Below are 144179 nucleotides of genomic sequence, written 5' to 3' on the forward strand. Positions count from 1 at the left end.
TATGACCTTAAGAAAGGTACTTTCTTTAGGTCTTGGTTTACACGACAGAAAGTGAAGACAGTAATACCTACACTACAGGTCTGCAATGAAGATTGAATCAGATAATATATGTAGAAGTTGTTAGCAGAGGACTTAGCTTATAGAACATATTTCAAAAATATTCCTTTCCTTGGCATAGGTGGTTTCGTGTTGTGCATGATGGGGTGCAATACAGTCAGTTTTTTTAGGTATCATACACTGGGCAAGCAGAATTGCAGATTATGCTCTGATCCACCAATAATAGCACTGGACAAAGGGAATAGAGATGGAGAGAGGTTATAAATCTGGCTCCTGGGGAGCAGTAATCCACTGCTACTGCTAAGTGTGAAAAGGTCATGATGAATTCACCCTTCATTCAGGCAAGTGTCTATATATAAAGGAGTCTCGTCAAGTGAATTGGGCAGGCTGGCCAAGGATTCCAGGAAATAATCAAGGTCAAAAGTATTAGGAATATGGTTCTAGGTGATGAGTGCATTCAGAAGAGAGCCAAGCCAGTGACTGAGCAGCTGGTGAAAATATTGAGCAGGCTTCTAAGGGCTGGGCAGAGCATCCCAAAGGTTTCCTTTCCCGGAAGACCAGGGGCATGTCAAGCTCAAATTTATACTAGTTGGATCAAAGGTTTACGTATTTGCCATTTTAATAGATTCTACCAAATTTACCTCCTTAGGAATTTCACAAATTCACCCTTCTATCAATGATTTACCCTAAATTTGCAAATCAAAAGTGTGTCCTCCAACTTTTGGATTTTTGCTGATCTGACAGTGAAAACTTTGTATCTTGTGGTAGGCTGTTTGTCTGTCTAAAGGTATGATAGGTTGGGTCTTAGTTTCTCCCACCTTTAATATCCTGGTGGGTCATACCTAGGGATTGTTGAGAAATGTTAACTTCAGGTTCACTCTGGGAGAACGAGTAGCCAAGAAAAGAAAGCATGAGCTCTGCATCCAAACACACCTGACTTCAAAACTCGTTTACACAATTACTTAGCTGTGGACTTTAGTAATTTATTTAGCTTCTCAGCTATAATTTCCTCTTTTGTAAATAGAATAATTGAATTGTGGGATTTACTGAAAATCTTATAAAGCATCTGCTATTTAATATGTATATAAGGTCCAACTTTTTAAAAATTTAAACTCTTTTAAAAGTATTAAATTGTGATTGGGTAAATGTGTACGTATATTTGTGTGTGTGTTTCATGCTAAAATGCTTTTTATCCTATTTATGCGTTCTTTTGGAGTTAAGATATCTAAATTCATTAATACAGAACAAGTTATGCCCTGGACATTAGATAAGCAATGTGAAATGCATTTACTGATAATGTGTAATTAAATCAGTAAATTAGATTGCTATACCAGTAAACTTGGTCTCCTTTAGGGTTTCATAATAGGTCCTAATTCCAACTTCTTTCACAATAACTCTGCCTAAAGCTTTTAAAAATGCTATATGGAAACAGACTTTCTAGTGGTGACAGTTTTACAGAGTCTCAACCCTTTCTCCCCAACCCGAGTGCATCATTGGATTCAAGACTGGTAAAATATGTCTTATTCCCATTATCTATTGTTTCCCATTATGTAAGATGACTGAAAATTTGCTTTTGCTTTCATTTTCCTCCTCCATTTTTGGGAGACTTGAACATTTCCAACTTGCTGGGAAATTTAGCCCTAATCCTTCAAGTCAAAGTAGGAAAAAAAAAAATCCGCATCCCAACTTAATCTTAATGTCTGGTGTTCCACAAAGTTTGCTTAATTTTCTGGTACCCTTTGAGTCTATTTTGAGTCTCTTTTACTTCCTAGCGCTTACGAAAAATCGTAGTTCTATATTTACGTCTGTATTTCCCTTTTAAAGATTGCCTTTTCACCACTAGAATATATGTCCCATGTAGTAAGGGAACATATCGCTTTATTCACCACCATACACCAATTTCAAGAATTGTATTCAGCCTGTAGTAGTTATTAAAACATATTTATTGAATGAATAAATGCATTCCCATACCTTCAGAAATCTTTATGCCCCTCTTAGGAATAAATTACTTATCATATCATGAATGGTTTAGTTCAAAGTCTTTCTACATGGTCTCCCGTTTTCCTTTTTAAATGTATCTTCCTAAAACCCAGCAAAATTTTCTTCTCTGGGCTGATATGATTCTCTAAGTTTCATTTTTCCATGTTAGATAATTTCCACATTAATTAAAAAGCAATGAAACAAAATATTTTTAGTCTCAAAAGCATGAGCATATAGTGCTTTTATTTTTGCACTATAGCTTTTGGTAAAAATATAAGGCAATGTTTCAGTTCAATAGGTTTCTCTGACTGCCTGGTAAATGCAATCATTATTATTTGGTACTCTCTGGTGCATACAAAGAGAACAGAGCTTAAGAGCATAACTTTAAAAACTCATTGTCTAATAGGATATAAAAATCAGTATGACAACTGTCAATCCTCCAAAAGACCAAGAGAAAATTCTGCTAATCCAGCAAAGCTAAGTTAATTAGACCTATTGCAATAAAGGGAAAATATAACATTGACAGAGTCTTTGTGGCACTTCAGAAGGGGAAAATATGGGAAGTGGGTAATATTTGTAGAATTTCAGGCTATGAAAGGAGAAATTTTAAGTTGGGTCTTGCCAGGAGGTGAACTGGTTGGGACTGGGCAGAGTTTATGACACGACTGCTTTGGATTATCATGCACAGAGAAGTGAGGATCTTGAAGAAGGTTCGATGAGTAAGCTGTTAGTCTTGGTGAGTAAGCTATTCTTGTTTGCTTTTTGCCCTATCTTCCAGGAGCACGCATTTCCTGGAGTAAGTACCTAAGTTGACTTTGCTTATTCTCAGTATTAATTATGTAATTATTATTATTTTTTGCCTGTGTTAATCTTTTTTCATTTTTTTATTTAAATTCTATTAATTAACATATAATGTATTATTGGTTTCTGAGGTAGACGTCAGTGATTCATCAGTCTTATACGACACCCAGTGCTCATTATGTCATGTGCCCTCCTCAATGTCCATCACCCGGTCACCCCATCCCCCACTTCCCTCCCCTCCAGCAACCCTCACTTTGTTTTCTGTGCTTAAGAGTCTCTTATGGTTTGTCTCCCTCTCTGATTTTGTCTTGTTTTATTTTTGTTCCTCTCTTCCCCTATGATCGTCTGTTTCAACATATGTGTTGGGTGCCTCAAATTTCTCATTGCTCCGCACATGTCTGTGAATGACTGAAAATTGCCTTGAGTATTTATTTGGAGGATTACCAATAAATTTAGTGAGTAGTCAACGTCACAAATACAGAATCCATGAATAATGAGGATGAACTGTATGTTAGTGTGTTAAATAGTAGGCTCCATTTCTCCTGGGCTCTTGTCAATTCTCCTCATTCTTTTTTTTTTTCTGTTCTCAGATTGTATGATCTTTATCAATCTACCTTCATGTTTACTGATCTTCTCTCCACTCTCATATACTCTTGAGCCCCTCTAGCACATTTTTAAATTGGGTTATTTTTATCTTTTCACATTCTTTTTGTTTACTGGGGGAAGGATCTACAGAACTCCTCTCATCATTTTCTAGAAGTGATTCTGACCTGGTATTATTTTGTATAGATGTTATCACTACTTATAGCATCCTTATATTTAAATACTTTTTCTATCTCTCTCAAAAAACGTTTACTATAACAGAGCATACGTCATCATTTGTAATCTATTGTGATCATTTCATGTTGGGAGATCATCTCTTCTAAGAGTTCCAGTCGGGAACTGAAACAGGTCTTTTCTGCTTTCTTATTTCCATCCTTAATTGAGGTTTTGACCACAGTGTTGGCAGGTACTAAAGGTACTCTGTGGGCATAGACAGAGAATAGAGACCCAGGCCAGTCTCTTCATTTCTAGCCCTATTTTTCAGTCCTCTCCAAGCTTATTGCTATAATCTAGGAAATGTTCCTATCTCTCTTTGCTTTATGATGAGAAAACAGCTCTCATTTCATCAACCTGTATCTTTCCTACCTTTTGGTTTTGTTCTGTTTTTAAATAAAAGCTGTGTTAAATCCACAAGCCCTGGATCTTAAACCCACAATGACTTGCTGTCTCAAAAATCACCAGTGTTAGAAATCACAAGAGTTTTTATTTTCAATAAATTGCCTTTTCAGTAAGTTTTCATTAACCAAAACAAAGAATGTGGTTGTTAATTCCTGCCTACCCTTTAGGGCAGGGCATATGGACAGCTGTCACTACGGCCCAACTATTGGGAGTAGGGAGGGCAATGAGCACAAGGAAACTTGAACAAAGACATGTCAACTAACACCTCAAAATATTATCCTATTACTCTAGAATTAATCAGCAAATCATATGGTCTTTTTATGTGGGGGCAGGACGACTGTGGGATGATAGAGTGGAGAGAGGGTGGCTGCTGGTAAAAGCTCACTTGGTTCCTTTTTTTCTGTAAAAAACAAATGTAATTTAGGAGAGAACGAAGAATAAAGGAATGAGCTACTTTACTTTCATATGTTTTCTTTTTTTTTTTAAGATTTTATTTATTTATTCATGAGAGACAGGGGGAGAGAGAGAGAAGCAAAGGGAGAAGCAGGCTCCCAAGGAGCAGGGAGCCCGATGCGGGACTCGATCCCAGGATCCCGGGATCATGACCTGAGCCGAAGGCAGACGCCCAACCATCTGAGCCCCAGGCACCCTCATATGTTTTCTTTTAAAGTCATGATTTGTACAACCTGTTTTTCCTTAGCTCCTTTCAGAGTTTCCATTCCTGGATGAAGAGTCCAGAGTTCGCTCAACGTCTCTGACTTGCCATGTTCATTTTTCGTGCATTTGTAGAAGGCTGCGGTTTTGCCCTGTTTGCATGGGTTTCAGTTGAGCGTTGTCATTCCCTGCCTTTTCAAGTCAGCTCTACTTGATTGCTTCATGCCTCACTTTTTAGTATGTCTGAAACTTAGCACCACTAGAGTGAAAAGGGCAACTTTTCACTATAAAAGAAACTAAGAACTCATTGTAAACTACTTTTATTTATTAGAAAACAAAAGAGAATATTTTCTAAAAAGGTAAAATGAGAAAGTGCCCAAATTGTTAGTCATCCCTTCCCCAGATCAGAGCACCCATGAGTTCAAAAACCAGGAGGAAAGCTTGAGGATCATTAAATCTAGGGTAGGAGGATAATATTTTCATATCTTCATTGATTAGTTTCTCCTGAAATTTCCAACTTTTTTCTTTTTAACTTAGCCAATTTTTTCTCTGCTCAGTGAATCAAGGAAGGGACAATAGAAACTGGGGTCAAACGGGTTGTCTCTTCTTAACTTAATGATTTTCAAAAACCTGGATCCTTGTTGAAATAGAAAGGGCTCAAGGCATAGACGAAGTATTTTGGATAATACTTTAGTAAGAGCAAAACATTCTTGCTGCCTGCTAAGAAAAAGGAGAGATAGAAAAGAATTCAACAGTAGTGGATCCCATAGAGAGAATCCTTTGCCACCTCCATGGGGTGATCACTAGAAGGGGCTGAGGGGTTGGGAATCTCCAAGTAGGTTTATGTGTCAATGCTCACGTAGATCCTACAGAGACAGCATGTTACAAGAATAAAAATGCTCTGTTTTGTCAAGGCCTTCTACTTATCCATTGGATTTCCCATACCCTAACACTATGTTGTAGAAGCAACAGAATACTCTCCAATGTGCCCAAAGGTGCAAGTAAGGATGGTGAGTAACAAAGAGAGCTCTCAGATGTGAATAGACCATGTATGTCAAATTGAGTTCTATGACTTTGGGAACCTGTGTGGACCAATGGCTGAGCCCCAAATAGAACAGTGGCTGTCTCTGCAAGTTATCAATGTAGGTGAAAATCACAAAGCTTCAGATGCCTGTGGTTTTGCACATTGGCTTTATTATCCAATAAGACTGCTCAAACTTGAACTATCACACTCAATTTCTAACCAGTAGGAAAAGGTCTTCTTCTTCTATTAAGTTCTACATACATTTCCTTACATCCCATTGACCAAAGCAGCAAATAGCCATACCTAGCTGGAAAAAAAGGCTAGGGAATACTGTGTTTAGCTGGGTGGCACTGGGTCTTGTTGTTAAAAATTGGGTTTCTTATTAAGGAGTTGTCTTTGTCTCTCCTCTCTGATACTTTTTCCTAGGAACTCGAGCCATCTTCCCCCAGAATTTCAACAGCAACTCTTCAACTCAAGGAATTTCCTGGGTTCTGCCTGGTTCCCCCTTCCATACATTACAACCTGGATTCTTCCTCAAATCAGTAGGCTGTGGAAATTTTAGGGCTCACCTTATTTGTTTCTCATCTTGAAGGATCACTTCCCTTCACTGCCTGATGTCCAGTATCTCAAAAAGCTTTGTTTCATATATTTTATTTCCTTGTATTGTTTGTGTAGGAAAGGTTAATCAGGTCCCTGTTATTTTTGTCTTGGCTGGGAGTAAAAGTTCTGTACCCTATTCCCCGCCCCCCATTTATTGTTATATTCCGTATCTTTCACCTACACAGTGCTTTGCAAATTATTTTGGTATTCTTTGCAATTTGCTAGGATGTAAAGTGAAGTTGGCATATACACATTACTTCCTGCAAGAGATAAAAGTACTTTTGAATAGCCTCATCTCTAATTATGTCTCACTGCCCGCACAGTTTGAGCCTGGAGGAGATGGGGATTAGTTCAATAAAGAATGTATCCAGAGTGAAAGGGTGTGAACTTAGGAAAGCAGTAAGCAATATCCTGAGCAAGACTGTGTTGTAAAAAGGTCAAAGTGCATGATGAACAGATTAGATAGGAGAACTCACTGGATAACACTCCTGTGGATTTTTGTCCAATTCGGATTTGCAGAATTTTTTTGTAAAATGTGCAATGAATGCATTATTGTTAAAAAGTTACCAAATTTAAGAGACTGGCAGTCAGATTACTCAAGTTGGGTATTAGTTCTGGCATAAATATTTTCAGGGTAGGTAATCTCACATCTCCAAACCTGTTTCCTTTTCTTGTATATGGGAGGGAATAAACTACTTGACTTTTTCCATACTAAATTTCTATGTTTTTGTGAAAGGTTTTGTGAAAGTGGGTAACCACATTAAAGTTTCTACAGATGTCAGAAGGCCTCTTTATACCTGAACTTTCCCCTCTCCTAATCCTTGCAGTTCTTGCTTACACTCAATTTTTTCCATATAAAATTTGCATTGTAACCTCCAGCTTTGTGCAATCTGGAAAATTAAAAGAACTACATTTTAGTGAGCACTGGGTTTGTTGCACTTTCTCCCCTCCCTACACCTCAAACTTTTTGCTAATAACACAGTAGAAAAAGTGTCACATAATAGAATTAGTGGCCCACAATTGAAATGCACAAGATTTCAGGTTACAAACTGAGTTGAATATAAAGACTGGATATTTTTCATGGATAAACTATTCTTTATAAATTTGGGGGGCCCGCTGTCCCCGAGTTTCAATCTTAAGGGTGCACAACAGTTTTGTAGATATGAATTCTATTACTGCTATATTGTTTCTAATACATTTTACAGAAGCGAAATGTCTTCATACCACTAAACAACATCTACTTGCAAGTGAAGAAGGAACAGAAGCTCATAAAACTGCAATAAAATATTTATTTGTCTTCAGCAATAGGATTAATTTTATCACTGTAGATTTATGACCCCAGAAATTCGTTGCTGGATATTTAATATATCAAAATAGCAGAACAAGGAGCTTGTATTAAGAAATGTGTTGTGAAACTTGTGATTTACCAGAGAGAACAGATTTCTTTTTTTTTTTCCATAAGACTTAATAAAACAGTGGCAAAATTGAATTAGTTTGGCATAAAGTTTAATTGCCTGACAAAAAAATTTGATACTGCTATTGCATTACTGTTTATGTACAACATATATTGGACTTGTGGATCATCCCCCCACCCCTCACCAGACCCTCAGACTGGAGGAGCTAATAATGGCAATAGGATTGCAGTGTTAGTGTCTGGGAATCTTCCTTTTGATTGCTTCTTCCTATCCTAAAGGAGGAAAAGTTCACTGTGATGACCTTTCCAAAAGGGAAAACAGGGCTTTATAGCTTGTTGCCTCCCCTAATGCGATTCTTTTGTTGAATGCCTGTCTCTTCAGGAATTCCAGAACTCTTCAGTTCCATAGTACTTTGAGATAGTGTGCCTTAGTGATATTCAGTTTATGCATCTTGGAGCTTTTTTTTTTTTTTTTTTTTTTTTTTTTGGTGGAAATAGCCTGGTAGCAGAAAGTAGTAAAAGAACATAGTAAATCTACAACCTTCAAATTTTCTCTATTTTGAATTGTGGCTATAGCATTAGAATTACTCTCTTTCTGCTCACATTTTTAAAAAAATATTTTGAGCTCCTATAAGAATTAGGTACACACTTAGGAAAAAACACAGTCTCTTGAGATTGTAATGTAGGAGCTAGACATCTTCATGTTCAGAAAGGTTAGAGGAATATGGTCTGGCAGAAGCAGAACAACTTCAGTCCCCATAATTCAGCTAGCATGGAATTTAAGAATAAAGCCACTAAATTGATGATGTGGCCATAGAGTTTACAACCAGAAACCATCTTAGTTCTTATCCATAAAGCTTATAACAGCTAACCTTCTCGGGAATTGCTTTGTGAATTTCCAATCAGATGGACCATCCCTAGAGGGTGGCTAAGTCTAGATCACTGTCATAGAGAGTAATTAAGTAAAAATATCTATCATAGAGGGGGAAAAGCCAACAATTTTCTTTAAGTTTGATTTGAATGAGAGGAAAAAACTGGATTTATTTTATCTTTTCTATCCTAGTATTTCCCGGGGTCTTGGTAATTCATGTTTTTAAAGTATGCCATCAAGAAAACCATTTGCTTTCCTTCACACATCTGATTTCCTCTCTTGTCCCATTGCATGCTCTTGGTAGCAGGAACATACGCAAATTGATGGGAGTGTACCTGATGGAGGCCAGCATTTTGAAGATTTGGGGTAAAATTTTTAAGGTGTTCAGTGCTCTTATTTCTACGCCCATCTATGTTTATTAATTTTCTCTCTAGAGAAGATGTTAAAGATAACACAAAGTATAAACTTGACTCAGTAATAACTAGCCATTAGGCTTCTATATGTAAACCTTGCTGTGAGTGATTCATCAAAAACCAATGATGAGATTTTTGTCTGAGAAATTCCAGTCAAAAGTTAAAAAAGAAAAAAGATGAAGTCCATAAAACCTGCATGAGTTTATGGTAGAAAAAGAGATTATTAATAATTTCAAGGTAACATGTTCACATGAGTGCTAGTGTCTATTTCTCTCCTTAGATCTTGATTAAAATGACCAAAAAGTGGGGCGCCTGGGTGGCTCAGTCGTTAAGCGTCTGCCTTCAGCTCAGGTCATGATCCCAGGGTCCTGGGATCGAGTCCCACATTGGGCTCCCTGCTCAGTGGGGAGTCCGGTTCTCCCTCTCCCACTCTCCCTGCTTGTGTCCCCTGTCTCTCTGTGTCTCTCTCTGTCGAATTAATAAATAAAATCTTTAAAAATAAATAAATAAATAAATAAAATGACCAAAAAGTTTAAAAATAGGGAAATAAGTTGAATAATAGGGAAAAACTCACATCAACATCTCTTACTGAAAGAAAAGTTTATGAAACTACACCATATAAAATAAAAATAATATTATACACTGTTAGAAAATATTCACAAAAGTTAAAAGCAAAAGATGGGCAAAGATATAAAGTACTAATTGAAATAAAAAGAAAGTAGAGGTGGCAACATTAATGCCAATTAGGTAGAATTCAATGCCCAAACATATTAACTGCACCCTCAATACTGTATTATGGATGAAGGGCACAATATTCAAAGAAAATATAAAACCTGTTCCTCTTGCATGAAAATAACCAACATCAAAATATGTAAGATATTCAAAATATTCAGTTGGTAGAAATCCAAAAGTAGTTGTAAGGAATACCATACTAGTGGAAGACAAATACAGTTTGTATCATCCTGGAGATATCAGTAACACACAAAAATAAATTAATAAATAAATCAGTATCCTACAGAGATTAGTCTTTCTTTCCCAACACTCATAAAACACTTGCAAAGATCTGGTTATGTATTAAGCTAAATGGAGGCTCCAAAACCTTGCAAAGTGCTGCTTTTGTAGTGGATACATTCTCTGACTATAATATAAGAAGAAAATAATAGCAAAAGAAAATGAACAATACTCAATAACTTGACTGTCTTCTGAGTTTTGTAGGATTATGTGATGACTCAATTTCTATGAGTATTTCTTTGCATATTCTTTCAGAGAATTTCTTAATATAAAACCATTCTCTGTGGCCATCCCCCTGACATCATCTAGTACTTTTATAGGTAGTTAATAACATCTACATTGTAATTCTTTTTGGCCACGTGTATCCAAATAGCTCTAGCTCTGGCAATGAGTTAAATCCCTGAGCCTGTCACATGTGCATTGAATAGCATGTACCGCTGCCAGTTCTAAAGTGCCACTAAATTGTGTTTATTTTTTCTTATGCATGTCCCTATTTTCAAAGCCTTATTCTCTAACATTTAAAAGTTAAACTGACAACTTTTCTAAATAATTCTTAGACCAAGAGAAAATATACATGTCAATTATTTAATATGTAGGAAAATGTCAGCCATAAGACCTTGACATATCAAAATTTATGAGAGATTTCCAAAATTATACTCAGAGGAAAATAAATGTCTCTATATGTTGTAAAAACTAAAGAAAAAACGTAAAAATTTAAATTTTTTAGATTTCACTTAAGAAGTTACAAGAAATATCTAAACTAAAGCAGGGGTTGGCAAATTCTAGTCTGGGGGCAATTTCAGCCCAAGACCTGTCATGGTAAATAAGGTATTACTGGAACATAGCCATGCCCATTCATTTATGAATTGCTTATGACTCCTTGTGTGCTTCAAGGGCAGAGCTGAATAGTTGTGACAAAGGCCATTTGGTCTGCAAAGCCATACAGCACTTTACCATACGGTCTTTACAGAAAAGTTTGCTGGCCCTCAATCTAAAGTATTAAGAAAAAAGGATTATTAAATATGAAACTATAAACTAATAATTTGGGTAGCAGAAAGGACTATAACTGGAAGATATATCAGTTGTTGTTTTCGTACATAGAAAACTGTGCAATGTTATAAATCTTATTTTGTTAGCATTGTCTCAAATTAAGACATTGGGTAAAAAGTATAATAAAAAATAGAGATTTTTTTGCATACAGGTGGAAAATTCTAAGAAAATATTGGTAAATCAAACCAATAACATATTTAGCTATTAATAACTTTCAGCCAAGTTAAGATTTATTCCAGGAATGTATAAATTGTTTACTATAAGTAAATATGTTAATATGCTTAATCACATCATATAGCTCAAAGTGAGAAATGATATATTAATTTCAACAGATACAGAAAAACAGTTGGCCTTTTTTATGATAGAAAAATATTACTCTAGAAATAAGAGGGTACATTCTTATATGACAGCAACACCCAGTATTATTTTCACAGCTGAAAACATCAGAGGTAATATCATTAATGTCATAAGTAACATAAAAATGCCTTTTATTTTCATGACTATTTAAAGAAAAAAGTTTATAAAAGCTCTAGCTAGAACAGGACATGAAAAATTAAAAAAGGAAAACATAAAATTATTTTCTGATTATATGACTATATTTCTTGAAAACAAACTAAATCAGAAAATTAACATTAATATATTAATAAGATCTGATCTTTGGACGCCAATCAAATTTCTTCAATTGGCAAAAGGCTCCCATTCAGTATTACATGTTGCATTTACTTATCATGTCTCTTTATTTATCTTCAATCTGGAGTAGTACCTCATTCTTTCTTTGTATTTTATATCTTGAAACTTCTGAAAATTATAGACCACTTATTTTGTAGAATATCTCTGAATTTGAGAGTGTCTGGTGTTTCCTCATATTACATTCAAGTTATGCATCTCTGGCTGGTCCCGGTTCCCTAGATGCCCTCCTTACTGATAGGTTATTGCTGTTCCTGGTTTCTTTCTCCTCGTGAAAAGGACTGCAGAGATTTTTAGGTGTGTGTATTCATACACATTACTACATATCTATTTATCTATCTATCTATCTATCTATCTATCTATCTACCTATCCATCATCTATTCTATCGGCAAACAATGAGCACATACTGACACCTCCAAGCAATCCACCAGTGCAGAATTCCAACTAGTTTCTCCCATTCTATATTTGTAGCTCTATTCACCAGTAATGAGATAATTGACTCCCATCACCCTTAATTTGCTGATGTGATTAGTCTCCTTGTATAGAACAAATCTCCCATTGCTGCTGCCATCCCCACCCCTGCAGATCCCTCTTCACCCCACCAGGGCTCTAACACTCTGTATCTGGCCATCACCCTCCTTACCTCACCTGGACTCTGATGCCACACACAGGATGGATATCCTACCCTGGAAAATCCTTCTTTATCCAGCCTGGGTTTCAACACCCCATGGCAGGCAGCCAACCCACACAATGACCCTCCTCTTCCTTAGCCCCATGGCACCATGCTTGACTGTATCAAGTTGTCCTTTCACAGATAGTCTCCTTACCCAGCTTAGACTCTGCCACCCTGCTCTGGAAAACCCTTTTACACATTTGTCCTTCGCGTGGACCACTGGAGCCTCCACCTCACACCCCCACATCATAGCAGATGCCTGCCTTTCTTGAGCCCAACAATATCTTTAAAGTTGTATTCTTCAGAAAAATCAGGGAAAGGAAGAGGAAGATGTCACCATGTTTCTTGAGGAAGGAGAGAATCAAATAAATGAAAAAAAAATCAATTTCCCACACTTTTCAATGATTTTAAGAGCTTAATTTCACAGAAAAGTTAGATTTACATTCCTTTGACCTGGACCTCTTCTTTACAGAAAAGTTATAATCTAAAATACATTAGGGTTTTAAGGTGTAACACCAAAGAGCATACATTAAAATCATGGCAAATAAAAAAAGAAAAGGGAGAGTATATTGTAAATAATGTTACAACAAATACTGCACAAAATTATTATTATTATAATTACCTAAAGCACTCATAAAACAATAAAAAATACCTCAGTGGTGAAACAGTCATAGCTTATGAATGGAATAAACTACCAGTAATGATGGAAGAAATGTTCAACATCTCTAGCAAAAAACCTTAAAAATAATAGTAGTAATAGACCATTTTTCTTTTCAAAATGACATATTGAAATGAGAAACAATTAGAATGGTTGGCAAATATAGATAGTCTAATGTACTGCTTGACAACATGTAAATTGAAAAAACATTTTTGAAGAAAAAAATTTGTATCAAATATGTTAAAAATATACATAACCTTTGAACTAGTAGCTATACTTCCAGGAATTAACCTTAGCAAATAATCACATTTGGACAAAGATTTATGATGGTATTTATTTCAATATTATCTAATATGGGGATAAAAATAATACATGATAGGATATGCAAATTTAATATAGGAATTTTGTAAAAAAGCAGCCTTTGGTTTACAATAAGGAATTGGTTAACTGAACTATGCTATATAAACAGATGTGATGTTAAGTAATAAAATAATTTTTGAAAATCATAAAATTACTTTATTATATGAAGAACGTACAATACATGATGATCAATAAAATACATGATTCTTTTTTCTTCTAACGATTTTATTTTTAAGTAATCTCTACACCAAACGTGGGACTCGAACTGACAATTCTGAAATTAAGAATCGCACGATCTACTGGGGTTACTGTCGCAACCTCTACTGAGTAGAGGTTGGCTCTACTCACCTGAGCCAACCAGGTGCCCCTAGAATATAAGATTCTGTGTGTATATGTGCATTTGGGCGTTTTGTGTTTGTGTGTATGCAGCTGGATCTACATGTTGATATGGATATATTTAGAAGAAAATATACCAACATGTTAACTATAATTTGCTTATGGTTTATTTCTATTCCTTTCTTTTCTTTACCAGATTTTCTACCATGAACATAGATAACTACTGTATTGCTTTCCTATTGCTGCTTAAATTGCCACAAACTTGGTGACTTAAAATAACACCAATATTTTCTCTTACAATGGAGGTCAAAAGTCCAGAATTGGTTTCATTGGCTAAAACCAAGGCCTCAGTAGGTTTCTAGTTCTGGCTGTTCCGTTTCTAGTTCCGGCATCCACCAAGGATGGCTGGTGGCCATTTATATTCTTCCATCTTTAAAGAACACCACTCAAGTCTCTGCTTCCATCCCCAAATCACCTTCTTTTGAGTCTGACCCTCCTATAAGGATGATGTGAGGATGATTACATCATTCTAGATTATCTAGTCCTGGGGATAATCCAGGTTTATCTTCCTATCTGAAGATCCTTAGTCCAATCAGATCTGCAAAGTTTCTTTTGTCAAATAAAGCGACATTCCCAGATTCCTGGGATTAGAACAGAATACGGATATATTTGGGGGCCACTCTTCAGCTTACCTCAACTATTACTATTATTAAATTATTTATTACTGTCAAGATATAGGCTTCACTATAGCAATCCTTGAAGAGGAACTGATTTTTTTTATATATTATGGAACATAATATATATTACTAGATGATACAGGAGAAGAAGAGGAAAAGATATATTCTGAGGAGTTCAATATATATTTTGGAAATCAATATACTGATTGAACTAAGGGCATAAAAAGGCTTTCATGATTGAGGAGAGAGTTTTAGGAACTCCAACCAGTAAGTTCTGAAATAACTGCTGCCCCCAAGGAGAAAACCATGGGGACTGTAGCTAGTATCTCCTGTAGGCTGACCACATTGATACCTATAGAACCTCTGATGATACTTGTTATTCAGTAATATATGTCTACTTCCAGGAAAATGATCCCTGAAACAGCTACTGAAAATTCACCATATGGCCAGTAACTGGACTAAACATATAAAGACATTGCCCACTCAAAAATATCAGAATTTTTGCTAGCAAAAATTTATATATAGCAGTGTCCACAGCAATGTTATATATAACCACAGGAAACTGGAAACAATCTCACTGCACAACATTAGAGGAATTCACAAAATTTACACATTACCATATTTAGTGGGCTGTTGTAGAGCCCTAAAATCATGAATGTTATTATGTTATTCATCCGTTATTCATTGCATCAGAGAACGCTGTTATAGTATTAAGAAAGCATACTATCTAGGTGCCAAACTACATATATTATGATCTCAAACATGTTAAAAAATAAAAAGAAGCTAGAGGGAGTAGAAGCAATATTAAAATATATATAGTGGATCCTTAGGATGGTGGAGTTATGTGACTATTACTTTTTGGAGTTTCCAATTCTGCCACTGTAAATAGTATATTTTTATAATCAGAAAGGGAAAAAACACAATAAAAAGTATTGAATCAGCTTCCTGTAAATATTGATTCAGTTATTGGGCTAAGGGAAGTTTTACTACCTGGGAAGCTTTCATTTTTCCACTGTGCATCAGTCCTCAGAAGAAAAAAAACATGCCACCCATTCTGTTTAGGGGCCCTGGACAGGAGGGTGCACCGTTAAATACACTAAGTGGAGATGACGATCATTATCTGCTAGGTGACCCGAAAAGGGTGGAGATCTAGCAATTCTGGATATATTCTACTTTACAAACATTAAAAGAAATCCATCTTCATCTCCCCAGTGGGAAATACAGCCCTGAAAAAAAGGGTTAGATCTAAACAGAGAGATATATACAACAGATACTATCAAACAACAGAAAATAAAAGGACTACGTGTTACAAGTTCTTTAGTCTAAAAAGATATAACACAGTATGTTCCCCTCATCTGTACTGTGATATTTATGGGGGTCGTCAATGCCTGCCATAAACAGACAGTACATGCAAAACAGTCTCACTCTTTTTTCTTTATTGGGCTTTCATTAAAAATTGGTATAGTAATTCATTGTGCGTTTACTTGCTTTTAGTCCTCTTCGGATTGAGCAGGACAACAGTGCTTAGTGTTTGAGAATTCACAATAAAAATTTTGAAACCTCAAGCTATATCTGCTTATTCACAATTAAATAAATCAGCCTTTTAATCCTTTAATCTACTCTAGAAACTGAATGATTAAGCTAGAACAGGGATTGTTCTATCTGATTCAAAACATTTTGAGGTCAGAGTCTCAGAAGAGAGATTTTTCACATGTTTATTTGCTCTAATTCGCATAATTGGTATGTTAAAATGAACAAATTAGAAACAAGCAAACAGAGGGTGCTGGATTAGCAGGAATCTTAAAAGCTTTGCAGCTTCTTCATATAATTATTGAGGAGGCATGTTTAATTAGTATAACACACATTAGTAACAATTAAACATAGTCAAGGTCAGGAAATTAACCCTTTTACAATTTGAAGTTGGCATTTTAATTTTATATTACTGTCAGCACAGCAGAAATGTTCATTTATTTCAGTGTAATATTCTGATACTGTTGTAACATTAAAATCACTCTTTTTGATATTATTGTAATACACTAGTTTACAGGTAGGAAGATGAGATTTTAGTTTCTAGAGATATCTATATAAGACTCTCATAAATGTGAAAGTTCAGTACTCAAAGGAATGAGGATGCACGTACAATTTCAAGTGACTGCGCTTTGCTAGCTGGACTTTTTCTGAGCCGAGTGAAAAATAGAATGGAAAGACTTACATAGTTGCTCCATTTTCTAATCCCACATCTTGTACCTCAATTGAAAGGGGTTAAGAGCCCATTAAATTCTCTTCTTGGTCCATAAGCTGCTTTTCAGTACCTTTCCCAGGTTGCAAAGAAAATTTCCTGAAGGTTAGCCATTAAAGATTACTGTACTCCTGAAAATCCTTGACTTATGTCTTGAAACATGGGGTCATTTTAATTATCTATGGATGAAAGACAGTGGTTTGACTTCAACTGACTTTAGGTGTCTCTTATGATGTATAACATCGTAAGGTTTGGAAATACTGACTCGCTCATTACAGTGTGAGAAATGCTTCGTTTTCTCAGCTTGTAGTTTTTATTTCTACCCTGTGTAGTTGATGGCTACAGATGCATCAATTCTAATATTTATGGATAAAGAAATGAGAATAAAAAACAACAACAAATTTGAAAAGCAGGCTTATGGATATTATCCTTATAGTTTCCGTAATGAAGGGACCCTCTCTTTAATTAAAGACGTCAAAATTGCTCTCAATAATTATTTCAAGACTAAAGGAGAACACAGGTAGCAACCTCTTCGACCTCAGCCACAGCAACTTCTTCCTAGAAACATCGCCAAACGCAAGGGAAGCAAGGGCAAAAATGAACTATTGGGATTTCATCAAGATAAAAAGCTTTTGCACAGCAAAAGAAACAGTCCACAAAACCAAAAGACAACCGACAGAATGGGAGAAGATATTTGCAAATGAAATATCAGATAAAGGGCTAGTATCCAAAATCTATAAAGAACTTATCCAACTCAACACCCAAAGAACAAATAATCCAATCAAGAAACGGGCAAAAGACATGAACAGACATTTTTCCAAAGAAGACATCCAAATGGCCAACAGACACATGAAAAAGTGCTCAACATCGCTCGGCATCAGGGAAATCCAAATCAAAACCTCCATGAGATACCACCTCACACCAGTCAGAATGGCTAGAATTAGCAAGTCAGGAAACGACAGATGTTGGCGGGGATGTGGAGAAAGGGGTACTCTCCTACACTGTTGGTGGGAATGCAAGCTGGTGCAACCACTCTGGAAAACAGTATGGAGGTTCCTCAAACAGTTGAAAATAGAGCTACCGTACGATCCAGCAATTGCACTACTGGGTATTTACCCCAAAGATACAAATGTAGGGATCCGAAGGGGTATGTGCACCCCAATGTTTATAGCAGCAATGTCCACAATAGCCAAACTGTGGAAAGAGCCAAGATGTCCATCGACAGATGAATGGATAAAGAAGATGTGGTATATATACACAATGGAATATTATGCAGCCATAAAAAGGAATGAGATCTTGCCATTTGCAACGACATGGATGGAACTGGAGGGTGTTATGCTGAGTGAAATAAGTCAATCAGAGAAAGACATGTATCATATGACCTCGCTGATATGAGGAATTTTTAACCTCAGGAAACAAACTGAGTGTTGCTGGAGTGGTGGGGGGTGGGAGGGATGGGGTGGCTGGGTGATAGACATTGGGGAGGGGATGTGCTATGGTGAGCACTGTGAAGTGTGCAAGACTGTTGAATCACAGATCTGTACTTCTGAAACAAATAATGCAATATTTGTTAAGAAAAAAAAAAGAAGAAGATAGCAGGAGGGGAAGAATGAAGGGGAGTAAGTCGGAGGGGGAGACCAACCACGAGAGACGATGGACTCTGAAAAAAAACTGAGGTTTCTAGAGGGGAGGAGGGTGGGGGGATGGGTTAGCCTGGTGATGGGTATTAAAGAGGGCACGTTCTGCGTGGAGCAGTGGGTGTTATGCACAATGAATCATGGAACACTAGATCAAAAACTAATGATGTAATGTACGGTGATTAACATAACAATAAAAAATTTAAAAAAATATTACAAGAACCAGAGGATAAAGAAGGTGGTGGAGGACAAAAGTACTTTGTGATCATTTATGTGTATGCAAATCTTTCATATTGAATGGTGATATTTGATTCATGATCTCAAACTAACTTTTTTAAAAGATTCTATTTATTTATTTGAAAGAGAGAGAGAGCTTGCACAAGCAGGGGGAGCGGCAAAGGGAGAAGAAGCTGGCTCTGCTGAGCAGGGAACTCAATGCAGGGCTGGATCCTAGGACCCTGGGATCATGACCTGAGCCGAAGGCAGACACTTAACCGACTGAGCCACAGGCATCCCAATCTCAAACTTTTTTTTTTTAAAGATTTTATTTATTTATTTGACAGAGAATGACACAGTGAGAGAGGGAACACAAGCAGAGGGAGTGGGAGAGGGAGAAGCAGGCTTCCCGCTGAGCAGGGAGCCTAATGCAGGGCTCGATCCCAGGACCCTGGGATCATGACCTGAGCCGAAGGCAGCCGCTTAATGACTGAGCCACCCAGGTGCCCAATCTCAAACTTTTTTAAAAAATAGTTTTCAGATGCAAGAGAGATTGCCACCCTATTGATTACACATTTCTGTTAATTGCATATGTAATATATTTAATAAGGATGAAATTTTAATTTATTACAGAGTTGTCCCATGTTACTTGTGATTAATACTTGGTCTTTTCTATAGAAGATGAAAATAAGAAGTCCATACAAGATGAGTTGTGTAGAAGCATATGAACCAGAGAAGGCTTTCTCACATCTGAGGCTGTATTCTGTCATCAGGATGAATTTGTCAAAGCCCAGGGTCTTTCCTTCAGATCTGGGACTTGGAAACACGAAATTTTTAGGACGCTGACTATAATTTCTATTCTCAGGGAAAGACTCACATTAAACTAGCAAACACGAATAATGCATGAAAACAGAATGTCAAGTTATGAATGTAATGATAAATTAAAAGTAAAGAAATTACAACATTCCATACCTCTTTAAACTATACTTCCTCTCCCTTTAGTCTGGCTTAATCTGGAGGTCAAAAGTAATCAGGATTCATGAGCTTTTCTGTATGTATATCATACCTCAATAAGATTTACAAAAACGAAGTAAGAAGATGAGCATGAAATCAGAAAAGGGCAAATCTGATGTTTAATGACAACATACTAATATAAACTGTAACCTAGCGATTCATTCACTCAATGAATATTTTTTGCATATGGATATTAGGTGCCAGGCTCTGTGCTGGTCTCCAGAGTAGCCTATAGAAAGCCAAACAGATATCATCTTTCAGGAACACTGAGTAGAAACAAAATCAACAACAAAAATACGACTTTTCAAAGAATTAAGGTAAAATAAACTGGATGGCAAGATGGAAAATAATGTCCATTTGGGCATCTGCTTATGAGTTCAGTGAAATTTTCAATGAGGAGATAGCATCCAGTCAGGGCAAGAAAGATATAAAGCAGCAAGCCATGTGAAAAGGAAGTGATAATCATTCTAGGCCAGGAAATAAACCTAGAAGAGGATTTGTAGCTAGAGGAGGTCTTGTGTGAGCAAGAGAGTGGTCTGTGATTCAGAGTAAATTTCACTTCCCTTTTATAAATCTATGACTCCTCCACCCTACCTCCCAATCGCAGAAATGAACCTATCTCTACGGTCCCCCCTTAGTTCCATGACAGTCCTCCTTACGTGTGCCTAGGAACAATTCTGCTGATTTCCTTTCACCCAGCTGCCATGAAACCACAGCCGGAAGTAGTAGAAAAACTGGTGAGATCACTCCACTGAGGTTGGCTACCTCTCTCCAGTGACCATGGTTACAACCTCAGATCATGGCCACTCAGAAGGGGATCCTCTGCCTTGCTTGGCTCCACGCCTGGGCGAGAGGCTTTTTTATAGCTCTACCTCAGTGTGGCTGAGACCAGATTAGTCCATTTGAATGTGGCTTTACTGAAGCTTAGGGATAATGGAAGAGATTTCAAACTATCACATAATTTCAGATCACCCTGGGGCCTCTTATAAGACCAATTATTGGCCTGGATCCCAGCCTATCAATGTCCATCAAGGGACAGTTTACCACTCGATACCAGATCTGCTGTAGAACCTTCAAAGTCTTGAGGTTCAAGCCAAATTCCCTCCTAGCTCCAGAGAGAACAAATGGTGTCCCCAGTCATAACCTCAGGCCTGATTCCACAAGTCTTAATTCTCTATTCTAGGATTAATCTCGTGTCAGGATGATTAATAGCAGAAACATCTATTCATCAGAGATGTGGTCTAGCTCGATTGTCCTTATTAAGCCAGATAATCACAGAATAATCTTACACTTTTAATACAGTTCCCAAAGCCTGTGGTTTTCAGGATTGTCAATTCTCATCTTTTATGCAGTGATAGCCAAAATGACATGGCCAGAGACAGGAGAAAATTTGAATCCACTGACTAATTTAACTCTCACCTGGCCAGCGCTTTGATGTGCGCTGCCAACTTTTACCTCTGGGTACACTACTCTTTCTACATTTTTATAGGTGACTAACTCTTGATTTTCTAGTGCCATCTTCTTTCTTCTAAAATAACTTCACTGATTCATCAGATTACAGTCAAAACGTATAGCAATGTGAGTCATTCTTTCACATATAGGTAACTTAATGTCTTTCTCCACTCCAACTTATTTATTTTCTTACCTTAAAGATTTTATTTATCTATTTTTGAGAGAGAGTAAGCAGGAGGAGGGGCAGAGGGAGAAGCAGACTCCCTGTCGAGCAGGGAGCCCGATGTGGGAATTGATGTGGGACTCGATCCCACCACCCTGAGATCATGACCTGAGCCAAAGGGAGACACTTAACCAACTGAGCCACCCAGGCACCCTCCATTTTAAAAAAATGTATTGATTCCATAGTTTAACTCTTAATTACCTTTTCTTTTCAAGTCCTCAGGAGACACCTCTTTGTTGCTGCCATGTATGAACATCATCTTTCCTTCATAGAAGGAAAAAAGCCAATATCCTACAGAGAGTTTCTTGACTGAGCAGTAATATAAATCCCCTTACATTTAAGGGAAAGAGGCCTAAGAATCAAAAGAATTAGGCAACCAGCACCACCACCCTTCACATTGCTTTTTAATTTCTAAAAAAAAGAACATTGGACTAAATGGTTTTAATTAACCATACATCTTGCTCTACAAATCTAAAAACCTACAAGACAATATTTTTAGTCTCCAAGTATTCATTTGCAATAATTTGGAAAGAGTTTGAATGGCAGGACAATTACAATGGTTATCGAGTTTTTACATTAGTACCCTCAGTTTTTGTGGTTCAGTATAACAGAAAGGATCAAATTATACTTCTTTTTCTCATTGCATATGATGTCATGTTTGGAAAATCCATGAAATCTCTGAAACCTGGAGGCCGGGAATCTACATAGTAAATAATAAGACAATGCATGGCTCCTGGAACTTTTGGTTATAGTTCCTGAGGGCAAAGGACAATAGCCACAGGAATTGTCAGTCGTGATTTGGAGCTTTAATTTCAAAAATCCTAGATGGCATACATTTGGAAGGGACCTTAGAAATTTGGATGGATGGCCAGAGAAGATCTTTTGTTCCTGAACAATGAGGATGACTCTCTAATGATTTATGGTTTTTCTGGAAGTTACCTGAGGGGACTTTATTTCATTTGGTGAAACAGTTGCTGGGCTTTCCTCTAAACCCGAGGTAAAGATGTAACTCTTGCAAAATTTCTCCAATTATTTCAATTTGTTCCAAAACTCTCTGACCCTACAAACCTCTCTTACTTGAAATACCTCAAAATAATTGTGGTTCACACTTGGAGTTGTAGCTCCCTGAAAGTTTGACCCACGTACTCTATCTTGCTGGGCTTTCAAAACTCCTGGAAACTCCAAAGTACTGAACAACTGAATGTCATGTGGTTCTGGGTATTTAGAGCTGCTCTATCACTTATCAGCCGTGTGACCTTGAGCAAGTAGTGAAACTTCTCTAAAGCCTTAGCTTCCTCATCTGTAAAGTCAGGAAGTTAGCACAAATGCGTATAATATTATTATAAGAATTAGGTGAGTGGATGTGCAGTGACTGTGGTAAGCATTTAATAATAGAAACAGCAACTTGTTCTCTGTCTTCTAGGATGGTCTTAAAAGTGTATAATCAATCAAACTGGCACCCCTGTGGGATGATAAGGTCCTTGGGGATAACAAAAAATCAATTCCCAGCTGATTAATTCTTTTTTTTTCGCCATAATTCTGCTTTGGGAGAAGAGGAAAGAGAGTCGGAAGGAAGCAGGGCGAAGCCACGGAATATTGTCCTCCAGAAGCTGGCTGCCTTTAGCTGGGTGTGCTGTGTCCTGGGAGGATGCGGATTGAGAATGTGACGCTGCTGTAACTCTGATGTGGGGGCGTGATCTTCAGCCAGCATGAATTATCCTATTTTAAATGTGTAGCTCTGCTTTCCTTTATATTTATTTTTCTTCTCTTTCTTCTCTCTTTTTAATGGTCAGCCTCTTTCTTTTGTTTTGGTTTGTTTTTTTTTTTCTCTAGAGCTGCCTAAATAAAGTACGGATTTACACATCCAAATGGATTCATTCAAATTCCTGCCCTGCCCCTGCCCAGGAGTTATTCAACCTTTCTGTAGATCAATGTACTCATTTGATATATAGAATATTAAAATATCTAATAATACATAATAAAAATATCTTTATCCACAAATATTGCATTGCTCAAAATATGAATGTTCCACATTCATTTAGTGAACTCAAGACAATCTTGTGATATTTTCTCTGTGCTCCCCAGCTTTCTTCTTTAAACTCTTTGTTTTTCTTTTTTACCTCCTTTACCTCTTTCTACCTCTCTTCCTATCTTTTATTGTACCTTCTTTCTCCACAACCCCCCCATCATCTGCTTTAAAGATCTCCTCTATGAAGACTTTCTTGATTCTACAGGCAAGATTTAATCTGAATGCCCCCTCTTTATTCTCCCACACTATTCTGTGAATACCTTTATCTTGGCACTTATATATTAAGGAAAATTTCTGTTTATACATGTCTTTGAAACACATACTGCAAACTACTTGAGGGTAATGATCATCACCATTGTTGGCACATCTTAAATGTGGGTCATGTTAATTTCTGAGTGTCATCTGCCTTCCCCTCCCCCGTCTCCTTACTTTGTCCCCCTACCTTTGGCTTTTCTATCATTGCTTTCTCTTTCCCATCGCATCTGTCACTCTTGTTTTATTCTCATTCTGATTCCACCATTATGGCCAAGAAAAACCATCTTCAGTAACCCTGTGGTCTCCAAGTTCCTTGCCCCCTTCACTGCTATCCACAAATTCTTAGAAAATATTCGTGGTTGTCTTCTTCGCTTCCTAGCACACCCATTTATTTCATGATCATTTCAGAACATTTGAAAGGTAGTTGGGAATTTTTTTAAAAAACATAATTTTAGTTAGTTTTCTTTTACTGCGGGCATAAGCCTTTTTTTCCTCAGTTTGACTATGCTTAAATCTAGAAGTACTCTAACTCACTGATCCTCCTTACCCCCATATCCAGGCAAAAACACTTGCAAAAACTTAGTCCTTTTTAATACTTGAATTTGTCAAAATGTATGAGAAATAATTCTACCCAAGATCACCAAAGAATAGAGATGCCACAGGTAGAGATTTAGTCCAACTTTACACTGGCCTCCAAGTTGGGTTGGGTGCTAAGTAGCCATTAACTCACTTGAAGATGCCATGAGAGGGAGCCCTTAGAACAAACTGACATGTTAATCCTATAGAAACAGCCTCGTCATTTCCTTACGTAGCTGACAAACTGCCTTCAATTAAGTTATTTAAAGTTAAGGTATTTAAATAACATAAATACTTTAATTTTAAATAACATGAATGATGGATTTCTTTTCGTATATAAATTGGGAGTTTCCAAAGGAGTGTTTCCCCTTGAAATAACTCCTGACTACTACCTCTCTTAGTCACTACAATAGGAAAGGATGAATAAGCAACACATTTTCTCAGCATCAGAGGAACTATTTTCCTGGTAGTCTACAGAATCTCAGAATTCTTAATCTAAAAGATAGATCTGCCAATATCTTATTTCCTTATCTTTTGTCAATATAAACTATCCAATCTATGAAGGTCTCAGTTTCCTCACCTGGGATATGAGGTGAAAACACTGGCTAATATCCGGGACCATTCCAACTTTAACATTCCCTGGATATGAGAGCTAAGCCAAACACAATGACTTGTTTAATAATTAAACTGGCCCTGTCGGAGATCAAACATTCATATCCATATATATTGCAGCGCATTGACTTTTTACAGTACTCAAAGTAACACAATACCTTCACACATAATAAAGGTCACTGCGGTATGGTTTTAGGATTTTCCTTTTTCTTAGACAGGGAATGTAGATCGATGGCTTTCTTTCTCTGCCTTTTTAGTAATACAGGCCTTTCCTTATCTCTTGAATCTTAGAAGATGGGTAGGGTTTTGGCAAGTGGAGCTTAGGTGGGGCCTTCCATGTGTCAGGGACAAGACGAGCAAAGGCAGAGTGAAGAATGGATTTGGGGAATGGCGTGTGATTTTACATGGGGAGAGAAGCGTTTCACAATCTCTGTCCTGCAGAATCCTGGTTTGAAATGATATGAATGTAGTTCTGAGGCAAAAGCATTTGGGAAAATCTAGAGACCACACATCCCCTTGTGAGATTCAACTTACATGTTGTTGCACTATAGACTCTGAGAAGTTTTTGAAGGAAAGGACTGATTTAACTTTGTTTAATTCAGTCTTACTCAAATTTACTTGACAACTGAACCCTTTTCTCAGAGCAAACCTCCAACTGACTAACAGAACTATGTTTTGTGGAAGGCCAGTTTGAGAAATGCTAACACAAGACCATAGGGTATTTCCCTGTTGGACAGCCATATAATTTTTTTCTCTCATAACACCTCACTATTTAACGCCCTAACATTTATCACCTTGCAGGAATCAGGTTTTAGCCTTCGGCTTTTCTTTGACTCATTGTGCCCCTTAAAGAAGCTCAAGAATTCTGGTGGCTTCATCTCTCATGTGGTTACTAAGAACTCTGAAGCATGTTTCATGGCTCTGGGCACTGACCACTCATTTCCTCTTGATTCCTTTTCTCTGACCTCAAATTTCTTGTGAATAGGAGCTAATTGTTTTCTTAACCTCTAGTGTCAAAACCAGCTACCTCTCATGTTCACCGACTTATGGTTATAAGATGCAGTATTAAGTAAGATGACATGTGTAAAAACATAGCTCAGGGATTGACACATAGCATATGCTCGATCATATTGTATTTCCTTTCTTTGTTCAAAGGTGCCCAAACACTGCCAAAGTTCTTAAAGTATAGTAGAGTCATCTAATTTATCCAGCTCATCCAACCATCCAATGTTGATCTTTTTTCTTACCGTTATTACCCCTTATTTCCAATCATGACATTCCATTCCACAGTGAGCACATTATACGTTATTACTGCATTAATACCTTGGCTATTCCTTGACCAAAGTTTTCGTCATTCAGCTGACAGCCTCATTATCCTAATGGGTTTTTGAAAGGTATAAATAGAAACAATAAACACCAATTGCACTGATCATAAATGAATTTTTAGATCTTGATACACCCGTGTATTTGACACCAGATCAAGGTATGTCTAGCACCCTAAAATGTCCTCTGTCACCTCTTCCTACTCCATATTCCTCAGAAGTAACACTTATATTGACCTCTCTCACCATACACCATATACATGGAAATACAAAGCATGTATTCTCTTGTGTCTGGTATCTTGGCACATATCAAGTATATCAGTAGTCTGTTTCTTTTATTGTGTCCCCCTAATTATTTAAAACCAAACATACAGTGTCAAGGCACCACTGATTTCTAAATATTATTACACTGATCTACACCTTCAGGAACTTTCCATGGTCTCTGTCTTCCTCTGACTTCCTCTCCAGTCTAATTCTCTCTCACATAACCAACCTCTGCCCGTCTTGATGCCATGATTCCCAACACACACCACTGCCCTGGTCAGACAGCGTGGCTCCTTGTTCCATAAACCATCTGTGCTCGCTCCTGACACTGCCTGTTCCTTGCCTTGAAGGCCCTTTGTTTCCTTTCCTACCTATCTGTTTAAGACTCATTTCAGACTCTACATCTTCTAAGGAGACTTCTCAGAAGTCAGTGCTTTTTTTTTGGAATTCTTCTTTAATAAACTCCCATAGCAAGTGTAATCTGTGCCCCCTAATTAATTACTAGTCCCACTGATAAGTGTTTTTTTCCATATGTGTTATTATTGTTCACAAATCAGATTATAATGACTTGAACCAGAAAGGATGTCATTTTCTTTTTCAGTGCAAGGATCTGTGATACTAAATTAAATGAAGTGGCTTTTCCATCACTTCTCATTCACCCCCAGCACTTGTCAAACATAAAGCACAAATAAAACTCATTGGTAAATAGGTTTCCCAGTCCGTGGTTCTGGATCCTAGGTCAAAGGTGTACTTCCATAGTGCTAATGGCTACTCTCATTATTGTCACACAACTCAAGAATTAGCTAAATCATTACAAATTTATAAACAGAGAAGATATTATAAGAAAACCAAGTGGATATCACAAGCTTAGGCCCAGGGGAGAGGTGTTATGTGAGTCATAGGTCAATGGGGCTCATACTTAATGATTTACTCTTCCAATTTTCCATTTTAATTAAGAAAGGGATATGCAAATATATTATTAATATTTAACAGTGTTGATAAAAAGGGAAAGAGAGAGAGGGGGAGGGAGAAGCTACTTTGAGGGCTTTGTGGAATTTATAAACAATTATGATTAGATGGGGAAAAAGAAGGAACAAGGGCCACCAGCCCACAAATGAGCCCAGAGAGAGAGAAGAGCTCATCTGGTTTGCAAGTGGAGAGGCTTGCCCTACAGAATTCTAGAAAACTTCCACAACCTGAGCAGTGTTGGCAGAAGGCAAATTAAATGGTCTTGGAAAATGCTGCAAAACCCTCACACAGAGAAAGTTGTCATGGTGTTCACTGTCTAGTTCCTCCTAACATGCAGACATTTAGTAGAGTAAAGTCAGGTCTTCGTCATGTGGATTTCTTATTTGGGCAACTGGGTCAACTCAAAAAAGGCCAACTTAGACTACCAGAGTAAACAAGGAGAAGAAAAATAAAAAGAACAACTCACTCATCAGTATTTCTTCCCCAATATACTTAGCCTCCCTGATAACACATTACCTGCTTCCTACGGATAACACAGGAACTAGGTAGAACAATTAGGTAAACAGGTCCCTAGAGAAATTGAATTAATACAGAGAGTAAAAAACAAACAAACAAACAAACAATGCTTTAAACATAAAACTCAAAATTTTGTTCCCACAAAAAAGTGAGGTGATAGTTCAATAATAAAATAAGAGCAGCTGAGAGCTGAGAACATACAGCAAAGCCGGATCAAGTAAGAGAACATCTGTTTGCGGGCACCAGAATGTTAGAAAAAAGCAAAAGACATATAGGCCAAATTCTGGAGAGAAGGGAAACCCAGGCACAAGCTTGCCTTTTGGCACAGCTTTTCTCCTGGGGCATTTGCTGATTCAAAACTTACAGCCTAGGGGCTAAAAAGCCAAGTAGTTGAAAAGACAGTAAGCACAGAAGCCAAGTGGCAAGAGCTCCTACAAAAAGCAACAAAGACACCGAGAAGCAGGCCTCACAGGGCTGCAGAAACAATGGAATTTAGATCCCAACAAGTAAAAGATCAGATATTTAAGTGGTAATCCCAGGGGCCACACCCTAAATAGATCACCTAAGTAGATGAGCCTTCACAAAGACAGAAATCGAGCTTTGAATGAGCTCAAACTGAGAATGGACTAAGGTTATCAGTCCCTGTGATAACTGTCTGCCATAAGCAAAAGTCAATCTTCTCAAGGAAAAGGTAACAACTGGAATGTGAAAGTATCTTGACTAGTCAATCTCTATAGTTTTCCAAAATCGATCCCAGTATATATATATATATATATATATATACACACATATATGTGTGTGTGTGTGTGTGTGTGTGTGTGATACACATATATATACAAAACACAGCTCGACATACCAGGAAAAAAACTAAATGATCAAAACTAAGGAAAAATAAAAACCTCACACAGGAGAATGAGATATTGGACATACCGGATATATGCAATCTTTTTTTTAATTCCAGTTAGTGAACATACAGTGTAATATTAGTTTCAGGCATAGAATTTATATACAGCACCCGGTGCTCATCACCCCAAGTGCACTCCTTAATCCCCATCACCTGTTTAACTCCTCTCCCTACCTACCTCCCCTCCAGTAACCCTCAGTTTGTTCTCTATAGTTAAGAGTTTGTTTCTTGGTTTGCCTCTCTTTTTCCCCACACTAAATTCACTTGTTTTGATTCTTAAATTCCACATATGAGTGAAATCATATGGTATTTCTTTCTCTGACTGACTTCACTTAGCATAATACTCTCGCTCCATCCATGCATTGTTGCAAATGGCAAGATTTCATTCTTTTTAATGGCTGAGTAATATTCCTTTGCATATGTAGACCACATCTTCTTTATCCATTCATCAGTTGATGGACATTTGGGCTTTTCCGTAATTCGGCTATTGTTGATAATGCTGTTGTAAACAACACGGTGCATATATGCCTTCAAATTAGGATTTTTGTATCCTTTGGGTAAATACCTAGTAGTACAATTGCTGGATCACAGAGTAGCTCTATATTTATCTTTTTCAGGAACCTCCATACTGTTTTCTGGAGTGGCTGCACCAGTTCTCATTCCCACCAACAGTGCAAGAGGGTTCCCCTTTCTCTACATCCTCACCAACACCTGTTGTTTCCTGGGTTGCTAATTTTAGTCATTCTGACTGGTGTTAGGTGATATCTCATTGTAGTTTTGATTTGTATTTCCCTGATGATGAGTGATGTTGAGCATCTTTCATTTGTTTGTGGTTCCATACAAATTTTAGGATTGTTCTAGCTCTGTGAAAACTGCTGTTGGTATTTTGATAAGGATTGCATTAAATGTGTAGATTGTTTTGGATAATATAGACATTTTAACAATGTTTGTTCTTCCAATCCATGAGCATGAAAAGTTTTTCCATTTCTTTGTGTCATCTTTGATTTCTTTTATCAGTGTTCTATAGTTTTCAGAGTACAGATCTTTTGCCTCTTTGTTTAGGTTTATTCCTAAATATCTTATGGTTTTTGGTGCAATTATAAATGGGATTAAGTCCTTGTTTTCTCTTTCTGCCACTTTATTACTGGTGTATAGAAATGCAACAGATTTCTGTACATTGATTTTGTATTCTGTGACTTTACTGAAGTCAGGACTGTATCAGTCCTAGCAAATTTTTGGTGGTCTTTTGTGTTTTCTATATAGAGTAGCATGTCATCTGCCAATAGTGAGAGTTTGACTTCATCCTTGCCAATTTGGATACATTTTATTTCTTTTTGTTGTCTGATTGCTGAGGCAAGGATTTCCAGTACTATGTTAAATAACAGTGGTGAGAGTGGACATCCTGTCTTGTTCCTAATCATAGAGGAAAACTCTCAGTTTTTCCCCATTAAGGATAATATTAGCTGTGGGTTTTTCATATATGGCTTTTATTATGTTGAGGTATGTTCCCTCTAACCCCATTTTGTCGAGGGTTTTTATCATGAGTGAATGTTGTACTTTGTCTAATGCTTTTTCTGCATCTATCGAAAGGATCATATGGTTCTTATCCTTTTATTAATGTGATGTATCACAATGATTGCTTTGCAAATATGGAACTACCCTTGCAGCCCAGGGATAAATACCATTTTATCACGGTGAATGATTCTTTTAATGTATTGTTGGATTCAATTTGCTAGTATTATATCAAGAATTTTTGCATCCATGTTCATCAGGGATATTGGCCTTATAGTTCTCTATCTTGGTGTTTTGTCTGGTTTTGGTACCAGGGTAATGCTGGCCTCATAGAATGAATCTGGAAGTTTTCCTTCCATTTCTATTTTTTGGAATACTTTGAGAAGACTAGGTATTAACTCTTCTTTAAATGTTCGGTGGAGTTCCCCCTGTGAAGCCATTTGGCCCTCTTGTTTTGTTTGTTGGGATATTTTTGATTACTGAATCAATTTCTTTCCTGGTTATAGGTCTGTTCAAGTTTTCTATTTCTTCCTGTTTAAGTTTTGGTAGTTATATGTTTCTAGGAATTTATCCATTTCTTCCAGTTTGTCCAATTTGTTGGTATATAATTTTTCATAATATTCTCACAATTGCTTGTATTTCTGTTATGTTGATTGTGATCTCTCCTCTCTCATTTACTTTTTTTATTTATTTGGGTCCTTTCTCTTCTTTTTGATAAATCTGGCTAAGAATCTATCAATTTTATTATTTTTTTCAAAGAACCAGATCCTGGTTTCAATGATCTTTTTTTTTTTTTTTTTTTTTTTTTAGTTTCTATATCATTTATTCCTGCTCTAATCTTTATCATTTCCCTTCTTTTGCTGGCTTTAGGTTTTCTTTGTTGTTCTTTTTCTAGCCCCTTTAGGTGTAAGGTTAGGTTGTTTATTTGAGATTTTTCTTGCTTCTTAAGGTAGGCCTGTATTGCTATATACTTCCCTCTCAGGACCGCTTTTCCTGGATCCCAAAGATTTTGGACCATCATGTTTTCATTTTCATTTGTTTCCACGTATTTTTTTCATTATTCTTTGATTTTCGAGTTGACCCATTCATTGTTTAGTAGCATGTTGTTTAACCTCCATGTATTTGTGGTATTTCCAAATTTTTTCTTATGGTTGACTTCAACTTTCATAGCATTGTGGTCAGAAAATATGCATGGCATAATCTCAATCTTTTTGTACTTGTTGAGGTCTGATTTGTGACCTAGTATGTAGTCTATTCTGGAGAATGACTCATGTGCACACTTAAAGAACATTTAGTCTGCTGCTTTAGGATGGAATGTTCTGAATATATCTGTTAAGTCCATCTGGTCCAGTGTATCATTGAAAGCTATTGTTTCCTTGTTGATTTTCTGCTTAGATGATCTGTCCATTGATGTAAGTGGGGTATAAAGGTCCCCTACTGTTATTGTATATTATTATCAATGAATTCCTTTATGTTGTTATTGTTTTACATATTTGGGTGTTTCCATGTTGGAGGTATAAATATTTACACTTGTTAGGAATTCTTGTTGGATAGTCCCCTTTAGTATGATATAGTGCTCTTCTTCATTTCTTGTTAGTCTTTGGTTTAAAATCTAGTTTGTCTAAGTGTTGCTACTCTGGCATTCTTTTGAAATCCATTTGCATGATAAATGTTTCTCCATCCCCTCACTTTTAATCTTCAGGTGTCTTTGGGTCTAAAATGAGTCTTTTGTAGGCAGCATATATCTGACACCCTCTGTCTTTTGATTGAAGCATTCAGTCCATTTACATTCAGAGTAATTTTGATAGATATGCATTCCATGCCATTTTATTACTTGTTTGATCATTGTTTCTGGAGATTTTTTCTGTTCCTTTCTAGTCTTTGTCATTTTTGGTCTTTCCTCTCCACTCAAAGAGTCCCCTTTAATATTTCTTGCAGGGCTGGTTTAGTGGTCATGAACTCCTTTAATTTTTGTTTGTTCTGAATTCTGAATGATAGCTTTGCTGGATAGAATATTCCTGGCTGCATATTATTCCCATTCAGCGTGTTGGATATATCATGCCACTCCCTTCTGTCTTGCCAAGTTTCTATGGAGAGATCTACAGCTAGCCTTATGGGTCTTCCCTTGTACATTAGGGACTTCTTTGTCATGCTGCTTTCAGGATTTTTACTTTATTGTTATATTTTGCAAATTTAATTACAATGCATCTTGGTGTTGGCCTGCTTTTGTTGATTTTGATGGGAGTTCTCTGTGTCTCCTGGATCTGGACATCTGTTTCTTTCCCCAGATTAGAGAAGTTTTTGCCTACAATCTCTTCAAATAAATTTTCTGCTCCCTCCCTTTCTTCTTCTTCTTCTGGGACTTCTGTGATATTAATGTTATTATGTTTGATAGGGTCACTGAGTCCTCTAAGTTTATTCTCATGGTCCATAATTCTCTCTTTTGTTCAGCTTCATTATTTTCCATTGTTTTATCTCCTATATCTCTTATTTGTTCCTCTGCTTCTTCCATCCTTGTGGACATTACATCCACTCAATTTCAAATTTCAGTTATTGCATTTTTCATTTCTGATTGATTGTTTCGTAATTTTATTATCTCTCTGGTAGGGGCCTCCTTATGAAAGTCTTCATTCTTTTCTCAAACCCAGTGAGTATCTTTATGATTGTTACTTTAAATTCTCCATCAGGCGTATTATTTATATCTGCTTTGATCAGATCTCTGGCTGTGACCTTATCTTGTTCTTTCTTTTGGGATGAATTCCTCTGTCTTGGTCTAAGTCTCTGTCTTCTTCTGCGTGTTAGAAAAGCTGCTATGTTTCCTGTTCCTCAGAGTAATGCCTTTATGAAGAAGAGATCATATAGTGTCCAGGGCCTGGTGCTTCAGGGAGTATTTATGGTGTGTGCTGTGTGCACTATGCTGCTGTGTTTTGGTTGCTCTGTCCCTCAGGCCAGTCATCTTTAGAGCTTCTCCATGCCTGCAGTGGACAGTGTTTGGTCCTTGGTCAGAGTGTGGTGAGTTTTAATGAGGTGGGCTCTGGTCTGCTTGTTAAATGAGACCTGATGCTACTTCCACTAGAACTAAAACCTTGTAAAACTCCCTGGTCTGGAGTTGTGGTATGTGTGTGGGGGGGGGGGGGCGGTGGGGGGATCTTCTGGTCTTTTGGGGAAGGGGCCCACTGTGCTGACCCTTAGGCACACTTGCCAGAGAAAAGCAGTGTCAACAAGGTGCAGGAGGGCAGGACTTCGTGTAAGCAGGTTAGGCAGCCAGTGTTGACGCCATGCTGTTTAAGGAAGCTGTATGCTGTGGGGCAGGGGTTGGGGGGGTGGGGGGGTGGATGTGCCTGCAGGCTTCTTTGTCCCCAGAGAGGCACTTCTGCAAATGCCACTCCTCACAGACACATTCCAAGAAGAGTGAACAATGTCTCCCTTATGAGCCTTAGTCATGTCTCATATCTCACTCTCTGCCCCAGGGTTGTAAGTCTGCCTTCTTTCCAGGAGTAGGGCGCTACCCTCAGGGCACTATCCCAGCCAAGAACACTGACCTTTAAAACTCCAGTCTTTGAGCCCCGCTGGTTGTGAAAACTCATAAAAATCAGCCTCTCTCATTTTCCCAGCCAATGGTTTTGGGGAATCGTTCTCCATGTGCTTTCCCCTGTGTACTTCTATGTCTCGCCTTTTTCCACAAGTAGAACTCCTTTCTCTATGCAGCACCCGCAATCCATTTCTCTCCAAACCACATCTCCACACTTCCCACCTTCCTCCATGTGGCCTCTCTTCTCCCTCTAGTTGTGTAGTTTGTTTTGTCAGTACTCAGGTCAATTTTATGGATATTCAGAATGATTTGTTAGTTATCTAGTTGTGCTTTAGGGATGAGATGAGCATGGGTCCTCCTCCCATGCCATCATCTTAGCTCCCCTTCTCCCTCTAATCTGGATATATATATGATTTAATAAAGAAAATAACAGATGGCAAATAAGCATATGAAAAGATGCTACACATATGTCATCAGCAAATTTTAAATTAAAACAATAATGAGATACCACTACACACCTAGTCAAATGGCTGGAATCCAAAAACTGTAATACCAAAGCTGGTAAATGTGCAGAACATCAGGAATTCATGGCTAGTGGGAATGCAAAATGTTACAGTTACTTTGAAAGATGTTTGGCAGTTTTTTACCAAACTAAACATACTCTCACCATATCATCTAGTAATCATGCTCCTTGGAATTTACCCAAAGAAGTTGAAAAGTAATGTCCATGTAAACATCTACATGTGGATGTTTATAGCAACTTTTTTCATAATTGCCAAAGCTTAGAATCAACCAAGATGTTTTTCAATAGGTGAATGGATAAACAAACTGTGGTGTATCCATATAAAGGAATAGCATTCAGCAATACAAAGAAAAAGCTATCAAGCCATGAAAAGATATGGAAGAAGCTTCAATGCATATTACTAAGTGAAAAAAGCCATCTGCAAAGGCTACGTCTTATTTGATTCCAACTATATGAGGTTCAGGGAAAAGTAAAACTATAGAGATAGCAAAAAGATCAGTGGTTGCCAGAGGTTGGGGGGTAGGAGAGAGAGATTAATAAGTGCAGAACCGGAGGGGGGAGCTTTAGGACAGTAAAACTACTGTGTAAGATATTGTAATGGTGGATACATGTCATTACACATTGTCAAAACCTGTATAATGCACAAAACAATGAGTGAACTCTAAAGTGAACTATACACGTTAGTTAATAATAATGTATTAATATTGGTTCATTAACTGTAACAAATGTATTGCCCTAATGTTAGATGTTAATAATAGGGGAAGCTAGGTAGAAAGGTAAGGGGATATATAAGGACTCTGTACTTTCTGCTTAATTTTTCTGTAAACCAAAAACTGGTAAAAAAAAAAAATAGCCTAGCAATTTAAAAAAATTTGCTAGACTTCCACACAAATCTTGCACACAAATACAGCCATAGCAGCAGTATTTCTAATAGCCAAAAACTGGAAATAACCAAATGTCCATTAGCTGATGAATGGAAAAGTAAAACATGATATATCCATACTATGGAATATTATTCAGCCATCCAAAGAAATGAAGTGCTGATATATATGCTACAGTGTGGATGAACCTTGAAAATGTGCTATAAAAGAAGCTAGTCACAAAAGGCTGCATAGTATATGATTCCATTTGTATGGAATGTATGGAATAGGTAAATCTGTAGAGACAGAAAGTATATTAGTGGTTGTCTAGGGTTGGGGGAAATAGGGAGTGAGTGACTACTAATAGGTATCATTTTCTTTTGGAGGAGGAGGCGATGAAAAATGTAAAATTGACTGTGGCAATAGATGTGCAACATATTAAATTGTACATTTAAATTGTATGGAAAGTAAATTATATCTTAATGAAGCTATTATTTAAAAACCGTGATTAGTGTATTCAAGAAAATCCATGGACAACATATGCAATTTAAGCAAAATTATCAATGGAAAGCAACCAAAGGAAAATTCTAGAATTAAAAAAGCAATAGTTGAAATGAAGCACTCAGTTGATTGGTTTAATATTACATTAGTCAAACACAAGAAAGGATTACTAAAGTCAATTTAAAAAATAACAAGACTAAAATTTGGAGGAGAAAATGATATAAAATAGAGAAATAAATATATAAGACATACGGAGTATATATAAAATCCTGTGACTTACTAGGCCCAAATTATGGGGGGCGGGGCAGGGACATGCAACCCATCTGAATCATAAGGGCTTCTCTTAAGGAAAAACGAGGTTCTGATGCCAGAGGTAGAAGGAATAAATTACAGAGAGAGAAAAAAAAAAACAACAACAAACAATAGTAAACTATAATCCAGATACTCTAATAAATATAAGAGTTTCCATGGGGTTTTAACCTAGTACAAACAGTAAGAATATTTCGTGACACATGGCACAGGGTGCTCAATATTGCTAAGGAAAAATGTGCTGGGGAGAAGTGTATTTAATTTTTTAATTTTTTTAGAGTCCTTACATAAGTGATACCATGTAGTATTTGTTTTTCTCTATCTGGCTTATAATGCCCTCCAGTTTGATCCATGTTGTTGCAAATGATAGGATTTCCTTCTTTTCTTAGGTTGAAAAATATTCCATTATATATCCGTATACCACATTTTCTTTATCCTTTCATCTGTCTGTGGACACCTAGGTTGTTTCCATACCTCAGCTGTTGTGAATAATGCTGCAATGAACAGAGTACAGGTAGCTCTTCAAGTAATGGTTATGTTTCCTTTAAACATGCATTTGACCAATGTTCTGTGGAATCAAAAAATCCATGTACAACTTTCAACCCCCCAAAAACTTAACTGTTAATAGCCTACTATTGACTGGAATCCTTACTGATAACATAAACAGTCAACTAACTAATACATAGTTAGTAGGTTATATGTATTATAAACTGTGTTCTTACAATCAAGTAAAGCTAGAGAAAAGAAAATGTTATTTAAAAAATCATAAGAAAGAGAAAATACAGTAGAGTACTGTACTATAAAATATCTACATATAAGTGGACCTGAACAGTTCAAACCTGTGGTTTTCAAGGGTCAACTGTATACCCAGAAATGGGAGGAAGGCTTTAAGACAAACTGACCATGTATAAAAGATGTGTGGGAATGGAAAACTCTGGACACCTAGAAAGGGGGACTATGGAGTGTTTGAAAGGACCATTGTTCCAGGTTATATACAGTTTAAGTTATGACATTTCAGCAAGCCTGTGTATGAAGACTTGCTTATTTTTCTGGATTTGAATAGACTGCAAAGGAGTCTTGCTAAGTTTTTGACCCACACCAAAAAAGGAGTGGAAATATTGTTTCTTTTATGATGAAACCGGAGGAAAGGCAAGCCTTATAAGCAGCATGAAGGCCCACTAGAATTTTCCCTGATGGTAGTGTTAATTCAGGAGAAGGGTCTAAGGCCATCGACCAATTCTGAAAGCAGAATATGGTTGCCGAGTCTTCACCCAGTGTATGAGATTACATTTCAGTGGCACATGATGAAGTGGCTATGTCACTGCTGGCAGAGCTGGTTGAGATGTTGAAAATGGCTCTCGAAGGAACTGGACAGTGGACACAGAAAAAGAACAAGTAAATCCAAAAGAGTGAAAGGACAAAATTAATAAACAGGAAAGCTAAAATAAAGAAAAGCTGTAACCTTGACAAATAAAACCAAAGACTTGTTCTTTAAAAAGACCATTAAAATAAGCAATATTTGGCAAATATGATAGACATGTGATTAGCCATAAAGCAGAGATTTTTAAAATTTTTTAAAAGATTTTATTTATTTATTTGACAGAGAGAGAGAGAGAACACAGGTTGGGGAGGCAGCACAGGGGGAGGGAGAAGTAGGCTCAATGAGGGGCTCCATCCCAGGAGCCTGGGATCATGACCTGAGCCAAAGGCAGATGCTTAGCTGACTGAGCCACCCAGGTGCCTCCAAAGACTTTTTTAAATTACAAAAGACTACCATGCTAAGTTTATACCAACACATTTGAAAATCTAGACAAGGTGCATGACTATTGAATAAATTGTAGGTATACTGACTTATATTGTGAGCAGAAAATACAAATAGCTTTGTGTAATTAGAGAGCATAATCAAAGATCTACACCTTAGAAAGGCATTGGTTGCCTTCCAATTCGTTAAAAAAAAAAAGCTAGAAAGACCCTAACACAAAAATCAGACATGGGAAATACACCAAAAAAGCAACCAGAGGTTGCTAGAGTACATTTCTTTTAAGCTCTTAGGTTCTAATTAATAGTAGCAAATGGATTCCAGCAACATATTGAAAAAAATATGTCATTAGGATCAAGTACGACTTGTCACCATAAAGCAGATTTGTAAAAGTAAAATAGTAGTTGGAAGGAAGAAAGAAATGTCCATATCCAATATCAAAATATACTACAAAGTTTTAAAAATATAAAAAGTTGTGGCAGTACATCACTATATCATTGAACCGGAAGAGGAACCCATGCATATTTGGGAAATAAAATATAGGAGAAATAAAGTACAGGCTGTCCTCGCTTGCGGAACTGCTAAGGTGGCAGGCAAGCTGATCTGTTTAAAGTGTTCTTAGTGAGAAAAATAGGACTGTTCCATGACCTTAAACGTTTTCTGACAAAACATTAGAAACTCTCTTCCTATTGGTTACAAAGGTATAGATGAATTTAAAAAATAGTAAACCTTATATTTAGTGAATAGACCATGATGAAAACATTAGAAATACTTAGAATTAACACGGTTTATTCCATTGTAAATATCTCATGATGCTTTCAGTTTCCGGTCCAGCATGCAAGGAGCTTGGAAGTCACAACTCTGTCCTAACGAGTAAAAAGCTGAACAAACTGAAAAATCAACAATTCTTCTTAGATTCATTAGGAGCGTGGAATCACAAGGACAAATCACTGTCCACAAAATTGGAGAGGCAGACAGGCAGATACAGAGAAGGGCAACTTACCAGAGCGGAAACCCAAGAGCAGAAATCTACGCAGAAACCAGTACCCAGGTAGGAAAACCTGAACTAGAATTGGCAAATTGCTAGAGGCTTACTATAAAAAAAAGAGTCTGTGAGTTAAAACTCCAGGGAAGCCCCATAATTTTGTGAGTTTTCCTTCTTGAAGCTCTACCAAAATGTCATTTTGCAGATGAGAGAAAAATCCCCTTAGGGTTCCGGCAGGGGGAGGAGAAAAGGCACAATTTTGAAATACAGCAGAGCATTCAGTCACTCTTACAGCCTGTCCTCAAGAGAAGCTATTTTGCCAGAGGCCTAACCTCTTGGGGTTTTGTCAAAGTCTAACTGAGCTAGAGGAAGGGAAATACCCAACTCCAGCCCTGTTGGGGGGAAAACCGAGAGGCACTTGTGAAGGGCGCAGCTCAGGGGCACAGGCTCACTACAAGACTGAAATCCAGTTGTAGGACTCTAGAATACTTCCATGTCGCCACACCATCACATTACATCACTAAAGGCTTATTTACTGCAGTTAATCTCATCCAGTGCATCAAGTCGGGATTTTTTAAAGGATGGAAAATGGAATCATATGAAATGCTTAACTAACACCACAAATGGCAGAAAAAGAGTGGTAGACAAAAATAGGAAGAAAATGGGTTGCCTGGGTGGCTCAGTGAGTTAAGCGTCTGCCTTTGGCCCCAGTCGTGATCCCAGGGTCCTGGGATCGAGCCCTGCATCGGGCTCCCTGCTCAGCGGGGAGCCTGCGTCTCCCTCTCCCTCTGCCTGCAGCCCCCCTGCTTGTGCTCTCCCCCACCCCACATCAAGTAAATAAATAAAATCTTTGTAAAAAAAAAGGGAGGAAAGAACAAGGGCAACAAATACAAAACAGTAACAAATATGGTAGATATTAATCCAATTATACCAATAACCACTTTAAATTGCAACAGTCTAAATATAACAATTAAAAGAGGGAGATTATCAGAGAGGATCAAAAAATAAGGTCTAACTATAAGAAACCTACTTTAAATGTAAAAATACATATAACTTAAAAGTAACTGGGTGGAGAAAAACATACCGTGCTAACACGAATCAGTGTGAGGAGCTATATTAATTTCAGACAGAGAAGACCTCAGGACAAAGAATAGTATCAGACACAAAGAGAGGTATTATATAATAATAAAGGGCTCGATTCTCCAAGGAGACAACAGTTTTTAATGTGTATGTACCTAACAACAAAGCATCCAAGTTTGTGAGACAAAACCTGATAAAAATGCAAGGAGAAAGAGATGAAGCCACGATTATAGCTGGAGATTTCTATATCCCTTCATCGTAAATGGATAGATCCAGCAGGTAGCAAATCAGTAAGAACTTGGCTGAATTTCACAAAACCATCGACCAAATGCATATAACAAACAGCTATAGACCACTTCATTTAACAACAGCAGAATACACGTCTCAAGCTCAGGTGGACTATACACCAAAACAGACCACGTTTTGGGCCCTAACACACAGCATGACAAATTTAAAACAACAGAAATCATAATGTCTGTTCTCGGACCACACTGAAACAAAACTAGGAATCAAGAACAAATAGATAGCTAGAAAATCCCCAAATACTTGGGAGATTAAACAACACACTTCTAAATAATACATGGGTCCAAAAAAAAAAAAATCTCAAGAGAAATTTTAAAATATTTTGAACAAAATGAAAATGAGAACAGAGCAAAACTTGTGGGATGCAGCAAAAACAGAGCATCGGGGAAATTTATAGCATTGAATGCATAACTAGAAAAGAAGAAAGATCTAAAAATCAATCACCTAAGCTTCTGCCTTAGGAAACTAGGAAAAGAAGAGCAAATACAATCCAAATTAAGCAGAAAAAAAGAAACAATAAAAAATCAGAGCAATAAATCAGAGAAATTGAAAACAGGAAATCAACAAAGTCACAAAAGCCAAAATCTGATTCTTTGAAAAGATAACTAAAATTAAAAAGGCTCTAACCAGGTTAACGAGACAGAGAAGTGACAAATTATTAATATCAGAAACGGAGGAAAGGATATCATCAATGAATATCCCATGGACATTAGGATAGCAAAGGAATACTATGAGCAACCTATGCCCACACAGTTAAGAACCTGGATGACACAGACCAATTCCTTGAAAGACAAAATCTGTGAAAACTCACACAAAGAGAAAGATAATCTGAATAAACCTCCATTTATTTTAAAAGTTGAATCAATAATTAATAACTTTCAAAACAGAAAGCACCAGACCCAGATGCATTTACTGATTAACTCTACCATTTAAGGAAGAAATTATACCAATTCTTTTTTTCAAAATTTTATTATGTTATGTGAATCACCATACACTACATCATTAGTTTTTGATGTAGTGTTCCATGATTCATTTATACCAATTCTTCACAATATCTTTCAGAGGATTAAAGCACGGGGAATACTTCCTAACTCATTCTATGAGGCCAGCAATTACCCTAACATCATACTTCATGGTGAGAAACTAAAATCTTTCCTGCCAAGATTAGGAGCAAGGCAAGGAGTTTCCCTCCCAACACTCCATCTCAACATTATACTGGAAATCCTAACTAATGCAATGAGCCAAGAAAAGGAAATAAAATGAGTACAGATTTAAAAGGAGAAACTAAAATGGTCTTTATTTTTGCAGATGACATGACTATCTATATAAAAAAATCAGAAAAATATCAAAAAACTTCTGAAACTAATAAGAGATTATAGGAAAGTTGCTCCAGACCTGCTAGAAAGGCCAGCATCCAGAACCCCCTCAACATCAGATGCTGACTACCGACAAGATTGTGAAGCAACACAAACTCTCATTCACTGTTGGTGTGAATGCAAAATGGTACAGCCACTGTGGAAGATAGTTTGGTGGTTTTATATGAAACTAAACACACTGTTAAAACAAACAAATAAAAAAAAACAAAAAGCAGAATCAGACCTATAAATACAGAGAACAAACTGATGGTTGCCAGAGGGAAGGGGGGTGGGCAGATGGATAAAATGTGTGAAGGTGAGTGGGAGATACAGGCTTCTAGTTATGGAATGAATTAAGTCACAGAATAAAAGATAGAACATAGCGGATATAGTCAATGATATCGTAAGAATGTATGGTGACAGATGGTAGCCACACTTGGGGTGAGCACAGCATAACCTATGGCCTTGTGGAATCACCATGTTGTACACCTGAAACTAATGTAAACTCGTGTGTCAACTATACCCAAATAAAAAAATTCAAAAAGAAAAACTAACATATTTTGCCATGCAACCTAGCAATTGCTTTCCTTCAAAGGAGTTGAAAAGTTGAGTCCACATAAAAACCTGCATAAGGATGTCTATAGTGGCTTTAATTGCCACTATATAGCATTGAATGCATAACTAGAAAAGAAGAAAGATCTAAAAATCTTTGTTATCAACCAAGGTATACTTCAGTTGGGTGAATGGATGAATATCTGTGGTACATCCAGACACTAGAATACTTACTCAGTGTTAAAATAAAATGGGCTCTCAGGCCGTGAAAAGACATGAAAGAAATTTAAATACATATTGCTAAGTGAAAGAGGCCAATCTGAGAGAATACATATGGTATGATACCCTATGATATATGGGAATAGGCAATAATATGGAGATGGTAAAATTCCAGGGATTAGGGTGAGGGAAGGGATGAATAGGCAGAGCAGAGAGGATTTTTAGGGCAGACAACAAATCACTCGATATAATACTATAGAGATAGATATATGTCATTAGTCATTTGTCCAAACCCATAGAATGTAGAACACCAAGAATGAATCAAGGTGACTGTTGACTCTGAGCCATAATAATGTTTCAATGCAGACTCATCAATTATAAAAAATATGCCACTCTGGTGTTTTGGGAACTTGACACTGCCTATGTGGGGGCAAAAGATGTAGGCGAACTCCCTACTTTCTGCTCAATTTTGCTGTGAACCTAAAACCACTTTAAAAATAAAGTCTATTTTAAAGGAGAAAAGAAAAAACTTATCAAGACTAGTTTGCACAGTGCTTGCCCTCCCCTTGCTGTACAGTTTACAATAAAGAGTAAGAATCTTTTCCATACCTTGGCAAATTCTCATACACCATTCTTGAGTTTGTTATCGGCTTCAGACATTTTATCTTTTGTGCTTTCAGTGTAGGAAAACATATCTGAAAGCCTTTGATGTGAAGCTTTGGGCTGATGTAATTTATGCTCGGACATCTTCATCCTTTTGTCCTGACCACTTTCCTCAGGTACTGATTTTGCCTTTACTAAATTGCTTTGGCTGCGTATTTACTCTCGCTGTGCCTGCAGGTTCAACATTTCCAGAGGCAGCTGTCTTTACAGTGTTCCCTTAACATTCTATGAGAATTTCACTTCCAGCCCCCTCGTCTTTGTTGCCTCTCGCTCCTGCTTGCGATTATCCTGCTTTGTGATCTGTGATGTGGATGTTCACTAGGAAGACAAGGAAGCAGCAGCATGACACGTTTTGCTGTCTGTGTGTGACCTGAATAACGTGCACAGTGACCCAGCACTGGCAGATCGTGAAAGAAGTGACCACTGATCATGATGCACATCTGTTATTTACATGGTGATTTGAGTTCTGAGGAACTAGCTGTCAAGTTTGTACTTTAAGTACTTTCTAATCCTTCATATACTGTGGTAACTGTCATGTGAATTGTGTTGTTCCGGGGCTGGGATTATTTAACTAAATCATGGTAACTGCAATTCATGCAGAGTTGTACCGTGCAGAGCCAGGACTGCCTGTGTAGTATGCATTTGGTAATATTTTATTGTAAGAAAAGAAATACATAGGGACACCTGGGTGGCCCAGTGGTTAAGTGACTGCCTTTGGCTCAGGTCATAATCCCGGAGTCCCAGGATCAAGTCCCACATTGGGCTCCCTGCTCAGCTGGGAGTCTGCTTCTCCCTCTGACCCTCTCCCCTCTCATGCCCTCTCTCACTCTCTCTCTCTCTCAAATAAATAAATAAAATCTTTAAAAAAAAAAAGAAAAATGTAGAAGAATGTAAGGTAGGATGAGAAATACTATTCCTTTTTTTTTTTAAGATTTTATTTATTTATTTGGGAGAGAGAGCATGAGAGGGGGGAAGATCAGCAGGAGAAGCAGACACTCTGCTGAGCAGGGAGCCCAATGCAGGACTCAATCCTGGGACCCCAGGATCATGACCTGAGCCAAAGGCAGTCGCTTAACCAACTGAGCCACCCAGGCGCCTGAGAAACACTATTCTCGTTACAATGAAGTCATTCCCTAGACAGAACGTGAAAGTGAGATATCAGAAAGAAAAAGACGGTGGATTTGACTTTGTAAACCCTAAAAAATTCTACATGGCAAAAGCTAATCTTAACAGAGTTAAAAGACAAATGACAAATTAGGAAATATAAACATCTGACCAAGAATTTGGCCAATCATTCCTTCCTCCACAACAGTATAAGGGTGGGAAATCTCAGGGAGTCAAACTCCATGAGTCAATAGTTGAGAGGTTAAACTCGGTTTCTCATGGTGTGGACTTCATTTTATGGAATGCAGAGTACCTTCCAACAGAAAAGGCAGAGTATTGCCAGTCTAATCCAGATCCTGTGCAGTGCACTTAGAGAAAGGTTGAGTAACTATGTGATAGATGAATCTGTTTTCTGTTCTATAAGAAAAGAAAAATTAAGAGAATGTCTATTTCTCCTGGGGCAGATTTCCACTATCGTCTCTGCACCACTGAGTTTTGCAAAACATCCAAACACACAGTCTCTAGCAAATCATACTTAAACAATCAAGAGGGAAAGAAATGGAAAAGCTAACGAACTTGCCAATTACCCTTGTAGCCCTGGCTCCTGAAAATAAGGATGATGGGGAAATACCTGATGTCAGGTAGGGAGACCTTATGGGCAGAGAGATTCAAATGAAGCTGAGTAGGGAAGAATGGCTCTGATAACCCACCAGGGTTGAATTATTTAGCGTCTCAACTGGGAAATGTTGATTAAGAAATGAGAGGATACAGGCAGGAGCAGCTCCTGAAATTGTGCCTAAATACCTCAAATATTCCCCAGGAATCCTGCGGACAACGGTGTCAGAGCGGAGCTGACAAATGGAGTATAATAAGCACGGAGATCATGCCCTTGTCAGCCAGCATACGGAGAGCATTACTGATCCTAAGCAAATCATTACTGATCCTCAGAAAAATGTACTGTGACTGGGTCTAAAACCTGACTGGAATTTTCCATAGATGTGTGATATTGGAGATGGGTTTGCAGCTGCACTTGCCAAATCACCTTTGCAAAGCACAGTAGGTCATGGCCAGAGAAGCAAACACTGCTCTGCTCTTTCTCAAGCAGAAAAGGATTTTAAAAGTGCCAAGATCTCTCCCACAAAGGATGGGGATAGCCAATTACGGATTCATGATTAGTACAAGTATCTGTGATCCCTCAACTAATTTCAGTCTTTGAAGTTGGGGTATAAGATCTCAGGTGCTGGGTGATCAGTCACAATGCCTGCAAACCAGTGCTTAATCAGGACTGGGTAGGATGCATTCAGGCTTGGCAGGTGGTACGAGCTCTTTCTCTGCCCTCCACAAGTCCCTCACGCCTTTGCATCTATAGTTTTTGTTGTTTTGGTGTTTAAGTACATAAAAAATAGTGATAACACTACTTAGTGACATAATCGATTAAAAAAAATCCTTCACTACCAAGTGCAAACTGAAAAATAAATGCTTTCTCATAGTAAGCCTGAATGGTAGTTTTCTGAACTTTTTTACTCTGGACAACGTTCATAAATATACCAGGAGAACAAAGTGAAAAAGGAGACCACACAGAGCCGTTTATACAATGTGGTCTTGAAATGTGTGACTCTTTTTTAAGATTTTATTTATTTGACAGAGAGAGAAAGGGAGAGAGGACAAGCACAGGGAGTGGCAGAAGAAGAGGGAGAAGCAGACTCCCCGCTGAGCAGGGAGCCCGATGTGGGGCTGGATCCCACGACCCTAGAATGAAGACCTGAGCCAAAGGCAGACGCTTAACCGACTGAGCCACCCAGGCGCCCTGAAACGTGTGACTCTTAACCAGGCCTACACACACCGTGGTTAAGAACACAGGTTAACAGCGGTTGAATGTGTCCTAACGTCAGCATGCCAGGATTTCAATCGCCACTCGGAAGCATGGTAAGGTCTTGGGACAAATTACTTACCTAACCTTCTTTTTTTCCTGCATCTTAGAAAAATAATAGTATCTCCCTTAAGAAAGGCTGAATAATACGCTTGCTCCAAAGTGTCCTTGTCCTGATCCCCCAAGCCCGAGAATGTCCCCTTAAATGGCAAAAGGGATTTGACAGATGGGATTGTTAAGGATCTTAAGAGCGAGAGAGTCTTTTGGATTATCTGATGGACCCTGAACGTGATCCCAAGTGTTGTTCTAAGAGAAAGGGAGAAGGAGACTTTACTACAAAGATAGTGTGTCCATGAAGCAGGGATCAGATTGATGTGGCCAAAAGCCAAGAAATTCTGGCAGCCACCAGAAGCTAGAAAAGGCAAGGACTGGATTCTCCCTTAGAGCTTGCAGAGGGAGCACAGCCCTGTGAACTCCTGGTTTCAGCCTAGTGAAAATGTTGTCAGACACCTGACTTCCAGAACCGTGGGAGGATAAATGTGTTTTAAGCCACCAAGTTTGTGGTGATTTGTTACAGCAACCGTAGGGAACTCATCGCTCAAAGGAACTCTTAACTCCAGATACGATGCGTGACTGGAAATACACTTAGCAATGCATCTAATGCACAGTGGGGCTGCTGTAAATGTATGTCACTCTTGGAAACTGAGGCTTTGGTTTTGCGGGATCATCGAAACCAGTACAATGGTCACCATTTTTCTCCATGTTCACCCTGGTAAAAATGCCTGGACACCCTTGTTAGGAAGATCTCCCTCCTCCCCCACAAACTCCCTCTTCTCCTAATGCTTAGAGGGGAAAGATTCCTTTTCCTTACTTAAGTCACATTATTTTCCTTTCTACTTTTTTTCATTACTTTTCATTCAGCCAGTCTTTCTGAACTTTCAAGAAAACAAAGGCATTTCTCAATGGATTCAGGGACTGCCTGAAATTAACATCCAACCGGAATCTTCTTATTTCTAGGTCTTATTACCAGCCATTTCTGAACTTAACTCCTCCCCAGTTCCTGCTGTCATTCATTTCCTCATTTCTCTCTTCTGCTTTGAGTTCATTCTTGTCAACTTAGTCCTCTTCCTAAACACAGCTTATAAGAAGGTAACGCAGCCAAGTGATAAAAGCCTAGATGGTCAGGTTTTAAATCCCAGGTTTTGCTACCTACCAGTTGTGTGACATTGGACAAGCTATTTAACCTCTCTCATTTCCGCCCAAAAGTTTTCCCCCCAAAAGGGGATATTATGAGTAATACCTACCTTGGGGTTACTTTTATGAGGATTCAGTGAGTTAATCTCACTAAGTCCTTAGAATAGTACTTGTCACAGTGTCAGCAATACAAATGTGTATGTTAACAATGATAATTGCTAATTCCAGGCACATAACTTTCTCAACTTTCTGTCATCAGTTTGAGATACATATTTGGTGAAATCAATGAAATTCTTTTCAAGGGAAACAGAAAGGTATTCCTAACCAGAAAAATAATTTTGAGTGATTGTCCATGTGGCTAACTTAGGTATTTCACGACAGCCTGTGTTCCCCAATTTCCATATGACAGCCTGGATTAGTCCAATGGAAAACTAGGAACTGAACTTCTCTTTTAAACCCTTTATCTCAAAGCCTCCCACCCCCTCTCTTTACCCATAAACTTTCATTTGTCCTCCATGTTATGAAAATCTACTTCTAAGTCTGATGTCAAGCTTAGCATGGATTTAACACAAAGGCTCTGTTTACATCAGAGACCATTTTTCGGGCATGGTTTGTCTGGTTTTGTTCGGTTGCCCTCCTCACACCTGTAACCTCAGACAAAATCAGGAGATCCATGTCATGGCTCTAATTCTTAGGACCTGTTTGATTCTGCCAGCCTCAGTTTTCCTATTCGGAAGGGGTATCTGAGGACAACACTCTGTCTTGGGACTGCTGAAAAGAACATTTCCAGGGGCGCCTAACTGGCTCAGTCGGTTAAGTGTCTGCCTTCAGCTCAGGTCCTGATGGGATCGAGCCCCGCATCAGGCTCCCTGCTCCGCGGGAAGCATGCTTCTCCCTCTCCACCGCCCCCCCACCGCCCCGCTTCTGTTCCCTCTCTTGCTATCTCTCTGTCAAATAAATAAATAAAATCTTTAAAAAAAAAAGAACATTTCCTACTCCGTCTCAGATGAACTATGGACTGCTGCCGGAAAGCCTGGTTACATCACATCACTCTCGGATCGTAGCAGTGACTGGGTCAGGAAGGGCTTACGTGGGCCCATCACACCCAGGTGGTTTCTAGGTCTCTAAAATGAATATATTTTAGGAAAAACAATTAAAAATATATGAGAAAATAATAGCTGAAGTATAAAGCAAACTGAAATACAGCATGCTTCTAAGGGGTGCCTGGGTGGCTCAGTCGGTTAAGTGTCTGCCTTCAGCTCAGGTCATGATCCCGGGGTCCTGGGATCGAGCCCCTCATCGGGCTCCCTGCTCAGTGGGGAGCCTGCTTCTCCCTCGCCCTCTGCCTGCCCACCCCCTGCTTGTGCGTTCTCTCTTTCTCTCTCTGTCAAGTAAATAAATAAAATCTTAAAAATATGTATAAAGCATGATTTTAAACAATGGATGCCAAAGACAAGTAGGAGCACCATAATGACGGAGTAGAAAATATAATCCCAGCACACTATTTTCCCCAGGACTAAGCAATACTTAGTCAATACAGTTTATTGCTTTTCAACCCTTAGAGCCAAGCTGTGGGTAAAACACAGAACGCTTTGCTACAGTTGTACGGCAAAATGTAAATGCTACCAGCACCAACAAAAGCAAACATGTAAATGAAAGAAAGTGAGTTGTACAGGGTGCCGGGGTGGCTCAGTCGTTAAGCGTCTGCCTTCGGCTCAGGTCATGATCCCAGGGTCCTGGGATTGAACCCCGCATCGGGCTCCCTGCTCAGGGGAAGCCTGCTTCTCCCTCTCCCACTCCCCCTGCTTGTGTTACCTGTCTCGCTGTCTCTCTCTCTCTCTCTGTCAAATCAATCAATAAATAAAATATTTTAAAAAAAAGGTAAGTTTGTACAAGGGGAAAGGGAAAGGCAGAGCCGTTATGGGGCACAGTCTCATGCGTAGAGAAAATCATGAGATTAGGGTGAAAGTTAATGATGTAAGGAATAAATAATAGCTACTCTTCCTTGAGCTCTCCTGTGTGTTAGACCCTAAAGGCTGCAAATGCATTATTATTTGCGTTATTGCAAGCAACCCCATAAGGTTGGAAGTGATTCTAATTGAAGTGGGCCATCACCGGAACCGGTGCTTTTAGCCCTATGCTGTCATTTCCGTCACCAATGAAGCCAGCAAAATTACATGAAGTTACTTACAAAAGGGAAGCAGCAAAATTAATTGAACAGGACATTTTGGAAAGGAAGAGGGAGGGAAAAGAGTGGGAGTGGAGTTTATCTTCTTCCATCATGTGAGAGTGGTAAAAGCATCGTCTAAAATGTGTATGACATGATGCAGCAGGTTAGGCACAACGTTTAGAATTATGGGGGTGACATCAAAGTAGGAAAAATCTATCTATGGAGACGGGAGCTTGAGGGAGAAGGGTTGCATTTCAGTATCATTCAAGTTGCCCTTATGCTTATGTATTAATTTCTAAAAATAAGAGAAAATGTCTATTTAAGAAATTGCTTCTACTGTGTCAAGGCATCAAAACATGAAATTCAAAACCATTTTTACCTCTATCCCAGATTTGTTAAATGTTTGCCTTATCAGGATATAACTTTTAGCCTGAAGGCTTTAAAAAAAAAAAAAGTCAAGAGGCATGAATTTTTAAAAGTTGTCCCTGGTAACATTAGCAGGCACGGTTGAGGGAGGGTGCAGGACTATTAGAAGCAAACTGGATTTCAACCTGCTTCTGAGAGGCAGTTCTGACTACAAAGGGCAGGCGATTCTTTGCAGCCAGGGAGGAGGAGCTTTGATCCTCTGGAACTGTAATAAACAACTTAGAGTAAATGAATCAGGCAGCAGGGTGCCTGGAGGGGTCCAGCAGCCTCTGTGTGCTGGTGTTCTTTGTTTTTACAGGGCTAATCTAATAAATGTTGCACTAGGCTCAGTGCTGTGCGTTTTTAAGCTCAGTTATCATATTTTTCCACGTGTTTACTTCATAAAAGTAGGCACTTTTATGCTCCTGTTAAAATGGGATCTCCTGGGCTCCTGGGTGGCTCAGTTGGTTGGGCGACTGCCTTCGGCTCGGGTCATGATCCTGGAGTCCCGGGATCGAGTCCCGCATCGGGCTCCCTGCTTAGCAGGGAGTCGGCTTCTCCCTGTGACCCTCACCCCTCTCATTCTCTCTCTGTCATTCTCTCTCTCTCTCAAAAGTAAATAAAAAAAAAAAACTGGGATGTCCTATTTGAACTGCTTGGTGAAGGCACCTAAGGCACTTTTGCCTAAGGACCTCATTAAACATGCATCTATATGTATATACCCTGTCTCCATCTGTCTCTCTGGGTATCTGTCTATCAATCTCCCTACCTACCTATCATCTGTGCATCTATCCTTATTTATAGAAGAATAACAACATGGCTCGTGAATTACTTCCTTACCGTATTTGAACCTTCCAAAAATCATGCAAGGTAAATTGGCCACGGAAAAAAGCACTGAGTTCACTGAGACACTTGAAGGTTGGGTCTACCGTTTGTCAATGCACAAGCAATAAATAGTGCCGAGAATTCACCCCTCATCTTCTCTGTCCTCCTCTCTTCCCTCCCTCTGCTGACCGTATGCCGGCCACATTAGTTTATAACTGCTCCTTGAGGGTATCAGGGACCCTTCCTCTGGGTCTTTGCAGTGATCATTCCCATTATCTGGAATGCTTTCCCCTCAGATACTCGATTCTTTCACCTCCCTCTAGCCTGTTCAAATTCCACTTTGAGTGAGACTTACCCTGTCCACTGTTCAAATTGAAAGCTGTGCCGCTCTCTGCCTACAATCTTGATGCTCCGGGTGCTACTTTATTCTCCACAGCACTTGTACCTGGCTACCCTACCAGCTAACTTACATGTCTGTATTTTTCTCCCCTCCAGCTAGAATGAAGACTCCACAGAGTCAGGAATTTTGCCTTTATTAAGTTTCTTGGCGTTCCAGAAAAGTGTAGGGTCAGGCAGAACTGGGCACGCTTGTAACGTATGTGAGTTGATGCTTTAGTGATTTAGATCCGAGCTGGGTTGATTATTGAAGAGGATCTTTTCCCCTGCGTTTAAACAGCACTGATAAATTCTCAGTAAACTGAAATTTACAACAATTACAGAGCAGGCAAGCGCTCTTTCTCCCTTTGTTCCTCCAGGCTCCAATCTGTCCTCTCTGGGTGAAGTGGGAACATGGAAGAATGACTGGCCTACATCTAAATTAAATAAGAAGGCACACAAGAAAACATTTAAAGATTTTTAAAAACTAAAATCATAAAGAGTGACTTCCTTTGACACATCAGGGGTTATCCCACTGCTAGGGAGGTCATAGTGGGGGTGGGGAGAGGAGAGCGAAACACAGAGGGAAGAGGCGAGGGTGAGTCACCTCATCTCTCCCTCCTTTGAACCTCATTTCCTCCTGGATTGTCATCCCTTACACTCAAAATGCAGACTTCAGGAGTCAGCACTAGAAGGCATAATATGTGGCTACTTCCACATCCCAGTCACTGAGATACAGAAAATTTTGCATAGTTAATTTCGAAAACAAAACAAAACAAACCCCATAGTTGATGGTTCAACCCATCACCACTCACATAGGTTACTTCCTTCTCCACTGTTGAGACAAAAAGACACATGGGCAAAGGCAGATTAAGAAGAACAAAGTTTTATAGATATAGAAGTATGTATAGATAATCTGGGAAAGGTAAGAGTCCTAGGAGGCAAATAGGTAGGGGGAAAGGAAGTATCTGTAGACGGCAGTGGCACCCTGCCAGTTCCAAGACTCGGGAAAACTGGCCCGGAGCTTCGGTCAGCCAAGTTAACATCAAGCCAGGGATGGCAGACACACAGCTGATGAGACATGCGGCTTGCTTCTATTCTCCAACCCTGGAACTTCTCGAATCTCGTGTAGTGCTAACCTGGGCTCCTGTGCCCCTCGCCTGCCAACACACACACACCCCACTACCCCTGCAGGGTGGCTCCTTCTGACTTGTGGTAGAAAGAGAACAGGTTAAGTTTCATTTAAAGGGGCCGAGCCCCTTTCTGGTACAGCAAAGTCCATTTACTGTTACATATAATTGGCAGAGGAACACGTGTTCCATATTCGTTGAGACTCGTGTCAAAAGAAAGAACCTGGTTGGTGGTTCCGATGAAGCCCTAGGCAGGTTATGAAGGTGCCGTGCCCAGAGCATAGGAACAGTGGGCCAGGAGCCTCCAAACACTTTACTGGCTCCTCCAAAGTCAGAGGAGTACCCTGACTAGGGGCAGGCCCACGTGTTCCGAGTGGAGATTTCTAAAATTCCATGGGGCTATCCCCCATTGAACCATCAGTGCTGTGGTTGGGGGTGCTCCATGTGGTCTGTGTGCATGGGGGACCATTCGTGTTTCCAGTCGTAGTAGATGTGGTGCTGATCCCCATAGCACCACCTGTCTTAGTGCTAGGTAGGCTCCGAGTGTTCTGATGGCAGCTGGTGACCCAGAGGCCTGCCATCATAGATACGATATCTTTTCCAGCTGTACCACCTGTGTTTGCATCAGGTGGGCCACTGTTACGCTGATGTAAAGCAGGAATACCAGGATTTCCGGTCTTGGGAGTGATGTTGTTCCCGTCCTTCACGCCACCTGTATGCTGGGCAGGTGGGCCCAAGGTGCTTGGAGGGAGGTGAGAACTAGAAGTGGGTTGTAGCATATAGTTGGTGCTGGTACTTGCAACTGCAACAGAGGTCGTGTGGCCAGGCGAGCCCCAGGTGTTCTGTAAGGGGGAGACACGCGTGTCCCTTGACACATCTCTCTTCACCTTGGTGGTGGCTCTCCCACCTGGAGCAGGTTTTCTTCGTTTGGATGAGCCCCAGGTGCACTTACGGGTGGTGGGCACACTAGAGCCTCCCACGGTGGGAGCAGGGCTGTCCTTTCGCACTACGGCACCACCCGTGTTGTGGGCGGGTCGGCCCTTGGCGCTCCGATTTAAGGGGAAAGCAGACACGCCTCTTGACCCATTTCTCTCCTCGGTGGTGGTGGCGTTTCTGCCTGGAGCATATTTTCTTTTTTTGGATGAGCCCTGGGTACACTTATGGGTAGTGAGCACACTAGAGGCTCCCACGGTGGGAACGTTGTTGCCTTTTCCCAGTAGCGCACCACCCGTGTTTTGGATGGGCTGGCCCCAGGTGCCTGGATTTAAAGTGGAACTGGCCATATTTCCAAATCCTGGGACAGTACTTGCCCCTCCTACAGCTGCAGCCATGTTGTATTGAGAGGGACCAAAAAGAGGAGCGGAAGTGGTGCTGGGTGCCCCGTTCAGTCCTGCCCCATAGTTGAGTGCTCCAGATGCCTGTGAGTGAGCGGGACCTGGGACGGACACACCAAATCCAAAGCTCCCACCGCCCGTGGGGGCTGCAGTTCCCGTAAACACAGGTGGGCCCGGAGTAGTTGGTGTAAGCGGGGAGCTACTGAGCCCAGCACTGGGCATCCCAGTGGCAACTGCAGAGCCAGTAGTGGTAGATACACCAATAGGGAGAACACCTGTCTTGTCACCAAAGGCCGTCTGGTAGTTGACAGTAGTGCCAAATGCAGAGCCTGCAAGACCTGATTGCATCCTGCTGTCTTTGGGTAGCTGGGCTACGGGAGCGGTTGGGCCTATGGCTTGTGTCGGGGCTCCTGGGTTTCCCAACAGGTAGGAACTGCCAGCCTGCTGCCCATTCTGGTTCCCAAATGCGGGCTGAGAGGTGATTCCTGGGGCAGAGTAGTTAGAAACCGAGGTCTGTGTGATGGCTGACTGTGCAGGTAATTGGGTAGAGTTATGGGCCACGGCAGTGCTGCTACTGGGCGGTGTGTTGTCAGAACCAGGAAGTGCACTGTAGAATGGGAAGTGGCTTGCCCCGGACTGAGGGGGAGAGTGAAAGATAACGGCCTGTGAAGGAGGTGTGGTATCCATAGCATCAGGGTCAGAGTGAGGGTTGCAGTTTGCAGAGGTGCTGCCTACTGCCGTGGCGGTGATTCCAGAATTCATGAGGGGTAAGCCAGTGGTGGAAAGTACCAACCCTGTCTGCTGTTGCCCCGCCAGGGTCCCCTGTGTGGGCTGAGAGGTGATGTTGAGGCTGACGGGTTGATTAAGAACTTGGGTGGGGCAGGCGGCCACCGATGTTGATGGGCCGGTGGAGACTGGAACCTTTGCAGTCTGTGTCTGATTGCTACTGCAGTGGCCCTGGGATAATAAAGGAGAGCTCACCCCGGGGCCTGGGGGAGATCTGAACATGACAGCATGAGAAGGAGGAGTAGTGTCCATGTCAGTGACATCCGAATTTGAAGTACCATCAGACGTCAAATTTGCAGATGACGTGGCTGTGATGGCAGATGGAACCGCCTTAGAAGTGATAGCCTGAGCCACAAAAACAGGGCTCACTGGGGAAGGGACTGGAAGAGGGGTGGGTAGGGAAAGAGGGGGAGAATCTACACACATAGGGGTCGGGGATTCTCCTTTGGAGGAGGGCGGCTGTAATGAGAAGGTTGAGGTCTTAGGAGGTGTGGAGTGGTGCGAAATAGGTGTTACAGCGGTGACTGGATGAAGAGGGTGTCCATTCTTAAGTGGAATTTTCCCAGTGGGACTGGAACTAAGAGGAGGAAGAGAATCGGTATTTCCTGTTGGGGAAGATGGAGGGACAGATGGGATTGGGGGCCTGGCAGATAGGTCAGCCAAGTCAGTAGTAGGAACGGGGACTTGGAAAGCGTGAGTGGCCGGGGGCAGGGAGTCTGCAGTCTCCGAGGCAAGTAGGGAAGAGGAAGGGGCAGGTTGAGTGGCCCAGCAGTCTGCCAGGGTCTCTGTTCCATCCTCCAAGATCTTATTCCTCTGACCCTTGGTCTTCTTCAGGGTGCCCAGGTTTTTGTCAATAACTACGCAAGGAAGCTTAGGAGGTGGGGGCAACTCGCCTCTACCCCACTGCAGTGGTAATGGTGATGGCAGAGGCACAAAAAGCGGCATGGATATTTTCCTTTTGCAGGGCCTACTGGTGGCAGATACTGGTGGAAAAGAGTACTTGGAGGAGATGCCTGAAGGCTTATCACCCTCTGTCTCCTTCCCTGGTAAGTGTGGTATGCTCTGGATAGGCCGATGGTTTTCAGCCCCCACTTCCTTTGTTAATCTCTCCTGCGGCAAGCGGCAGCTTGGGCTTGGGTCGGAGAGCCTTACCGCATCTGTATCTGGCTTCGGAAGAGGAACAACATCGCCAGCAGGGCCATGTGAGGAGGTGACAACAGGGCCCTCAGAGGGGGAGCTCACCAGAGATATCTGAGCGTTCTCCCCCAAGCTGTCTCCCGGGGGATTGGGAGACTGCTCCACAGGTGCAGGGCTGCACTGGTGGGAACTGAGCACTCCACCGGTCTCCAGGGGCCTGGATGTCAACGGTGTATCCCCACTGCCCTGGGGGGCCCTGTTCCCATCATCCTGTCCGCTGCTCTCTACAGAATCCTCCATCCCTTCTCTGGGCACTGCTTGGACCTTCTCCTCCATCCCCTTTGAGCTCGGAGGGGGTTGGTGATTGGATGGTACCGGCTTCACAGCCTCGACTACGGGCTCAGGCAGCGAACGCAGGACAGTCCATTTGCGCCCTGGAGGAGGGATCCTCACAGTTCTCGAGGGTCTGAACATCCTGGAATTATGGACGGACAGCACAGGTTGTTTCGGAGGGTCCCTCCAGTTCACTAAGGGGAGGAGGCCCAGAGGGGAACACACGGCCTGAGGGATCGGATACCGCCTCTTTGGCTCCACGTGAAAGCTCGCTGTTAAAGCCGCACGATGCCGCTGGCATGGCCCGCACCCAGGGCAGGGGGCAAGTGCAGGAACAGCAGGGTGGTCCCGGCCAGGATGGGCAACGGCGCAGGCATGAGTGGCCCGCGGGCGAAAAAGGCCTGGCAGGAGACGGCGCCTGGGCGGGGGACGAAACTTACACAGCAAGTTGCCCATGTGCAAGTTGTGCGCTGAACGATCGCGAGATCGGAGTGTAAAACCCGGAGAGAGCCTCCGGAGTTTGTTACTCCTCTCGAGGTCAAGCAAGCACTGGGCAACGCAGCCTGGCGCTTGTGACGCGGTCCCTGAAGAATTTACAGAGAAGGGCGGCGCATGCCCAGCGCGGGAAGTGAACACCTCAGAGGGCAAAGGGCGAGGCCCCGGAGCCCCGCCCACTAGCCTCCAGCCTTGAGACTTCCTGCTGCCATTGGGAGTTGGTTAGCACTGACATGGGCACCACGGCGCGTACTGCGTGGGACTGTGTGGGACGGTGTGGGACTGCGGTGCCCCCCCCCACCCCCCCCCCCCGCCGGGGCCCTCAGCGCCTGGGTGTGTGTCGCCAGCCCTTCCCTCGAGCAAGCCAAACAAGCCAAGCATGGGAGCCTCCCAGCGCTGCGAGGGGATGGCCCTATGCCTGACGGAACTGCCCTGCTTCCGCGTGAGGCCTGGGAGCCAGGCCACCAGAGGCACCTGCCGGGCGCCGGAGGTTTCAGAGCCGACTCCGAACCCTGACCCGACTAGATGCTGCATCCCGTGACCTCCCTTTGTGGCAGGCGAGTTCTTTCTTTCTTTTTTAGGAATTTGGCAAAACTGCATGTATCATGTAGATCATGGCTTACTTTACTGAAGTGTTTTCTCTCTCATGGGGCTGATGTAGGACATTAGGAACATGACATGCAGACGTTTCAGAACCAAGAATCATACGATCAGAAAAAAATATATACACATTATAAAGTTTTACATATATTTATTTGTTATATTTAAAATAGCATTGGACTTGATTCATTTGTTACAAAATTAGTTTTAGAGCTCTGTTGGTGAGATTCCTCTTACAGTATGTTAGAGCAAATTTGGACTTCCATCCCCAACAAACTTTGAGGTTGGCAGGACACAGAAGGTCTCACTCAGACCCACATTCTGTTTGAAAAAAAGGAGAAATATTATAAGCCCTTTCTAACCTCTCTAGGAGCAGAAATGATCTACAGCTATGACATTTATCCATAATTCCTTGATATCATTTGAGAAGAGTTCAGTAAGGAACAATTTCTTGATTTTGTTTGTTTGAACAAAAATAGCAAGTTTGTACAAATTTTGGGCAAAGATTTCTTATAGAAACTCTGAAAAAGGTGGTCACGTCAGACATATTTGAAAACCATAAATTACAGTCATATTCTTCCTTTTTTTTTTTTCCCCAAGAAGGAAGAATTAAACATATGATGAGTATTAGGACTTCAGGACAATAAAAGGAAATTTGGACAAGGATATCCCAGAAAAATCTACCTCTTTATTTTTCTTGTCAAATGGGAATAGGGACAAGGTGCTTTTTTGAAATATCGACCATTCTCTTACTTGTCCTTGTAAGGCAAAATAATTTAGATGGCAAGTGGTCATTCTGAGATAATACGGCTTGGCAGAAGCAAACATGTGGAGACAGAATTTGTCAAGGTAATGTTTTTAAATGATTAATCATTAATAAAAATATTTTAATAGTAACAGCAATTTATAGATGCCAGGAAGATTACTTCTCATTTGACAATTTATAAAGCGGTCATCTCCAGTTATGGCAAATGAAGCCATGGGTGGGCAGCCTTGGATGGAATTTGTAGTAGTGACGGTGAACTATAGCTAACAACCTGTGGTTGACCACTCATTCCCCGTGGCCTTGTCTTGCTCGCCAGCAATCTGTTGTAATTCATACACAGTAATATGGAGGGCAGACCGAATGATCCATGGAGCTCATTAAATGAACTTTTATTCCCTAAAAGAACTTTTGTCTCCTCGTTTTCAGCTCCTCTTCTCTCTTCTCTTTACTATAATCAAGGCTCAGCAGAAGTAAACTGGCTTTGTGCAGCCCCTTCTCAGGGTGGTCTTTTCTTGATCATTCTATTCATCACTCCTACATTTCACTTTTTGCCTTCTAGAAATGTATCAAGATCTTTCTGTGGTTGATGACTTCCACAATCTCTTGGCTTTGATTGGTATTCATTTTGGTATTTCTACACTTTGATTAAAGATGATTTCAAAGGGAACAGAAAGTAAATACGTTTTTCTAGTCGGCCATCTAGAACTGAAAATACCTGTTGATTTTAGCATCCAGTATTCCCATAGGAAAAAAAAAACAAAACCGAACCTGACCGTTCACAGATGTAACATTCAAGATTTCAACTTTTCTTGAGAAATCACTAAAGATTTAGGATGCAGTAATTCTGATGGGAAAGTAATACCTGTCTCATGGAGTTGATTTGAGAATTAAATGAGATAATGAACATGAAAATTCTTTGTAAAGTTTAAAGTTTATAAAAATGTTTTTTATTTTTTATATTTTGCTATTTCACTTTGAAAGTTGTTTATGACATTGCTTATGTGAGAAAATGCCTTCTGGTTTACTGTTTGTTTTTTTTTTTTTAATGATTTTACTTATTTATTTGAGTGCGAGAGAATGAGAGATAGCACGAGAGGGAAGAGGGTCAGAGGGAGAAGCAGACTCCCTGCTGAGCAGGGAGCCTGATGCGGGACTCAAACCCGGGACTCCAGGATCATGACCTGAGCTGAAGGCAGTCGCCCAACCAACGGAGCCACCCAGGGCCCTGGTTTACTCTTTTCAGAAAGAGACTATTTTTCATTAGATCAATGGAAATGACATTGCTTTTGAAGGTTAGGGGTAAAAACAGAGATGTTCCTTGACACCTGTATAAGTTTATAATATTTTCAGCAAGTAATTTACTCATGTATTCCTCCTTCCAGTTTTGTCGTGGACCTACTACCAGCCAGCTTTGTATCAGGTACTGGAAAACTTTTTTCAAGTTTTAAATATTTTAGGCTTTGTGGGCCATGTACAGTTTCTGTAGCCTCTTCTTCTCCTTCCTCAGCAGCCTTTCAAAATGTAAGAACCGTTATTATCTCATAGATCATACAAAAACAGGCTGAGAACCCGATTTGACCTGTGGACCGTTACTCACTAATCCCTGCTCTACTTCTTCACTGAGTAGAAGGTACATCTCTTTGAGTAATTCACTTCTTCTTTTTTTTTTTTAATATTTTATTTATTTATTTATTTATTTGAGAGAGTGAGAAAGAGCACAAGCAGGGGAAAGGCAGAAGGAGAGGGAGAAGCAGACTCCCCGCTGAGCAGGGAGCCGGATTCAGGGCTCGATCCCAGGACCCTGGAATCAAGACCTGAGCCAAAGGCAGATGCTTAACCAACTGAGCCACCCAGGCGCCCTGAAACGTGTGACTCTTAACCAGGCCTACACACACCGTGGTTAAGAACACAGGTTAACAGCGGTTGAATGTGTCCTAACGTCAGCATGCCAGGATTTCAGTCGCCACTCGGAAGCATGGTAAGGTCTTGGGACAAATTACTTACCTAACCTTCTTTTTTTCCTGCATCTTAGAAAAATAATAGTATCTCCCTTAAGAAAGGCTGAATAATACGCTTGCTCCAAAGTGTCCTTGTCCTAATCCCCCAAGCCCGAGAATGTCCCCTTAAATGGCAAAAGGGATTTGACAGATGGGATTGTTAAGGATCTTAAGAGCGAGAGAGTCTTTTGGATTATCTGATGGACCCTGAACGTGATCCCAAGTGTTGTTCTAAGAGAAAGGGAGAAGAAGACTTTACTACAAAGATAGTGTGTCCATGAAGCAGGGATCAGATTGATGTGGCCAAAAGCCAAGAAATTCTGGCAGCCACCAGAAGCTAGAAAAGGCAAGGACTGGATTCTCCCTTAGAGCTTGCAGAGGGAGCACAGCCCTGTGAACTCCTGGTTTCAGCCTAGTGAAAATGTTGTCAGACACCTGACTTCCAGAACCGTGGGAGGATAAATGTGTTTTAAGCCACCAAGTTTGTGGTGATTTGTTACAGCAACCGTAGGGAACTCATCGCTCAAAGGAACTCTTAACTCCAGATACGATGTGTGACTGGAAATACACTTAGCAATGCATCTAATGCACAGTGGGGCTGCTGTAAATGTATGTCACTCTTGGAAACTGAGGCTTTGGTTTTGCGGGATCATCGAAACCAGTACAATGGTCACCATTTTTCTCCATGTTCACCCTGGTAAAAATGCCTGGACACCCTTGTTAGGAAGATCTCCCTCCTCCCCCACAAACTCCCTCTTCTCCTAATGCTTAGAGGGGAAAGATTCCTTTTCCTTACTTAAGTCACATTATTTTCCTTTCTACTTTTTTTCATTACTTTTCATTCAGCCAGTCTTTCTGAACTTTCAAGAAAACAAAGGCATTTCTCAATGGATTCAGGGACTGCCTGAAATTAACATCCAACCGGAATCTTCTTATTTCTAGGTCTTATTACCAGCCATTTCTGAACTTAACTCCTCCCCAGTTCCTGCTGTCATTCATTTCCTCATTTCTCTCTTCTGCTTTGAGTTCATTCTTGTCAACTTAGTCCTCTTCCTAAACACAGCTTATAAGAAGGTAACGCAGCCAAGTGATAAAAGCCTAGATGGTCAGGTTTTAAATCCCAGGTTTTGCTACCTACCAGTTGTGTGACATTGGACAAGCTATTTAACCTCTCTCATTTCCGCCCAAAAGTTTTCCCCCCAAAAGGGGATATTATGAGTAATACCTACCTTGGGGTTACTTTTATGAGGATTCAGTGAGTTAATCTCACTAAGTCCTTAGAATAGTACTTGTCACAGTGTCAGCAATACAAATGTGTGTGTTAACAATGATAATTGCAAATTCCAGGCACATAACTTTCTCAACTTTCTGTCATCACTTTCAGATACATATTTGGTGAAATCAATGAAATTCTTTTCAAGGGAAACAGAAAGGTATTCCTAACCAGAAAAATAATTTTGAGTGATTGTCCATGTGGCTAACTTAGGTATTTCACGACAGCCTGTGTTCCCCAATTTCCATATGACAGCCTGGATTAGTCCAATGGAAAACTAGGAACTGAACTTCTCTTTTAAACCCTTTATCTCAAAGCCTCCCACCCCCTCTCTTTACCCATAAACTTTCATTTGTCCTCCATGTTATGAAAATCTACTTCTAAGTCTCTGATGTCAAGCTTAGCATGGATTTAACACAAAGGCTCTGTTTACATCAGAGACCATTTTTCGGGCATGGTTTGTCTGGTTTTGTTCGGTTGCCCTCCTCACACCTGTAACCTCAGACAAAATCAGGAGATCCATGTCATGGCTCTAATTCTTGCACCTGTTTGATTCTGCCAGCCTCAGTTTTCCTATTCGGAAGGGGTATCTGAGGACAACACTCTGTCTTGGGACTGCTGAAAAGAACATTTCCAGGGGCGCCTACCTGGCTCAGTCGGTTATCTGCCTTCGGCTCGGGTCCTGATGGGATCGAGCCCCGCATCAGGCTCCCTGCTCCGCGGGAAGCATGCTTCTCCCTCTCCACTCCCCCCCGCCCGCCCCGCTTCTGTTCCCTCTCTTGCTGTCTCCCTGTCAAATAAATAAATAAAATTTTTTTTTAGAAAAAAAGAACATTTCCTGCTCCGTCTCAGATGAAGTATGGAGTGCTGCCGGAAAGCCTGGTTACATCACATCACTCTCGGATCGTAGCAGTGACTGGGTCAGGAAGGGCCTGCGCGGGCCCATCACACCCAGGTGGTTTCTAGGTCTCCAAAATGAGCATATTTTAGGAAAAACAATTAAAAATATATGAGAAAATAATAGCTGAAGTATAAAGCAAACTGAAATACAGCATGCTTCTAAGGGGTGCCTGGGTGGCTCAGTCGGTTAAGCGTCTGCCTTCAGCTCAGGTCATGATCCCGGAGTCCTGGGATCGAGCCCCTCATCGGGCTCCCTGCTCAGTGGGAGCCTGCTTCTCCCTCGCCCTCTGCCTGCCCACCCCCTGCTTGTGCGTTCTCTCTTTCTCTCTCTGTCAAGTAAATAAATAAAATCTTAAAAATATGTATATAGCATGATTTTAAACAATGGATGCCAAAGACAAGTAGGAGCACCATAATGACGGAGTAGAAAATACAATCCCAGCACACTATTTTCCCCAGGACTAAGCAATACTTAGTCAATACAGTTTATTGCTTTTCAACCCTTAGAGCCAAGCTGTGGGTAAAACACAGAACGCTTTGCTACAGTTGTACGGCAAAATGTAAATGCTACCAGCACCAACAAAAGCAAACATGTAAATGACAGAAAGTGAGTTGTACAGGGTGCCTGGGTGGCTCAGTCGTTAAGCGTCTGCCTTCGGCTCAGGTCATGATCCCAGGGTCCTGGGATTGAACCCCGCATCGGGCTCCCTGCTCAGGGGAACCCTGCTTCTCCCTCTCCCACTCCCCCTGCTTGTGTTCCCTGTCTCGCTGTCTCTCTCTCTCTCTCTGTCAAATCATTCAATAAATAAAATATTTTAAAAAAAAGGTAAGTTTGTACAATGGGAAAGGGCAAGTCAGAGCCGTTATGGGGCACAGTCTCATGCGTAGAGAAAATCATGAGATTAGGGTGAAAGTTAATGATGTAAGCAATAAATAATAGCTACTCTTTCTTGAGCTCTCCTGTGTGTTAGACCCTAAAGGTTGCAAATGCATTATTATTTGCGTTATTGCAAGCAACCCCATAGGTAGGAAGTGATTCTAATTGAAGTGGCCCATCACCGGAACTGGTGCTTTTAGCCCTATGCTGTCACTTCCGTCACCAATGAAGCCAGCAAAATTACATGAAGTTACTTACAAAAGGGAAGCAGCAAAATTAATTGAACAGGACATTTTGGAAAGGAAGAGGGAGGGAAAACAGTGGGAGTGGAGTTTATCTTCTTCCATCATGTGAGAGTGGTAAAAGCATCGTCTAAAATGTGTATGACGTGATGCAGCAGGTTAGGCACAACGTTTAGAATTATGGGGGTGACATCAAAGTAGCAAAAATCTGTCTCTGGAGAGGGGAGCTTGAGGGAGAAGGGTTGCATTTCAGTATCATTCAAGTTGCCCTTATGCTTATGTATTATTTTCTAAAAATAAGAGAAAATGTCTATTTAAGAAATTGCTTCTACTGTGTCAAGGCATCAAAACATGAAATTCAAAATCATTTTTACCTTTATCCCAGATTTGTTAAATGTTTGCCTTATCAGGATATAACTTTTAGCTTGAAGGCTTAAAAAAAAAAAAAGTCAAGAGGCATGAATTTTTAAAAGTTGTCCCTGGTAACATTAGCAGGCACGGTTGTGGGAGGGTGCAGGACTATTAGAAGCAAACTGGAATTCAACCTGCTTCTTAGAGGCAGTTCTGACTACAAAGGGCAGGCGATTCTTTGCAGCCAGGGAGGAGGAGCTTTGATCCTCTGGAACTGTAATAAACAACTTAGAGTAAATGAATCAGGCAGCAGGGTGCCTGGAGGGGTCCAGCAGCCTCTGTGTGCTGGTGTTCTTTGTTTTTACACGGGTATTCTCCTAAATGTTGCACTAGGCTCAGTGCTGTGCATTTTAAGCTCAGTTATCATATTTTTCCACATGTTTCCTTCATAAAAGTAGGCACTTTTATGCTCTTGTTAAAATGGGATCTCCTGGGCTCCTGGGTGGCTCAGTTGGTTGGGCGACTGCCTTCGGCTCGGGTCATGATCCTGGAGTCCCGGGATCGAGTCCCGCATCGGGCTCCCTGCTTAGCAGGGAGTCGGCTTCTCCCTGTGACCCTCACCCCTCTCATTCTCTCTCTGTCATTCTCTCTCTCTCTCAAAAGTAAATAAAAAAAAAAAACTGGGATGTCCTATTTGAACTGCTTGGTGAAGGCACCTAAGGCACTTTTGCCTAAGGACCTCATTAAACATGCATCTATATGTATATACCCTGTCTCCATCTGTCTCTCTGGGTATCTGTCTATCAATCTCCCTACCTACCTATCATCTGTGCATCTATCCTTATTTATAGAAGAATAACAACATGGCTCGTGAATTACTTCCTTACCGTATTTGAACCTTCCAAAAATCATGCAAGGTAAATTGGCCACGGAAAAAAGCACTGAGTTCACTGAGACACTTGAAGGTTGGGTCTACCGTTTGTCAATGCACAAGCAATAAATAGTGCCGAGAATTCACCCCTCATCTTCTCTGTCCTCCTCTCTTCCCTCCCTCTGCTGACCGTATGCCGGCCACATTAGTTTATAACTGCTCCTTGAGGGTATCAGGGACCCTTCCTCTGGGTCTTTGCAGTGATCATTCCCATTATCTGGAATGCTTTCCCCTCAGATACTCGATTCTTTCACCTCCCTCTAGCCTGTTCAAATTCCACTTTGAGTGAGACTTACCCTGTCCACTGTTCAAATTGAAAGCTGTGCCGCTCTCTGCCTACAATCTTGATGCTCCGGGTGCTACTTTATTCTCCACAGCACTTGTACCTGGCTACCCTACCAGCTAACTTACATGTCTGTATTTTTCTCCCCTCCAGCTAGAATGAAGACTCCACAGAGTCAGGAATTTTGCCTTTATTAAGTTTCTTGGCGTTCCAGAAAAGTGTAGGGTCAGGCAGAACTGGGCACGCTTGTAACGTATGTGAGTTGATGCTTTAGTGATTTAGATCCGAGCTGGGTTGATTATTGAAGAGGATCTTTTCCCCTGCGTTTAAACAGCACTGATAAATTCTCAGTAACCTGAAATTTACAACAATTACAGAGCAGGCAAGCGCTCTTTCTCCCTTTGTTCCTCCAGGCTCCAATCTGTCCTCTCTGGGTGAAGTGGGAACATGGAAGAATGACTGGCCTACGTCTAAATTAAATAAGAAGGCACACAAGAAAACATTTAAAGATTTTTAAAAACTAAAATCATAAAGAGTGACTTCCTTTGACACATCAGGGGTTATCCCACTGCTAGGGAGGTCATAGTGGGGGTGGGGAGAGGAGAGCGAAACACAGAGGGAAGAGGCGAGGGTGAGTCACCTCATCTCTCCCTCCTTTGAACCTCATTTCCTCCTGGATTGTCATCCCTTACACTCAAAATGCAGACTTCAGGAGTCAGCACTAGAAGGCATAATATGTGGCTACTTCCACATCCCAGTCACTGAGATACAGAAAATTTTGCATAGTTAATTTCGAAAACAAAACAAAACAAACCCCATAGTTGATGGTTCAACCCATCACCACTCACATAGGTTACTTCCTTCTCCACTGTTGAGACAAAAAGACACATGGGCAAAGGCAGATTAAGAAGAACAAAGTTTTATAGATATAGAAGTATGTATAGATAATCTGGGAAAGGTAAGAGTCCTAGGAGGCAAATAGGTAGGGGGAAAGGAAGTATCTGTAGACGGCAGTGGCACCCTGCCAGTTCCAAGACTCGGGAAAACTGGCCCGGAGCTTCGGTCAGCCAAGTTAACATCAAGCCAGGGATGGCAGACACACAGCTGATGAGACATGCGGCTTGCTTCTATTCTCCAACCCTGGAACTTCTCGAATCTCGTGTAGTGCTAACCTGGGCTCCTGTGCCCCTCGCCTGCCAACACACACACACCCCACTACCCCTGCAGCGTGGCTCCTTCTGACTTGTGGTAGAAAGAGAACAGGTTAAGTTTCATTTAAAGGGGCCGAGCTCCTTTCTGGTACAGCAAAGTCCATTTACTGTTACATATAATTGGCAGAGGAACACGTGTTCCATATTCGTTGAGACTCGTGTCAAAAGAAAGAACCTGGTTGGTGGTTCCGATGAAGCCCTAGGCAGGTTATGAAGGTGCCATGCCCAGAGCATAGGAACAGTGGGCCAGGAGCCTCCAAACACTTTACTGGCTCCTCCAAAGTCAGAGGAGTACCCTGACTAGGGGCAGGCCCACGTGTTCCGAGTGGAGATTTCTAAAATTCCATGGGGCTATCCCCCATTGAACCATCAGTGCTGTGGTTGGGGGTGCTCCATGTGGTCTGTGTGCATGGGGGACCATTCGTGTTTCCAGTCGTAGTAGATGTGGTGCTGATCCCCATAGCACCACCTGTCTTAGTGCTAGGTAGGCTCCGAGTGTTCTGATGGCAGCTGGTGACCCAGAGGCCTGCCATCATAGATACGATATCTTTTCCAGCTGTACCACCTGTGTTTGCATCAGGTGGGCCACTGTTACGCTGATGTAAAGCAGGAATACCAGGATTTCCGGTCTTGGGAGTGATGTTGTTCCCGTCCTTCACGCCACCTGTATGCTGGGCAGGTGGGCCCAAGGTGCTTGGAGGGAGGTGAGAACTAGAAGTGGGTTGTAGCATATAGTTGGTGCTGGTACTTGCAACTGCAACAGAGGTCGTGTGGCCAGGCGAGCCCCAGGTGTTCTGTAAGGGGGAGACACGCGTGTCCCTTGACACATCTCTCTTCACCTTGGTGGTGGCTCTCCCACCTGGAGCAGGTTTTCTTCGTTTGGATGAGCCCCAGGTGCACTTACGGGTGGTGGGCACACTAGAGCCTCCCACGGTGGGAGCAGGGCTGTCCTTTCGCACTACGGCACCACCCGTGTTGTGGGCGGGTCGGCCCTTGGCGCTCCGATTTAAGGGGAAAGCAGACACGCCTCTTGACCCATTTCTCTCCTCGGTGGTGGTGGCGTTTCTGCCTGGAGCATATTTTCTTTTTTTGGATGAGCCCTGGGTACACTTATGGGTAGTGAGCACACTAGAGGCTCCCACGGTGGGAACGTTGTTGCCTTTTCCCAGTAGCGCACCACCCGTGTTTTGGATGGGCTGGCCCCAGGTGCCTGGATTTAAAGTGGAACTGGCCATATTTCCAAATCCTGGGACAGTACTTGCCCCTCCTACAGCTGCAGCCATGTTGTATTGAGAGGGACCAAAAAGAGGAGCGGAAGTGGTGCTGGGTGCCCCGTTCAGTCCTGCCCCATAGTTGAGTGCTCCAGATGCCTGTGAGTGAGCGGGACCTGGGACGGACACACCAAATCCAAAGCTCCCACCGCCCGTGGGGGCTGCAGTTCCCGTAAACACAGGTGGGCCCGGAGTAGTTGGTGTAAGCGGGGAGCTACTGAGCCCAGCACTGGGCATCCCAGTGGCAACTGCAGAGCCAGTAGTGGTAGATACACCAATAGGGAGAACACCTGTCTTGTCACCAAAGGCCGTCTGGTAGTTGACAGTAGTGCCAAATGCAGAGCCTGCAAGACCTGATTGCATCCTGCTGTCTTTGGGTAGCTGGGCTACGGGAGCGGTTGGGCCTATGGCTTGTGTCGGGGCTCCTGGGTTTCCCAACAGGTAGGAACTGCCAGCCTGCTGCCCATTCTGGTTCCCAAATGCGGGCTGAGAGGTGATTCCTGGGGCAGAGTAGTTAGAAACCGAGGTCTGTGTGATGGCTGACTGTGCAGGTAATTGGGTAGAGTTATGGGCCACGGCAGTGCTGCTACTGGGCGGTGTGTTGTCAGAACCAGGAAGTGCACTGTAGAATGGGAAGTGGCTTGCCCCGGACTGAGGGGGAGAGTGAAAGATAACGGCCTGTGAAGGAGGTGTGGTATCCATAGCATCAGGGTCAGAGTGAGGGTTGCAGTTTGCAGAGGTGCTGCCTACTGCCGTGGCGGTGATTCCAGAATTCATGAGGGGTAAGCCAGTGGTGGAAAGTACCAACCCTGTCTGCTGTTGCCCCGCCAGGGTCCCCTGTGTGGGCTGAGAGGTGATGTTGAGGCTGACGGGTTGATTAAGAACTTGGGTGGGGCAGGCGGCCACCGATGTTGATGGGCCGGTGGAGACTGGAACCTTTGCAGTCTGTGTCTGATTGCTACTGCAGTGGCCCTGGGATAATAAAGGAGAGCTCACCCCGGGGCCTGGGGGAGATCTGAACATGACAGCATGAGAAGGAGGAGTAGTGTCCATGTCAGTGACATCCGAATTTGAAGTACCATCAGACGTCAAATTTGCAGATGACGTGGCTGTGATGGCAGATGGAACCGCCTTAGAAGTGATAGCCTGAGCCACAAAAACAGGGCTCTCTGGGGAAGGGACTGGAAGAGGGGTGGGTAGGGAAAGAGGGGGAGAATCTACACACATAGGGGTCGGGGATTCTCCTTTGGAGGAGGGCGGCTGTAATGAGAAGGTTGAGGTCTTAGGAGGTGTGGAGTGGTGCGAAATAGGTGTTACAGCGGTGACTGGATGAAGAGGGTGTCCATTCTTAAGTGGAATTTTCCCAGTGGGACTGGAACTAAGAGGAGGAAGAGAATCGGTATTTCCTGTTGGGGAAGATGGAGGGACAGATGGGATTGGGGGCCTGGCAGATAGGTCAGCCAAGTCAGTAGTAGGAACGGGGACTTGGAAAGCGTGAGTGGCCGGGGGCAGGGAGTCTGCAGTCTCCGAGGCAAGTAGGGAAGAGGAAGGGGCAGGTTGAGTGGCCCAGCAGTCTGCCAGGGTCTCTGTTCCATCCTCCAAGATCTTATTCCTCTGACCCTTGGTCTTCTTCAGGGTGCCCAGGTTTTTGTCAATAACTACGCAAGGAAGCTTAGGAGGTGGGGGCAACTCGCCTCTACCCCACTGCAGTGGTAATGGTGATGGCAGAGGCACAAAAAGCGGCATGGATATTTTCCTTTTGCAGGGCCTACTGGTGGCAGATACTGGTGGAAAAGAGTACTTGGAGGAGATGCCTGAAGGCTTATCACCCTCTGTCTCCTTCCCTGGTAAGTGTGGTATGCTCTGGATAGGCCGATGGTTTTCAGCCCCCACTTCCTTTGTTAATCTCTCCTGCGGCAAGCGGCAGCTTGGGCTTGGGTCGGAGAGCCTTACCGCATCTGTATCTGGCTTCGGAAGAGGAACAACATCGCCAGCAGGGCCATGTGAGGAGGTGACAACAGGGCCCTCAGAGGGGGAGCTCACCAGAGATATCTGAGCGTTCTCCCCCAAGCTGTCTCCCGGGGGATTGGGAGACTGCTCCACAGGTGCAGGGCTGCACTGGTGGGAACTGAGCACTCCACCGGTCTCCAGGGGCCTGGATGTCAACGGTGTATCCCCACTGCCCTGGGGGGCCCTGTTCCCATCATCCTGTCCGCTGCTCTCTACAGAATCCTCCAACCCTTCTCTGGGCACTGCTTGGACCTTCTCCTCCATCCCCTTTGAGCTCGGAGGGGGTTGGTGATTGGATGGTACCGGCTTCACAGCCTCGACTACGGGCTCAGGCAGCGAACGCAGGACAGTCCATTTGCGCCCTGGAGGAGGGATCCTCACAGTTCTCGAGGGTCTGAACATCCTGGAATTATGGACGGACAGCACAGGTTGTTTCGGAGGGTCCCTCCAGTTCACTAAGGGGAGGAGGCCCAGAGGGGAACACACGGCCTGAGGGATCGGATACCGCCTCTTTGGCTCCACGTGAAAGCTCGCTGTTAAAGCCGCACGATGCCGCTGGCATGGCCCGCACCCAGGGCAGGGGGCAAGTGCAGGAACAGCAGGGTGGTCCCGGCCAGGATGGGCAACGGCGCAGGCATGAGTGGCGCGCGGGCGAAAAAGGCCTGGCAGGAGACGGCGCCTGGGCGGGGGACGAAACTTACACAGCAAGTTGCCCATGTGCAAGTTGTGCGCTGAACGATCGCGAGATCGGAGTGTAAAACCCGGAGAGAGCCTCCGGAGTTTGTTACTCCTCTCGAGGTCAAGCAAGCACTGGGCAACGCAGCCTGGCGCTTGTGACGCGGTCCCTGAAGAATTTACAGAGAAGGGCGGCGCATGCCCAGCGCGGGAAGTGAACACCTCAGAGGGCAAAGGGCGAGGCCCCGGAGCCCCGCCCACTAGCCTCCAGCCTTGAGACTTCCTGCTGCCATTGGGAGTTGGTTAGCACTGACATGGGCACCACGGCGCGTACTGCGTGGGACTGTGTGGGACGGTGTGGGACTGCGGTGCCCCCCGCCCCCCCGCCGGGGCCCTCAGCGCCTGGGTGTGTGTCGCCAGCCCTTCCCTCGAGCAAGCCAAACAAGCCAAGCATGGGAGCCTCCCAGCGCTGCGAGGGGATGGCCCTATGCCTGACGGAACTGCCCTGCTTCCGCGTGAGGCCTGGGAGCCAGGCCACCAGAGGCACCTGCCGGGCGCCGGAGGTTTCAGAGCCGACTCCGAACCCTGACCCGACTAGATGCTGCATCCCGTGACCTCCCTTTGTGGCAGGCAAGTTCTTTCTTTCTTTTTTAGGAATTTGGCAAAACTGCATGTATCATGTAGATCATGGCTTACTTTACTGAAGTGTTTTCTCTCTCATGGGGCTGATGTAGGACATTAGGAACATGACATGCAGACGTTTCAGAACCAAGAATCATACGATCAGAAAAAAATATATACACATTATAAAGTTTTACATATATTTATTTGTTATATTTAAAATAGCATTGGACTTGATTCATTTGTTACAAAATTAGTTTTAGAGCTCTGTTGGTGAGATTCCTCTTACAGTATGTTAGAGCAAATTTGGACTTCCATCCCCAACAAACTTTGAGGTTGGCAGGACACAGAAAGTCTCACTCAGACCCACATTCTGTTTGAAAAAAAGGAGAAATATTATAAGCCCTTTCTAACCTCTCTAGGAGCAGAAATGATCTACAGCTATGACATTTATCCATAATTCCTTGATATCATTTGAGAAGAGTTCAGTAAGGAACAATTTCTTGATTTTGTTTGTTTGAACAAAAATAGCAAGTTTGTACAAATTTTGGGCAAAGATTTCTTATAGAAACTCTGAAAAAGGTGGTCACGTCAGACATATTTGAAAACCATAAATTACAGTCATATTCTTCCTTTTTTTTTTTTCCCCAAGAAGGAAGAATTAAACATATGATGAGTATTAGGACTTCAGGACAATAAAAGGAAATTTGGACAAGGATATCCCAGAAAAATCTACCTCTTTATTTTTCTTGTCAAATGGGAATAGGGACAAGGTGCTTTTTTGAAATATCGACCATTCTCTTACTTGTCCTTGTAAGGCAAAATAATTTAGATGGCAAGTGGTCATTCTGAGATAATACGGCTTGGCAGAAGCAAACATGTGGAGACAGAATTTGTCAAGGTAATGTTTTTAAATGATTAATCATTAATAAAAATATTTTAATAGTAACAGCAATTTATAGATGCCAGGAAGATTACTTCTCATTTGACAATTTATAAAGCGGTCATCTCCAGTTATGGCAAATGAAGCCATGGGTGGGCAGCCTTGGATGGAATTTGTAGTAGTGACGGTGAACTATAGCTAACAACCTGTGGTTGACCACTCATTCCCCGTGGCCTTGTCTTGCTCGCCAGCAATCTGTTGTAATTCATACACAGTAATATGGAGGGCAGACCGAATGATCCATGGAGCTCATTAAATGAGCTTTTATTCCCTAAAAGAACTTTTGTCTCCTCGTTTTCAGCTCCTCTTCTCTCTTCTCTTTACTATAATCAAGGCTCAGCAGAAGTAAACTGGCTTTGTGCAGCCCCTTCTCAGGGTGGTCTTTTCTTGATCATTCTATTCATCACTCCTACATTTCACTTTTTGCCTTCTAGAAATGTATCAAGATCTTTCTGTGGTAGATGACTTCCACAATCTCTTGGCTTTGATTGGTATTCATTTTGGTATTTCTACACTTTGATTAAAGATGATTTCAAAGGGAACAGAAAGTAAATACGTTTTTCTAGTCGGCCATCTAGAACTGAAAATACCTGTTGATTTTAGCATCCAGTATTCCCATAGGAAAAAAAAAACAAAACCGAACCTGACCGTTCACAGATGTAACATTCAAGATTTCAACTTTTCTTGAGAAATCACTAAAGATTTAGGATGCAGTAATTTCTGATGGGAAAGTAATACCTGTCTCATGGAGTTGATTTGAGGATTAAATGAGATAATGAACATGAAAATTCTTTGTAAAGTTTAAAGTTTATAAAAATGTTTTTTATTTTTTATTTTTTGCTATTTCACTTTGAAAGTTGTTTATGACATTGCTTATGTGAGAAAATGCCTTCTGGTTTACTGTTTGTTTTTTTTTTTTTTTTTAATGATTTTACTTATTTATTTGAGTGCGAGAGAATGAGAGATAGCACGAGAGGGAAGAGGGTCAGAGGGAGAAGCAGACTCCCTGCTGAGCAGGGAGCCTGATGCGGGACTCAAACCCGGGACTCCAGGATCATGACCTGAGCTGAAGGCAGTCGCCCAACCAACGGAGCCACCCAGGGCCCTGGTTTACTCTTTTCAGAAAGAGACTATTTTTCATTAGATCAATGGAAATGACATTGCTTTTGAAGGTTAGGGGTAAAAACACAGATGTTCCTTGACACCTGTATAAGTTTATAATATTTTCAGCAAGTAATTTACTCATGTATTCCTCCTTCCAGTTTTGTCGCGGACCTACTACCAGCCAGCTTTGTATCAGGTACTGGAAAACTTTTTTCAAGTTTTAAATATTTTAGGCTTTGTGGGCCATGTACAGTTTCTGTAGCCTCTTCTTCTCCTTCCTCAGCAGCCTTTCAAAATGTAAGAACCGTTATTATCTCATAGATCATACAAAAACAGGCTGAGAACCCGATTTGACCTGTGGACCGTTACTCACTAATCCCTGCTCTACTTCTTCACTGAGTAGAAGGTACATCTCTTTGAGTAATTCACTTCTTCTTTTTTTTTTTTTAATATTTTATTTATTTATTTATTTATTTGAGAGAGTGAGAAAGAGCACAAGCAGGGGAAAGGCAGAGGGAGAGGGAGAAGCAGACTCCCCGCTGAGCAGGGAGCCGGATTCAGGGCTCGATCCCAGGACCCTGGAATCAAGACCTGAGCCAAAGGCAGATGCTTAACCAACTGAGCCACCCAGGCGCCCTGAAACGTGTGACTCTTAACCAGGCCTACACACACCGTGGTTAAGAACACAGGTTAACAGCGGTTGAATGTGTCCTAACGTCAGCATGCCAGGATTTCAGTCGCCACTCGGAAGCATGGTAAGGTCTTGGGACAAATTACTTACCTAACCTTCTTTTTTTCCTGCATCTTAGAAAAATAATAGTATCTCCCTTAAGAAAGGCTGAATAATACGCTTGCTCCAAAGTGTCCTTGTCCTAATCCCCCAAGCCCGAGAATGTCCCCTTAAATGGCAAAAGGGATTTGACAGATGGGATTGTTAAGGATCTTAAGAGCGAGAGAGTCTTTTGGATTATCTGATGGACCCTGAACGTGATCCCAAGTGTTGTTCTAAGAGAAAGGGAGAAGAAGACTTTACTACAAAGATAGTGTGTCCATGAAGCAGGGATCAGATTGATGTGGCCAAAAGCCAAGAAATTCTGGCAGCCACCAGAAGCTAGAAAAGGCAAGGACTGGATTCTCCCTTAGAGCTTGCAGAGGGAGCACAGCCCTGTGAACTCCTGGTTTCAGCCTAGTGAAAATGTTGTCAGACACCTGACTTCCAGAACCGTGGGAGGATAAATGTGTTTTAAGCCACCAAGTTTGTGGTGATTTGTTACAGCAACCGTAGGGAACTCATCGCTCAAAGGAACTCTTAACTCCAGATACGATGTGTGACTGGAAATACACTTAGCAATGCATCTAATGCACAGTGGGGCTGCTGTAAATGTATGTCACTCTTGGAAACTGAGGCTTTGGTTTTGCGGGATCATCGAAACCAGTACAATGGTCACCATTTTTCTCCATGTTCACCCTGGTAAAAATGCCTGGACACCCTTGTTAGGAAGATCTCCCTCCTCCCCCACAAACTCCCTCTTCTCCTAATGCTTAGAGGGGAAAGATTCCTTTTCCTTACTTAAGTCACATTATTTTCCTTTCTACTTTTTTTCATTACTTTTCATTCAGCCAGTCTTTCTGAACTTTCAAGAAAACAAAGGCATTTCTCAATGGATTCAGGGACTGCCTGAAATTAACATCCAACCGGAATCTTATTTCTAGGTCTTATTACCAGCCATTTCTGAACTTAACTCCTCCCCAGTTCCTGCTGTCATTCATTTCCTCATTTCTCTCTTCTGCTTTGAGTTCATTCTTGTCAACTTAGTCCTCTTCCTAAACACAGCTTATAAGAAGGTAACGCAGCCAAGTGATAAAAGCCTAGATGGTCAGGTTTTAAATCCCAGGTTTTGCTACCTACCAGTTGTGTGACATTGGACAAGCTATTTAACCTCTCTCATTTCCGCCCAAAAGTTTTCCCCCCAAAAGGGGATATTATGAGTAATACCTACCTTGGGGTTACTTTTATGAGGATTCAGTGAGTTAATCTCACTAAGTCCTTAGAATAGTACTTGTCACAGTGTCAGCAATACAAATGTGTGTGTTAACAATGATAATTGCAAATTCCAGGCACATAACTTTCTCAACTTTCTGTCATCACTTTCAGATACATATTTGGTGAAATCAATGAAATTCTTTTCAAGGGAAACAGAAAGGTATTCCTAACCAGAAAAATAATTTTGAGTGATTGTCCATGTGGCTAACTTAGGTATTTCACGACAGCCTGTGTTCCCCAATTTCCATATGACAGCCTGGATTAGTCCAATGGAAAACTAGGAACTGAACTTCTCTTTTAAACCCTTTATCTCAAAGCCTCCCACCCCCTCTCTTTACCCATAAACTTTCATTTGTCCTCCATGTTATGAAAATCTACTTCTAAGTCTCTGATGTCAAGCTTAGCATGGATTTAACACAAAGGCTCTGTTTACATCAGAGACCATTTTTCGGGCATGGTTTGTCTGGTTTTGTTCGGTTGCCCTCCTCACACCTGTAACCTCAGACAAAATCAGGAGATCCATGTCATGGCTCTAATTCTTAGGACCTGTTTGATTCTGCCAGCCTCAGTTTTCCTATTCGGAAGGGGTATCTGAGGACAACACTCTGTCTTGGGACTGCTGAAAAGAACATTTCCAGGGGCGCCTAACTGGCTCAGTCGGTTAAGTGTCTGCCTTCAGCTCAGGTCCTGATGGGATCGAGCCCCGCATCAGGCTCCCTGCTCCGCGGGAAGCATGCTTCTCCCTCTCCACCGCCCCCCCACCGCCCCGCTTCTGTTCCCTCTCTTGCTATCTCTCTGTCAAATAAATAAATAAAATCTTTAAAAAAAAAAGAACATTTCCTACTCCGTCTCAGATGAACTATGGACTGCTGCCGGAAAGCCTGGTTACATCACATCACTCTCGGATCGTAGCAGTGACTGGGTCAGGAAGGGCTTACGTGGGCCCATCACACCCAGGTGGTTTCTAGGTCTCTAAAATGAATATATTTTAGGAAAAACAATTAAGAATATATGAGAAAATAATAGCTGAAGTATAAAGCAAACTGAAATACAGCATGCTTCTAAGGGGTGCCTGGGTGGCTCAGTCGGTTAAGTGTCTGCCTTCAGCTCAGGTCATGATCCCGGGGTCCTGGGATCGAGCCCCTCATCGGGCTCCCTGCTCAGTGGGAGCCTGCTTCTCCCTCGCCCTCTGCCTGCCCACCCCCTGCTTGTGCGTTCTCTCTTTCTCTCTCTGTCAAGTAAATAAATAGAATCTTAAAAATATGTATATAGCATGATTTTAAACAATGGATGCCAAAGACAAGTAGGAGCACCATAATGACGGAGTAGAAAATATAATCCCAGCACACTATTTTCCCCAGGACTAAGCAATACTTAGTCAATACAGTTTATTGCTTTTCAACCCTTAGAGCCAAGCTGTGGGTAAAACACAGAACGCTTTGCTACAGTTGTACGGCAAAATGTAAATGCTAACAGCACCAACAAAAGCAAACATGTAAATGAAAGAAAGTGAGTTGTACAGGGTGCCGGGGTGGCTCAGTCGTTAAGCGTCTGCCTTCGGCTCAGGTCATGATCCCAGGGTCCTGGGATTGAACCCCGCATCGGGCTCCCTGCTCAGGGGAAGCCTGCTTCTCCCTCTCCCACTCCCCCTGCTTGTGTTCCCTGTCTCGCTGTCTCTCTCTCTCTCTCTGTCAAATCAATCAATAAATAAAATATTAAAAAAAAAGGTAAGTTTGTACAAGGGGAAAGGGAAAGGCAGAGCCGTTATGGGGCACAGTCTCATGCGTAGAGAAAATCATGAGATTAGGGTGAAAGTTAATGATGTAAGCAATAAATAATAGCTACTCTTCCTTGAGCTCTCCTGTGTGTTAGACCCTAAAGGCTGCAAATGCATTATTATTTGCGTTATTGCAAGCAACCCCGTAAGGTTGGAAGTGATTCTAATTGAAGTGGGCCATCACCGGAACCGGTGCTTTTAGCCCTATGCTGTCATTTCCGTCACCAATGAAGCCAGCAAAATTACATGAAGTTACTTACAAAAGGGAAGCATCAAAATTAATTGAACAGGACATTTTGGAAAGGAAGAGGGAGGGAAAACAGTGGGAGTGGAGTTTATCTTCTTCCATCATGTGAGAGTGGTAAAAGCATCGTCTAAAATGTGTATGACGTGATGCAGCAGGTTAGGCACAACGTTTAGAATTATGGGGGTGACATCAAAGTAGGAAAAATCTATCTATGGAGACGGGAGCTTGAGGGAGAAGGGTTGCATTTCAGTATCATTCAAGTTGCCCTTATGCTTATGTATTAATTTCTAAAAATAAGAGAAAATGTCTATTTAAGAAATTGCTTCTACTGTGTCAAGGCATCAAAACATGAAATTCAAAACCATTTTTACCTCTATCCCAGATTTGTTAAATGTTTGCCTTATCAGGATATAACTTTTAGCCTGAAGGCTTTAAAAAAAAAAAAGTCAAGAGGCATGAATTTTTAAAAGTTGTCCCTGGTAACATTAGCAGGCACGGTTGAGGGAGGGTGCAGGACTATTAGAAGCAAACTGGATTTCAACCTGCTTCTGAGAGGCAGTTCTGACTACAAAGGGCAGGCGATTCTTTGCAGCCAGGGAGGAGGAGCTTTGATCCTCTGGAACTGTAATAAACAACTTAGAGTAAATGAATCAGGCAGCAGGGTGCCTGGAGGGGTCCAGCAGCCTCTGTGTGCTGGTGTTCTTTGTTTTTACAGGGCTAATCTAATAAATGTTGCACTAGGCTCAGTGCTGTGCGTTTTTAAGCTCAGTTATCATATTTTTCCACGTGTTTACTTCATAAAAGTAGGCACTTTTATGCTCCTGTTAAAATGGGATCTCCTGGGCTCCTGGGTGGCTCAGTTGGTTGGGCGACTGCCTTCGGCTCGGGTCATGATCCTGGAGTCCCGGGATCGAGTCCCGCATCGGGCTCCCCGCTTAGCAGGGAGTCGGCTTCTCCCTGTGACCCTCACCCCTCTCATTCTCTCTCTGTCATTCTCTCTCTCTCTCAAAAGTAAATAAAAAAAAAAAAAAAAACTGGGATGTCCTATTTGAACTGCTTGGTGAAGGCACCTAAGGCACTTTTGCCTAAGGACCTCATTAAACATGCATCTATATGTATATACCCTGTCTCCATCCGTCTCTCTGGGTATCTGTCTATCAATCTCCCTACCTACCTATCATCTGTGCATCTATCCTTATTTATAGAAGAATAACAACATGGCTCGTGAATTACTTCCTTACCGTATTTGAACCTTCCAAAAATCATGCAAGGTAAATTGGCCACGGAAAAAAGCACTGAGTTCACTGAGACACTTGAAGGTTGGGTCTACCGTTTGTCAATGCACAAGCAATAAATAGTGCCGAGAATTCACCCCTCATCTTCTCTGTCCTCCTCTCTTCCCTCCCTCTGCTGACCGTATGCCGGCCACATTAGTTTATAACTGCTCCTTGAGGGTATCAGGGACCCTTCCTCTGGGTCTTTGCAGTGATCATTCCCATTATCTGGAATGCTTTCCCCTCAGATACTCGATTCTTTCACCTCCCTCTAGCCTGTTCAAATTCCACTTTGAGTGAGACTTACCCTGTCCACTGTTCAAATTGAAAGCTGTGCCGCTCTCTGCCTACAGTCTTGATGCTCCGGGTGCTACTTTATTCTCCACAGCACTTGTACCTGGCTACCCTACCAGCTAACTTACATGTCTGTATTTTTCTCCCCTCCAGCTAGAATGAAGACTCCACAGAGTCAGGAATTTTGCCTTTATTAAGTTTCTTGGCGTTCCAGAAAAGTGTAGGATCAGGCAGAACTGGGCACGCTTGTAACATATGTGAGTTGATGCTTTAGTGATTTAGATCCGAGCTGGGTTGATTATTGAAGAGGATCTTTTCCCCTGCGTTTAAACAGCACTGATAAATTCTCAGTAACCTGAAATTTACAACAATTACAGAGCAGGCAAGCGCTCTTTCTCCCTTTGTTCCTCCAGGCTCCAATCTGTCCTCTCTGGGTGAAGTGGGAACATGGAAGAATGACTGGCCTACGTCTAAATTAAATAAGAAGGCACACAAGAAAACATTTAAAGATTTTTAAAAACTAAAATCATAAAGAGTGACTTCCTTTGACACATCAGGGGTTATCCCACTGCTAGGGAGGTCATAGTGGGGGTGGGGAGAGGAGAGCGAAACACAGAGGGAAGAGGCGAGGGTGAGTCACCTCATCTCTCCCTCCTTTGAACCTCATTTCCTCCTGGATTGTCATCCCTTACACTCAAAATGCAGACTTCAGGAGTCAGCACTAGAAGGCATAATATGTGGCTACTTCCACATCCCAGTCACTGAGATACAGAAAATTTTGCATAGTTAATTTCGAAAACAAAACAAAACAAACCCCATAGTTGATGGTTCAACCCATCACCACTCACATAGGTTACTTCCTTCTCCACTGTTGAGACAAAAAGACACATGGGCAAAGGCAGATTAAGAAGAACAAAGTTTTATAGATATAGAAGTATGTATAGATAATCTGGGAAAGGTAAGAGTCCTAGGAGGCAAATAGGTAGGGGGAAAGGAAGTATCTGTAGACGGCAGTGGCACCCTGCCAGTTCCAAGACTCGGGAAAACTGGCCCGGAGCTTCGGTCAGCCAAGTTAACATCAAGCCAGGGATGGCAGACACACAGCTGATGAGACATGCGGCTTGCTTCTATTCTCCAACCCTGGAACTTCTCGAATCTCGTGTAGTGCTAACCTGGGCTCCTGTGCCCCTCGCCTGCCAACACACACACACCCCACTACCCCTGCAGCGTGGCTCCTTCTGACTTGTGGTAGAAAGAGAACAGGTTAAGTTTCATTTAAAGGGGCCGAGCTCCTTTCTGGTACAGCAAAGTCCATTTACTGTTACATATAATTGGCAGAGGAACACGTGTTCCATATTCGTTGAGACTCGTGTCAAAAGAAAGAACCTGGTTGGTGGTTCCGATGAAGCCCTAGGCAGGTTATGAAGGTGCCATGCCCAGAGCATAGGAACAGTGGGCCAGGAGCCTCCAAACACTTTACTGGCTCCTCCAAAGTCAGAGGAGTACCCTGACTAGGGGCAGGCCCACGTGTTCCGAGTGGAGATTTCTAAAATTCCATGGGGCTATCCCCCATTGAACCATCAGTGCTGTGGTTGGGGGTGCTCCATGTGGTCTGTGTGCATGGGGGACCATTCGTGTTTCCAGTCGTAGTAGATGTGGTGCTGATCCCCATAGCACCACCTGTCTTAGTGCTAGGTAGGCTCCGAGTGTTCTGATGGCAGCTGGTGACCCAGAGGCCTGCCATCATAGATACGATATCTTTTCCAGCTGTACCACCTGTGTTTGCATCAGGTGGGCCACTGTTACGCTGATGTAAAGCAGGAATACCAGGATTTCCGGTCTTGGGAGTGATGTTGTTCCCGTCCTTCACGCCACCTGTATGCTGGGCAGGTGGGCCCAAGGTGCTTGGAGGGAGGTGAGAACTAGAAGTGGGTTGTAGCATATAGTTGGTGCTGGTACTTGCAACTGCAACAGAGGTCGTGTGGCCAGGCGAGCCCCAGGTGTTCTGTAAGGGGGAGACACGCGTGTCCCTTGACACATCTCTCTTCACCTTGGTGGTGGCTCTCCCACCTGGAGCAGGTTTTCTTCGTTTGGATGAGCCCCAGGTGCACTTACGGGTGGTGGGCACACTAGAGCCTCCCACGGTGGGAGCAGGGCTGTCCTTTCGCACTACGGCACCACCCGTGTTGTGGGCGGGTCGGCCCTTGGCGCTCCGATTTAAGGGGAAAGCAGACACGCCTCTTGACCCATTTCTCTCCTCGGTGGTGGTGGCGTTTCTGCCTGGAGCATATTTTCTTTTTTTGGATGAGCCCTGGGTACACTTATGGGTAGTGAGCACACTAGAGGCTCCCACGGTGGGAACGTTGTTGCCTTTTCCCAGTAGCGCACCACCCGTGTTTTGGATGGGCTGGCCCCAGGTGCCTGGATTTAAAGTGGAACTGGCCATATTTCCAAATCCTGGGACAGTACTTGCCCCTCCTACAGCTGCAGCCATGTTGTATTGAGAGGGACCAAAAAGAGGAGCGGAAGTGGTGCTGGGTGCCCCGTTCAGTCCTGCCCCATAGTTGAGTGCTCCAGATGCCTGTGAGTGAGCGGGACCTGGGACGGACACACCAAATCCAAAGCTCCCACCGCCCGTGGGGGCTGCAGTTCCCGTAAACACAGGTGGGCCCGGAGTAGTTGGTGTAAGCGGGGAGCTACTGAGCCCAGCACTGGGCATCCCAGTGGCAACTGCAGAGCCAGTAGTGGTAGATACACCAATAGGGAGAACACCTGTCTTGTCACCAAAGGCCGTCTGGTAGTTGACAGTAGTGCCAAATGCAGAGCCTGCAAGACCTGATTGCATTCTGCTGTCTTTGGGTAGCTGGGCTACGGGAGCGGTTGGGCCTATGGCTTGTGTCGGGGCTCCTGGGTTTCCCAACAGGTAGGAACTGCCAGCCTGCTGCCCATTCTGGTTCCCAAATGCGGGCTGAGAGGTGATTCCTGGGGCAGAGTAGTTAGAAACCGAGGTCTGTGTGATGGCTGACTGTGCAGGTAATTGGGTAGAGTTATGGGCCACGGCAGTGCTGCTACTGGGCGGTGTGTTGTCAGAACCAGGAAGTGCACTGTAGAATGGGAAGTGGCTTGCCCCGGACTGAGGGGGAGAGTGAAAGATAACGGCCTGTGAAGGAGGTGTGGTATCCATAGCATCAGGGTCAGAGTGAGGGTTGCAGTTTGCAGAGGTGCTGCCTACTGCCGTGGCGGTGATTCCAGAATTCATGAGGGGTAAGCCAGTGGTGGAAAGTACCAACCCTGTCTGCTGTTGCCCCGCCAGGGTCCCCTGTGTGGGCTGAGAGGTGATGTTGAGGCTGACGGGTTGATTAAGAACTTGGGTGGGGCAGGCGGCCACCGATGTTGATGGGCCGGTGGAGACTGGAACCTTTGCAGTCTGTGTCTGATTGCTACTGCAGTGGCCCTGGGATAATAAAGGAGAGCTCACCCCGGGGCCTGGGGGAGATCTGAACATGACAGCATGAGAAGGAGGAGTAGTGTCCATGTCAGTGACATCCGAATTTGAAGTACCATCAGACGTCAAATTTGCAGATGACGTGGCTGTGATGGCAGATGGAACCGCCTTAGAAGTGATAGCCTGAGCCACAAAAACAGGGCTCTCTGGGGAAGGGACTGGAAGAGGGGTGGGTAGGGAAAGAGGGGGAGAATCTACACACATAGGGGTCGGGGATTCTCCTTTGGAGGAGGGCGGCTGTAATGAGAAGGTTGAGGTCTTAGGAGGTGTGGAGTGGTGCGAAATAGGTGTTACAGCGGTGACTGGATGAAGAGGGTGTCCATTCTTAAGTGGAATTTTCCCAGTGGGACTGGAACTAAGAGGAGGAAGAGAATCGGTATTTCCTGTTGGGGAAGATGGAGGGACAGATGGGATTGGGGGCCTGGCAGATAGGTCAGCCAAGTCAGTAGTAGGAACGGGGACTTGGAAAGCGTGAGTGGCCGGGGGCAGGGAGTCTGCAGTCTCCGAGGCAAGTAGGGAAGAGGAAGGGGCAGGTTGAGTGGCCCAGCAGTCTGCCAGGGTCTCTGTTCCATCCTCCAAGATCTTATTCCTCTGACCCTTGGTCTTCTTCAGGGTGCCCAGGTTTTTGTCAATAACTACGCAAGGAAGCTTAGGAGGTGGGGGCAACTCGCCTCTACCCCACTGCAGTGGTAATGGTGATGGCAGAGGCACAAAAAGCGGCATGGATATTTTCCTTTTGCAGGGCCTACTGGTGGCAGATACTGGTGGAAAAGAGTACTTGGAGGAGATGCCTGAAGGCTTATCACCCTCTGTCTCCTTCCCTGGTAAGTGTGGTATGCTCTGGATAGGCCGATGGTTTTCAGCCCCCACTTCCTTTGTTAATCTCTCCTGCGGCAAGCGGCAGCTTGGGCTTGGGTCGGAGAGCCTTACCGCATCTGTATCTGGCTTCGGAAGAGGAACAACATCGCCAGCAGGGCCATGTGAGGAGGTGACAACAGGGCCCTCAGAGGGGGAGCTCACCAGAGATATCTGAGCGTTCTCCCCCAAGCTGTCTCCCGGGGGATTGGGAGACTGCTCCACAGGTGCAGGGCTGCACTGGTGGGAACTGAGCACTCCACCGGTCTCCAGGGGCCTGGATGTCAACGGTGTATCCCCACTGCCCTGGGGGGCCCTGTTCCCATCATCCTGTCCGCTGCTCTCTACAGAATCCTCCAACCCTTCTCTGGGCACTGCTTGGACCTTCTCCTCCATCCCCTTTGAGCTCGGAGGGGGTTGGTGATTGGATGGTACCGGCTTCACAGCCTCGACTACGGGCTCAGGCAGCGAACGCAGGACAGTCCATTTGCGCCCTGGAGGAGGGATCCTCACAGTTCTCGAGGGTCTGAACATCCTGGAATTATGGACGGACAGCACAGGTTGTTTCGGAGGGTCCCTCCAGTTCACTAAGGGGAGGAGGCCCAGAGGGGAACACACGGCCTGAGGGATCGGATACCGCCTCTTTGGCTCCACGTGAAAGCTCGCTGTTAAAGCCGCACGATGCCGCTGGCATGGCCCGCACCCAGGGCAGGGGGCAAGTGCAGGAACAGCAGGGTGGTCCCGGCCAGGATGGGCAACGGCGCAGGCATGAGTGGCGCGCGGGCGAAAAAGGCCTGGCAGGAGACGGCGCCTGGGCGGGGGACGAAACTTACACAGCAAGTTGCCCATGTGCAAGTTGTGCGCTGAACGATCGCGAGATCGGAGTGTAAAACCCGGAGAGAGCCTCCGGAGTTTGTTACTCCTCTCGAGGTCAAGCAAGCACTGGGCAACGCAGCCTGGCGCTTGTGACGCGGTCCCTGAAGAATTTACAGAGAAGGGCGGCGCATGCCCAGCGCGGGAAGTGAACACCTCAGAGGGCAAAGGGCGAGGCCCCGGAGCCCCGCCCACTAGCCTCCAGCCTTGAGACTTCCTGCTGCCATTGGGAGTTGGTTAGCACTGACATGGGCACCACGGCGCGTACTGCGTGGGACTGTGTGGGACGGTGTGGGACTGCGGTGCCCCCCGCCCCCCCGCCGGGGCCCTCAGCGCCTGGGTGTGTGTCGCCAGCCCTTCCCTCGAGCAAGCCAAACAAGCCAAGCATGGGAGCCTCCCAGCGCTGCGAGGGGATGGCCCTATGCCTGACGGAACTGCCCTGCTTCCGCGTGAGGCCTGGGAGCCAGGCCACCAGAGGCACCTGCCGGGCGCCGGAGGTTTCAGAGCCGACTCCGAACCCTGACCCGACTAGATGCTGCATCCCGTGACCTCCCTTTGTGGCAGGCAAGTTCTTTCTTTCTTTTTTAGGAATTTGGCAAAACTGCATGTATCATGTAGATCATGGCTTACTTTACTGAAGTGTTTTCTCTCTCATGGGGCTGATGTAGGACATTAGGAACATGACATGCAGACGTTTCAGAACCAAGAATCATACGATCAGAAAAAAATATATACACATTATAAAGTTTTACATATATTTATTTGTTATATTTAAAATAGCATTGGACTTGATTCATTTGTTACAAAATTAGTTTTAGAGCTCTGTTGGTGAGATTCCTTTTACAGTATGTTAGAGCAAATTTGGACTTCCATCCCCAACAAACTTTGAGGTTGGCAGGACACAGAAGGTCTCACTCAGACCCACATTCTGTTTGAAAAAAAGGAGAAATATTATAAGCCCTTTCTAACCTCTCTAGGAGCAGAAATGATCTACAGCTATGACATTTATCCATAATTCCTTGATATCATTTGAGAAGAGTTCAGTAAGGAACAATTTCTTGATTTTGTTTGTTTGAACAAAAATAGCAAGTTTGTACAAATTTTGGGCAAAGATTTCTTATAGAAACTCTGAAAAAGGTGGTCACGTCAGACATATTTGAAAACCATAAATTACAGTCATATTCTTCCTTTTTTTTTTTTCCCCCCAAGAAGGAAGAATTAAACATATGATGAGTATTAGGACTTCAGGACAATAAAAGGAAATTTGGACAAGGATATCCCAGAAAAATCTACCTCTTTATTTTTCTTGTCAAATGGGAATAGGGACAAGGTGCTTTTTTGAAATATCGACCATTCTCTTACTTGTCCTTGTAAGGCAAAATAATTTAGATGGCAAGTGGTCATTCTGAGATAATACGGCTTGGCAGAAGCAAACATGTGGAGACAGAATTTGTCAAGGTAATGTTTTTAAATGATTAATCATTAATAAAAATATTTTAATAGTAACAGCAATTTATAGATGCCAGGAAGATTACTTCTCATTTGACAATTTATAAAGCGGTCATCTCCAGTTATGGCAAATGAAGCCATGGGTGGGCAGCCTTGGATGGAATTTGTAGTAGTGACGGTGAACTATAGCTAACAACCTGTGGTTGACCACTCATTCCCCGTGGCCTTGTCTTGCTCGCCAGCAATCTGTTGTAATTCATACACAGTAATATGGAGGGCAGACCGAATGATCCATGGAGCTCATTAAATGAGCTTTTATTCCCTAAAAGAACTTTTGTCTCCTCGTTTTCAGCTCCTCTTCTCTCTTCTCTTTACTATAATCAAGGCTCAGCAGAAGTAAACTGGCTTTGTGCAGCCCCTTCTCAGGGTGGTCTTTTCTTGATCATTCTATTCATCACTCCTACATTTCACTTTTTGCCTTCTAGAAATGTATCAAGATCTTTCTGTGGTAGATGACTTCCACAATCTCTTGGCTTTGATTGGTATTCATTTTGGTATTTCTACACTTTGATTAAAGATGATTTCAAAGGGAACAGAAAGTAAATACGTTTTTCTAGTCGGCCATCTAGAACTGAAAATACCTGTTGATTTTAGCATCCAGTATTCCCATAGGAAAAAAAAAACAAAACCGAACCTGACCGTTCACAGATGTAACATTCAAGATTTCAACTTTTCTTGAGAAATCACTAAAGATTTAGGATGCAGTAATTTCTGATGGGAAAGTAATACCTGTCTCATGGAGTTGATTTGAGGATTAAATGAGATAATGAACATGAAAATTCTTTGTAAAGTTTAAAGTTTATAAAAATGTTTTTTATTTTTTATTTTTTGCTATTTCACTTTGAAAGTTGTTTATGACATTGCTTATGTGAGAAAATGCCTTCTGGTTTACTGTTTGTTTTTTTTTTTTTTTTTAATGATTTTACTTATTTATTTGAGTGCGAGAGAATGAGAGATAGCACGAGAGGGAAGAGGGTCAGAGGGAGAAGCAGACTCCCTGCTGAGCAGGGAGCCTGATGCGGGACTCAAACCCGGGACTCCAGGATCATGACCTGAGCTGAAGGCAGTCGCCCAACCAACGGAGCCACCCAGGGCCCTGGTTTACTCTTTTCAGAAAGAGACTATTTTTCATTAGATCAATGGAAATGACATTGCTTTTGAAGGTTAGGGGTAAAAACACAGATGTTCCTTGACACCTGTATAAGTTTATAATATTTTCAGCAAGTAATTTACTCATGTATTCCTCCTTCCAGTTTTGTCGCGGACCTACTACCAGCCAGCTTTGTATCAGGTACTGGAAAACTTTTTTCAAGTTTTAAATATTTTAGGCTTTGTGGGCCATGTACAGTTTCTGTAGCCTCTTCTTCTCCTTCCTCAGCAGCCTTTCAAAATGTAAGAACCGTTATTATCTCATAGATCATACAAAAACAGGCTGAGAACCCGATTTGACCTGTGGACCGTTACTCACTAATCCCTGCTCTACTTCTTCACTGAGTAGAAGGTACATCTCTTTGAGTAATTCATTTCTTCTTTTTTTTTTTTTAATATTTTATTTATTTATTTATTTATTTGAGAGAGTGAGAAAGAGCACAAGCAGGGGAAAGGCAGAGGGAGAGGGAGAAGCAGACTCCCCGCTGAGCAGGGAGCCGGATTCAGGGCTCGATCCCAGGACCCTGGAATCAAGACCTGAGCCAAAGGCAGATGCTTAACCAACTGAGCCACCCAGGCGCCCTGAAACGTGTGACTCTTAACCAGGCCTACACACACCGTGGTTAAGAACACAGGTTAACAGCGGTTGAATGTGTCCTAACGTCAGCATGCCAGGATTTCAGTCGCCACTCGGAAGCATGGTAAGGTCTTGGGACAAATTACTTACCTAACCTTCTTTTTTTCCTGCATCTTAGAAAAATAATAGTATCTCCCTTAAGAAAGGCTGAATAATACGCTTGCTCCAAAGTGTCCTTGTCCTAATCCCCCAAGCCCGAGAATGTCCCCTTAAATGGCAAAAGGGATTTGACAGATGGGATTGTTAAGGATCTTAAGAGCGAGAGAGTCTTTTGGATTATCTGATGGACCCTGAACGTGATCCCAAGTGTTGTTCTAAGAGAAAGGGAGAAGAAGACTTTACTACAAAGATAGTGTGTCCATGAAGCAGGGATCAGATTGATGTGGCCAAAAGCCAAGAAATTCTGGCAGCCACCAGAAGCTAGAAAAGGCAAGGACTGGATTCTCCCTTAGAGCTTGCAGAGGGAGCACAGCCCTGTGAACTCCTGGTTTCAGCCTAGTGAAAATGTTGTCAGACACCTGACTTCCAGAACCGTGGGAGGATAAATGTGTTTTAAGCCACCAAGTTTGTGGTGATTTGTTACAGCAACCGTAGGGAACTCATCGCTCAAAGGAACTCTTAACTCCAGATACGATGTGTGACTGGAAATACACTTAGCAATGCATCTAATGCACAGTGGGGCTGCTGTAAATGTATGTCACTCTTGGAAACTGAGGCTTTGGTTTTGCGGGATCATCGAAACCAGTACAATGGTCACCATTTTTCTCCATGTTCACCCTGGTAAAAATGCCTGGACACCCTTGTTAGGAAGATCTCCCTCCTCCCCCACAAACTCCCTCTTCTCCTAATGCTTAGAGGGGAAAGATTCCTTTTCCTTACTTAAGTCACATTATTTTCCTTTCTACTTTTTTTCATTACTTTTCATTCAGCCAGTCTTTCTGAACTTTCAAGAAAACAAAGGCATTTCTCAATGGATTCAGGGACTGCCTGAAATTAACATCCAACCGGAATCTTCTTATTTCTAGGTCTTATTACCAGCCATTTCTGAACTTAACTCCTCCCCAGTTCCTGCTGTCATTCATTTCCTCATTTCTCTCTTCTGCTTTGAGTTCATTCTTGTCAACTTAGTCCTCTTCCTAAACACAGCTTATAAGAAGGTAACGCAGCCAAGTGATAAAAGCCTAGATGGTCAGGTTTTAAATCCCAGGTTTTGCTACCTACCAGTTGTGTGACATTGGACAAGCTATTTAACCTCTCTCATTTCCGCCCAAAAGTTTTCCCCCCAAAAGGGGATATTATGAGTAATACCTACCTTGGGGTTACTTTTATGAGGATTCAGTGAGTTAATCTCACTAAGTCCTTAGAATAGTACTTGTCACAGTGTCAGCAATACAAATGTGTGTGTTAACAATGATAATTGCAAATTCCAGGCACATAACTTTCTCAACTTTCTGTCATCACTTTCAGATACATATTTGGTGAAATCAATGAAATTCTTTTCAAGGGAAACAGAAAGGTATTCCTAACCAGAAAAATAATTTTGAGTGATTGTCCATGTGGCTAACTTAGGTATTTCACGACAGCCTGTGTTCCCCAATTTCCATATGACAGCCTGGATTAGTCCAATGGAAAACTAGGAACTGAACTTCTCTTTTAAACCCTTTATCTCAAAGCCTCCCACCCCCTCTCTTTACCCATAAACTTTCATTTGTCCTCCATGTTATGAAAATCTACTTCTAAGTCTCTGATGTCAAGCTTAGCATGGATTTAACACAAAGGCTCTGTTTACATCAGAGACCATTTTTCGGGCATGGTTTGTCTGGTTTTGTTCGGTTGCCCTCCTCACACCTGTAACCTCAGACAAAATCAGGAGATCCATGTCATGGCTCTAATTCTTGCACCTGTTTGATTCTGCCAGCCTCAGTTTTCCTATTCGGAAGGGGTATCTGAGGACAACACTCTGTCTTGGGACTGCTGAAAAGAACATTTCCAGGGGCGCCTACCTGGCTCAGTCGGTTATCTGCCTTCGGCTCGGGTCCTGATGGGATCGAGCCCCGCATCAGGCTCCCTGCTCCGCGGGAAGCATGCTTCTCCCTCTCCACTCCCCCCCGCCCGCCCCGCTTCTGTTCCCTCTCTTGCTGTCTCCCTGTCAAATAAATAAATAAAATTTTTTTTTAGAAAAAAAGAACATTTCCTGCTCCGTCTCAGATGAAGTATGGAGTGCTGCCGGAAAGCCTGGTTACATCACATCACTCTGGGATCGTAGCAGTGACTGGGTCAGGAAGGGCCTGCGCGGGCCCATCACACCCAGGTGGTTTCTAGGTCTCCAAAATGAGCATATTTTAGGAAAAACAATTAAAAATATATGAGAAAATAATAGCTGAAGTATAAAGCAAACTGAAATACAGCATGCTTCTAAGGGGTGCCTGGGTGGCTCAGTCGGTTAAGCGTCTGCCTTCAGCTCAGGTCATGATCCCGGAGTCCTGGGATCGAGCCCCTCATCGGGCTCCCTGCTCAGTGGGAGCCTGCTTCTCCCTCGCCCTCTGCCTGCCCACCCCCTGCTTGTGCGTTCTCTCTTTCTCTCTCTGTCAAGTAAATAAATAAAATCTTAAAAATATGTATATAGCATGATTTTAAACAATGGATGCCAAAGACAAGTAGGAGCACCATAATGACGGAGTAGAAAATACAATCCCAGCACACTATTTTCCCCAGGACTAAGCAATACTTAGTCAATACAGTTTATTGCTTTTCAACCCTTAGAGCCAAGCTGTGGGTAAAACACAGAACGCTTTGCTACAGTTGTACGGCAAAATGTAAATGCTACCAGCACCAACAAAAGCAAACATGTAAATGACAGAAAGTGAGTTGTACAGGGTGCCTGGGTGGCTCAGTCGTTAAGCGTCTGCCTTCGGCTCAGGTCATGATCCCAGGGTCCTGGGATTGAACCCCGCATCGGGCTCCCTGCTCAGGGGAAGCCTGCTTCTCCCTCTCCCACTCCCCCTGCTTGTGTTCCCTGTCTCGCTGTCTCTCTCTCTCTCTCTGTCAAATCAATCAATAAATAAAATATTTTAAAAAAAAGGTAAGTTTGTACAAGGGGAAAGGGCAAGTCAGAGCCGTTATGGGGCACAGTCTCATGCGTAGAGAAAATCATGAGATTAGGGTGAAAGTTAATGATGTAAGGAATAAATAATAGCTACTCTTTCTTGAGCTCTCCTGTGTCTTAGACCCTAAAGGTTGCAAATGCATTATTATTTGCGTTATTGCAAGCAACCCCATAGGTAGGAAGTGATTCTAATTGAAGTGGCCCATCACCGGAACTGGTGCTTTTAGCCCTATGCTGTCACTTCCGTCACCAATGAAGCCAGCAAAATTACATGAAGTTACTTACAAAAGGGAAGCAGCAAAATTAATTGAACAGGACATTTTGGAAAGGAAGAGGGAGGGAAAACAGTGGGAGTGGAGTTTATCTTCTTCCATCATGTGAGAGTGGTAAAAGCATCGTCTAAAATGTGTATGACGTGATGCAGCAGGTTAGGCACAACGTTTAGAATTATGGGGGTGACATCAAAGTAGCAAAAATCTGTCTCTGGAGAGGGGAGCTTGAGGGAGAAGGGTTGCATTTCAGTATCATTCAAGTTGCCCTTATGCTTATGTATTATTTTCTAAAAATAAGAGAAAATGTCTATTTAAGAAATTGCTTCTACTGTGTCAAGGCATCAAAATATGAAATTCAAAATCATTTTTACCTTTATCCCAGATTTGTTAAATGTTTGCCTTATCAGGATATAACTTTTAGCTTGAAGGCTTTAAAAAAAAAAAAAAGTCAAGAGGCATGAATTTTTAAAAGTTGTCCCTGGTAACATTAGCAGGCACGGTTGTGGGAGGGTGCAGGACTATTAGAAGCAAACTGGATTTCAACCTGCTTCTTAGAGGCAGTTCTGACTACAAAGGGAGGCGATTCTTTGCAGCCAGGGAGGAGGAGCTTTGATCCTCTGGAACTGTAATAAACAACTTAGAGTAAATGAATCAGGCAGCAGGGTGCCTGGAGGGGTCCAGCAGCCTCTGTGTGCTGGTGATCTTTGTTTTTACAGGGCTATTCTCCTAAATGTTGCACTAGGCTCAGTGCTGTGCATTTTAAGCTCAGTTATCATATTTTTCCACGTTTCCTTCATAAAAGTAGGCACTTTTATGCTCTTGTTAAAATGGGATCTCCTGGGCTCCTGGGTGGCTCAGTTGGTTGGGCGACTGCTTTCGGCTCGGGTCATGATCCTGGAGTCCCGGGATCGAGTCCCGCATCGGGCTCCCTGCTTAGCAGGGAGTCGGCTTCTCCCTGTGACCCTCACCCCTCTCATTCTCTCTCTGTCATTCTCTCTCTCTCTCAAAAGTAAATAAAATAAAAAAAAAAAAAAACTGGGATGTCCTATTTGAACTGCTTGGTGAAGGCACCTAAGGCACTTTTGCCTAAGGACCTCATTAAACATGCATCTATATGTATATACCCTGTCTCCATCCGTCTCTCTGGGTATCTGTCTATCAATCTCCCTACCTACCTATCATCTGTGCATCTATCCTTATTTATAGAAGAATAACAACATGGCTCGTGAATTACTTCCTTACCGTATTTGAACCTTCCAAAAATCATGCAAGGTAAATTGGCCACGGAAAAAAGCACTGAGTTCACTGAGACACTTGAAGGTTGGGTCTACCGTTTGTCAATGCACAAGCAATAAATAGTGCCGAGAATTCACCCCTCATCTTCTCTGTCCTCCTCTCTTCCCTCCCTCTGCTGACCGTATGCCGGCCACATTAGTTTATAACTGCTCCTTGAGGGTATCAGGGACCCTTCCTCTGGGTCTTTGCAGTGATCATTCCCATTATCTGGAATGCTTTCCCCTCAGATACTCGATTCTTTCACCTCCCTCTAGCCTGTTCAAATTCCACTTTGAGTGAGACTTACCCTGTCCACTGTTCAAATTGAAAGCTGTGCCGCTCTCTGCCTACAATCTTGATGCTCCGGGTGCTACTTTATTCTCCACAGCACTTGTACCTGGCTACCCTACCAGCTAACTTACATGTCTGTATTTTTCTCCCCTCCAGCTGGAATGAAGACTCCACAGAGTCAGGAATTTTGCCTTTATTAAGTTTCTTGGCGTTCCAGAAAAGTGTAGGGTCAGGCAGAACTGGGCACGCTTGTAACGTATGTGAGTTGATGCTTTAGTGATTTAGATCCGAGCTGGGTTGATTATTGAAGAGGATCTTTTCCCCTGCGTTTAAACAGCACTGATAAATTCTCAGTAAACTGAAATTTACAACAATTACAGAGCAGGCAAGCGCTCTTTCTCCCTTTGTTCCTCCAGGCTCCAATCTGTCCTCTCTGGGTGAAGTGGGAACATGGAAGAATGACTGGCCTACGTCTAAATTGAATAAGAAGGCACACACGAAAACATTTAAAGATTTTTAAAAACTAAAATCATAAAGAGTGACTTCCTTTGACACATCAGGGGTTATCCCACTGCTAGGGAGGTCATAGTGGGGGTGGGGAGAGGAGAGCGAAACACAGAGGGAAGAGGCGAGGGTGAGTCACCTCATCTCTCCCTCCTTTGAACCTCATTTCCTCCTGGATTGTCATCCCTTACACTCAAAATGCAGACTTCAGGAGTCAGCACTAGAAGGCATAATATGTGGCTACTTCCACATCCCAGTCACTGAGATACAGAAAATTTTGCATAGTTAATTTCGAAAACAAAACAAAACAAACCCCATAGTTGGTGGTTCAACCCATCACCACTCACATAGGTTACTTCCTTCTCCACTGTTGAGACAAAAAGACACATGGGCAAAGGCAGATTAAGAAGAACAAAGTTTTATAGATATAGAAGTATGTATAGATAATCTGGGAAAGGTAAGAGTCCTAGGAGGCAAATAGGTAGGGGGAAAGGAAGTATCTGTAGACGGCAGTGGCACCCTGCCAGTTCCAAGACTCGGGAAAACTGGCCCGGAGCTTCGGTCAGCCAAGTTAACATCAAGCCAGGGATGGCAGACACACAGCTGATGAGACATGCGGCTTGCTTCTATTCTCCAACCCTGGAACTTCTCGAATCTCGTGTAGTGCTAACCTGGGCTCCTGTGCCCCTCGCCTGCCAACACACACACACCCCACTACCCCTGCAGGGTGGCTCCTTCTGACTTGTGGTAGAAAGAGAACAGGTTAAGTTTCATTTAAAGGGGCCGAGCCCCTTTCTGGTACAGCAAAGTCCATTTACTGTTACATATAATTGGCAGAGGAACACGTGTTCCATATTCGTTGAGACTCGTGTCAAAAGAAAGAACCTGGTTGGTGGTTCCGATGAAGCCCTAGGCAGGTTATGAAGGTGCCATGCCCAGAGCATAGGAACAGTGGGCCAGGAGCCTCCAAACACTTTACTGGCTCCTCCAAAGTCAGAGGAGTACCCTGACTAGGGGCAGGCCCACGTGTTCCGAGTGGAGATTTCTAAAATTCCATGGGGCTATCCCCCATTGAACCATCAGTGCTGTGGTTGGGGGTGCTCCATGTGGTCTGTGTGCATGGGGGACCATTCGTGTTTCCAGTCGTAGTAGATGTGGTGCTGATCCCCATAGCACCACCTGTCTTAGTGCTAGGTAGGCTCCGAGTGTTCTGATGGCAGCTGGTGACCCAGAGGCCTGCCATCATAGATACGGTGTCTTTTCCAGCTGTACCACCTGTGTTTGCATCAGGTGGGCCACTGTTACGCTGATGTAAAGCAGGAATACCAGGATTTCCGGTCTTGGGAGTGATGTTGTTCCCGTCCTTCACGCCACCTGTATGCTGGGCAGGTGGGCCCAAGGTGCTTGGAGGGAGGTGAGAACTAGAAGTGGGTTGTAGCATATAGTTGGTGCTGGTACTTGCAACTGCAACAGAGGTCGTGTGGCCAGGCGAGCCCCAGGTGTTCTGTAAGGGGGAGACACGCGTGTCCCTTGACACATCTCTCTTCACCTTGGTGGTGGCTCTCCCACCTGGAGCAGGTTTTCTTCGTTTGGATGAGCCCCAGGTGCACTTACGGGTGGTGGGCACACTAGAGCCTCCCACGGTGGGAACGTTGTTGCCTTTTCCCAGTAGCGCACCACCCGTGTTTTGGATGGGCTGGCCCCAGGTGCCTGGATTTAAAGTGGAACTGGCCATATTTCCAAATCCTGGGACAGTACTTGCCCCTCCTACAGCTGCAGCCATGTTGTATTGAGAGGGACCAAAAAGAGGAGCGGAAGTGGTGCTGGGTGCCCCGTTCAGTCCTGCCCCATAGTTGAGTGCTCCAGATGCCTGTGAGTGAGCGGGACCTGGGACGGACACACCAAATCCAAAGCTCCCACCGCCCGTGGGGGCTGCAGTTCCTGTAAACACAGGTGGGCCCGGAGTAGTTGGTGTAAGCGGGGAGCTACTGAGCCCAGCACTGGGCATCCCAGTGGCAACTGCAGAGCCAGTAGTGGTAGATACACCAATAGGGAGAACACCTGTCTTGTCACCAAAGGCCGTCTGGTAGTTGACAGTAGTGCCAAATGCAGAGCCTGCAAGACCTGATTGCATTCTGCTGTCTTTGGGTAGCTGGGCTACGGGAGCGGTTGGGCCTATGGCTTGTGTCGGGGCTCCTGGGTTTCCCAACAGGTAGGAACTGCCAGCCTGCTGCCCATTCTGGTTCCCAAATGCGGGCTGAGAGGTGATTCCTGGGGCAGAGTAGTTAGAAACCGAGGTCTGTGTGATGGCTGACTGTGCAGGTAATTGGGTAGAGTTATGGGCCACGGCAGTGCTGCTACTGGGCGGTGTGTTGTCAGAACCAGGAAGTGCACTGTAGAATGGGAAGTGACTTGCCCCGGACTGAGGGGGAGAGTGAAAGATAACGGCCTGTGAAGGAGGTGTGGTATCCATAGCATCAGGGTCAGAGTGAGGGTTGCAGTTTGCAGAGGTGCTGCCTACTGCCGTGGCGGTGATTCCAGAATTCATGAGGGGTAAGCCAGTGGTGGAAAGTACCAACCCTGTCTGCTGTTGCCCCGCCAGGGTCCCCTGTGTGGGCTGAGAGGTGATGTTGAGGCTGACGGGTTGATTAAGAACTTGGGTGGGGCAGGCGGCCACCGATGTTGATGGGCCGGTGGAGACTGGAACCTTTGCAGTCTGTGTCTGATTGCTACTGCAGTGGCCCTGGGATAATAAAGGAGAGCTCACCCCGGGGCCTGGGGGAGATCTGAACATGACAGCATGAGAAGGAGGAGTAGTGTCCATGTCAGTGACATCCGAATTTGAAGTACCATCAGACGTCAAATTTGCAGATGACGTGGCTGTGATGGCAGATGGAACCGCCTTAGAAGTGATAGCCTGAGCCACAAAAACAGGGCTCACTGGGGAAGGGACTGGAAGAGGGGTGGGTAGGGAAAGAGGGGGAGAATCTACACACATAGGGGTCGGGGATTCTCCTTTGGAGGAGGGCGGCTGTAATGAGAAGGTTGAGGTCTTAGGAGGTGTGGAGTGGTGCGAAATAGGTGTTACAGCGGTGACTGGATGAAGAGGGTGTCCATTCTTAAGTGGAATTTTCCCAGTGGGACTGGAACTAAGAGGAGGAAGAGAATCGGTATTTCCTGTTGGGGAAGATGGAGGGACAGATGGGATTGGGGGCCTGGCAGATAGGTCAGCCAAGTCAGTAGTAGGAACGGGGACTTGGAAAGCGTGAGTGGCCGGGGGCAGGGAGTCTGCAGTCTCCGAGGCAAGTAGGGAAGAGGAAGGGGCAGGTTGAGTGGCCCAGCAGTCTGCCAGGGTCTCTGTTCCATCCTCCAAGATCTTATTCCTCTGACCCTTGGTCTTCTTCAGGGTGCCCAGGTTTTTGTCAATAACTATGCAAGGAAGCTTAGGAGGTGGGGGCAACTCGCCTCTACCCCACTGCAGTGGTAATGGTGATGGCAGAGGCACAAAAAGCGGCATGGATATTTTCCTTTTGCAGGGCCTACTGGTGGCAGATACTGGTGGAAAAGAGTACTTGGAGGAGATGCCTGAAGGCTTATCACCCTCTGTCTCCTTCCCTGGTAAGTGTGGTATGCTCTGGATAGGCCGATGGTTTTCAGCCCCCACTTCCTTTGTTAATCTCTCCTGCGGCAAGCGGCAGCTTGGGCTTGGGTCGGAGAGCCTTACCGCATCTGTATCTGGCTTCGGAAGAGGAACAACATCGCCAGCAGGGCCATGTGAGGAGGTGACAACAGGGCCCTCAGAGGGGGAGCTCACCAGAGATATCTGAGCGTTCTCCCCCAAGCTGTCTCCCGGGGGATTGGGAGACTGCTCCACAGGTGCAGGGCTGCACTGGTGGGAACTGAGCACTCCACCGGTCTCCAGGGGCCTGGATGTCAACGGTGTATCCCCACTGCCCTGGGGGGCCCTGTTCCCATCATCCTGTCCGCTGCTCTCTACAGAATCCTCCATCCCTTCTCTGGGCACTGCTTGGACCTTCTCCTCCACCCCCTTTGAGCTCGGAGGGGGTTGGTGATTGGATGGTACCGGCTTCACAGCCTCGACTACGGGCTCAGGTAGCGAACGCAGGACAGTCATTTTGCGCCCTGGAGGAGGGATCCTCACAGTTCTCGAGGGTCTGAACATCCTGGAATTACGGACAGACAGCACAGGTTTTTTCGGAGGGTCCCTCCAGTTCGCTAAGGGGAGGAGGCCCAGAGGGGAACACAGGGCCTGAGGGATCGGATACCGCCTCTTTGGCTCCACGTGAAAGCTCGCTGTTAAAGCCACAGGATGCCGCTGGCATGGCCTGCGCCCAGGGCAGGGGGCAAGTGCAGGAACAGCAGGGTGGTCCCGGCCAGGATGGGCAGCGGCGCAGGCATGAGTAGCCCGCGGGCGAAAAAGGCCTGGCAGAAGACGGCGCCTGGGCGGGGGACGAAACTTACATAGCAAGTTGCCCATGTGCAAGTTGTGCGCTGAAGGATCGCGAGATCGGAGTGTAAAACCCGGAGAGAGCCTCCGGAGCTTGTTACTCCTCTCGAGGTCAAGCAAGCACTGGGCAACGCAGCCTGGCACTTGTGACAGGTCCCTGAACACGTTACAGAGAAGGGCGGGGCATGCCCAGCGCGGGGAAGTGAACACATCAGAGGGCAAAGGGCGAGGCCCCGGAGCCCCGCCCACTAGCCTCCAGCCTTGAGACTTCCTGCTGCCATTGGGAGTTGGTTAGCACTGACATGGGCACCACGGCGCGTACTGCGTGGGACGGTGTGGGACTGCGGTGCCCCCCCCCACCCCACCCCCCCCGCCGGGGCCTTCAGCGCCTGGGTGTGTGTCGCCAGCCCTTCCCTGGAGCAAGCCAAACAAGCCAAGCATGGGAGCCTCCCAGCGCTGCGAGGGGATGGCCCTATGCCTGAGGGAACTGCCCTGCTTCCGCGTGAGGCCTGGGAGCCAGGCCACCAGAGGCACCTGCCGGGCGCCGGAGGTTTCAGAGCCGACTCCGAACCCTGACCCGACTAGATGCTGCATCCCGTGACCTCCCTTTGTGGCAGGCAAGTTCTTTCTTTCTTTTTTAGGAATTTGGCAAACCTGCATGTATCATGTAGACCGCTTCTGGGCTCACAAAGACGGTAATGCCTTAGCCGGGATTCGAACCGAGCCCGAGTGATCCCAGAGCTCTTACTCAGGAGTGTGTGTTACCATTTTTTTTTTAAGTTTTATTTTTCATAGTTCTTGGGGTACTTAGCACAGTGTTGTACGTATAATGAGCACAGGCGCTGCCCAATGTGAAGTCTTCTTTTGTTCAAATCGATCAGGGAGCACACTGGCTTCTGATCCCAGAAGACGGAGGTCATGGGCCACCAGTTGTCAGCATAGCACTATGCTACAGTCGTAATTCAGCCTTGCAGCCCCGCTTTGGTCTTTGGGCTGCTTTGAAGGATCCAAATATGTAAGATTATATGTGAAGATTTTAGGTAAATATATAAGTATATAGATAAATTGTGATCTACCTGAAAGGAATGCACCAGTGGATTATTCCATATGGATTAGGAGCTGGTTTCTCTGGCCTTCTAGGAATATGTCTAGTAAGGCATTTCATTCATGTCTAGAAAGCAAATATGTCATTCATTGCAAGTTAATAGTGGAGCAATGTAATGGATTAAAGGAAGATCGACATAATTTGGTCACTGTGAGAATGCCAGCCAGGTTCACCCTTCACCTCACACTGTTGGCACCTAAATGTGATTCTAGAAATTCTTATGCCCGAGAGAGGAGACAGAATCTTGGCTGTTGGGCAAGGGTGACACATATGATGGTCTAGGAGCCGGAAGCTTCAGCATGGTAAAGATTTTAAAAACCCTGTCCTGCACGTGGGTGGCTTTACCTGGTTTGAATCTTGTTTCTTTGGCTTACTTCGTTGCTGTTTGTTTTTTTTTGGGGGGGGGAAGACTTTATTTATTTACTTGTTAGAGAGAGAGCACAAGCAGGGGGAACGGAAGGCAGAGGGAGAAGCGGCCTCGCGCTGAGCAGGGCACCCGATGTGGGGCTCGATCCCAGGACCCTGGGATTATGACCTGCCTGAGCCACCCAGGCGCCCCTTTGGCTTACTTTACTGAAGTGTTTTCTCTCTCATGGGGCTGATGTAGGACTTTAGGAACATGACATGCAGACGTTTCAGAACCAAGAATCATACGATCAGTAAAAAAATATATACGCATTATAAAGTTTTACATATATTTATTTGTTATATTTAAAATAGCATTGGACTTGATTCATTTGTTACAAAGTTAGTTTTAGAGCTCTGTTGGTGAGATTCCTTTTACAGTATGTTAGAGCAAATTTGGACTTCCATCCCGAACAAACTTTGAGGTTGGCAGGACACACAAGGTCTCACTGAGACCCACATTCTGTTTGAAAAAAAGGAGAAATATTATAAGCCCTTTCTAACCTCTCTAGGGGCAGAAATGGTCTACAGCTATGACATTTATCCATAATTCCTTGATATCATTTGAGAAGAGTTCAGTAAGGAACAATTTCTTGATTTTGTTTGTTTGAACAAAAATAGCAAGTTTGTACAAATTTTGGGCAAAGATTTCTTATAGAAACTCTGAAAAAGGTGGTCACGTCAGACATATTTGAAAACCATAAATTACAGTCATATTCTTCCTTTTTTTTTTTTCCCCAAGAAGGAAGAATTAAACATATGATGAGTATTAGGACTTTAGGACAATAAAAGGAAATTTGGACAAGGATATCCCAGAAAAATCTACCTCTTTATTTTTCTTGTCAAATGGGAATAGGGACAAGGTGCTTTTTTGAAATATCGACCATTCTCTTACTTGTCCTTGTAAGGCAAAATAATTTAGATGGCAAGTGGTCATTCTGAGATAATACGGCTTGGCAGAAGCAAACATGTGGAGACAGAATTTGTCAAGGTAATGTTTTTAAATGATTAATCATTAATAAAAATATTTTAATAGTAACAGCAATTTATAGATGCCAGGAAGATTACTTCTCATTTGACAATTTATAAAGCGGTCATCTCCAGTTATGGCAAATGAAGCCATGGGTGGGCAGCCTTGGATGGAATTTGTAGTAGTGACGGTGAACTATAGCTAACAACCTGTGGTTGACCACTCATTCCCCGTGGCCTTGTCTTGCTCGCCAGCAATCTGTTGTAATTCATACACAGTAATATGGAGGGCAGACCGAATGATCCATGGAGCTCATTAAATGAACTTTTATTCCCTAAAAGAACTTTTGTCTCCTCGTTTTCAGCTCCTCTTCTCTCTTCTCTTTACTATAATCAAGGCTCAGCAGAAGTAAACTGGCTTTGTGCAGCCCCTTCTCAGAGTGGTCTTTTCTTGATCATTCTATTCATCACTCCTACATTTCACTTTTTGCCTTCTACAGATGTATCAAGATCTTTCTGTGGTTGATGACTTCCACAATCTCTTGGCTTTGATTGGTATTCATTTTGGTATTTCTACACTTTGATTAAAGATGATTTCAAAGGGAACAGAAAGTAAATACGTTTTTCTAGTCGGCCATCTAGAACTGAAAATACCTGTTGATTTTAGCATCCAGTATTCCCATAGGAAAAAAAAAAACAAAACCGAACCTGACCGTTCACAGATGTAACATTCAAGATTTCAACTTTTCTTGAGAAATCACTAAAGATTTAGGATGCAGTAATTTCTGATGGGAAAGTAATACCTGTCTCATGGAGTTGATTTGAGGATTAAATGAGATAATGAACATGAAAATTCTTTGTAAAGTTTAAAGTTTATAAAAATGTTTTTTATTTTTTATTTTTTGCTATTTCACTTTGAAAGTTGTTTATGACATTGCTTATGTGAGAAAATGCCTTCTGGTTTACTGTTTGTTTTTTTTTTTTTAATGATTTTACTTATTTATTTGAGTGCGAGAGAATGAGAGATAGCACGAGAGGGAAGAGGGTCAGCGGGAGAAGCAGACTCCCTGCTGAGCAGGGAGCCTGATGCGGGACTCAAACCCGGGACTCCAGGATCATGACCTGAGCTGAAGGCAGTCGCCCAACCAACGGAGCCACCCAGGCGCCCTGGTTTACTCCTTTCAGAAAGAGACTATTTTCATTATATCAATGGAAATGACATTGCTTTTGAAGGTTAGGGGTAAAAACACAGATGTTCCTTGACACCTGTATAAGTTTATAATATTTTCAGCAAGTAATTTACTCATGTATTCCTCCTTCCAGTTTTGTCGCGGACCTACTACCAGCCAGCTTTGTATCAGGTACTGGAAAACTTTTTTCAAGTTTTAAATATTTTAGGCTTTGTGGGCCATGTACAGTTTCTGTAGCCTCTTCTTCTCCTTCCTCAGCAGCCTTTCAAAATGTAAGAACCGTTATTATCTCATAGATCATACAAAAACAGGCTGAGAACCCGATTTGACCTGTGGACCGTTACTCACTAATCCCTGCTCTACTTCTTCACTGAGTAGAAGGTACATCTCTTTGAGTAATTCACTTCTTCTTTTTTTTTTTTTAATATTTTATTTATTTATTTATTTATTTGAGAGAGTGAGAAAGAGCACAAGCAGGGGAAAGGCAGAGGGAGAGGGAGAAGCAGACTCCCCGCTGAGCAGGGAGCCGGATTCAGGGCTCGATCCCAGGACCCTGGAATCAAGACCTGAGCCAAAGGCAGATGCTTAACCAACTGAGCCACCCAGGCGCCCTGAAACGTGTGACTCTTAACCAGGCCTACACACACCGTGGTTAAGAACACAGGTTAACAGCGGTTGAATGTGTCCTAACGTCAGCATGCCAGGATTTCAGTCGCCACTCGGAAGCATGGTAAGGTCTTGGGACAAATTACTTACCTAACCTTCTTTTTTTCCTGCATCTTAGAAAAATAATAGTATCTCCCTTAAGAAAGGCTGAATAATACGCTTGCTCCAAAGTGTCCTTGTCCTAATCCCCCAAGCCCGAGAATGTCCCCTTAAATGGCAAAAGGGATTTGACAGATGGGATTGTTAAGGATCTTAAGAGCGAGAGAGTCTTTTGGATTATCTGATGGACCCTGAACGTGATCCCAAGTGTTGTTCTAAGAGAAAGGGAGAAGAAGACTTTACTACAAAGATAGTGTGTCCATGAAGCAGGGATCAGATTGATGTGGCCAAAAGCCAAGAAATTCTGGCAGCCACCAGAAGCTAGAAAAGGCAAGGACTGGATTCTCCCTTAGAGCTTGCAGAGGGAGCACAGCCCTGTGAACTCCTGGTTTCAGCCTAGTGAAAATGTTGTCAGACACCTGACTTCCAGAACCGTGGGAGGATAAATGTGTTTTAAGCCACCAAGTTTGTGGTGATTTGTTACAGCAACCGTAGGGAACTCATCGCTCAAAGGAACTCTTAACTCCAGATACGATGTGTGACTGGAAATACACTTAGCAATGCGTCTAATGCACAGTGGGGCTGCTGTAAATGTATGTCACTCTTGGAAACTGAGGCTTTGGTTTTGCGGGATCATCGAAACCAGTACAATGGTCACCATTTTTCTCCATGTTCACCCTGGTAAAAATGCCTGGACACCCTTGTTAGGAAGATCTCCCTCCTCCCCCACAAACTCCCTCTTCTCCTAATGCTTAGAGGGGAAAGATTCCTTTTCCTTACTTAAGTCACATTATTTTCCTTTCTACTTTTTTTCATTACTTTTCATTCAGCCAGTCTTTCTGAACTTTCAAGAAAACAAAGGCATTTCTCAATGGATTCAGGGACTGCCTGAAATTAACATCCAACCGGAATCTTCTTATTTCTAGGTCTTATTACCAGCCATTTCTGAACTTAACTCCTCCCCAGTTCCTGCTGTCATTCATTTCCTCATTTCTCTCTTCTGCTTTGAGTTCATTCTTGTCAACTTAGTCCTCTTCCTAAACACAGCTTATAAGAAGGTAACGCAGCCAAGTGATAAAAGCCTAGATGGTCAGGTTTTAAATCCCAGGTTTTGCTACCTACCAGTTGTGTGACATTGGACAAGCTATTTAACCTCTCTCATTTCCGCCCAAAAGTTTTCCCCCCAAAAGGGGATATTATGAGTAATACCTACCTTGGGGTTACTTTTATGAGGATTCAGTGAGTTAATCTCACTAAGTCCTTAGAATAGTACTTGTCACAGTGTCAGCAATACAAATGTGTGTGTTAACAATGATAATTGCAAATTCCAGGCACATAACTTTCTCAACTTTCTGTCATCACTTTCAGATACATATTTGGTGAAATCAATGAAATTCTTTTCAAGGGAAACAGAAAGGTATTCCTAACCAGAAAAATAATTTTGAGTGATTGTCCATGTGGCTAACTTAGGTATTTCACGACAGCCTGTGTTCCCCAATTTCCATATGACAGCCTGGATTAGTCCAATGGAAAACTAGGAACTGAACTTCTCTTTTAAACCCTTTATCTCAAAGCCTCCCACCCCCTCTCTTTACCCATAAACTTTCATTTGTCCTCCATGTTATGAAAATCTACTTCTAAGTCTCTGATGTCAAGCTTAGCATGGATTTAACACAAAGGCTCTGTTTACATCAGAGACCATTTTTCGGGCATGGTTTGTCTGGTTTTGTTCGGTTGCCCTCCTCACACCTGTAACCTCAGACAAAATCAGGAGATCCATGTCATGGCTCTAATTCTTGCACCTGTTTGATTCTGCCAGCCTCAGTTTTCCTATTCGGAAGGGGTATCTGAGGACAACACTCTGTCTTGGGACTGCTGAAAAGAACATTTCCAGGGGCGCCTACCTGGCTCAGTCGGTTATCTGCCTTCGGCTCGGGTCCTGATGGGATCGAGCCCCGCATCAGGCTCCCTGCTCCGCGGGAAGCATGCTTCTCCCTCTCCACTCCCCCCCGCCCGCCCCGCTTCTGTTCCCTCTCTTGCTGTCTCCCTGTCAAATAAATAAATAAAATTTTTTTTTAGAAAAAAAGAACATTTCCTGCTCCGTCTCAGATGAAGTATGGAGTGCTGCCGGAAAGCCTGGTTACATCACATCACTCTGGGATCGTAGCAGTGACTGGGTCAGGAAGGGCCTGCGCGGGCCCATCACACCCAGGTGGTTTCTAGGTCTCCAAAATGAGCATATTTTAGGAAAAACAATTAAAAATATATGAGAAAATAATAGCTGAAGTATAAAGCAAACTGAAATACAGCATGCTTCTAAGGGGTGCCTGGGTGGCTCAGTCGGTTAAGCGTCTGCCTTCAGCTCAGGTCATGATCCCGGAGTCCTGGGATCGAGCCCCTCATCGGGCTCCCTGCTCAGTGGGAGCCTGCTTCTCCCTCGCCCTCTGCCTGCCCACCCCCTGCTTGTGCGTTCTCTCTTTCTCTCTCTGTCAAGTAAATAAATAAAATCTTAAAAATATGTATATAGCATGATTTTAAACAATGGATGCCAAAGACAAGTAGGAGCACCATAATGACGGAGTAGAAAATACAATCCCAGCACACTATTTTCCCCAGGACTAAGCAATACTTAGTCAATACAGTTTATTGCTTTTCAACCCTTAGAGCCAAGCTGTGGGTAAAACACAGAACGCTTTGCTACAGTTGTACGGCAAAATGTAAATGCTACCAGCACCAACAAAAGCAAACATGTAAATGACAGAAAGTGAGTTGTACAGGGTGCCTGGGTGGCTCAGTCGTTAAGCGTCTGCCTTCGGCTCAGGTCATGATCCCAGGGTCCTGGGATTGAACCCCGCATCGGGCTCCCTGCTCAGGGGAAGCCTGCTTCTCCCTCTCCCACTCCCCCTGCTTGTGTTCCCTGTCTCGCTGTCTCTCTCTCTCTCTCTGTCAAATCAATCAATAAATAAAATATTTAAAAAAAAAGGTAAGTTTGTACAAGGGGAAAGGGCAAGTCAGAGCCGTTATGGGGCACAGTCTCATGCGTAGAGAAAATCATGAGATTAGGGTGAAAGTTAATGATGTAAGGAATAAATAATAGCTACTCTTTCTTGAGCTCTCCTGTGTCTTAGACCCTAAAGGTTGCAAATGCATTATTATTTGCGTTATTGCAAGCAACCCCATAGGTAGGAAGTGATTCTAATTGAACTGGCCCATCACCGGAACCGGTGGTTTTAGCCCTATGCTGTCACTTCCGTCACCAATGAAGCCAGCAAAATTACATGAAGTTACTTACAAAAGGGAAGCAGCAAAATTAATTGAACAGGACATTTTGGAAAGGAAGAGGGAGGGAAAACAGTGGGAGTGGAGTTTATCTTCTTCCATCATGTGAGAGTGGTAAAAGCATCGTCTAAAATGTGTATGACGTGATGCAGCAGGTTAGGCACAACGTTTAGAATTATGGGGGTGACATCAAAGTAGGAAAAATCTATGGAGAGGGGAGCTTGAGGGAGAAGGGTTGCATTTCAGTATCATTCAAGTTGCCCTTATGCTTATGTATTAATTTCTAAAAATAAGAGAAAATGTCTATTTAAGAAATTGCTTCTACTGTGTCAGGGCATCAAAACATGAAATTCAAAATCATTTTTATCCCTATCCCAGATTTGTTAAATGTTTGCCTTATCAGGATATAACTTTTAGCCTGAAGGCTTTAAAAAAAAAAAAAGTCAAGAGGCATGAATTTTTAAAAGTTGTCCCTGGTAACATTAGCAGGCACAGTTGAGGGAGGGTGCAGGACTATTAGAAGCAAACTGGATTTCAACCTGCTTCTTAGAGGCAGTTCTGACTACAAAGGGCAGGCGATTCTTTGCAGCCAGGGAGGAGGAGCTTTGATCCTCTGGAACTGTAATAAACAACTTAGAGTAAATGAATCAGGCAGCAGGGTGCCTGGAGGGGTCCAGCAGCCTCTGTGTGCTGGTGTTCTTTGTTTTTACAGGGCTAATCTCCTAAATGTTGCACTAGGCTCAGTGCTGTGCATTTTTAAGCTCAGTTATCATATTTTTCCACGTGTTTACTTCATAAAAGTAGGCATTTTTATGCTCCTGTTAAAATGGGATCTCCTGGGCTCCTGGGTGGCTCAGTTGGTTGGGCGACTGCCTTCGGCTCGGGTCATGATCCTGGTGTCCCGGGATCGAGTCCCGCATCGGGCTCCCCGCTTACCAGGAAGTCGGCTTCTCCCTGTGACCCTCACCCCTCTCATTCTCTCTCTCTGTCATTCTCTCTCTCTCTCAAAAGTAAATAAAATAAAAAAAAAACTGGGATGTCCTATTTGAACTGCTTGGTGAAGGCACCTAAGGCACTTTTGCCTAAGGACCTCATTAAACATGCATCTATATGTATATACCCTGTCTCCATCTGTCTCTCTGGGTATCTGTCTATCAATCTCCCTACCTACCTATCATCTGTGCATCTATCCTTATTTATAGAAGAATAACAACATCGCTCGTGAATTACTTCCTTACCGTATTTGAACCTTCCAAAAATCATGCAAGGTAAATTGGCCACGGAAAAAAGCACTGAGTTCACTGAGACACTTGAAGGTTGGGTCTACCGTTTGTCAATGCACAAGCAATAAATAGTGCCGAGAATTCACCCCTCATCTTCTCTGTCCTCCTCTCTTCCCTCCCTCTGCTGACCGTATGCCGGCCACATTAGTTTATAACTGCTCCTTGAGGGTATCAGGGACCCTTCCTCTGGGTCTTTGCAGTGATCATTCCCATTATCTGGAATGCTTTCCCCTCAGATACTCGATTCTTTCACCTCCCTCTAGCCTGTTCAAATTCCACTTTGAGTGAGACTTACCCTGTCCACTGTTCAAATTGAAAGCTGTGCCGCTCTCTGCCTACAATCTTGATGCTCCGGGTGCTACTTTATTCTCCACAGCACTTGTACCTGGCTACCCTACCAGCTAACTTACATGTCTGTATTTTTCTCCCCTCCAGCTAGAATGAAGACTCCACAGAGTCAGGAATTTTGCCTTTATTAAGTTTCTTGGCGTTCCAGAAAAGTGTAGGGTCAGGCAGAACTGGGCACGCTTGTAACGTATGTGAGTTGATGCTTTAGTGATTTAGATCCGAGCTGGGTTGATTATTGAAGAGGATCTTTTCCCCTGCGTTTAAACAGCACTGATAAATTCTCAGTAACCTGAAATTTACAACAATTACAGAGCAGGCAAGCGCTCTTTCTCCCTTTGTTCCTCCAGGCTCCAATCTGTCCTCTCTGGGTGAAGTGGGAACATGGAAGAATGACTGGCCTACGTCTAAATTGAATAAGAAGGCACACACGAAAACATTTAAAGATTTTTAAAAACTAAAATCATAAAGAGTGACTTCCTTTGACACATCAGGGGTTATCCCACTGCTAGGGAGGTCATAGTGGGGGTGGGGAGAGGAGAGCGAAACACAGAGGGAAGAGGCGAGGGTGAGTCACCTCATCTCTCCCTCCTTTGAACCTCATTTCCTCCTGGATTGTCATCCCTTACACTCAAAATGCAGACTTCAGGAGTCAGCACTAGAAGGCATAATATGTGGCTACTTCCACATCCCAGTCACTGAGATACAGAAAATTTTGCATAGTTAATTTCGAAAACAAAACAAAACAAACCCCATAGTTGATGGTTCAACCCATCACCACTCACATAGGTTACTTCCTTCTCCACTGTTGAGACAAAAAGACACATGGGCAAAGGCAGATTAAGAAGAACAAAGTTTTATAGATATAGAAGTATGTATAGATAATCTGGGAAAGGTAAGAGTCCTAGGAGGCAAATAGGTGGGAAAGGAAGTATCTGTAGACGGCAGTGGCACCCTGCCAGTTCCACGACTCGGGAAAACTGGCCCGGAGCTTCGGTCAGCCAAGTTAACATCAAGCCAGGGATGGCAGACACACAGCTGATGAGACATGCGGCTTGCTTCTATTCTCCAACCCTGGAACTTCTCGAATCTCGTGTAGTGCTAACCTGGGCTCCTGTGCCCCTCGCCTGCCAACACACACACACCCCACTACCCCTGCAGCGTGGCTCCTTCTGACTTGTGGTAGAAAGAGAACAGGTTAAGTTTCATTTAAAGGGGCCGAGCTCCTTTCTGGTACAGCAAAGTCCATTTACTGTTACATATAATTGGCAGAGGAACACGTGTTCCATATTCGTTGAGACTCGTGTCAAAAGAAAGAACCTGGTTGGTGGTTCCGATGAAGCCCTAGGCAGGTTATGAAGGTGCCATGCCCAGAGCATAGGAACAGTGGGCCAGGAGCCTCCAAACACTTTACTGGCTCCTCCAAAGTCAGAGGAGTACCCTGACTAGGGGCAGGCCCACGTGTTCCGAGTGGAGATTTCTAAAATTCCATGGGGCTATCCCCCATTGAACCATCAGTGCTGTGGTTGGGGGTGCTCCATGTGGTCTGTGTGCATGGGGGACCATTCGTGTTTCCAGTCGTAGTAGATGTGGTGCTGATCCCCATAGCACCACCTGTCTTAGTGCTAGGTAGGCTCCGAGTGTTCTGATGGCAGCTGGTGACCCAGAGGCCTGCCATCATAGATACGATATCTTTTCCAGCTGTACCACCTGTGTTTGCATCAGGTGGGCCACTGTTACGCTGATGTAAAGCAGGAATACCAGGATTTCCGGTCTTGGGAGTGATGTTGTTCCCGTCCTTCACGCCACCTGTATGCTGGGCAGGTGGGCCCAAGGTGCTTGGAGGGAGGTGAGAACTAGAAGTGGGTTGTAGCATATAGTTGGTGCTGGTACTTGCAACTGCAACAGAGGTCGTGTGGCCAGGCGAGCCCCAGGTGTTCTGTAAGGGGGAGACACGCGTGTCCCTTGACACATCTCTCTTCACCTTGGTGGTGGCTCTCCCACCTGGAGCAGGTTTTCTTCGTTTGGATGAGCCCCAGGTGCACTTACGGGTGGTGGGCACACTAGAGCCTCCCACGGTGGGAGCAGGGCTGTCCTTTCGCACTACGGCACCACCCGTGTTGTGGGCGGGTCGGCCCTTGGCGCTCCGATTTAAGGGGAAAGCAGACACGCCTCTTGACCCATTTCTCTCCTCGGTGGTGGTGGCGTTTCTGCCTGGAGCATATTTTCTTTTTTTGGATGAGCCCTGGGTACACTTATGGGTAGTGAGCACACTAGAGGCTCCCACGGTGGGAACGTTGTTGCCTTTTCCCAGTAGCGCACCACCCGTGTTTTGGATGGGCTGGCCCCAGGTGCCTGGATTTAAAGTGGAACTGGCCATATTTCCAAATCCTGGGACAGTACTTGCCCCTCCTACAGCTGCAGCCATGTTGTATTGAGAGGGACCAAAAAGAGGAGCGGAAGTGGTGCTGGGTGCCCCGTTCAGTCCTGCCCCATAGTTGAGTGCTCCAGATGCCTGTGAGTGAGCGGGACCTGGGACGGACACACCAAATCCAAAGCTCCCACCGCCCGTGGGGGCTGCAGTTCCCGTAAACACAGGTGGGCCCGGAGTAGTTGGTGTAAGCGGGGAGCTACTGAGCCCAGCACTGGGCATCCCAGTGGCAACTGCAGAGCCAGTAGTGGTAGATACACCAATAGGGAGAACACCTGTCTTGTCACCAAAGGCCGTCTGGTAGTTGACAGTAGTGCCAAATGCAGAGCCTGCAAGACCTGATTGCATTCTGCTGTCTTTGGGTAGCTGGGCTACGGGAGCGGTTGGGCCTATGGCTTGTGTCGGGGCTCCTGGGTTTCCCAACAGGTAGGAACTGCCAGCCTGCTGCCCATTCTGGTTCCCAAATGCGGGCTGAGAGGTGATTCCTGGGGCAGAGTAGTTAGAAACCGAGGTCTGTGTGATGGCTGACTGTGCAGGTAATTGGGTAGAGTTATGGGCCACGGCAGTGCTGCTACTGGGCGGTGTGTTGTCAGAACCAGGAAGTGCACTGTAGAATGGGAAGTGGCTTGCCCCGGACTGAGGGGGAGAGTGAAAGATAACGGCCTGTGAAGGAGGTGTGGTATCCATAGCATCAGGGTCAGAGTGAGGGTTGCAGTTTGCAGAGGTGCTGCCTACTGCCGTGGCGGTGATTCCAGAATTCATGAGGGGTAAGCCAGTGGTGGAAAGTACCAACCCTGTCTGCTGTTGCCCCGCCAGGGTCCCCTGTGTGGGCTGAGAGGTGATGTTGAGGCTGACGGGTTGATTAAGAACTTGGGTGGGGCAGGCGGCCACCGATGTTGATGGGCCGGTGGAGACTGGAACCTTTGCAGTCTGTGTCTGATTGCTACTGCAGTGGCCCTGGGATAATAAAGGAGAGCTCACCCCGGGGCCTGGGGGAGATCTGAACATGACAGCATGAGAAGGAGGAGTAGTGTCCATGTCAGTGACATCCGAATTTGAAGTACCATCAGACGTCAAATTTGCAGATGACGTGGCTATGATGGCAGATGGAACCGCCTTAGAAGTGATAGCCTGAGCCACAAAAACAGGGCTCTCTGGGGAAGGGACTGGAAGAGGGGTGGGTAGGGAAAGAGGGGGAGAATCTACACACATAGGGGTCGGGGATTCTCCTTTGGAGGAGGGCGGCTGTAATGAGAAGGTTGAGGTCTTAGGAGGTGTGGAGTGGTGCGAAATAGGTGTTACAGCGGTGACTGGATGAAGAGGGTGTCCATTCTTAAGTGGAATTTTCCCAGTGGGACTGGAACTAAGAGGAGGAAGAGAATCGGTATTTCCTGTTGGGGAAGATGGAGGGACAGATGGGATTGGGGGCCTGGCAGATAGGTCAGCCAAGTCAGTAGTAGGAACGGGGACTTGGAAAGCGTGAGTGGCCGGGGGCAGGGAGTCTGCAGTCTCCGAGGCAAGTAGGGAAGAGGAAGGGGCAGGTTGAGTGGCCCAGCAGTCTGCCAGGGTCTCTGTTCCATCCCCCAAGATCTTATTCCTCTGACCCTTGGTCTTCTTCAGGGTGCCCAGGTTTTTGTCAATAACTATGCAAGGAAGCTTAGGAGGTGGGGGCAACTCGCCTCTACCCCACTGCAGTGGTAATGGTGATGGCAGAGGCACAAAAAGCGGCATGGATATTTTCCTTTTGCAGGGCCTACTGGTGGCAGATACTGGTGGAAAAGAGTACTTGGAGGAGATGCCTGAAGGCTTATCACCCTCTGTCTCCTTCCCTGGTAAGTGTGGTATGCTCTGGATAGGCCGATGGTTTTCAGCCCCCACTTCCTTTGTTAATCTCTCCTGCAGCAAGGGGCAGCTTGGGCTTGGGTCGGAGAGCCTTATCGCATCTGTATCTGGCTTCGGAAGAGGAACAACATCGCCAGCAGGGCCATGTGAGGAGGTGACAACAGGGCCCTCAGAGGGGGAGCTCACCAGAGATATCTGAGCGTTCTCCCCCAAGCTGTCTCCCGGGGGATTGGGAGACTGCTCCACAGGTGCAGGGCTGCACTGGTGGGAACTGAGCACTCCACCGGTCTCCAGGGACCTGGATGTCAACGGTGTATCCCCACTGCCCTGGGGGGCCCTGTTCCCATCATCCTGTCCGCTGCTCTCTACAGAATCCTCCAACCCTTCTCTGGGCACTGCTTGGACCTTCTCCTCCATCCCCTTTGAGCTCGGAGTGGGTTGGTGATTGGATGGTACCGGCTTCACAGCCTCGACTACGGGCTCAGGTAGCGAACGCAGGAGAGTCCATTTGCGCCCTGGAGGAGGGATCCTCACAGTTCTCGAGGGTCTGAACATCCTGGAATTATGGACGGACAGCACAGGTTGTTTCGGAGGGTCCCTCCAGTTCACTAAGGGGAGGAGGCCCAGAGGGGAACACACGGCCTGAGGGATCGGATACCGCCTCTTTGGCTCCACGTGAAAGCTCGCTGTTAAAGCCGCACGATGCCGCTGGCATGGCCCGCACCCAGGGCAGGGGGCAAGTGCAGGAACAGCAGGGTGGTCCCGGCCAGGATGGGCACCGGCGCAGGCATGAGTGGCCCGCGGGCGAAAAAGGCCTGGCAGGAGACGGCGCCTGGGCGGGGGACGAAACTTACACAGCAAGTTGCCCATGTGCAAGTTGTGCGCTGAACGATCGCGAGATCGGAGTGTAAAACCCGGAGAGAGCCTCCGGAGTTTGTTACTCCTCTCGAGGTCAAGCAAGCACTGGGCAACGCAGCCTGGCGCTTGTGACGCGGTCCCTGAAGAATTTACAGAGAAGGGCGGCGCATGCCCAGCGCGGGAAGTGAACACCTCAGAGGGCAAAGGGCGAGGCCCCGGAGCCCCGCCCACTAGCCTCCAGCCTTGAGACTTCCTGCTGCCATTGGGAGTTGGTAGCACCGACATGGGCACCACAGTGCGTACTGCGTGGGACTGTGTGGGACGGTGTGGGACTGCGGTGCCCCTCCTCCCACCGGGCCCTTCAGCCCCTGGGTGTGTGTCGCCAGCCCTTCCCTCGAGCAAGCCAAACAAGCCAAGCATGGGAGCCTCCCAGCGCTGCGAGGGGATGGCCCTATGCCTGAGGGAACTGCCCTGCTTCCCCGTGAGGCCTGGGAGCCAGGCCACCAGAGGCACCTGCCGGGCGGCGGAGGTTTCAGAGCCGACTCTGAACCCTGACCCGACTAGATGCTGCATCCCGTGACCTCCCTTTGTGGCAGGCAAGTTCTTTCTTTCTTTTTTAGGAATTTGGCAAAACTGCATGTATCGTGTAGACCGCTTCTGGGCTCACAAAGACGGTAATGCCTTAGCCGGGATTCGATCCGAGCTCGAGTGATCCCAGAGCTCTTACTCAGGAGTGTGTTTTACCATTTTTTTTTTAAGTTTTATTTTTCATAGTTCTTGGGGTACTTAGCACGGTGCTGTACGTATAATGAGCACAGGCGCTGCCAAATATGAAGTCTTCTTTTGTTCAAATCGATCAGGGAGCACACTGGCTTCTGATCCCAGAAGACGGAGGTCATGGGCCACCAGTTGTCAGCATAGCACTATGCTACAGTCGTAATTCAGCCTTGCAGCCCCGCTTTGGTCTTTGGGCTGCTTTGAAGGATCCAAATATGTAAGATTATATGTGAAGATTTTAGGTAAATATATAAGTATATAGATAAATTGTGATCTACCTGAAAGGAATGCACCAGTGGATTATTCCATATGGATTAGGAGCTGGTTTCTCTGGCCTTCTAGGAATATGTCTAGTAAGGCATTTCATTCATGTCTAGAAAGCAAATACGTCATTCATTGCAAGTTAATAGTGGAGCAATGTAATGGATTAAAGGAAGATCGACATAATTTTGTCACTGTGAGAATGCCAGCCAGGTTCACCCTTCACCTCACACTGTTGGCACCTAAATGTGATTCTAGAAATTCTTATGCCCGAGAGAGGAGACAGACTCTTGGCTGTTTGGCAAGGGTGACACATATGATGGTCTAGGAGCCGGAAGCTTCAGCATGATAAAGATTTTAAAAACCCTGTCCTGCACGTGGGTGGCTTTACCTGGTTTGAATCTTGTTTCTTTGGCTTACTTCGTTGCTGTTTGTTTTTTTTTGGGGGGGGGGAAGACTTTATTTATTTACTTGTTAGAGAGAGAGCACAAGCAGGGGGAACGGAAGGCAGAGGGAGAAGCGGCCTCGCGCTGAGCAGGGCACCCGATGTGGGGCTCGATCCCAGGACCCTGGGATTATGACCTGCCTGAGCCACCCAGGCGCCCCTTTGGCTTACTTTACTGAAGTGTTTTCTCTCTCATGGGGCTGATGTAGGACTTTAGAAACATGACATGCAGACGTTTCAGAACCAAGAATCATACGATCAGTAAAAAAATATATACACATTATAAAGCTTTACATATATTTATTTGTTATATTTAAAATAGCATTGGACTTGATTCATTTGTTACAAAATTAGTTTTAGAGCTCTGTTGGTGAGATTCCTTTTACAGTATGTTAGAGCAAATTTGGACTTCCATCCCCATCAAACTTTGAGGTTGGCAGGACACAGAAGGTCTCACTCAGACCCACATTCTGTTTGAAAAAAAGGAGAAATATTATAAGCCCTTTCTACCTCTCTAGGAGCAGAAATGATCTACAGCTATGACATTTATCCATAATTCCTTGATATCATTTGAGAAGAGTTCAGTAAGGAACAATTTCTTGATTTTGTTTGTTTGAACAAAAATAGCAAGTTTGTACAAATTTTGGGCAAAGATTTCTTATAGAAACTCTGAAAAAGGTGGTCACGTCAGACATATTTGAAAACCATAAATTACAGTCATATTCTTCCTTTTTTGTTTTCCCCCCAAGAAGGAAGAATTAAACATATGATGAGTATTAGGACTTCAGGACAATAAAAGGAAATTTGGACAAGGATATCCCAGAAAAATCTACCTCTTTATTTTTCTTGTCAAATGGGAATAGGGACAAGGTGCTTTTTTGAAATATCGACCATTCTCTTACTTGTCCTTGTAAGGCAAAATAATTTAGATGGCAAGTGGTCATTCTGAGATAATACGGCTTGGCAGAAGCAAACATGTGGAGACAGAATTTGTCAAGGTAATGTTTTTAAATGATTAATCATTAATAAAAATATTTTAATAGTAACAGCAATTTATAGATGCCAGGAAGATTACTTCTCATTTGACAATTTATAAAGCGGTCATCTCCAGTTATGGCAAATGAAGCCATGGGTGGGCAGCCTTGGATGGAATTTGTAGTAGTGACGGTGAACTATAGCTAACAACCTGTGGTTGACCACTCATTCCCCGTGGCCTTGTCTTGCTCGCCAGCAATCTGTTGTAATTCATACACAGTAATATGGAGGGCAGACCGAATGATCCATGGAGCTCATTAAATGAGCTTTTATTCCCTAAAAGAACTTTTGTCTCCTCGTTTTCAGCTCCTCTTCTCTCTTCTCTTTACTATAATCAAGGCCCAGCAGAAGTAAACTGGCTTTGTGCAGCCCCTTCTCAGAGTGGTCTTTTCTTGATCATTCTATTCATCACTCCTACATTTCACTTTTTGCCTTCTAGAAATGTATCAACATCTTTCTGTGGTTGATGACTTCCACAATCTCTTGGCTTTGATTGGTATTCATTTTGGTATTTCTACACTTTGATTAAAGATGATTTCAAAGGGAACAGAAAGTAAATACGTTTTTCTAGTCTGCCATCTAGAACTGAAAATACCTGTTGATTTTAGCATCCAATATTCCCATAGGAAAAAAAAAAAAACCGAACCTGACCGTTCACAGATGTAACATTCAAGATTTCAACTTTTCTTGAGAAATCACTAAAGATTTAGGATGCAGTAATTTCTGATGGGAAAGTAATACCTGTCTCATGGAGTTGATTTGAGGATTAAATGAGATAATGAACATGAAAATTCTTTGTAAAGTTTAAAGTTTATAAAAATGTTTTTTATTTTTTATTTTTTGCTATTTCACTTTGAAAGTTATGACATTGCTTATGTGAGAAAATGCCTTCTGGTTTACTGTTTTAAAATACAGTGTATTTTTCATTAGATCAATGGAAATTAAATTGTTTTTGAAGGTTAGGGGTAAAAACACAAATGTTCCTTGACAGCTGTATAAGTTTATAATATTTTCAGCAAGTAATTTACTCATGTATTCCTCCTTCCCGTTTTGTCTGGGACCTACTACCAGCCAGCTTTGTGTCAGGTACTGGAAAACTTTTTTCAAGTTTCAAATATTTTAGGCTTTGTGGGCCATGTACAGTTTCTGTAGCCTCTTCTTCTCCTTCCTCAGCAGCCTTTCAAAATATAAGAACCATTATTATCTCATAGATCATACAAAAACAGGCTGAGAACCCGATTTGACCTGTGGACCGTTATTCACTAATCCCTGCTCTACCTCTTCACTGAGTAGAAGGTACATCTCTTTGAGTAATTCAGTTCTTTTTCTTTTAATATTTTTTTTATTTATTTGAGAGAGTGAGAAAACGCACAAGCAGGGGAAACGCAGAGGGAGAGAGTGAAGCTGACTCCCCGCTGAGCACGGAGCCCGATGCGGGGCTCGATCCGAGGATCCTTGAATCAGGTTCTGAGCCAAAGTCAGACACTTAACCAAATGAGCCACTCAGATGCTCCAATAATTCACTTCTTTAAACCAATCTTTGGTCTTCCATATCTTTTCCTTACTCTTCTTCCACTCTAAGGTCGCATGCAGAGAGCCTCCATTAAAACATAGTTCAGATCATACCATTTAATTCACTTTAGCTGCTCCCTCAAGACAAAAACGAGATCCTCAAAATTCCTCTACAGCCTTAGCAGTCTAGTTCTCCAACTTCCTTTTTCAGTTCTTCCTCTCTTCTCCATTTGGCTCACTCTGTCCTGCACACACTGACATTCTTTCTGTTCCTTGACTATTTCAGGTACAGTGTTGCTTCTGCTTTCCATCTTACTGTTGCCTTTGCTTGTAACATTCAGTCCCCAATTATGTACATTGGTGTCTCCCACATTCACTTTATATACTTTCTCACATTTCATCTTCCCCAGGGGCAACTGGGTGGCTCAGTTCGTTAGGCATCTGACTTTTGGTTTCAGCTTGGGCCATGATTTCATGGTTGTGAGATTCAGCCCCGAGTCAAGCTCCTGCTCGGTGGTCTTCTTGTCCCTCTTCCTCCCCCACTGTTGCATGCACTCTCTTTCAAATAAATAAAATGACTTAAAAAAAAAAGAACCCAAAGAGCTTTAAAAAAATTTTTATCTTTCCCATAAAGCCTTTGTTGATCACTTAGTTGCAGATTGCAACCTCTTCCCATCAACCAACAATGTTCATCTCCCTTCCCTGCTTTGTAGTTCCCTTTAGCACTTACCTGACCTGCTAGTTATTTTATCCATTTATTTAATTCTTATTTATATGTTTGTACTTAAGTTCATATATTTGCTTCTTTATTTTTACCTCCCCCCCCCCCGCACTAGAGAGAGGGGATATTCATCTGTGTTGTTCACTACTATATTCCCTAAACAAATCTGTCAAACATACTGAAGAACAGTGCCTGAAATCTGACAAAGGAGCAATAAATTTTCTTGACTGAATGAATAATTGTGTGCATAAATTAATGAACAAATCTCCGGGGTTCCTGAATTGAGGATTGATGCTAAGCGGAAGGTAAATGGTTGGGACAGCATACTGCAAGAGGCAGTAGTTGTAGTTCTCTGACAACTAACCTAATACATAGGTTTTTCTTAATTTAAGTAGGTTTAATGGAAGCAGTGGGAACTAGTTTGAGGACACACATCATCAAGATTTTTATAGTGCATTGGTAGAGTTATTTTTCAAGTGTGTACAAATAACAATGAAAATATATGTGTTGATATTTACCTTTATTACTTTAATACTTTACAAGAGACCCTCAAAGTAGGGATAGCAAATATTAATATCTTTCCTTTATGATCATTTCTTTATGATGAGCTTACTTTGCTCAAGGTTACATAATAATTTAGTTGTAAATGTCAAGCTAGATTCAGAGTTTTTGAGTGGATCCTCCCTAGAAACCTATGACATTAATAAGACCCACAAAAATTCATTCAGCATCCAGTGATGCCCACACTACAGACTTATTTATGGGCCATCCATTTTAATGAAGAAGTGAGTTAGCTTATACAAGCAAAATTATATTGTTTTGTCCTCCGTTAATATCAGTAATAGAAAAAGTGGACTCTTACACCTTTAGGATCGTTTGAGACCATCATTATCTGCATTATAGGCATGTGGATGTTTAGCCAGGATGTCTTCCTCTGCCACTCAGAATTCCCATAATATATAGTGACATTTATTGAAACAGATAAAGGGCTTTGGGGTAATTAGAAGTCCTTTAGCATGATTTTTTGAGAAGCCTTGCCTATAAAATGAAAATAGTTGGTTTGGACACTTGTAGCTATGAAGAATTTGTTTGGACCTTAATTTTCATGGTAAATGAAATGAGCTTCTTTTATATCTGCCACCTCCCATATACCTTTCTCCAACCTCTTGCTTGGAAAAACTTAGAAATTCAAAATCAAGATAAAAAATAAATGACAACATAAATGATACCTGGGATATTTTGTTAGCTTATATGAGCATGCAGACTTAAATATGATCTAGGTCAAATGTTTATTTTAGTTTAATGTTGTATATTGGGGTGGAACCTCCAAGGTACCAGGAAATGGGAATTCAACTAACCTGTTTGGAACTACAGCCCATACATACCTTCAATTACCAATTCTGCTCTTTCTATAGAAAGATCTTCAGGTACCACTGTTTTCTATGTACCTAGTATATATCTCATTTAGTTTTAAGAATTTTCCAGATACTTCTTAATGTGCAGTGCTCCAATTCCAGTCTTGCCAAGTCCTGCACCAGCTACATAGAATGAAGGACTTTTCTATCTTTGTATTATTCAGAACCCAATAAAAGAATAATGGAGTGGGATGGCCGATAACATGGTTCTTGTTCCAGATGTGCCATAAAATAATTGTGTCCCTTTGGGAAACTCATAGTTATTTTGGGCCCCTTTCCTTTTCTTTATTTTGAAAGAGTTGTACTAGATGATACAAGATGTCATGTGCACTCTGAGTAATATTTTAGATGCTACCAGTATTCTAAACAAATGAAGACAACTACACATGAATCTGTGCAACACATTTTTAGAGCTGCCTCAATTTTACAGATGATGACAGAACACAGCAGAAGTAGATGATTTAACCAGAGGCTCCAAAGTAGATGGAACTAAACCACCAGTCTCTTTTTTTTCTGAAGTTCATTTAGCCAAAATATAGGCTTCTGAATATTAAGCTGTGAAGCATATTATCATTATGTTTAAGGGAGGCTATTCTTATGGGATTTCCAATTAATGGCAGGAAGTTTTGAAATTCTTACATGGTCATCTGATCCTGTGAGATTTACAGTTCTGTTTTCATGTCAAGTCCTATCAGTGCCACGTAATGATCTGAATTTCTGGTTGCTTCTCTGAACTAAAATATTGAACTTCTTGGGGCAGAGCAAGATGGTGGAGGAGTAGGAGACCTGGGTTTTGTCTGGTCTCAGAAATTCAGCTGAATAGGAATCAAACCATTCTGAACACCTACGAACTCAACAGGAGATCGAAGAAGAGAGTAGCAACAACTCTCTGAACAGAGAAGCGACCACTTACTGGAAGGTAGGACGTGCGGAGAAGTGAATCTGAGGCGATATTCGGGAGGATAGATGGCAGGGGAGGGGGCCTCCGTCGGCCACTTCTAGCAAGTGATAGAGTCGCGGAGCACAAAATCAGAACTTTAGAAGTCGGCTCCGCTAAGGGACGTCGCTCCAGGGGCTAAGCGGGGGGTGGAACCCTCGTGGGACAGTGTGGTCTCAGAACCCTCGGGATCACAGAAAGACCAGGGGTGCCTGAGTGTAGCAGAGCTCCCAGGTATCGGAGTGGGGAAGCCGGCTGCAGACACGGAGCCGAGGTGCGGGCTCTCAGCTCGGGGTTGCCATAAACTATGATCTGCGGCGCAGTCGGGCCACTGCTCCTCCAGCAGGGACCCAACAAACGGCAGAGCTGGGGAGACTCCCCTTCCTCCCTGGGGAGGAGTGGCGCGGGAGCGCACCACAGGGATCTGCTGGGTTTGGAGACTCCACACGGGGTCGGGTGCCAGAGATACAAACGCTCGGTCACAGGCCGGGTGAGCACGGAGTGCAGCCGGAGACCAGGGAGATGGGAATGACTGCTTTTCTCTGGGGGCGCACTGAGGAACAGGGCCCCGAGTTCTCAGCTCCTCCGGGTGGAGATTGGGAGGCCACCATTTTCACCCTGATCCTCCAAAGCTGTACCGAGAGCTTGCAGGGAACAAAAGCAACTGAGAGCAAACCTGAGCAGCTTGCTTAGCCCGGATCGACAAGGGCGGGGCAATTCCGCTTCCGGCAAAGACATTTGGGAACCACAGCAACAGGCCCCTCCCCCAGAAGATCAGCAGGAACAGCCAGCAAGCCAAGACCAAGTTTACTGATCAAGGAGAACGGGAGAACTCCAGCGCTAGGGGAATACTGCACATAGAATTCATGGCTTTTTTTACCATGATTCATTAGTTTATCAAAGTTAATTTTTTAACTTTTTTTTTTAATTTTTCTTTTTCCTTTTTTCAACCAACATCTTATCAATCCCTTTTTAAAAAAACATTTTTTATTTTTCATTTTTAGACTCATATTTTATCCCTTCATAGTAGTTACCCTTATTTTTGGCATATATATATAAGTTGTTCTCTCTTTAAAACTTTGAGATACAGTTTCTTCTAACAGATCAAAATATACCCTAAATCACTAGTGTATAGCTTTGTTCTAGTCTCCTGCCTGATCACATTCTCTCCCTTTTTTTTCTTTTTTTTTTTTTTAAATATTCTTTCTTTTTTCAAACAACTTATCAATTCCTTTTATAAAATCTTTTATAATTTTCATCTTTACAGTCATCTTCCATCCCTTCATGGTATCAACCCTTATTTTGTACATATATAAGTCTTTCTTCCTTTAAAATTTTAGGAGGCACATTTTTCTAACAGACCAAAATATGCCCAAAATCTAGTGTGTGGCACTAATCTATGCACTAACCTGATCATATTTGATCATATTCTGGTTTTTTTTGTATTCTGTTTTTGTTTTTATCTTTTTCTTTTTTTTTTTTTTTCTCTTTCTTTTTTCTTGCTTTCCCTTTCTTTTCCCCTGGTTTCAGGTCTTTTCTGATTTGTATAGAGTATATTTCCTGGGGACGTTGTTAACCTGTTAGCATTTTGTTCTTTCATTCATCTATCCTCCTCTGGAAAAAATGACAAGATGAGAAAAATTACCTCAGCAAAAAGAACAAGAGGTAGTACCGTCAGCCAGGGACCTACTCAATACGGATAATTGTACGATGTCAGACCTAGAGTTCAGAATCATGACTTTAAAGATACTAGCTAGGCTTGAAAAAAGCGTGGAAGTTATTAGAGAAACCCTTTCTGGAGAAATAAAAGAACTAAAATCTAACCAAGTCGAAATCAAAAAGGCTATTAATGAGGTGCAGTCAAAAATGGGGGCACTAACTGCTAGGATAAATGAGGCAGAAGAGAATCAGCGATATAGAAGACCAAATGATGGAAAATGAGGCTGAGAAAAAGAGAGAGGAAGAATTAGAGGATCACGAGGGCAGAATTCGAGAGATAAGTGATACGATAAGATGAAACAATGTTAGAATAATTGGGATCCCAGAAGAAGAAGAAAAAGAGAGAGGGGCAAAAGGTATATTGGAGCAAATTATAGCAGAGAACTTCCCTAATGTGGGGAAGGAAACAGGCATCAAAATCCAGGAGGCACAGAGAACCCCTCTCAAAATCAATAAAAATAGGTCAACACCCCGACATCTAATAGTAAAACTTACAAGTCTCAGAGACAAAGAGAAAATCCTGAAAGCTCGGGAGAAGAGATGTGTAACCTAAAATGGTAGAAATATTAGATTGGCAACAGACCTATCCACAGAGACCTGGCAGGCCAGAAAGGACTGGTATGATATCTTCAGAGCACTAAACGAGAGAAATATGCAGCCAAGAATACTATATCCAGCTAGGCTATCATTGAAAATTGAAGGAGAGATAAAAAGCTTCCAGGACAAACAAAAACTAAAGGAATTTGCAAACACGAAACCAGCCCTCCAAGAAATATTGAAAGGGGTCCTCTAAGCAAAGAGAGAGCCTAAAAGCAGCATAGATCAGAAAGGAACAGAGACAATATACAGTAACAGTCACCTTACAGGCAAAACAATGGCACTAAATTCATATCTTTCAATAGTTACCCTGAATGTAAATGGGCTAAATACCCCTATCAAAAGACAGGCCATCAGATTGGATTAAAAACCAAGACCCATCAATATGCTGTCTGCAAGAGACTCATTTTAGACCCAAAGACAACCCCCAGATTGAAAGTGAGGGGGTGGAAAACCATTTACCATGCTAATGGACACCAAAAGAAAGCTGGGGTGGCAATCCTTATATCAGCCAAATTAGATTTTAAAACAAAGACTGTAATAAGAGATGAGGAAGGACACTATATCCTACTTGAAGGATCTATCCAACAAGAAGATCTAACAATTGTAAATATCTATGCCCCGAACATGGGAGCAGCCAATTATATAAGGCAATTAATAACAAAAGCAAAGAAACACATTGACAACAATACAATAATAGTGGGGGACTTTAACACCCCCCTCACTGAAATGGACAGATCATCTAATCAAAAGATCAACAAGGAAATAAAGACTTTAAATGACACACTGGACCAAATGGACTTCACAGACATATTCAGAACATTGCATTCCAAAGCAACGGAATACACATTCTTCTCTAGTGCCCATGGAACATTCTCCAGAGTTGATCACATCCTAGGTCACAAATCAGGTCTCAACCACTACCAAAAGATTGGGATTATCCCTGCATATTTTCAGACCACAATGCTTTGAAACTAGAACTCAATCACAAGAGGAAAGTCAGAAAGAACTCAAATACATGGAAGCTAAAGAGCATCCTACTAAAGAATGAATGGGTCAACCAGGAAATTAAAGAAGAATTAAGAAAATTCATGGAAACCAATGAAAATGAAAAGACAACTGTTCAAAATCTTTGCGATACATCAAAGGCAGTCCTGAGTGGAAAGTATATGGCAATACAAGCCTTTCTCAAGAAACAAGAAAAGTCTCAAATACACAACCTAACCCTACACCTAAAGGAGCTAGAGAAAGAACAGCAAATAAAGCCTAAACCGAGCAGGAGAAGAGAAATCATAAAGATCAGAGCAGAAATCAATGAAATAGAAACCAAAAGAACAGGAGAACAGATCAACGAAACTAGGAGCTGGTCTTGGAAAGAATTAACAAGATTGATAAACCCCTGGCCAGACTTATCAAAAAGAAAAGAGAAATGACCCAAATCAACAAAATCATGAATGAAAGAGGGGAGATCACAACCAACACCAAAGAAATACAAACAATTATAAGAACATATTATGAGCAACTCTATGCCAGCAAATTAGATAACCTGGAAGAAATGGATGCATTCCTAGAGATGTATCAGCTACCAAAATTGAACCAGGAAGAAATAGAAAACCTGAACAGACCTATAACCACTGAGGAAATTGAAGCAGTCATCAAAAATCTCCCAACAAACAAAGGCCCAGGGCCAGATGGCTTCCCAGGGGAATTCTATCAGACATTTAAAGAAGAATTAATACCTATTCTCCTGAAAGTGTTCCAAAAAATAGAAATGGAAGGAAAACTTCCAAACTCATTTTATGAGGCCACCGTTACGTTGATCCCCAAACCAGGCAAAGACCCCATCAAAAAGGAGAATTACCAATATCCTTGATGAACATGGATGCAAAAATTCTCACCAAAATACTACCCAACAGGATCCAACAGTACATCAAAAGGATTATTCACCATGACCAAGTGGGATTTATCCCTAGGCTGCAAGGCTGGTTCAACATCCGCAAATCAATCAACGTGATACAATACATTAACAAAAGAAAGAACAAGAATCATATGATCCTCTCAGTAGATGCAGACAAAGCATTTGACAAAGTACAGCATCCTTTCTTGATCAAAACTCTTCAGAGTATAAGGATAGAGCGGACATACCTCAATATCATAAAAGCCATCTATGAAAAACCTACAGCGAATATCATTCTCAATGGGGAAAAGCTGAGAGCTTTTCCCCTAAGGTCAGGAACGCAGCAGGGATGTCCACTATCACCACTGCTGTTCAATATAGTATTAGAAGTCCTAGCCACAGCAATCAGACAACAAAAATCAAAGGCATCCAAATTGGCGAAGAGGAAATCAAACTCTCACTCTTTGCAGATGATATGATACTTTATGTGGAAAACCCAAAAGACTCCACCCCAAAACTACTAGAACTCATAAAGCAATTCAGTAAAGTGGCAGGATATAAAATCAATGCACAGAAGTCAGTGGCATTCCTATACACCCACAACAAGACAGAAAAGAGACAAATCAAGGAGTCGATCCCATTTACAATTGCACCCAAAGCCATAAGATACGTAGGAATAAATCTAACCAAAGAGGCAAAGGATCTGTACTCAGAAAACTATAAAATACTCATGAAAGAAATTGAGGAAGACACAAAGAAATGGAAAAACGTTCCATGTGCATGGATTGGAAGAACCAACATTGTGAAGATGTCAATGCTACCTAGAGCAATCTACACATTCAATGCAATCCCCATCAAAATACCATCCACTTTTTTCAAAGAAATGGAACAAATAATCCTAAAATTTGGAACCAGAAGAGACCCCGAATAGCCAGAGGAATGTTGAAAAAGAAAAGCAAAGCTGGCGGCATTCTGGACTCCCAGCTCTATTACAAAGCTATCATCATCAAGACAGTATGGTACTGGCACAAAAACAGACACATAGATCAGTGGAAGAGAATCGAGAGCCCAGAAATAGACCCTCAACTCTATGGTCAACTCATCTTTGACAAAGCAGGAAAGAATGTCCAATGGAAAAAAGACAGTCTTTTCAACATATGATGTTGGGAAAATTGGACAGCCACGTGCAGAAGAATGAAACTGGACCATTTCCTTTCACCACACCCAAAAATAGACTCCAAATGGTTGAAAGACCTAAACGTGAGACAGGAGTCCATCAAAATCCTAAAGGAGAACACAGGTAGCCACCTCTTTGACCTCAGCCACAGGAACTTCTTCCTAGAAACATTGCCAAAGGCAAGGGAAGCAAGGGCAAAAATGAACTATTGGGACTTCATCAAGATAAAAAGCTTTTGCACAGCAAAAGAAACAGTCCACAAAACCAAAGGACAATCGACAGAATGGGAGAAGATATTTGCAAATGACATATCAGATAAAGGGCTAGTATCCAAAATCTATAAAGAACTTATCCAACTCAACACCCAAAGAACAAATAATCCCATCAAGAAATGGGCAGAAGACATGAACAGACATTTTTCCAAAGAAGACAGAAATGGCCAACAGACACATGAAAAAGTGCTGAACATCGCTCAGCATCAGGGAAATCCAAATCAAAACCTCAATGAGATGCCACCTCATACCAGTCAGAATGGCTAGCATTAGCAAGTCAGGAAACGACAGATGTTGGCAGGGATGTGGAGAAAGGGGAACCCTCCTACACTGTTGTTGGGAATGCAAGCTGGTGCAGCTACTCTGGAAAACAGTATGGAGGTTCCTCAAACAGTTGAAAATAGAGCTTCCATATGATCCAGCAATTTCACTACTGGGTATTTACCACAAATATACAAATGTAGGGATCCGATGGGGTATGTGTACCCCAATGTTTATAGCAGCAATGTCCACAATAGCCAAACTGTGGAAAGAGCCAAGATGTCCATCGACAGATGAATGGATAAAGAAGATGTGGTATATATACACATGGGATATTATGCAGCCATCAAAAGATCTTGGCATTTGCAACAACGTGTATGGAACTGGAGGGTGTTATGCTAAGTGAAATAAGTCAATCAGAGAAAGACATGTGTCATATGACCTCACTGATATGAGGAATTCTTAATCTTAGGAAACAAACTGAGGGTTGCTTGAGTGGTGGGGGGTGGGAGGGATGGGGTGGCTGGGTGATAGACATTGGGTAGGGTATGTGCTATGGTGAGCGCTGTCAAGTGTGCAAGACTGTTGAATCACAGATCTGTACTTCTGAAACAAATAATGCAACATATGTTAAGAAAAAAGAAAAAGAAGAAGATAGCAGGAGGGGAAGAATGAAGGGGAGTAAGTCAGAGGGGGAGACCAACCATGAGAGACGAAATACAAACTGAGGGTTCTAGAGGGGATGGGGGTCGGGGGATGGGTTAGCCTGGTGATGGGTATTTAAAAGGGCACATTCTGCTTGGCGCACTGGGTGTTATGCACAAACAATCATGGAACACTACATCGAAAACTAATATAATGTCATTAACAGAACAATAAAAAATTTTTAAAAAAATCACAGAGGAGAGGGGGTGGGGGGATGGGTTAGCCAGTGATGTGTATTGAAGAGAGTATGTACTGAATGGAGCACTGGGTGTTATACGCAAACAATGAATCATGGAACACTACATCAAAAACTAATGATGTAATGTATGGTGATTAAGATAACATAATAAAAAAATTATTAAAAAAATACTGAACCTCTTGAGGTTTTGTTCTTGCTACCTGAAATTTATGCCAGATAAGGCTTTTTTAGAGAGTACATTCAGGTTTCTATATTTCATGTTAAGAAAGACATTCAGTGAGTCAGTGTGGGGTTAAGCCCACCTTCTCAGAGTGGTATTGAGCTCCTGATAAAATATAATAATTATTAGACAAATTTCCTCAAAATAGAAAAGTAGTTATCTCAGATTTCTAATACCAAATAAGTATTTTTATGTTTTACTATGATACATGTATTTATTGTACCTACTAGGTATGATATATGCATAGAATGGAATATTATTCAGTCTTAAAAAGTAATGATATCCTGATACATGCTACAACATGGATGAACCTTGAAAACATTATGCTAAGTGAAGTAAGCCAGTTACAAAAGGGCAAATATATGATTACTCCTAGCTGAGATATTTAGAATAGGCAAATTCACAGAAGCAGAAAGTAGAATAGTGGTTTCTAGGAGTTGAGCTGAGGCGGTATTGGGGGGATGTTGTTTTTATGGGTATAGAGTTTCACTTTGGTATATGTGCTGCCGAAGCGAGCACTATAGAGTTTCACTTTGGGATGATAAAGTTCTAGAGATGGATGGTGGTGATGGTTATATAACATTGTGAATGCACTTCATGCCACTGAATTGTATATTTAAAATTTTATGTGTATTTTGCCACCATAAAAGAAAGACTAAATGTGTGATTGAAGTACAGTTTTTATATACAACACAAAAAGTGTGATCCATGAAAGAAAAAAAATTGATAATGTGGACTTTATTAAATTTTAAAATGTCCATTCTGTGAAAGACAGTGTTCAAAGAATGGAAAGGCAAGCCCCTGGCTAGGAGAATATATTTTCAAAACACGTATCTAAAGAAAGATGCATGCAGAATATTCAAAGAAGTAGTAAAAAAAAATTCACAGTAAGAAAATAAACTCCCCAAATTAATTAAAATGAATAAGGCAACATGAGTAGACACCTTAGTGGATAGTATATATAAATGAGGAATAAGCATATAAAATTGCTCAAATTGGGGAATTACTGGAAAATGATATGCATTCTGCATTAGAGAAAAATAAATTAAAACACCAGTGGGATACTCCACTCATCTAGTAAAATGGCTTGTAAAAACTGACAGTACCACTTGCTGGTGAAGAATTGGGACAACAGGGAATCCTATTCATTGCTGACTAGGAATTCAAAGGGTACAACCTCTTGAGAAGACATCTTGCCAGAAAAAAAAATTAAAAATAAAAACAATAAAGTAAAATTTTACATTATGTATATTTTACCGTAATAAAGGTTAAATGTGTGATTGAAACTAAAGCAAAAAACTTCAAGAAAAGAAGACATGGAAGGGTGACAAAGACAAACCATTTCTTAATGACTGGAGAAGTGGTAACACTAAGATGTCAGAACCAACAAATTGTGAATAGTAACTGAAAGCCAGATCCTCAGATAATTTAATCCTTGAGAAAAGACCATGGAAATAGAAGGATAAGAGAAGTCAGAGCCATCAGCAAATTAATTCCAATAGACTTGATCACTGAAATAGCATTATTGTCTTGTAACTTTTTTTTAAGATTTTATTTATTTATTTGACAGCAGGAGAGCACAAGCAGTGGGAGAGGCAGAGGCAGAGGGAGAGGGAGAAGCAGGGCCCCTGCAGAGCAGGGAGCCCGACGTGGGGCTCCATCCCAGGACCCTGGGATCATGACCTGAGCCGAAGGCAGACGCTTCACTGACTGAGCCACCCAGGCGCCTGTCTTGAAACTTTTAAAAACTCTTTGTACATTGTTATATGGATAAGAACATTTTAAGCAAAATGTTGAGATTACCATTGTTTGTACCTTCCTATTGATTTCTCATCGCCAAATTTGAATTCATCATCAAACACACTGGGTTCTGCTTCTTGAATATCTTTTAATTTGTTCTCAGGTTTTTATGGCAGCTCCTTAATATTTCTTTCAGGAGTTACTAATTCTGTTTTCTTCTTCCTTGAATGAGTCCTCAAAGTTTCCATGAAAGTAGTCTTGCAGAAATGCAGATGTGGTCCATCAGTTGAGTCATTGTTCAGTCGCTTTCTGTTTACAGAGATTCATGATGACCAATTTATGTAATCGTTATTCCTGCTACTCCCCACTTCACTTTCCTGGATTATGTGAATAGTTCACCATATTGGATTATGCTTTTCCTCCCACCAAGAAGTCCTTTCTCCCTGTTATGCACCTGGAAAAACCCACTGCGTTTTTCAAAACTCAATTTACACGGTATTTTTATTGTGAAGTCCTTTTAGTGCTGTGATCACACTCTCCTTGCTACCATTGCACTTTTGCATGCCTGGTTATTGCATTGGCTACACTGTATTTTAATTGTATTTTTTACGTGTCTCTGTCTTCTCCTAGGCAACATTCCTTGAGACCAGGGACTGACTTTTCATCTGTTGATAATTGCCTTAGCATGTTACTTGGTACAGTGGCTAGCCATAAAAATCAGATTTCAGTAAATGAAAAGTAGTTATATACATATTGCTTATTATCACTTTACAGATATAACAGAAAAAAAATGTGAATGTTGCTGCTTTAAAGTTCACCTTTAGTAAATGGTAGTGGTACTTGCCTCCACTTACAATGTTTTTTTCCACTATTTTATACATTCCTACCTTATATCTCTTGTTTATTTCTATGTGTGTTTATGACTAATCCAGGAAAAACAGATGTGAGGGTGGAGGTAGGCCACAGGCCATATTTGCTGGAACAGTAAAGAAATGGTATGTATTTTTGGTAAGAAAGTCCTGAAGCATACAGGTCTACGTTCTCCCTCTAAGTCATGTAGAGAGATCTGCTTCCAGAGAGTTTTATTAGCAGCTGATCAGGATGTTTTTGCAGAAGGCTCCTGATTAGCTCTTAAGAGTACTAAGAGTAAATCAGGGTTAAAGTAGTTTCTGATTTGTTTTACATTGTAAATGTGTTTGTTTGTTTTTTTTTTAAATGCTGGGGTGGGGGTGGGGAGTACCAAATGTTCCTCCCCCACTCCTAATAACTGTCATGTCAAGAAAGCTCCTTAGATACTTTAAGCTCTGCTTCCTTATTTACTATGCCTCTAGGGTGGTCAAATGGTGTATATAGAAAGTTTAGGAAGAATTAACTGGGCATGCTTGCCTTGACTAATTGTTCTCTTCCTTGAAAGTGCAAGTGGGTGTCTTTTGTTTTTCCCATCCTGTGTATTACAAGTTGGTAATCTGCCCAATTCTGGAGTTCAGTTATAGGGCCATTTAGTTCTTATTCAAACTGGGGTTCTCAGACCTGGGTTATCAATAATGGTAAAAGGAATATTTCAATCTCTGTCTTTCCTCTTTTATTTCCTTTTTTAAAATTTTTATTTATTTTTATTTTTAAAGATCTTATTTATTTGAGAGAGAGAGAGAGAGAGAGAGCACATGAGAGGGGGGAGGGGCAGAGGGAGAAGCAGACTCCCTGCTGAGCAGGGAGCCCGATGCAGGACTCGATCCTGGGACTCCAGGATCATGACCTGATCCAAAGGCAGTCGCTTAATCAACTGAGGCACCCAGGTGCCCCTCCTTTTTTATTTCCTAACCTACTCCAAACCTAGATGTAATAAGGTTGTACTTTATTAGGATCATTGAAAGATGCTAACATTTGGTGCATTACCTGGGAACACAGAAATAAAAAGGAGCAGAAGTTTGGAAAGTAAAATGTCTATGTGGAAAGTGTCTTGGTACTGCCAGAGAAGATAGTTTTGTTCCTTGGTCTTTCTTACATGGCAGGATATTGTGACCTTTGGAACAGTTTGAACATATTTAGGTTAGGTCAGGCAGATTTGTGCAGTAAACCACTAATACCTGGGAAAGGTTTAATGCCTGGTATATTAGTTCCCTGTGACTGCCATAAAAATAACCACAAACTTGGTGGCTTAAACAACAGAAGGTTCCTCTCTCATGGTTCTGGAGGCCAAAAATCTGAAATCAAGGTGTCAGCAGAGCTGTATAGATGTTCTAGGGGAGAATCCATTCTTGCCTCTTTTAGCTTCTAATGGTTGCCAGCTTCCTTGGCTTATGACCACATCACTCAGTCTCTGACTTTGTCTACACATCACCTTCTCCTCTATGTGTCCATATCGTCCTTTTTTTCTGCCTCAGATCTCCCCGTCCTTGTGTAAGGAAGCTTGCTATTTATTGTATTCAGAGCCCACTTGGATAATACAGGATGAAAACCCCATCTCAAAATCTTTAACTTAATTATACCCGCAAAGACCTTTTTTCCAAATGTGCTAAAAATCATAGATTTCAAGGACTGGGATATGGACATGGGGGGCCATATTTTGGGGGCCGTTACTCAACCCACTCCACCAGCTGTAAGATACTTTGATTTTGGCTGATGACCTCATGGGGAGTGGTAGTTTCTGTAGTCACTTAAGTAAAGGTCTGGCTTAAAGAAAGGGGGCCTCGGGGAGTTGCAGGAGGCTGAGCGAATGACTAGAGCAGAATAAAGAAGAAACGAGGGGGATCTTTAGGCACTGGACTTTAGGGTGCCCAAAAGTTTACAGGGCAGGGAAGTCTTAGGCAGTTGCCCACCTAGCTTACTTTTCAGTATGGCTTTCCTAAGTAGGCTTGGTTGAGGCAAAGACTCAAGTGTAGGGAAAAGTTTTACAGGACTTGTCAGTATTGAAATATATGGCTTGCCATAGGTCAAGTGACTCCATTTACTGTGTGGACCCATTGACTCTGGATTTGTCAAATATATATGAGAAAGAAATGTTCTCTAAGAGGCGGCCTTCTACAGTCTATACAATTCATAGCAGGCAGTGAAAATGGCCACAGTGGCACAGGAATGTAAAACATGTACTTCAGGGACTGCAGATGCAATGCCATTGGATAGAACAGCTAATCAGTTTAGTACTGCAGTGTGAGCAGCAGAGTGATCAGAGAGGAAGTGACCATGTATGATAGATGCACAGTGCTATGCACTGTACGTTGCAAATTCACGGTACCAAATGAACCTCATGCTGAAAGAATCCTCGTTCTAAGTTCACAGGTCAACAATGTTGGATAAATAGCATAGATTAGTGGGCCTCGTAGTGAGGCTAAAAATCAAAGACTATCTTTCTCTCCAATGCCATTGAGTTTCTGCTATGTTCTTTGGGCACATTCTGTACCAGATTCTGGGAACAAGAATTTGCCTAGTTCGAATGTTCTAGAGTTTGGGAGTTGGCTTGCTTTCTATGTGTTTTAGTTGTAAGGCTTAGTTCTGAAAAATCAAGTTTTCTTACTAACTCTCTATCTTCATTAAAGGCTTGAGTCATGAGAGACCAATAAAACAGCTGAGGCCCTGAGAGGCCTATACCCATGTCAGTGAGGGAAGTCAAAGCTACACATTCCAGGAGCCCTTGATCCTACTCAGGCACCAAGAACCTTGCCACTGAGAATGAACCAAATAAGACATTTGGGAGGACTATTTATGAACATTTAGGACTTTTGACTTTTAATTCACAATAGCAAAGAAACATGATTTCAGAATTGGGCTTTGATACTTTGAGATCTTCATTTGTAAGAGGGTTTGTTCTGTGTCCTTTAATTTCTCCCTGAAGAATTTGATAATGGCAAGGGTTTACTTTCAAGTATGGGACATTTCTATGATTCTCAGATTGTATTGTTGGAATGACTTTATATATTTAATCTTAATTTGTCATTTAACCTCATCAAATTTCTGTAGTTAATTGTAACTTAGGATGGCTAATACAATATAGGGTTTTCATCGGTGGATATGAATAACTTTGGAGTTAATTTAATTAATTAATGCAGTTTCTCACCCATATCAGAGACTTCTGGGATGAAAATCTAACTTGCCCACCAGTGAGACTTAAGGGCGTATTTCAGTGGGTTAAATAAAATCAGGGGAGTGTTGGTGAACATTTTCTTCTTCATTTCTAATATATCCTCCATGGGAAGGGAATTTGATTAATATAACTTTGACCTATCTGCCCTTTTACTCACTGATGCTGGGTAGGTGAAGTGGCCTACTTGAGAGAGTTGAGAAGAATAACTGACCATGCTTTGCTTAGTTCTTCTTTTCCTCATCTTGGAAGTGAGACAAAAGTTCTTGCTCCCCAGTGCTGCATGGGCATGGGTCTTACATAGGCATGCCCCTCTGTCACGTGGGTTTGTCTAGAACCATCTTGCTACAACAAAGCGGGTAAATCTAGTGTTTAAGTCTAGAGTGCAGGTAACAAGACTCACTTGGCTCTCTGTTAAGCCAAGTTTTCCAACATGGGTGCTGTCATTTAAAAGGTGACATCATGTGTGGGTCCCAGCAAAATGAAAATGTATGGCCCCTTGTTTAAAATGCAAGGAAAACGTGCTTATATTAAAAGCATTTAGACTGGGGGCATCTGGGTGGCTAGTCAGTTACATGTCCAACTCTTGATTTTGGCTCAGGTCATGACCTCAGGGTCCTGAGATAGAGCCCCGTGTCAGGCTCCCCACTCAGTGTGGAGTCTGCTTGAGATTCTCTTCCTTCCCCCACCCCCAGAAGTCTTGCCACTTGGAACCTGTGAATGTGACCAAAGACGTTCTTTTTCAGATGCAATCAAGTTGAGATGAGGCCATACTAGATTAGGGTGAGCCCTAAATCCAGTGCCTGCTTTCCTTATGCAGAGAAGGATTTGGAGACACACATTGGACAAATAGAAGGAAGACAGCCATGTCACAAAAGATGCAGAGATTGAGGTGGTGCAGTGTTGCTGCCAAGAACAAGAATTTCCAACAACCACCAGAAGCTGGAAGGGGCAAAGAAGGATTCTCTTCTAGATCCTACCAAGGGGCATGGACCTGCTGGCACCTTGATGTGGGACTTCAAGCCTCTAGAACTGTGAAAGAATAAATTTCTGTTGTTTAAGCCATCCAGCATGTAGTACTTTGTTATGGCAGCCCTAGAAGGTTAATACAGTATTTAAAGATAAAGTTTTTCCCTTTTTTTCTGTAGTCCCTCTCATCATGACCTGAGCCAAAACCCAAGAGTCGGACATTCAACTGACTGAGCCAGCCTGGTGCCCCACAGAATTCCTATTTTGTAGTTTGCGTGTGTGTGTGTGTGTGTGTGTGTGTGTGTGTGTGTGTGTATTTGTAACCAGGACAGTGGAAATACTGTACAAACTAACTCAACTGTTTTTATTTATTTTATTTAATTTCTTGATAAATACACGTTCTGCCTTTCCTTTACTGATGAGTAAGGAGGGACTAAAAGGAAAAGGGACGATGGGTTGCCCTCTCGTCTTTTCCACGTATGTCATCCTTCTCAGCATAAGTAGTTGGCTACTACTGGGAAGTCATGCAAGTGAGAAAGGACAGGATGGGATTCTTTGGCCAACCTTGTTTCTTAAACATAATTCCTTTCTTTCTGCATGAGAAGTAACTTTTGGTTCTGAGGTGTCTGGGTGGCTCAGTCAGTTGAGCATCGGACACTCGATTTTAGCTCAGGTCATGATCTCAGAGTCATGAGATCGATCCCCACATCAGGGTCCATGCTCGGCAGTGGAGCCTACTCAAGGTTCCGTCTCTCCCTCTCCCTCTCTCCCTCTCTAAATAATAATATTTAAAAACATTTTTTTAAAGTAACATTTGGTTTACGTGGAAAGTGTGGCATCTCAGAACTGCTAACACCTTCATTTATTCAGTTGTAGATGTGACCACGAACACAGATTTCTGGTGGGCCCACAATGCACGGGAGCTCGGTAAGACTCCAAATGAGTACAAAATAAACATATTATGGAAGCCACATGACAAGCAGGTAAAAGCTATATATGAATGTGGCTGCAGAAATGTTGACAGACACACATATTTCATGTTACTGCCTCTGCTCACATGCATAATCTGTTGTTCCATTAGCTTCATACACAAAAGATAGATGAAATTATTAAGAATTTCAAGACAGCAACAGCATAGCATTAAACTAAGCATGGGACCATTTTAAATGTAGGGCCTGGGCATCTACATGTTATCTCATAAAACCAATCATGAGTGATTTTTTCTTTTTAATTGTAAAAAAATGCATAACATGAAATCTCCCTTCTTAAGTTTTTAAGTATATAGTATAGTTAACTATATGTACATCGTTGTATAACAGATCCCTAGAACTTTTTCATCTTCAAACTCTATACCCATTGAACAGCAACTCCCCATTTCTTCCTCCCCTTAACACCTGGCAGCCACCATTCTACTTTCTGCTTCTATGAGTTTGACTACTTTTGATACCTCATGTAAGTGGTATTTGTCCTTTTGAGACTGGCTTATTTTACTTAGCATAATGTCCTCCATGTTCATTCTTGTTGTATGTGGCAGGATTTCCTTTGTTTTTAAGGCTGAATAATATTCTATCATATGCATATACCATATTTTGTTTATCACTTCACCTATCAATAGATTTTTTGGTTGTTTTTAACCTCTTGGCTATTGTGAATAATGCTGCAATATACTAGGAATACAAATGTCTCTTTAAGATCCTGTTTTAGTTCTTTTGGGTAAACACCCAGAAGTACAATTCCTGGACAATTTTTTAGTTTTATTTTTAATTTTTTGAGGAAACTCCTGTTTTCCAGAGTGGATGTACGAGTTGACATTCTCACCAATAGTGTACAAGGGTTCCAATTTCTCCACATCTCACCATTTGTTATTTTCTGTTTTGTTTTGGTAATGGCTCTCCTAACAAATCTGAGGTGATATCTCATTGTAGTTTTGATTTGCATTCTCCTGATGATTAGTGATCAGCATTTTTTCATGTGCTTATTGGCCATTTGTATATCTTCTTTGGAGAAATGTCTATTCAAGTCCTTTGTCCAATTTTAAAATCAGGTTATTTGTGTTTATGGGTTTTTTTTCCTTGCTATTGAGTTGCAGGAGTTCCTTATATATTTTGAATATTAACCCAAATATTTTCTCCCATTCTGTAGTTTGATGTAGTCCCACCTGTTTATATTTGCTTTTGTTACCTGTGCTTTTGGTGTCATATCCAAGACCAATATTATGAAGCTCCCCCCCTTGTTTTTTACTTCAAGGAATTTTATAATTGTAGGTCTTTCGTGTAAGCCTTTCATCCATTTTGAGTTGACTTTAGTGTATGGCATAAAATAAGGGTCAAATCTCATTATTTTCCATGTGGGTATTTAGTTTTTCCCACACCATTTGTTGAAGAGCTGATCCTTTCTGCATTGTACATTCTTGGCACATTTGTCAAAGATTATTTGAATCTATATATGCATGGATTTACTTCTGGACTCTCTATTGTTCCATTGGTCTGTGTCTATCCTTATGGCAATACCATACTGTGTTGGTGACTCATTTTGTAATATGTTTTGAAATCAGGAACTGTGACGTCTCGATTTGTATGTGTGTGAAATCTTTAGGGGTTTCTACATACATGATCATGTGATCTATGAACAGAGATAATTTTATTTTTACCTTTCTGATTTAGATGCCTCATATTTCTTTTTCTTGCCTAATCGCTCTAGCTACTACTTCCAGTACTACATTGAGTAAAAGTAAAGAGAGTAGGCATCCTTGCCTTGTTTCTAATATCAGAGGGGAAGCTTTGTTTTTCACTATTGAATGTAATATTAGCTGTGGGCTTTTCATATATGGCCTTTGTTCTGTTAATTTCCTTCTATTCCTAATTTAAGGAGTGTCTTTATTATGAAAGGGTGTTGAATTTTATCACATGCTTTTTCTGCATCTATTGAGATTCTCGTGTGATTTTTATCCTTTGTTGGATTAATGTGTTGTATCACATTTATTAAATTTTGTATATTGAACCACTCCTTTATCCCTGGGATAAAGTCCCCTTGGTCATGGTGTATGATCCTTTTACTGTGCTGTGGAATTTGATTTTCTAGTATTTTGTTGAGGTTTTGTACATCAATATTCATAAGGAATATTGGCCTATAGTTTTCTTGTAGCATCTTTGTCTGGTTTTGATATCAGAGCAATGCTGGCCTCATAACTGAGTTTAGAGGTTTTCCTTCTTCAATTTTTTGGAAGACTTTGAGAAGGATTAGTATTTGTTCTCCTTTAAATGTCTGGTAGAATTCAGCAGTGATGCCTTCTTGTCCTGAGTTTTTCTTTTGTTGGGGAACTTTTGATTACTGCTTCAAATTTTCTATTTCTTCATTATTTACTCTTGGTAAGTTGCTAGGAAGTTATCCATTTCTTCAAGGTATTCCAGTTTGTTAGTGTGTTAGTTAGTGTGTTAGTGTGTTAGTTCATAGTACTATTTTATAATCTTTTTTATTTCTACAGCATCAGTTGTAATATCTCCTCTTTCATTTCTGATTTTATTCAGATCCTCTCTTTTTTCTTAGTCTAGCTAAAGGTTTATCATTTTTTATTATCTTTTCCAAAAAAACAACTAGTTTTGTTGATTTTATTATTTTTATATTCTCTATTCATTTTATATTGTATTTTTAATCTAATTTATTTCCATTCAGAACTTTATTATTTTCTTCTTTCTGCTAACTTTGAGCTTAGTTTAATGTTCTTCTATTTCCTTGAAGTTTAAAGTTAGGTTGTTCGAGATCTTTTTTAATGTAGACATTTATTGCTATATACTTCCCTCTCTACTCCTTTTGCTGCATCCTATAATTTTTGGCAAGTTTTTTTTTTATTTTTGAGTGTCTCAAGATATTTTCTAATTTTCCTTTTGATTCATTCTTTGTCCTATTGGCTGTTCAAGAGGGTTTTATTTAATTTCCACATATTGTGAATTTTCCAGTTTTTCTTCTGCTATTGATTTCTAGTTTTATTCTATTATGGTCAGAAAAGATACTTGGTTTGACTTCAGTCTTCTTAAATTTAAGACTTGTTTTATGATCCTACCCTGGAGAATGTTCTGTGGCACTTGAGAAGAATGTTTAATTGCTATTGGGTGACATATATGTATATGTCTGTTGGGCCCATTTCATCTACAGTGTTGTTCAAGTGCTCTGTTTCCCTCTTGATCTTTCTGGTTATCCTATACACTATCGAAAGTGGGGTATTGAAATCCCTTACAAATATTGTATTGCTCTCTATTTCTCCCTCAGTTCTGTCAATGTATACTTTATATATTTGGATGCTCTGATGCTGAGTGCATGTGTATTTATAATTGTTATATCTTCTTGGTGAATTGACCCTTTTGCCATTATATTCTTTATGATGGTTTTGGCTCACGTCTATTTTGTCTGATATAAGTATGCCAGTACTACCACCCCACCCCATCCCTCCACATGTTCTCTTTTTGGAATGTCTTTTTCAATCCTTTCACCTTCAGCCTCTGTGTGTCCTTAAATCTACATGACATTTTGACCTCCATCTTTAGATGTTCATTTTATTTCTCAACTTTTTCAGAGTCTGAGTAGGGCAATGTGCTCTTTAGTGTTTACCACTTTGAAGAATTCAACAAAATGTTTCACTTAAGCTGACCCTCTTTTCTCTCCCACCTCTGAACTTGAATTTCACTTACTACCTATCTTATTCTCTTGGAACTTAGCAGACAAGGTTTAAATGGTAAGCTTTCTGAAAGGAGGACAATATGCTTGTTAAACTCAACTCTGGTTTGTTGTGTCAATTCTGTAGGAATCATATTAAGTTGTTGGCTGTCAGCACCTGTGGGAATATTTCTAAAGTGGAATTTGAGCCTGACACTTAGGTTCTTTAGACACTGAATTAAGGATTTTAATAGAAGAATAGGCCGGTCTGTTCTAGAGGAAAAGTTTATCGAAGTATGACTTTTGGACTCTCTGCATTAGGCTTATCCTTACTGAGTCATTGAATGTCTTCTCCCCAACTAAATTTTAAGCTTCTTATAGACAAGAACTTTTTTTTTACAGCTCTTGTTCACCATCCCCCCCGCAACAACCTAAATATGCCTAGAATAGAAGATGCCTTCCATGTACCTGTGTCAGTTTATTTTAAACAACATAAGTGCATGAATGTTTCCACTTCTGAGAAATGAGGCTACATTCCACAAGATTTAAAAATCAAGTTTTTAAATCTTTGCGAACCCATAGATCCATACATATTTGGCATAACTGTCCTCCTGCACAACTCTAAGATGATCAGATCAAAATATGGTCTTTAAGAGTTTTTAAGCACGAAGAAATAATAAGCAAAGGGAAAGAAATTGCTTCTCAAAAGAACTTCTTCCACTAAAATGAAGACTAAAGGTCAAAAAGTCAAATTAATATGGGATTTTTCACTATTATGAGTGATAAAAAATACTGACAAGAAATATTACAGTGCTGATTGCTATTATCATCTTTTCAATTTCCATTACAGTTGTTTATATTATTTTCATGGGATTTCAGTGAAGTTATTGAGGTTTTTATAATAGTCATATTAAAAAAACAAAATCTCTTGAAATACCAATACAAAGAAAAATGAATCAGAACATGAAAAATGTTTTAGATAAGTTGACAACATATATTCTTTACTCATTTCTCTTTTTGAGAGGAGTTCCATCTTATTCACACCGACATGTACAATACACTGAATAAAATACAACCAATCACCCGATAGGGCTAAAAAAGACAAGGTGCTTCCAGAAAACTCTTCTCTATTACTCCTACTATCTTAGTGCGTTTGGCAAATAAAAGCATTTTGAAATATTCTCTAAATTTTTGTATTATATTTTATAATGATTTGCTTATTTATCTCAATGTAAATTTTACAAACACTTGTAGAAATGTATTATTTTAACATTTAGTATTTGAATATCCCTATTTTCTCTTTTGTCCTTTGTCCCCTATAATGATCTTTTGGATAGACCACACATACCCCTTACTTACTCCCCACATTCTACAGCCTGTGCACATGTATAATAGCTTTTTGGGACAGATTAATGTGAATTTGATTGAGTTTGGATGGCTGAAGAATACATAGTTTTTACATCTCAACATTTTAAAAGTGCCTTTTGGAAGTAACCCTAGTTTGAGTCCAAATTCTATTGATCTATAAAATGCATTATAAAATATACCTAGATATGAGCAGTAAAATGGCTAGGCTATATTACTGGGAGTCTGTTTATATGAACAACTGAAAAGAAATCAGGGGGAGAATGTATTATAACCAAGAGTCAGATACAATAGGTCAGTCGTAAAGAATGTAGATCACAGAAATAGATGCACACATACAGGGATCACGGATTTTCAGCGATGATGTAGAGCCAATTCAGGAGAGAAAGGATAGTCTTTTTTTAAAAAAAATTTTTTTTTAAGATTTGTATTTATTTTATTTGACAGAGAGAGTGAGAGTGAAGAGAGCTCAAGCAGGGCGAGCGGTAGGCAGAGGGAGAAGCCCGATGCAGGACTCAATCCCAGGACCCCGGGATCATGACCTGAGCTGAAGGCAGACACTTAACCGACAGAGCTACCCAGGCGCCCCATGAGGAAGGATAGACTTTTTGACAGATGGCACTGGAGGCATGTAGTGCTTGGGTAGCGAGCATAGATCGCCATATGTAGGAGGATGAACTTTGCTACTTACACCATTATAAAGAATTAACTCAAAGTAGGTCAAAACATAAATCTATAACATTTCCAAGTGAAAGCATGGGACAAAATCTTTGTGAACTTGGATTAGGAAAGATTTCCTAGAGATGAAACCAAAAACAAGATCCTTAAAAGAAAAAAAATATATATATAAATTATGTAGGTTTCATCCGAATTCAAAACTTACGTTCTTTGAAAGACATTATTAAGATAATGAAAGGAAAGCCACATACTGGAAGAAAACATTTGCAAATCATATATCTGAAAATATTTGTGTCTAGAACACAAAGAACTCTCAAAACTCAGTATATAGAAGGTTTTTAAAAGCTAGAAACATGGGCAAAAATATTTGAAAAGAGATTTCACCAAGGAGACATACATGGATGGCAAGTAAGCACATGAGGTTGCTCAATGTCATCAGTTGTTAGCTGAATGAAAATTAAAACCACTGTACACCTATTGAGTAGCTAAAATTAAAAAGTCCGACTCTACCGAGTGTGGGTGAGGAAGCATAGGAAATGGAACTCTTATACACTGCTAGGGGAAAGGAAAATGGTACAATCACTTCAAAAAACTGTGGCAGTTTCTTTAGAAGTGAAGCATGCACCTACCACATGACGTCGCCCTTCAACTCCTAGATATTTATTTGATAAAAATTAAAGTATATGTTCATACAAATACTTGCACATGAATGTTCATAACGTCCTTACTTTTAATAGCTAGATGTTATACCAACTCATGCATCCATCAACAGGTGAATGAATATGCATACTGTGGCACACTCATACAATGGATACTAAGCAAAACAAAGGAATAGACTATTTATACATGCAAAAATATGGATTAGTCACAAAATAATTACACTGAGTGAAAGAAACCAGACAAAAGATTCCACACTGCAGGAATCAATTTACATAAATTTCTAGAAAATGCAAACACCTATAATGATAGAAAGCAGATCACTGGTTGGTCACCTGGGCTATGGAAAAGCAGGATGGGGAAGAGTGGAAGGGGGTTATGAATGGTCACAAAGAAACTTTTGTGGGCAATGGATATGTCCATTTTCTTGATTGTGCTGATGGTTTCATGGGTATATGTTTATTTTGGAACTTAAAATTGTGTACTTTAGGGACACCTGGGTGTCGCAGTCGGTTAAGCATCTGCCTTTGGCTCAGGTCATGATCCCAGGGTCCTGGGTTCAAGCCCCACGGGGGGGCGGGGGGGCTCCCTGCTCAGTTGGGGGGGGCTGCTTCTCCCTCTTCCTCTGCTGCTCCCCCTGCTTGTGCTCTCTCTCTCCCACTCTCTCAGTAGATAAATAAAATCTAAAAAAGAATTGTGTACTTTGTTCAGTTTATTGGATGTCAATTACATTTTTATAAAGTCATTAAAAAAGTCAAGAGCAGAAGTTTGTCGTAATAAAAACAGACCAAGGAACAGAAAAGTCTAGTCTTATCAGCTGAATTTTTGTGTAGTTTTATTTCCTTTAAAATATATATCCCAATTCTTGTGAGAGATGGGACTCTTAATAAAAGGTAATAAAGCAGTGTTCATAGTTATCACAGCAGTAGTATTTGATACCCTCTTGCAATGTGTTACAGAAAAGGAGAAAGTGAAATTTGCCTCACATCCACCAGAACACCAGTGGCTTCCTTGCTTTGGAGGAACAGAGCCCCACTCAAAGGCTCATGTCCATGGCTCAGGTGGCAGAGATGCCCAGGGACGGTGGTGGCATCTGGTGATAAATGGTTTGCCTGTGGCTGCTGGTGACTGTGGCAAGATGCCTTCTCGTAGCTTCATGCACATGGAGACTGCGTAACCATAGCTGGAGCAGGAACAGGAGAAAAGCTAGAAGTTCCCCCATGGAAATTGAGAGATTGTGTTGGTGTCACTTTGGTAAACATGGCTTATGCACAAATTATCGTTTTTCAAAGATAAATGCAATTCTGATGATTGTAGGATACAAATGCTTTAAATGAGCCCGAAATTATTGCCATCAAATTTCTTGGATTTAGGAAACTTCTCTGGATTGATTCAAGACAAATTTTAGCCACTAGCAGAACACCATCATGTATAATAAGCTCCCACATCTCAAGGGAAATTCTCTTAATCTGTTATGTTTAATTGATATTTCCAGTGATTCCAAGAAGAGAGATACATAAAAGTGCCCTCATTCTCAAATTAGGAGATTAGGAAACCATACTGGTAATCCTAAACCTCGTATTTGAAATGCTTCCAGATTTCAGCCTTTTGAAGTGCTATGTTTTCTCAACTGCTTTTTTTTTAAATATATATTATTATTTAGTGTTCTTTGAATCACAACTCTCCTACAGGGGATGAATATGCCAAAACAGTTAAAAACATCTATTTTCAAAAGGCTTTCTATTTCAAGTTTAATAGGCTCCCAAAGTTTATATAACAGAGTCCCAAGCTATTGTAAAGGTTTGACAAGCGTGGTTCTCAGCAGTCCTGGGATTTATGTGAGGTGGCTTTTAGTGAAGATAAAGCAAAGAAAATTTACTGAATTCCTAAGTAACCAATGATGCAGCTTCTTATTAATATTCTTAGTAGTGGTAAATGATTCTTCTCACTGTTCTGCCTTAGCATTCTTTGTGTTTTTTTCTTCTTCCAGAGACTATTTGGCCATCTTAAAGACACAAGTTTGTGTTTAATCATTAGAATCTGAGTTATCACTTTTCCCTTTTTTGACTCCTCTGTACTGCTTGATTATTTTGGCATGTTTAGGTTTTGTTCATTTGGTAATATCAGACTGCATCTTAAGGAAGGGCATGTGATTCAGCTGAAGAATATTGTGTGTGCAGTAAGGTGAGGCGGCTTAGGTACCTGCGTCCAACCATTTTACATATTTTTATTGGTGACTTTTCAGAGATTCGCTAACATGGTTGAACATGGTTGAACTGAGTAGGATTCCCTGGCTGCCTAAATCATTCACCTGATAATCCTGATTCTCATAGGTAGAGAGATGGTTGTTACAGGTCCAACACCTGCCCCCTGAGGGCTTCAGAGCTCTCCTGCAGGAAGCCAGTGTTGAGCAGGCCCCTGGAGAGTCACAGAGATTCACAGCAGGTGATCAGGGGTGGCAGGGAGAGTTATGGCTGCAAAGTACTCCCATCCTGGATGAAGCATGCCTTAATAGTCAGTGACAGACATCAGTTATCCTACCGTCCTCCTTCATGTGTTAGTAAACACATGAGTTAAGTGATTTTTGTGTGCATGGGCTGCAAATCCTCTGGAACTCTGCTTTCTCGAAATAGTCATATACTGCAGTGTTCCTGTCTCATGGAGGATTATATTTTAGAATGGGAAAGTGGAAGAAATAGTTCACATAAACTCTGCAGCTGAGGCTATAAAATATAAACCAGGAGGCTTCTTTAGGGAATATATGTTTTTTAAACTGTCTCAAGACATATCAGCCCTTTACTTCCCCAATTTGAATTATTTTTAGGCAAATGTCAAATTGTATGATATCTTACAGATTGCATTTTTGAAATTACCTACACTACCCCCTCCTGGATTAACTCATTTTACTGAGCCCAAAAATTCTTGTTTGGTTCCTAACAACCCCCATGCAACAATAGCTACCCCCAAAGTCCTCTGACCAGGAAAGTTCTAGGGATATGTTGTTTTGGTTTCTTTCTTGATTATTAGTGTTATTGCTTTATAATATGTCATACTAATTCTCAGGGAGGAACCTAGACTAGTAGAGAACCTGATTACCTGGCTTCTTAGCTGGGTGAATTGCTTAATATGTCTGGAATTTAGTTTCCTCATCTATAAAATGGGAATAAGAACACCAGCCTGCCTACCATATGTGGTTATGTTGAAGGTCAAATGAAACAATGCACTTACAAATATTTTGAAGATTTTTTTTTAAAGATTTTATTTATTTGACAGTGACACAGCGAGAGAGGGAACACAAGCAGGGGGAGTGGGAGAGGGAGAAGCAGGCTTCCCGCGGAGCGGGGAGCCCGATGTGGGGCTCCATCTCAGGACCCTGGGATCATGACCTGAGCCGAAGGCAGACGCTTAACGACTGAGCCACCCAGGCGCCCCTGAAGATTGTTATATTCTGTAGGAACACACAGTATCATTACTACTGCTTTACTCTATTATTGTTACTATTACCACTCTGCTAATCACAACACTGGATGAGGTGCCGCCCAAAAACTCAACTCATTGTATTTAGTGAGTCTGACTTGCTTTGCACAAGGTAATATTACACTTTACATGGTTTAATTTTTGTCTAGGAGCCAGTTTCCACTTGAATTTTTATTTTATAAATAATTATGGAATAAGGCCTGATTAAAGAATAAAACGAGAAAATAGTATTTAAATTGAAGGAACAAAGAGAAACAAAATCAAAAAGTGTATAAATTGTGCAGTTCTGCTGGAGGAATTATCCGTTTTTATTGTCTGTTTATTTCAGACAGTGGTCCTGTATGAGATTAAGCCATTTAACGTATTTATTGTGATTTCAACACTCAGAGGGATCGACTCAGCCTCTGTTCATCTGAGGAAGATAAAATGCACACTGGGCAGAACCCTTTGTGAGGCTCTATCTGTGAAAATCATAGCATTGCTCAAACCCCATGTACACTCAAAATCTCTGTAACACGTTTTGTTAGAAGTAAATAGATTCCTGGCAGTTCTGTGCCTGAAATTTCTGAGCAGCTTGACACTCCAGTTTATCCCTGGAGGGCATTATTAGTCACTCTATTATAAAAAAAAATGCAGAGATAATACGTGTGTCTATATAGTATGCATGCTGAGTAATAACCAAGAGGAATGGAATATTTTCACAGGCTGCTAATGGGGAAGCTTTGCTTCCTCATAGTTCCACATCAGCCACGCCTGTTGGCTTTTCGCTGTCCTGCCACCACAGCATCATCTACGTGGCCTAACGGGAAACTCTGCTTCCACACTTAGCATTTGTTTTCCCAGCCACAGATAAAGAGAGAGCTAGGCCTCGGCGGGTGGGTTTTCATCCAGGCAGACGCAAAGCTGATGATCACGTAGGTCTACAACACCCGAGTTCAAACAGGACTGGCTAGCTGAGGAGCAGGCAGGGGAAGGGGTAACTAGCTCAGGGTCAAACTGCTCTCAGGGGCTTGAGTCAACTGAGACCACAGCCAGGCCTGCTGGAGGCCACTGCTCAGCCATGACAAGGAATAGAGACCTTCCTTTAAGAATCAGTTAGTGGTTTGTCCCAATGAAAAGCTGTGAGTCAAAGCTCTGGGCATCACTGCTCACCTGGTATCTGTGACTAATACAGTGTATGGGGCTCAGTGGGCCATTTCCTTTTACATTGTTGAGCAATCACATGATCTAAGGATCTGTTGTTTTTCTTGCAAAATTTAAAAAATGCATATTTCGCAAAAAGTATTTGGCTTTGCAGAAAATGAAGGAAGTATTGCTGACTCTGTATTATGAGTTGCTTGAGAATCAAGAATAAGAATGTTCACTTATATGAGAGGCTGACATCAGCAAATAGCCTCCCCAACTTCCACCCCCATCCCAAAATATACCACCTCCTGGTCAGTGCAAAGCTCTACTGGCACTCTCATACAGGATGTTTTTCATTACCCAATCTGACACCCCATTCAATTATTAAAGAATGCCCTGTTATATTTATCACATGGTTGATTTTCTTGCATGAGGAACACACAGCTGCTGGGTGGGTGCCAGTGCTCCATCAATCTCTCCAGGCTGCCTCGACCTCAGGATATGTAAGAGGAGCAGATAAATTGGAAGATCAATGACTTGTCCCTCCTGCCGCACCAGCTGCTATTGAGAAATTAATATGAGGATCACTATAAATAAAAGATAAAAGATGGTATGGCTTACAGTGTAAAATATTAAGGCTGGACACAATGTGCTGG

At 42.4% G+C, this 144179-nt stretch overlaps 1 protein-coding gene and 4 pseudogenes across 1 annotated transcript; all 5 read right to left on the reverse strand.

The window, feature by feature from the left end:
• Positions 1-52341: 52341 nt before the first annotated feature.
• On the reverse strand, positions 52342-55988 carry LOC148162366 (nuclear pore-associated protein 1-like; annotated as a pseudogene).
• A 9821-nt stretch (positions 55989-65809) lies between these two features.
• Positions 65810-69456, reverse strand: LOC148162367 (nuclear pore-associated protein 1-like; annotated as a pseudogene).
• Positions 69457-79280: 9824 nt separating this feature from the next.
• Positions 79281-82927, reverse strand: LOC148162368 (nuclear pore-associated protein 1-like; annotated as a pseudogene).
• Positions 82928-92739: 9812 nt separating this feature from the next.
• On the reverse strand, positions 92740-96192 carry LOC148162369 (nuclear pore-associated protein 1-like). Its single transcript, XM_088019087.1, has one exon. It carries the CDS (start codon positions 96190-96192, stop codon positions 92740-92742), a length of 3453 nt encoding a protein of 1150 aa, XP_087875213.1.
• Positions 96193-106999: 10807 nt separating this feature from the next.
• LOC148162370 (nuclear pore-associated protein 1-like) lies at positions 107000-110919 on the reverse strand (annotated as a pseudogene).
• Positions 110920-144179: the final 33260 nt, after the last annotated feature.

Source organism: Eumetopias jubatus, unplaced genomic scaffold, assembly GCF_037043125.1.
Source record: "Eumetopias jubatus isolate StellerSeaLion01/CBP00866 unplaced genomic scaffold, mEumJub1_p1.0 scaffold_15, whole genome shotgun sequence".
In the NCBI taxonomy this organism is placed as follows: Eukaryota; Metazoa; Chordata; class Mammalia; order Carnivora; family Otariidae; genus Eumetopias; species Eumetopias jubatus.

Bases quoted from the DNA above. Each gene is read 5' to 3' on its own strand.
- LOC148162369 (XM_088019087.1), bottom strand. From the start codon at position 96,192: ATGGGCAACTTGCTATGTAAGTTTCGTCCCCCGCCCAGGCGCCGTCTT.